Source organism: Palaemon carinicauda, chromosome 30 (assembly GCF_036898095.1).
Source record: "Palaemon carinicauda isolate YSFRI2023 chromosome 30, ASM3689809v2, whole genome shotgun sequence".
Taxonomy (NCBI): Eukaryota; Metazoa; Arthropoda; class Malacostraca; order Decapoda; family Palaemonidae; genus Palaemon; species Palaemon carinicauda.
The window spans coordinates 33,116,674-33,260,852 of NC_090754.1; the positions used below are offsets into that span (position 1 = coordinate 33,116,674).

Below are 144,179 nucleotides of genomic sequence, written 5' to 3' on the forward strand. Positions count from 1 at the left end.
GCAGACCTAAAGGAACTGGCGCGCCTTCCACCTTGGCTGCTTCCGGACAGGCCAGACCTTCTCCGGCAGCCTCACTTCCATAGGTTTCACGAAAACCCTCGGTCCCTCCTCCTTCACACGTGGAGGTTATCGAGCGTCTCCTGTGGAAGGAAGGATATTCATCGAAGACCGCAGCAAGGATGTCAGGTTACCTAAGACGGTCGTCGGTTGCGGTATACCAAGCGAAGTGGGCTACCTTTACAAAATGGTGCTCCTCGAAGAACATCAGGCCGTTAGAGGCCTCCATTCACGAGATAGCAGACTTCCTGGTGTATCTCAGGGACGAAGTGGGCATGTCCATCCCAGCCATCAAAGGAGTCCGAGCGGCGTTGGGCCAAGTCTCCCTCCTAAAGGGCATCGACCTAGGTACTTCCAGACATATCTCGATGCTCATCAAGAGCTTCGAACAGTCGTGTTCTCCCCAGTCCACTAGAGTGCCCCAGTGGGATGTGGCTAGGGTGCTGAAGATGCTTTCAGAGCCTCCTCTTGAGCCCCTCAAGGACATCCTAGACAAGGAGCTCACCGTCAAGACGATCTTCCTGTTAGTCCTTGCGTCGGCGAAAAGAGTAAGTGAGATTCAGTCTTACAAGGTCTCACACTCGAAGGGCTGGTGAGAAGCTACCTTCGGGTTCTTACCCACCTTCGTAGCTAAGTCTAAGAACCCAGCTGTTTGGGACCCTAGGTTTGAAGGGTTTTCAGTGCCAGTTATCCCGCGGTCGGACAACCCGAGGGACTTACTACTGTGCCCAGTCAGGGCAGTACGGAAGTACCTAGAGAGGACTGCCAGACTTCACCCTGAGACCAAGAGTCTGTTCGTCTCCTCAGGACAGGTGAAGAACCCGGTCTCCAAGAATACGGTCTCCTTCTGGCTACGACAGGTAACCATGAGAGCCTACGGCAGTTCGGGGGTCTCCCTTCCGGGAAAGCCTAGACCCCTTGACATTAGAGGCCTGAGTACTAAGCTGGCCTTCGAGAAGAACATGGCAGTGGCCTAGATCCTGAGAGCAGGTACATGGTCAAGACAGTCCACCTTTACGGCTCACTACCTAAAGGAATGTTCGAGAAAATCCTTGGATGGGTTCTCGCTCGGTCCAGTCATTTCTGCGCTCCAAAAGATTTAAGGTGTAACCTCGGGGAAGCCGTGGGCGGTAAGTCCAAGAGACAAAGGTTCCTTCCTTACCTTTTTCCCTCCTATCACCTTCGCCTACATGACCCTTGAATCCTTCACCTGCCATGGGATACACTGTCAGTGAAAGAATACGTCTCCAAGGATTTTTACAGAGGTGAGTTACTCAAGACACTAAGATAGTTTTTTGCGTAGTTTTCCCCTATTTCTCGTTTTGTTTTTAGGTCAGCAGAACCTAGCCTCCTATCTAGGTTCCCCTTTTTCTCTTCGTCAACGGTCTCTAGGTCCGGAAGGCCACTCCCACCTCCTAAAGTATAAGTCTCCTAAGAAAGTAGTTCGAGGTAAGTACTCCGTGTTGGAACAAATCACAAATTTTAAGTAATTTGTATTTTTCCTAACAGTACTTACCTCGAACTAATTTCGGGTTATGGCCTGCCCATCCTGCCCCAGTGCCCTACAGGACTTCGTAGAAACCTTCCTATCAAAACTTACTGGAGGTCGAGACCTGAGCGAGCACGCTCTCTGACCCCGGGTCGCCTCATGGCGCGTATCACTCTGCCAGAGGTTCCCCCGCATAGAAAACGGGAGTAGGGTAAACTACACAAAATTCTGGTCGGTTGGAAGGAGATCCCAGATACTCCTAAGAAAGTAGTTCAAGGTAATTACTGTTAGGAAAAATACAAATTACTTAAAATTTGTGATTATATATATATATATATATATATATATATATATGTATATGTATATGTATATATGTGTGTGTGTGTGTACATGTGAATATATACATATACATACACTGTACTAGGTAAACCTGGATCAATGTCCATGCCAGAATCGGACTTCCACCCACCTAAGAGTGAGTCATCCACATAAATAACGTAAGGTTTGTTAGTATGGAACAAATTTGAAGATAATTTTTATTTTTCCCCAAGTAATACAAACCTGGAGTTATTCATATAATTTGGTCTGCCATTACCTGTCCCCCTAGAAGTCCTGCCTCCATTAAAAAAGTGACTTAGTTCATAGCTGGGAGTAGATATAGGTGGCTGGGTAACCCCCAGCTACCCCCTGCCTACCCACTCATTGGTTAGGTAGGGTTGCCGCCTCGCACTTTTAACTCTAGTAGCTACTTTCCAGCTTCTCCAAAAGATAATCCACATAAATAACTCCAGGTTTGTATTAGTTAGGAAAAATACAAATTATCTCCAAATATTTCATATTTGTTTGTGAGCGCAAGATGCTCCAAAAGAAAGTATCCAAAAATATAGTTTCATTTGGTAAAGACAAACAATCATGATAGCTTATAAATCCTCAGGGGAAGTATTGCCAAAGGCCCCCTAGAGCACATGATATCCATGGTCTTGCTACAACCCAGCGTTCTGCAAGAACCACTCGATAGCACAAGTTCTCAAAGGTGGCATATGGAAAAGGCAAAACCATTACCCTAGAGATTGTACTAATAGGTCCCTGGACACTTTCTCTTACAACTTATTGTTACAGCTCAAATAATCTAATTTTATGCTCTTATGGACTACTTAACTGTTTTACCAAAGGCATCAATTATTCTCTGCATTAGAAGGCTATGTAATGTGGATCAAGGCAGATGGTGATCACAGATGGACCTGAAGCTTTTACTTGGAATTGACCCTAATGCAAGTGAGAATGCCATGTTCTTTCAGTTATCATTGACTATACACAGTATTTGAGATTCATTGTGTATTTATTAATGGTTATATTGTATATCGTAACCTCAGGCACAAGACTAAAACCTTTGGATTGAACTTTTTAGCCCTGCCTCTTACAACCCTGCAATGCAGTTCCAAATCAATCCACTTCTGACCTATAGCTCTTACTTAAAAAGGGATTTTGACGAAGGAAAAATCTATGTCTGGGCGAGGAAACTGTATCGCCCAGTGAAATGCTCCTTAAAGCACCATTTCAAAGTTATAAATACTGCTAAATATACCAGAGAAAAAAGTTGTATGGAATGCCAGGAATATACCCAGCTCGCTCACCCCTAAAGGGCGTCAGTATTAAAACTGGGGCGAGTGATACCACTACCAGAGGTCCCTTTCCAATTAGACTTCTCCCTCCTCAAAATCTCCTGTTACTACGAGGTGTCGTTCACTACAGCTACTGCCCCCCCCCCCCCCCACTACCAGAGAGTAGGGAGAGTTCCCATCTACATAAGAGAGAGTCCCAGTTAAATGACTCAGAAGTTTGTATGTGCATAGAAATAAACAACAAATTTTTAAAACTATTTGTATTTTCCTTAGCTTTACAAACTTTAGTCATTTAATCAAAGATCCAGCCTCAACCTCCCTACAAGTCTTCGACAGGAAGAGAGTGAAGTGCATCCTGCGAACGCCATGCACTGGACTTGCCTAGCAACTGCATGATAATGCAATCAAACCCTTTACCTTTTGATTTTCTGATCGTAAAAAACGAGACTAAGAGTACTGTAACCCATTTAAATTACTCAAGTTTTATAGCTAGGAAAAATACAAATTGTTTTAAAAAAAATTTTAGTTTTACTTTGAATATCTTTGTATTTATTTGGTTACAGGTGGATTGAAAAATGGCGTTCAGTGAACCAGATAAGGAACAAAGCCTCTGTACCTTGATGGCTCGCTTGAAGGTGGGGAATCCCAATCTTGGTAGGAAAGAGATGCATTCTGCTGTAGTTGCTGAAGGACCAGAATGGAAAGAAATAACAGTTGAAGAGATAAGCAATCTGTGGAGAAGAATGAAAAGAAAGAATGCCAGGAATAAGGAAAATATTGTTGCATCATCAAAACAGAATTTGGATTACAGTGTTGAAAGTCCATCATTGCAAGAATTGGGTGCCTGTGAAAAGCAAGGAAGCCCCCCAAAATTAGACAAAGCTAATTCAATAAAGGCCAAGAAAAGTCCACATGGAAGACGAGAAGAGCCACAAGAATACAAAGAGATAAATGCGAGTGAAATCACAGCAGCTTTCAATAGGGAGAAAGTTCTAAAAGCAGATAGCAATAAAAGTCCTGCATTAGAAAAGCATTTGAAGTATCTAGCAGAATATCCAGGTGTTAATTATGTAGTGTTCACTCCTTCACATGAAAATAAAGACTATGCTATTAAGCTTGCAGATGCCATGGGCGAGGTGTTTTTCAATGTAATGTGGAACCGTGTAGTCAGGGCTCCTTTTGGAAGCAAATCTATCAAGAGAGAATTGTGGATGATTTATGATCAACTGCATGCAAACTTGTTGCCTAGGTATAGGAAGATGTTGCGCAATCAGTTGCAAGAGGAGTTTGGTGTTGATCCACTGGAAGGAAAGTAACTTTTATTGATTACTAGTTTTGAGAGCGATATTTTTATAGTTTTTGTATCCCACCAAATTTGAAGCCCTACAGATTATATTTTCTCCATACTGAATCACTTCATCCATACTATGTTTTGCTGTTAAAGAAACTGTAAAAGTACAATAGCCTAAAGAAGTAGAAAGTGAAATGGGATTTATTGCAAAATTGTTTGATATTTTAGTTTCTGAATAAATTTTTGTAAACGAACAAATATTTCATTGTGGCGACAATTATTATGTAAGGGTTTTATTTGATTTTCCTAGAGAGTTAATGAGGGAAATTATTATTATTACTAGCTTAACTACAACCCTAGTTAGTTGGAAGAACAAGAAGTTATAAACCTAAAACTCCAACTGGGAAAATGGTTCTGATTTATTACTGTATATCCTTTTATTCTGGTATAGTATCAACATCGTTGGTATTTCTTCATTACTTATATTTTAATTGGCATTTCTTCACTAAAAAATTTTTAAGTAATGACAGTATTGCTTAATATTTTAATTTTGAGGATTTTAGAGGCAGATTAAGTAAATATGAAGTAATTCCTAGATTTAATAGTGTTTAGTATAAAGAGAAACTCTGTACGGAATCGGCATAATAATAATTTTGCAGTTTAGGGCATACTAATACAGTAAGAATATGAAGCGGACAACAAAATATCTTTCATGTTACCAGGAATATTTGTTTAACATTACTTTGTTTGAAGTGATCACTGGTGGCTGGATGGACAAAGACTTATTGATCCGGCACTATATACAAACCTTATGCTCTTTGCGTAGGAGTATTAATTCGGCAATAGCTGAAACTAGCCCTTAAAAATTTTTGCAAGTTGTAACTACCCTCTAGTTAGTGGAGGGGTATAGCGGAGGTAGGCCAGAACCTCGCTCACACCAGCACTAGTAAACAACTCTCACTTTTTATTTTGGTTTGTTGGAATACAGACATGTTCTTACTCTTCCGTTAAAACCAAATAAAAGTTTCCTTAATTTACTAGCCTGAAAAGCTTAAAATTTCCTTTTATTTCTTTTCTCTTTCAAGTGTGACTGCCAGTAGGGATTGTAATCATGCGGGTTTGTCCCAGAAATGAAGGGCGCCGTTGCGGCACCTTCATATCGGCAGAGGAGACAGATCTTCACGGTCCTTGCCCTGGGTGTAGAGGTCACTCTTGCATGCAGGAGTCTTCATGCCAGGAGTGGTTGAGGTTTAACAGGCTATGGAAGGAGAGGGATTCTTCTGCTTTGAAAGGGAAGAAACCTCGCCAGCGGTCTTAGCCGGCTCAACCTTAAAACGCTGCCTCTGCTTGATCGCCTTTCCCCTGGGAGATGATCAAGTATGAGCGGGGTTCATGTGACTACAGGACAAACTTACGTGTCTGGGCCTCCTTGCTTATGCTAACAAAGCAGCGTAGGCCACTGAGGGCAGTTCATCTGCTGTGACCTTCCTTGGGGCTCACAGGTTCCCCATGCAAGGAAAGTTTACACGAGGTCTTACATCTAGGGGCGCAACGGGATTGTAGAGGATGATCCCTCTCCTCTACTGTTGGAGCTAGCAAGTTTGGCTCTGATGCAGAACTCCTCTCTCTGGCAACCTTGTCAGTGCATTTCAATGCGAGTGATGCGGCCAACATGGTAAGGGTTGCAAAGTGCTCGGTGCAATCCATTTCATGTTTGGACCACTGGTTAGGAACAGTAGGCTACCTCATGAAGAACAAGGATCTATCTACTCCTCAAAGGAAGGAAGCACTGTTGGCCTTCTTCTTTTTGGGAGTTAGGGCCCTGATGTTCTCGGCACATACCATCATGAACCAGTGGATCAACTGGGTATTGAAACGAAACGATGCAGTTTCAAAATTCCTGAGGCTGGTACCTAAGAGAAAAGCAATGAGGCTGCGCAACTCCTCTATGGACGGCAGACAGTCAGGACTCCCTTCTACATGGATGATGACCTCACGCTCTTACTCAGCGGTACTTCCACCACAGAGATCTTCTCCGACTAAGGCTCAGAGGTCGAAGAGGAGCTCTCAGAAAAAGCAGATCCATAGCCCCAAACAGCCCTTCCAACCTAAGAGCTCGAGGATTAAGGGAGGCAGGCGAAAAAGATGAGGATAATCCCGCTAGGGAGGGCAATGCATTCCCATGACCGGTCCACCAGTAGGGGGATGCCTGAAAACCAGATGTCAGAGGTGGATGCTCCATGGGGCCGAACCTTGGCCTGTCTCCGTACTAAGAGAGGGATGTATCATGCAATTCACACACTCGCCCTCCTCTCATCCTCCCTCCGATGATGTCAGATTCTAACACGAAGGAACAGGACCTTGAGGCTGAAGTTCAGATCCTGTAGAAGGACACTCTCCAAGAGGTCTCGGAAGGATCTCTCGGCTTCTACAGTCTCTTTATTTCTTGTAGAGAAGGCATCTGGAGGATGGAGACAGTCAGACAGGCTGTCAGAACACATATCATTAGACCTCAAGGATGCATACTTCCAGATCTCCGTTCATTCATCCTCAAGGAAGTACTGTACATGAGTTTCACGTTAGAAAGGAATATATACCAGTTCAAGGTGCTGTGTTTAGGCCTGTCCACAACACCTCGGGTGTACACCTAGGCCCACAAGAACAGCAGCCATCCGCTTCATTATCTAGACGATTGGTGGGTTCTGGCTGATTTGAGGGAGACCTTTCTCCTCCATCAAGACAGGTTTCTTGTATTTTGCCAAGATCTGGATGTCATGGGGAATTAAGAAAAGTCCCAACTGCAACTGTCTCAAGATAGGGTATATAGGGGGATGAAAATCATGACCAAACTTGGTAAGATTTTTCTGTCCAAGGAACTAGTAAAGAAACTGAGAGAGATGGCTCAGACCTTCCTCTCGAGAGATGCATTGCCAGTAAATCAGTGGCAAAGGCTGCTGTTAGTCCCCAATGGCTGTCTGCGCATTCGATCTCTAGAGTGGCAGCTGAAGACCTTTTGGTCTCAGCGTTTGGACCCTCCAAGTATTCTGGTGTCAGTGGGGCAGGAACAAAAGACCTGGGATGGTGGGCGTCAGACACCAACCTGCTCAGGGTAGAAGGCCACCTCTCTCCTTCCTCGCATTTGTTGTTCTTCACAGATGCATCAAAAGAAGGGTGGGGAGATTAGTTGCTCTTCACAGATGCATTGAAAGAAGGATGTGGGGCTCATCTGCTGCACCTCACGGCTTCTGTGCAACGGTCAGAATCTGAGCAGCAGTGCCACATAAACCTCCCGGAGATGATATATCACTCATTGAAGTGATAAATCATCAGAAAGAGTACATAATATCTTCAGAATTTATTATTTTATGGTGCTGAGGTGACATTTTGTGACATGGAATAACACAAGTGTCAGCCTCCTCATGAGACCAAAATAATGCAGCAATTTCATTTGAACCATGTTTTGCTATACAGTACTTGCAAGGGTCTGAGGTACTCTTTCTGTAAAGAACGACTAAGAAAAAATTGACAAATACAGCTTTATTGACTTCTTTATTTCAGCAAACGTGAAAATTTTAACTCTAACCTCGGCATCCATAAAACTCTTGGTTCCACCTACTATCAGTCTAGAATTTATGAAGGTGGTTTGTTTTCATATGCCATTCCAAGACCCCAGTTAGTGATTTCTCTACCTCAGCACATGCCACTTGACCATTGACAAAGTTAGTAAGTTTTTGCAGTATTGTTCTAAAATCAAATGAATTTTGATTATGCAATAACTTTCTGCACATCTGCTTCATCTCTTTACTATCCATCTTTGTTGGAGTTCCTCATGAGTTTGCCTTGTTGAAGGTCTACTTTGGTTTACTGATTTCAGGGCATTGAGAATTCTGCTGTTTCATGGCAGGTCATTAACCATTTTGTCAAAGTTTTTCTTGAAGTCAATTGCCAATAGTCATTTTACTGAAACACACAAGGTCAGACTTTCCATGATGTTCAATGAAGACTTATTTCCTCACTGAAGTGATGGACCAATTTTTTCTTTAGTTTCCAAGAGGAATAGCTACTGTCATGCTGGGCGCTAGGCTGAACCTTCGAATTCTCGTAGCTGGGAATGCGCCTGTCAGCTCCTATGATCCTCGTCATGGTGAGTTTGACTAGTGTGACAGAGTTTTCAGACTCTTGCACCTCTCGTCCTGTAGGCGACCCCTCCTGCAGGATTTAGTGATACAGAACCTCAGAGTCCTCGTTATTTGGATTCCCATGGGTCGCGCGACCTGGAGTTATGCTCCACAGTAGCTCCTCCCCCTGGGTTTCCTCCTCATGCTCTAGTTCAGTCTCACGCTGTGCCACATGACATGTCAGCATCTCATGCTAGAGAGGGTTCTCATGATTTTCCTTCCTCGCAGAACCCATCTCAACTCGCCCGTGGTTGCTTCGTCTTCGGACGAAATACCATCAGCGTTTCTGGCGGCAGAAGGTCTCCCTTCCCGGGGCAAACCTTTCGCCAGGAGAGACGTTCACCAATCTCACCAGTCTAAGGGGCCCCCACCGCCCCAGAAACAACAGTCGCCCATGCAACAACGCCCAGACTCTCTGCCCAAGGGGAGGCCTATGCCGACCTTGCCTGCAGGTAAGCCTCCTACAGGCAATAGGGCTAAGAACCCTTCTGAGGTTCCTAAGCCTAGGGATCTGTGTCATCCTAAAGACCTCCCTCCCAGCTCATCGGGAGCCCGCTACCCCGCATGGCTGCGAGCATTGTTTGACGTAATGCGACAAGCTGTGACGGGGGTCACTCCCTGTTTCCAGTCTGTAGGAGGCACTCCTAGAATTCCTCTGTTGCCGCCTCTTCTCCAGCCAATCTTAGTAGGAGTTCTAAGGATTCCGTTCCACCTGTTCCCCCTTGCAGGGAGAAAAACTTCTCGCCTCACAAGAAAACTACAAGGTAGCCCCTTTGCAGTTCCAGGTCTCAAAGGCCAAACCGAAGGGGAAGCGGATCCATCCTTCAAACCTCCCCCCCCCCCCCCACACACACACACACACGAAGACATGGCAATTTGCTACAGGGACTCTTTCCGTCCCTCCCCGGTCAAGATAAAGCTTATGGAGGCACATCTTTTCTGCAGACTAGCAGAGCCTGTAAAGCCCTTGCCTGCCCCAGGACAAGGAGCCCAAGGATTTGTTTACAAATACTAAATCCTTGGCCAGGCTTCCCCCCTACTCTGCCTGATAGGCAGTTGGAAGTGAGCACGTCTACAGCAGTTACCCTGTCTCCGGCTTACACTGATAACTTGGACCCACTCTGGGGTCCTATGAGTGAGAGCTCGGAAGTAATGGGCAAAGCTATCTCAAGGACGATGATTTGCCAGATGCTGCTAGCCCTAAACTAACGGAGGATGAAGAGGAGTCGAAACATGCCCTCGGGCAGGTTCTATCCTGCATCACTGGGCTGCCAGATCCACCGGTAGCCCCTCCCTGATGGGAAGGAAATGGTCTTGGACCAGTTTTGTGGTACTCTGAAATCCCTGAAGACCAGTGCAACTCCGCCATGGTCAAAGGGACTGAGGAGTGCCAAACGGAAAGCAGTGTCCCAGGCAACTGGAGCTTCCTCCTCTCATCATTCCAACTCGTCCTCCAAGCTCCCCCTCCTCCAAATGTTTTTCAGAGGAAGAATTACGAAATCCTTAGAAAGTCTCTTCCTGCTTTGCCTCATGACCATTCCATAGAGGCACTCTCAAAGGCTACGCCCTTCGAGAAGCTCACGGGACTTCCAGTCTCGTTCTTGTCTCCCGAGATACTCAACCAAGAGAAAGTCGCTAAGTACGCCATGCACACGACTTCGTGCCTCGACTTAAGGTTGGGTTCTTTAGGACAACTGATTTGGTCTAAGGACTGATCTTATAGAGTCCTCCAGGAAGTCTATGGAGACTTTCCTGTTGGGCAATCGAGTTTCTCTACCATCAGGTAGTGAACCTCTGGGCCAACACCATCTTTAAGAGGAGGGATGCCGTCATAGGAAGATTCCATAGACAGCTCCCTCAGGCTGAGGTGGTAAGACTCAGAAATGTACCTTTTGAAGTTAGCTCTCCCAACACTGCCAACCGAGTTGCAAGCATCCCCAACTAACAGGGACGTTGTTCATGTCTGGAGGCTCTGCCTCCCCTTCCTTTTTGGCCTTTCCCTTGAAAGTGTTGTCAAGGTTGGGAAGGCCTCTTGCCAGTGTTCTGCAGAGAAGAGTCCGGGAAGGGGTCATGTGCTTGCTGTGGTGCACCTTGAGCCTTAGGCACAGGAGGTGCCAAAGGGAAGGGAAGACATGAAACGGCCCTGAAGAGCAGCGAGTCCTGACTTGCCTTCCTCTATTTCTGTGCTACAGCCTTGACTTCGTCCACAAGGAACAATGAAGGAGAGGAGACACAAGTTATGCAGGAGGAGGACCTCCCTTTTCAGCACCTGCTTCATGAAACTAGAGAAAATAGAGTCTTATCATTTTAGGATCCAGTTAGCCCATTGGCTGGCAGCATGCGTGCTAGAAACTCATCAGTTCTGGCTTCAGACAATGATGTCTTAGAACTTCTTCCTCTCCAGTTTAGACAGGTCTTCATTGTCTGCCAAGTATGGTTCACCCAGGAGGAGGCCTGAAGGGTTTCCATTGCAAGCCTCTCCATCACTAGGGCATTGCCCGAAGTGAAAGGGGACTGGCTGCGAAGCCAACTTGTCCAGGAACGCGCACTGGGCCAGGGCCGACACTGCCGAATCTACTAGCAGTAGAGTAGTAATATGTATCACAATATCAATAGAGTTCTTATGTTGTCTTACGAACGGAGGAGGAAGTATTCTCGAGGAGCTGCTAGCCCTGAGGGGGTTCTTCTTAGCAGAAATCTGCGAGATCATCTTTATTAGGGAGATCACTTGGGTTTAGGAGCAGTACAAAGTAGGTTTAGAGATGTGTTCCGGCTCTTTGGAGTAGAGAAAGTGGTTTTGGCAATTATGCTGTTAACTTTTCAAATACAAGCCGAGACTTGCAGGAAGACGAAATCAGACTCCCAGTTCGGTGGTTGGAGGCTTAGGGCTGGGAGGTTTTGGTTGGTCACTGTCTGAGCAATCTGAATCATCAATCAGGATCTCAACTTTGTGGCTCATACCCAGCTGTTTCAGGGGTGGGTCATAGTCATCACGAGGTACATAGGGCAATGAGGCCAGGGAAGGCTTCCGAAGGCTGAGATGCCAAGGCACCTGCTATGACCTGTTAAATTTTCCGCTGCAGAAGAGGATCGTCGACATGTTTTGAGGCCCAATTCTTCGGCAGGGAAGCCATGTCCTTCCTACCCCGAGAAGGATTCAAGGAAGGGCCTGGGTAACCTATAGTTTCCCGTGGCTGAAAAAGCTCCAGGGGCCCGAGAGGCTTGAGAGAGTCCTCAGGAGGAAGAGGAAAGTCTCAGAGGAGGGATAGGAGAGGGTGAATCCCCCGTTTCAACTTAACAACTTATCAAGATATCTCCGAATGATCTATTGGTACGAGGATGAGTGGTGTCTCCTGGAAGAGGCGTGACCTGCTGCCTCTGAGGGACCTTCGAGAAAACCAGGCCGAGCTCTTTCCACAAGAGGTCCACATCCGGTCGGCGAGGTTTTATATTCCCAGTCTCTGTGTCTGTGGTGCTGAGAAACGTGAAAGGTCAGTACTCGAGAGAGCTAGTTGAGTTGGGGCCTTAGGCAGGGGGGGTGGCGGGGGCACGGAAGGATGATTCCTCGAAGACACATCCAAAGTTAACAGAATAGTAGCCAGTTTGTCGGGTAGGACAGACAGAGAAGTAGCCTTGGTCTGTGCAGATTGGGATACCAGAGCTGCATTAACGATGTTGTTTATCCAATCCGCATCAGGATCCCAAGGAGTGGATGGTTGGGAGATTGGGGAGCTTGCCCTTGAGGGTAATAGGTGCGAGCAGCTAACTCTTTCACAAAAGGAGTTCAAACCGCGTGCACAAGCTGTGATGTCGTTTAGCTCAGACCTCACCCTTGAGGGCATAAGGTGCGAGAAGCCATGCCACACTCACGAAAGGTGTTCAAACCGTGTGCCCGAGCTGTGACGTTGTGTAGCTCGTTGCTCGTGGTTGAGTCACGAGGGGGATTGCAAGAGTAGACCTCGAGCAAGTCTTCAAAAGGCCGAGGATGTGGAAGACGCTTGGCCTGGGGAAAGAACGAAGGAAGATGGTAATTAGCCTCCCCGGACTCCTTTTGGGAATACTCTGGAAGGGCAGGCTCCTCCCAAGCACTACCTGCTGATGCTAGGCAAGGGCATTATGGTGTATACGCCATCTTTATTTAATAGGGTGCCCATTGACGCACAAGAGCTGGGTGAGGCACTCCCTTACTTGCTGCAAAGCTTGAGCGAGCTGGTGAGTACTCCCAAGCACACTTATGAGAAAATTGACATTTGCTAGAAAGTTGAAGAGTTTGCTCAACCATGTGGAGCCACTCGCAAACACGAGGGTGTCTGCTGAAGTTTACCACAGGGCTGGCAGGCACCGGGGTGGGGGCTGAAGCTGAGCGATGTTAGCAAGTGCGTGAACAAATGAAATTGTTACCCCGAGGAGGAATATTCTACAGGACCTTAGATGGAAGAGGAAGCAGCAGTGAAGGGTACGCAGCTGGATGGAAACAGATCCCTTCACTCAGCACAGGAAGAGGAAGAGCCTACGCCGACCTCTGCACAAGGAGGTAGAGGTTCCTGCGGTAAGCTACCCCTCAACGCCTCCAAGTCTGCCTTTTCAAGGAGAACCCTGAAGTCCCAACAAAGGCCAGAGGTGAGAAGAGTAACAAGGACTTCCTTTGAGAGTTGGTCACAATTGTTTCTCCATTGCCCAAAAGTTGTTCAGGAGTTGAGGAACATCCCTCTGGTCCAACCAAATTCTGGAAAAATCCGACAGAGGCAGGAGTAGTGGTTTCTACGGAAGAAAGAAAAAGTCTGGGTCCTCTGCACAAGGGGAAAGCTGGTGATGATCTGCCTCCAGCGGCGAATGTAAGGTGCCACAGGGGCAGTCCTCAATGCTAGGGCAAGTCAGTATGCTGCTATCTCAGGAAAACAGTGCAAACAACATGAAAAGAAAAAACAATGTTAATTAAAGCTGGGTGAACCCAAGATAGAGGAGCGACGCACATCCAATTTCTCTAACAACCGAGTCAAAATTGATATAGATAGTCAGTGATTTTGGTGAATAAGAGCCAAAACTGCTAACCACTGCCCCTCGCTATCCAGGGGTTGTCTGCCACCTCGCTAAAGTTTTTTTTTTTTTTTTTTTAATGGATGTGAATACCCAGCTATGCTGAGTTATTCCTATTAAAAGATGAGGGTTTGTATTCATGTCGTAACAATTACACGGAAGCAAATTTCAAAAAAAAAAAAATCTGGCAAGAGAGTACAGGGAAACTTCAAACTCAACCCTGAATTTGACACTTTGAACAGTGTAGAATCCATATAATTACTTCTGAACATCTTATGTACAAGAAAGAGAATGCAATCATATCTTCTCCATTTTTAATAACTTATTCATCTAATTAAATTAATACTCCTTCAGAGTATTAACTAGCATAAATGAAAAAAGTATGATCCTGAACACAAGGAACATTCCATTGTTTTTGTATTTAAAATAATAAATTACAAAGTATCCATCATCACATTTTATCTTTAATTATTATAAGTTACCTTATGTTTAGTAAATATAATTAAGCTTATATTTCCAAATTTATTTATGGTCGGGAAACAGGGTTATCTAAAAGAAAGCATGTCGACTCTGTAAAGCTTCCAACCAATCATTCCAAGTTCATCAAGGTCATTACAATATAGTATCTCATTATAATTTAAGTAAACGATAATTAGTACAGCACAAAACCCTAAGTACTACTTCAAAATTTGAGTATGGAAATAGGAAATTTATTCATTTAAAAATTCACAAGAACTAAACATAGTCATTATAAATAACCAGTTTTAAAATACAGAATTTAATCATGAAAACTAATTTTCTGCTAAAATGACAAAATGTCCCTACAGGTTTTTGTACAGTACAATAAATAACTTGCATGTAATGTTTTCCACAGTTGTCCTTCTTAAGAAATGCCCCCTCCCCCCCCAAAAAAAAAAAAAAACACTAACAGACCTTGAATGAAATACAGCTTATAAGTAACATTAAAGTTCACAATGTTGATAAATAATTTTAACATTATTTTAATCTGTGCTTGGAATAATCCTGCTTATGGTTCTATCTTTGCTGTACCATTTGTTGGTGGAGGTGGAGGGGCTGCATATGGACAACCCAAAAATTGATCAGCAATGCGTCCAGCTTCCCTCAGCCCGCTCAAGAAGGCGCCATGAACAGTGGCTGGATAATTTCTTATTGTATGTTCTCCACCAAAGAATAATCTGTCAAATGAAAAATTTACAAACAAAATGTCGCAAATTTTCAAAAATAATTATTTATATTTTTCCTAGCTATAAAAACCTGACTCCTTTAATAATTAAAATCGATTTAAGTGCACCTAGATCTCTCAACTCTGCAATTGAAAACCGGGGTAGCGGCAGTAGGGGATTCAGAATAAGAAGATTCAATTGTTGTGGATGATGATTGAGCGAGTTGTATTTATTTATTCATGTATTCTACCAAGGCAATTCCGTAAAATACCTTTAAGGGGGGAGTAAGACATAAAAAAAAAAGTAAACAAAAGGGCTTTTCTTCTTTTAGCTCCTTTAAACCTGATTGGGGATTCAGCCAAGTTTGGTTGGTACTGCTAGAGTGCCACAGCCCACCCTCCCCCATCATCCACCACAATTCAAGCTTCATATTCAGAATTGCCTACTGCTGCTACCTCAAGGGTTAACATGGTAACCAGTGGAAAAACCAGGGCTTATCAGAACTGCATCTCAGTTGCTTGCCATCATTCATTCCTATTTCTGGCACGTTCTTTAGCCTCTCACATCTATCTTCCTATCACCTGGAGCTTTCTTTACTCAGTCCATCCACCCAGACCTTGGCCCTCCTCTTGTACTTCTCCCATCAACTCTTACATTCATTACCTTCTTCAATGTAAGTTAGCTTTGAAATTTGTGATATGTTCCTACACAAACAAACAGTCCTTTTAATGAGACTCTTTTTCAAGTGGGTGGACATCCCTATTACTGTACCAAACTGGCTGGCTAAAATCTCAAGATGGCTATGCTAAAACTGATAAGGTGCTAAGTAGCATAACATCTTAGACACCTTGCAAACCAGGGACGAAAATAGCCTCAGGTTCACGACCCAGGCAACCAAAGTCGTTACACAAGAAAATATTTCTTACACTAGTGAGTCTGTTATAAGGCCTATCAAAACCAATACATATACATCCTCCGACTCATAATGAGGATTGTGGAATGAACATTTCTATTTAACAGAAATAAAAACTGCTAGCTATCAGTGGTGTTTGCCTGTATCAATGTAAATCCAGCTTTATGAGGTTCCAACCTCTATACCCAAAAAGAAGGGGAGAATAGAGAAAATGAGCCTTAACACACTCACTCTCACCATACGTGCATTGTAAGCATCATCTTGGACATGATACTTTTGGTACCTCACGGAACATGACCAGTGGTCCAACTAGAAGGCTGCAGCTTCCATGTTACAGACCTACTAAGTGGAAATGAGGAAAAGAGAGATCATTAGGATCTTTCTTACAAAAAGACCTAGAGGAGTCATCCAGTTTCTTAACCTTCTTCTTAGAATCTTTGTTCTCCCTTCTTTTGGATACCTTCAAAAAGGATGAACAAGGGTCTTGTTACTTCTGAGCAGGAAACACCTTCAGGACACTGGATCCAAATGTAGATGCTTGGATAAAAAAAGCTTCAATGATGGATTGGTCCTCTCACAGGGCCATCCATAGACAAACTCTATTGGTGACAATCTGTAATTTTCAACATAGAGGATGCATCTTGTCGATCTTGATTAACTGTGCCTCTACATGTAAGGATCTAACAAAAAAGCTAAGTCAGTTACACCAGAATACTTTCCTTATGTTCAGCAACGGCTATTGGACTGGACTGTCCGAGGCCACGAAATTGGTGCACTTGCATGTCTTTTTTATCTATCCCATGTAAGTGGGGGAGTAAAGGGGGTTGAGTGTGTGTTGAGAACACAAACCCGTATGCCTATCAGTGAGCGAACTTGTGTCTGAATATATACGAGTGCACCAGTATGTGACTGCTCTAGGTTATATGGATTGCCAAAAGATTTTGAGTCCAAGTCCCCTACTCGCTCAGACATATTGCTCATGAGTGCAGATACTTAAAATTACATAACAATATACAGTGATGCCTCAGCATACGAAAGTAATCCGTTCAGGATACGGTTTCGTATGCTGATTTTTTCGTATCCTGAGTCGCGTTTTACATGTAAATAGCCTAATCCGTTCCAAGCCTTATGAAAAGACACCTTTTCTTTCATAAACACGCTAAACTGTAGTAATAAACATGCAATGCAGCCATTTCTATCATTCAATAATTAACCCAACCGTTAAAAACAGCCTAATCCATTCCAGAAACCACCATGAGATTATTAAATAATGTACAGTAGTTATAGCCTAGTTATCCCCTCCAAGCCCTAAGAAAACGGTCCGTTTTCTTTACTACTGTATAAAAGTTACGGTACTGTATGTAAAGCATTTGGATCAGTGGTGTATTGTTACCTGTACACCTAAATTAAGGGTTGATACCCTGAAAAAAAAGGTACAGTTAATAAACAAAAAAGTTGAAAATTTTTAAAATTACTCTCAGCGATGAGTTGGGATCTCGTAAGCTTTTCGTATCCTGAAATTTTTTTCGTATACTGGGGCATAAAAATTTTCGTATCCTGAATTTTTCGTAAGCAGAAACTTTCGTATCCAGAGGTATCACTGTACATAGAATAGGCTTTGATAAAAAAAAAAATATAACAGGCTCAAACAATTCAATTATATACATTAATCCCACATCAGTATCAAATTACTCTTCCCCATAATATAACTGAGTATATTGTGATGTATTTGGTCTTATATAACTCAATGCTTTAATGTCTTTTCAGTCATGGTGACTTCACACATATGATATACCTAAAATTTCTATTCTAAAGACTACTAAGAGAACACGAATTTTAAAAGTAATACTGTATGTATTTTTGCTAGGTATACAAACCAGAATCCTATAACCCTTTTACCCCCAAAGGACGTACTGGTACGTTTCACAAAAGCCATCCCTTTACCCCCATGGACGTACCAGTACGTCCTTGCAAAAAAATGCTATGAAATTTTTTTTTCATATTTTTGATGATTTTTTTAAAAAATTCTGGCATTTTCCAAGAGAATGAGACCAACCTGACCTCTCTATGACAAAAATTAAGGCTGTTAGAGCAATTTAAAAAAATATATATACTGTACTGCAAAATGTGCTGGGAAAAAAACAACCCCTTGGGGGTTAAGGGTTGTAAATTTCCAAATAGCCTGGGGGTAAAAGGGTTAAAATACATAGGCCTTCAGCAGAGCTGGAATAGATGGGAAATTTTATTCAAAGGACTTGAGTTTGTATAGATAAGAAAAACCTTTCATCCTTTTAAATATTGATATGTCTTCGGCAGCTCTGGAATTGCCATTAAATTGTTAACAAATTTGAGGTGGGGATGAAGCCCCACCCCCCCTGCAGTCACAGAATAGCCACTCTTGTCTTTGGCCGCAACCAGTGCGGACGTACTGTTGCGTTGCCCGACTTGTTTTTATTGCATTTTTTCTTTTTTTCCTCATGTTGATTATAAGCTAACGCACATCCTAAGGTAAGCAAGTGGTGAAGTGGATCCTCATGTGTTGTGTACATTTCTGAGGAAATGACACGAAGTAGCAGCCCCCAATACCTCCTTCAGGAAGAAAATGAACTTGAAGCATAAATTGTCTTGCATTGTGGTAGTTTCTTTGGCTTAGGAGGGAGTTACCTGATTAGGCCTGAGTGTCGCCTGCACCTGCATACTTGATAATTAGAACTAATCATCTGCCGGGTACACCTGGCACTGACAGTTTTCCGTGTAGTGGTTTCTGTTTTGGTGGAGGAAGTACTTGTAGCTTCCTTCTCCAAGGGAGTGCAGTCATAATTGGCTGCCCAGACCATAATTCCTTTGAGACAGCTAGTAAGAATGGTTTGCAATGGGAAACAGAGAAAGTTTATTCTCCCTCTCTTCTGCCTCCTTTTCTTCAAATACTTCCTTCCTGGAGAAGAAGAGAAAGAAAACAGTTGTGTGGGAAGACCTGTTACTAAAAGTACATTGGAATTTACAGTGTAGTGATCCCTCTCCTTCTTCAGGAGGGAGTGTCAGTTAAGGCTTAGGGGTATCGTTCATGACACCTCCTTTTGTCAATATGCACCTCACACATCAACTTGTATCTTCCAAGGTTAGCTAGCAATCTTCAGTGGGGTGACAGCAACTGCTGTTTTATCAATTGCAGGGAAATAGTCTTACCCAGACTGATCTCCAGCATCACATGGTAGGCCATTGGAGGTATCGTTCATGCAACTGCCTCGTGCCGGTGTGGAGCTCACACATCAACCTGTGCCTTTGGGGTCGGCTAGCAATCATAAGCTTGATGGGGCAGCCACCACTATTTCATCAGTTGCAGGTGAACAGTCCTACCCAGACCAATCTTCAGCACCTTATGGTAGGCTGATGTGGGTATCCTTCATACTACTGGTAGTCATCGACTTACGACTGTTCAAATTTACGATCACTTTTTAAATGTAATGTCACCAGTCTATTGGAAATAGTACACTTAAACTATTTTCTTAGAAATAATATATTTTTATATATGAAAATTAATAAATTTATCTTGGTAAGTTAGTATTTTCTTTTATTGATAATATACAGTATCCAATTTAAATGAAAAAAATTTTAAGAAAAGTTTTAATATCTGTCGAATCAATACTGTATCATATATCTGAAGAAGTCATATTTATAGAAAAACCGTGGAAAACCATTGGGCAAATCGAGTGATTTCCTTTCAACGGGCCATGGGGATTGAGCTGAGAGTGCTAGCACAGGTAATTTGAGCACCCGAATATTCACTGTATGAGTTGAGCAACTGCTTGTTCCAAGAAAACTCTCAGGTGAAAGGAATGTTTTCACCTTTAGTGCACACTGACCGAGCTAAGACAGCTTGCCAAGATCTCCAGGAGCTCTAAAGAGCTATAACACAATGATGTCAGAACACATTCGTGCTTCTGAGTCAGATAGACTACCAGGTTAGGACAATAGCTCACCCTTGTTACTGAGTCCGTTGAAAAACCTTGAGAGGTTGGCAAGCTCAGAAGCTTCTACCTGATTTCACACTGAGAGGCAGCTTGTTAAGCAAACCTTTCAAATGGCTAAAATAATTTGATCATCATCGGATTGGGAAGCAACTGGCTTCTAACAAGAGAGGATGAAAATGTTGAATAAACAACACTCGCTAAGACACGTGTTGCTCGCATATGTCCATCGAAAAACCTTGAAGGGTCGGACAATAAACACAGAGAGAAACAGACTTCCTCGTAGAGAAGTCTGACCCTGGTCAAAAACTTCATAGAAGTCTAAGTCTAAGGAAGTGAGAATGAGCTTTCACACTAGGCTAATCTAAGGAGTTAAACAGAACATGATAGCATTAATCAAGTTATCGACTCAAGGACAATATCCCTGAGACACTATAGTGTCATACCAGGAACAAAGACCAAGAGCATAGCTGGAATTTGCCCAGTTTCCTGCCAGCAGGGACAGAGATCTGTCTCCACTCATTGCTGAAATCAAAGTGGAGTTGTAGTGAATGAACGCGGAAGGGTGTGTGTATGCTTCCCTCCTATCGACTGGAAACAACCTATATGGTTATTATCACTTATTAAAAGTTTCAACAGCTGTGTTCCAGCTTCGCCAAAGTTACACTACTACATAAAAAACGAAGGTTTGTATTAGTGTCGGAACAACTCTTTGCTATGGTACTGTACTTACTCGGCGCCCGTTTTCAACTCTCTGATCTGGGCATGGCAGGTAATGGAGGTACTGTATAGTGGTCCCTCAGAGGGGAGTATATTTTTGTGAAGTTGGCACTTCTGAATTAATAGCCTTTAAGTTTTCAAGGGAAGGATTCAAAGAAATCATGAAGAATTAAAAATGATGTTATCCTATTTAATGATTTACTAGTGATTACTGTCTTCTTTCAATCAGTTCCATTATTCACAAGTGTTGGCTCACTTTTCTTTTCATTGTCTTACTCTTCCTAAAATGAGAATTCAAATTGAGCAACACATACCTTGGCGGAAGAGGTGGTGTATCGGTTGCATTCTGTGGTTGACCCTGAGCAGCATTCTGGGATGGCTGAGGTGGTGAAATAGGAGCAGCAAGGATATCATAGTCATTGCCTGATGCCCCAGTTGATACAAAAGAATAGGACCCTCTTGACCAGGGATCAGCTCTCCATCTTGTCACTACAGTTTCTTTTGGCTGTTGATGATTAGATTATATTGATCCATACTTACATATATGCCAATCTTTATTAGAATATACATAATAGATTGTCTGAACAAAAATAGTTTTTTATATGATAAACTGGATTTATATAATTTTATCAATATAGATTATTGCAAGTTCATAACACTTGAAGTACACAGCCACTATAATGAATAATATTGTAAAATATAATACACTGTATATTATATATTTTAAGACGTCTCCAACAATTTGAAAGTCAGTTTTTTATCGGTGTAAAATGACACTTTAGGATTAATGCTAAGTAATTTACTTTTACACTAAAAAACATCAATTGTCAACAAAATATTAATAGTTATTCAAAGATGAAATGTACTGTACAAAGTTTCAGCCACTGAATCAACATGTTTATTGAAGAGTTTTATACTGTTAATCTTATAAATATGCTAAAAAGTTGAAAACAAAATTGTAAGGGAACAAATATGTTATTGGGGTTATTATTAGCATAATACCCACCTCTAAAGCCAGAAATTAGTAGACCAGTTTAAAGATTTTGATATTAAAATGGAGGTATTTTTTTATAAAGAATACACAGTTTGAACACTGGGTGTGATTGGTTTTAACATCTTTCATTAGTCCATGAAATTTTCCAATTAATAATGATGAGGTTTAAACATGTGAAATAATCACTGACAGGAATAACTGTATTTAACCTAGTCATAGCACAAACTTTATTAGCATAATTTCTCTTCCTACAAAGAGAGTTAGTCCTCATCTTTCAATATTTACAAAGAATTCCTCTAATATGTGGAATGTTAATCAAAGTCCCATACAAAATATTCATCTGTAAAAGAAGGGACAGTCAGCAGCCACTACATGCAATAAGCTCTCCAAGCCCTAAATGGCCACCAGTCGCATTTGAGTACCTGAGGGGGGGAGCAACACAGTTGCGTTTCACTTTAAAGAATACTTGTGTGATTTGATCATGTATACCAACAAAGAAATACTCTAAAATAGCCTTTACATAATCACGAAGAAAGACTACAATTGCAGGTGTCTCAGTTAATGGTGAGGTGAGAAGTAAGGAGAGCTACATCTCTTAAGTTGGGGGGGTGTTGAGGGGGGAGGGTAATGCCTCACCTAAGGAATGTCACCACTGGCTAAAGAGAATGGCATGGTTGCATAAAACATACTAAAATACCCCTTACCCAATAAGGAATAGAGGCCAGAACCACAGTCTTCATTGGTTGGCTGAGTGAAAGGAGGGGCTGAAATCATGGGGAGGAGCTTTTATAGTAAAATATAATTTGGTGTGATATACAACCATGTGTTGTACTCTTTGATAAGATAAAAAAATGATTTTAACTACCATATGGTTTATATTTGTAAATGGCGTGTCCAGTACGGCAAATATTATTGTACCTAGCATGTTTTGATGTTAGGAGTACATCATCGTAGTGAAGAGATTTTTAAAAAATCCCTTTCACAAGCCCACTCCCTATAAGATCCAGCAGTAGCCTTCTAAATACCCCACAAAGAAGCCAGCTCCTGTTTCCCACCCAAAAACAGAGGTTTCATCAGGAGGAGTGGGGCCACCAATGTTACCTCTATCAAGGTCAGTCAAACTTGGTGTTTAATGCATAAGGAGGACAATGGAGATCCTTCAAGAGAAACAGAGGACCCAGTAAACCTTCATTTTTGGGAATATTGGATCTCTTCTCAGTGGGAACATAGTCTCAAAGGGGCTCCTCCACACCACAAGAACTCTACTCTTCTGTACACAAAATGATGAGGAAAGGAGTACAGTAATAGAAAGGTGCAGGTTTCTAAAAGCCTCTTCAGAGATGGGATCCACTCTATATCTCGGCTCTTGAGTGAGGAGACAGCAGGCTCTGTCTGGTGACGACTTTAAAATTATACTTGCAGAGATCCACATCTTCAGGAGGTAGTTTGTTTCAAAATACCCAGACCAAACAGTCTCTTTAAACATGAGAAATTTAGAAGTAATTGTATTTTTCCTAACAATACAAACCTTGAGCTCTTTATATATAATATACTTTCAGCAAAGCTGGAAACTAGCCTCAAGAATTTTAGTGAGGTATAAATATACATCGCTAGTTAGAGGGGGGGGTTTGGAGGTATTACTGGCTACCCCGCTCACACACATACACCTGTGCTATGCCGCCAATCACCCCTAGATGATTGCTCTCAAATGATCTCCCGGTTGTAACCAACTACTTTTGAAGGACAAGATTGAGATGTATCTTCAGTCACATACAGTATGTCAGCCGGGTAGCTGATGTATAAGTCTGGTTAATGGTTACGGACTAGTAACACAGACCAAAAAATTTTCCTATATATAAAGAAGGTTTCCCAAATCTCAGGGCAGAAATACCCTCTATCGGGTACCACACGGGAAAACAAAGATCGAGGTGCAGCCGAATGGTTCATTGTGCCCGATACTCGATTGGGTAATATCGATAAATATTCGCAAATGAGACCTCCTTCTCCCTGATGACAGGTATTCTTTATGCCTGGGATAAAGGAAGAGCTCCCTTGAGGGCAGACTACCTATGTCAAGGTAAGAGCCCTTGCTCCTCCTCACGAGTGTCTATTAGGCTGCGAGGGAAGTACATGCAACTGGCAAATCGAACAGCCTTTGTCATAGTATTAGCTTGCTTGCCCATCTGCGGGTGTGGCAAATCGTAACGTCTCTGCTCAGAATGAGTGCTCGTACACGAGCTTGAAGATCGTGAACACATGTTCATGTGGTGAGCACTTAAGGTAGCTCATGGAGTCGCTTACGGGAACACTGTTTGCGCGTCAAAGCAGATCACCATTGCTCAAAAGAAAATTATTGCTGACTAGTCCAAGCATTGTGAACATGTTCGTGGGCGTGCGTGCACCTATGAGGAGCACATGCAGCTAGCAAAGCAATCACAGTTCAGACCTTTGTCGGTAGTAGGCACTTGCCCGTCTGCCTCATGGGAGGGACAAGTATACCTGCAAGCAAGTGAATACTTGTTTGCTATCATTCGTAAATGTAAGCATAAGCTGATTTCGTCCCATCGGGAATAGAAGCTTCATGGAATAACCTCGAAGGGTTATGTCTTACATGACCGTTATGCCCTGAAGGCATGACAGAGTGAGGCAGAGATTATTATTATCATTATTTGCCAAGCTACAACCCTAGTTGGAAAAGCAGGATGCTATAAGCCCAGGGTCCCCAACAGGGAAAATAGCCCAGTGAGGAAAGGAAACAAGGAAAAATAAAATATTTTAAGAACTGTAACAACACTAAAATGAATATTTCCTATATAAACTATAAAAACCAGGGCAAGAGAAATTACATAGAATAATGTGCCTGAGTGTACCCTCAAGCAAGAAAACTAACCCAAGACAGTGGAAGACCATGGTAAAGAAGCTATGGCACTACCCAAGACTAGAGAACAATGGTTTGATTTTGGAGTGTCATTCTCCTAGAAGAGCTGCTTACCATAGCTAAAGAGTCTCTTCTACCCTTACCAAGAGGAAAGTAGCCACTGAACAATTACAGTGCAGTAGTTAACCCCTAGGGTGAAGAAGAATTGTTTGGTAATCTCGGTGTTGTCAAGTGTATGAGAATAGAGGAGAATCTGTAAAGAATAGGTCAGACTATTCGGTGTATGTGTAGGCAAAGGGAAAGAACCATGACCAGAGAGAAGGATCCACTGTAGTACTGTCTGACCAGTCAAAGGACCCCATAACTCTTTAACGGTAGTATCTCAATGGGCAGCTGGTGCCCTGGCCAACCTACTACCTACAAAGGATCAGAGGCTGGCAACATGTGAGAGTTCCTAAGAGTTCTCTATCTCGTACAGAGGAGTAATCAGAGAATTTGTCTCACAAGACTCGGTGTTCTCCATACCAAGGTGGGAAGTGGCGGCTGCTAGCGGTCGGAAAGCATTCATATCTATGGCAATAACACCGCAATATTATGCCTAACGAGACTCATTGTGCCCTAGGGGCACAGCGGTGGGATGCAGTGGCCGCAAGCAGTTAGCAGGCATTCCCGTCTGCGGCAAAAACCCGGGGGATTGTACTGACGCAAGTTCACATCTTGCAATTGTAAAGGTGAGAGCTCATGCACAACCAAAGTATCTTGTGCTAGAACCTCACTAAGAAGGTGTTAGCGAGTAACTGTAGTTGCGCAGACATTGTCTGCGAGAGGAGCTTGCCTGAGCACATCGATAACAGCGTTTGAGCAGCCGCTCGTCTGCAAGAGACACTGACTCGCGAGGGTTTGTTCCTTCATGCATGGGACAAACACTTATCATCACTCCCGGAGGAGGTCTGTCGAGTAGTCTAATATGCTCCTGAATTAGGAGGCATGAGTAAGACTGGAAAAAAGGTTTTTCTGTGTGTTAACACAGCAGGAAAACTAAACTTTCCCTTGTAAGGGAAGGAAAACCAGAGGAGGAGATCCTGAAGGGCCTGTACTCACATAACTCCAAGAGCCTTGTTGTGCCCTATGGCCACGATAATTAGAGTTGGTGGCCACAAGCAATCAGCCAGCATCATCATCTACGGCAATAACCCCAAAGGATTATAGCTGACAAGGCCTGTTGTGCCCCAGGGGCGTGATGTGATACGTAACCGCAAGCGGTTGGCAGGTATCATAATCTGTGGCAATAACCAGGAAGGGTTATACCTCACAAGGAAGTTTGTGCCCCAACAGGCACAATGTAGGTAATAACCGGGAAGAGTTATAGCCTACAAGTAGTTTCTCCCTTGTAAGAGATAGAAATCATGAGGGCCTGGCCTCACAAAGCTCCAAGAGTTTTGTTGTGTCCAAAGACACGATGTCGTTAATAACCCCTAAGAGTTAAAGCCTAAGAGACTCGTCGATGGGAGAGGCAGCAACTGCAAGTAGTCGAGATGCATCACCATCTGCGGCAAAGACCTAAAAGGGAAAATGCTCATGAGACTCATTTGTATTCTGAGGGTACGTCAGCGATGAGCAGGAACTGCAAGCAGTCACCTAACCCCTCGTCGCCAAGCTTCAAAGAGCAAGAGCGAGGCATGGAATCCAACTCCCGCCGGAGGAATATCCCGGGGGGGAAAACACTCAGGTGAAGGCAGTCTCTCCCGCGGGCGGGAAAGGCGACCGACACCCTGGTGGCGTTGCAGGCAATTCTCCCCGCAAGCGGGAAGATTGCTGGACAGTGGCTGATGGAGAGTAACTTTCGTTCAAGCAGCTTCTGGGTCACCTTCGTACTCCAGTATTAGGAGGAATGTGGGAGAAAACCCAGACTAGTAACTCCGAGGAGTACCGGTTGTAACTACTCCTGTTCGTATGCTGGAGCTGTAGGAAAGAAGGTAGCAATGCATACAGAGCTATAGCTAAGGGCATTAGGAAACTGTTGGTGTATTACCTCCTGATTCTCTGAAAGGATAACTGTAGTTAATCCTTAGGGAGGCAGATATGCTCTCCCACTGTGCACTGAACTGTAACACGCAAAAAACCATTCCTTAGCAGGGGAGACCCGAAAGCCCCTAGCAGGTAGGAGTTGCCACAAGCAGTAACAAGAGACTTCCCCGGTGGTGGACACCATTGCTTGGCTAAGGAAAGCGACAGTGTCTGCACCTAGGGGCTGTCCAGGGGTCAACAGAGCTCTAACGGTACTTACCTCAAGAGTAACTATCACTCTTACTTGACTGTCCACCGGAGGAGAACGAGCAAGCAGAGTCAGAGTGGAAGGGATTAGGCCAACGTAGAAGGAAGCAGGGGTTTCTTTGCCTTCGAGGAAGACCCAGAAGGAGAAGAATCCCTTTTAGACTTCCTCTTCTGCCACCAACCAAATTTCACCCACTGGGAGGATGGTCACTCCCGACACAAGTGACAAGGAGAGTCCTATGCACTACAGAGACTGCATGCAAGATGAAGGGAATGGGGAACAGCTTCAAAGGTGTCGCATTTGACATTCAAGGCCAGTCAAGCCCAGAAGACAGGAACCCTGAGACCCAAAGAAATCCTCAACAAGAAAAGTCAAAGCCAGTTTGTCAACAGGTTTGAGAGACGGAATGTTCACACTCCTCCGAGCCAAAAGCAAAAGTGGCGGTGTAGCACGTGTGTGTGAGAGAGGGGTAGCCGGCACTAACTCCCTCACTAAAGTCTTATGGCTAGTTTCCAGCTTTGCAGAAAGTATATTCCCTATAAAGAGCTCATGGTTTATATTGTAGTGTGTCAGAACAAAGGGGCTATCCATACCTTGATGACCTCCTTAATTAGAAAAAGCTGATCCTGTCTCCATCGCTAATACCCACAAGAGAAAAATTGCCTATCCATTAACATCCTTTGCTAATATTCAATTTTAGGACATCAAAAGTTTTCAAGGCTGTTCTGGCTATAGGGTGTTCATTGAATGCTACCTGAAACAAATCCACACAGTACAACATTCATGTGTGGTACTTAGTGCATCCATGACCCCTGCAGGAGTAGCTCAGACGGATAGCGGGGAGGGAAGGACCAAATCAACCATGTCCTTCAGAAGCAAAATAATGGAAGGTCAGGCAGCCAGTATTCATCAGTTATCCTTATGAAGTAAGAGTCAGACTTATTAGTTTTCCTTTTTACTCTAGGGTAAATGGGCATGAGCTTTAATTAATATTCCTCCCGTGGAGTCACAAAGGAGGGGGAGAAATAAAAGATGATTTTAGCATGATGACTACAAGGTAAGATTCATTTAAATAAATAAGAACACCATTAAGAAATAAATTTCTACCAAACATAAACCTCACCTTCTCGGAGGATTAATTCCCTCCCACTTTCAGAATATATACTATTAACAAAGTGCATGTCTGTAAACATAACACCATCAAGAAATAAACATATCAATCATGAACCTAATATTGTTAAGATTATTTTTGCATGAAAAAGATTCCTTATAAGAAGTGTGAAAAATTTACGTAGATTCTGTACTGGAGAATCAATAGAGTTTGAAAGACAAAAATGGGACCGTATGAATTACATGAGAAGACAAAAATGGAGCTGTATTTCAACACATTTCATTAATAAGATTTTAAAGTTAGGTTGCACTTATGTTAATAAACACTTTATGTATGAAAATAAGTGACCCAATAATCTTTAATCATGGTTAGAATAGTGCTATTTTTACTTTTAGATGCAGACATTTTGTTTTTAAAGTTTTATTAAAGTAACTGCCATTGTTCATTTCTAATTGTAATATAGTATCGCTTTTTTGAATATTCAAAGATGTTATGTTTTTGAAAAAGATATGACATGACATCCTTGCAGCTGCTCGTGTCACAGATTGAATACAGAGGTGGTGCGCATTCAAACAATGATATCCACAACAGATGTGATCAAGTCGGTCCCTTGGGATGATGTGCGCATCGTATATTTAATGTCATCCTAATTGCCAAACTTCCATTTTTATGTTTACAACTTGTTTATCATTAAAAAGGATGGGAAATTGGTACCCCATAAGAATGGATTTTTCAAATTATTTCCCCTGACATGGGAAATTTGTTTAGCTGTTTTTTTAGTAAGTTCAATAACAAAATATATCCTCCAAAATTTCAAATTTGTCATAAACTTCCATCCATCTGAGGTAAATGATTGGAAATTAAAAGTATAATAAAATATTACAGAAAACATAAATACTATACATATACATAAAATACAGTACAAATTACCTGAGGTACTGCTGAATTTCCGAATATACCCTTCAAAACCGCAATGCATCGGCCAACGATAACATCGTCACTGACATTTTCCATGATGGCAGCTGCTTCCCCAGCAACTAATGCAAGCAAAACTGGAGCTCTATATAGATTCCAGAAGAGGAAAAGTTCACCTGGAATGTTATAAGTTGAAAAGATATATCTATCGAGATCTAAGGCTCTTAAGTATAAATTTTTAATATTTCTAAACCTTATTTCCAAGTAAGGATCATGAATTTTCTATTTTAAATATATAACGCAAATCACTCAGGCCTTAAACTTACAATTAGTATCTGTCAAGTCTTCATCATATTTACATACATACCTCTACTTGCTGTTGTGGATCCTACATGACCAAATAGGTTGGCATTAGGATCCCAAAACACTCGGTCAAAGCATAAAACAACCTGAAAATTTATTTTTATAAACAAATATTCATAACTGAATAATGTATAGGAGAGGTATTTTATTTTTTCTAAACCTATCAGTGCAGTGAAGAAAATGAAACTATACATAGTGAATACTGTATATGGAATTTTATGAAAACCAATTTTCTCAACTTCCCATTACAGTACATGTATCTTGCAAGACCTCAAAGCATATTACTGTTTCAAATTTATGTGAACTATTCTACATCATATTTCATCTTAGACCTTCAGGATTAAAAATGGTGTTTTGAGGAAGGAAAATCCTAATTTTGGGGAGGTGCTGTTAGTTCCCAATGACTTCCCTGTAAAGGCTAGAACAAGGAATCCAATACATGACGACGACGAAAAAGATAAAAGAAAAAAAAAAAAAACCACACCACACACATTCTATTCCAAAAAGTGTGTCAGCCCCCTGTGGCCGCGGGGGTTTAAAAACAATTTGAATAGCGCCAACATATCCCTGCGTGTCGTAAGAGGCGACTAAAAGGGACGGGACGTGGGGGCTGGGAACCCCCTCTCCTGTATTATAATCCTGTGAGACATCAAAGAGGTGGAGCTGGGGGAGAGAGTGACTGCTCCCCGCACACTAGGTTTGGGGTGTTTGAATGTGCGTGGATGTAGCACGATAGAGAGTAAAAGATGTAAAATTGGAAGTATGTTTAGGAATAGAAGGATGGATATATTGACTTTGTGTGAGACAAAGATAAAAGGGAAAGGTGAAGAGATGTTTGGTGAAATGTTTGGTAGTGTCTGGGATTGAAAGAGGAAGAGCAAGAGGTGTGGCTTTATTGCTGAGTGAATGGATGACAGGTAAAGTAGTGGAATGGAAGGAGATATCATCTAGGTTAATGTGGGTAAGGGTTAGGTTGGGTAGGGAATGTTGGGCTTTTGTCAGTGCGAATGGGCCAGGTTGTAAGAAAAGTGAAGATGAGCGGAATGAGTTCAGGAATGAATTAACTAGGTGTGTAGAAGGACTAGGTAGAAGGAATTATGTAGTTGTCATGGGTGACTTAAATGCTAGAGTGGGCGCTGGAGAGGTAGGTGACATTGGGAAGTATGGCGTACCAGGTGAAAATGAGTGTGTTGAGAGACTGGTAGATATGTGTGTTGAGCAAGAGATGGTGATAAGTTCTAGCTTTTTCAAAAAGAAAGATAAAAACAAATATACATGGGTAAGAGTGGCAAATGGAAGAGTGGTAGAAAGGGCATTAATGGATTATGTGTTGATAACTAAAAGAATGTTTGGAAGATTGAAAGACATGTACGTGTTTAGGGGTATGGCTAACGATATGTCTCATCATTTCTTGGTGGAAGGAAAATTAGTTGTAGCAAAAGAATGGGGAAATAGAGTAAGTGGATGTAAAAGGGACCTAGTGAGGGTTGAAGAGCTAAGAAAACCGGGAGTAAAAAGTAAATATCAAGAAAGGTTGAAAATGACATACGACAAAGTGAAAGTAAGAGAAACTGGTAATTTAGAGGAGGAGTGGAAGTTAGTAAAAGAAAATTTTGTTGGTATTGCAAGTGATGTGTGTGGCAAGAAGTTTGTTGGAGGCAGCATGAGGAAGGGCAGTGAATGGTGGAATGAAGGAGTGAAGGTAAAAGTGGAAGAGAAAAAGAGGGCTTTTGAAGAATGGCTGCAGAGGTAATAGAGTAGAGAAGTATGAAAGATATAGAGAGAAAAATGTGGAAGTAAAGCACAAGGTAAGTGAGGCAAAGAGGGCAGTTGACCTGAGGTGGGGTCAGGGATTGGGTTATTCATATGAAGAGAATAAGAAGAAGTTTTGGAAAGAAGTGAAGAGAGTAAGGAAGGCTGGTTCAAGAATTGAATAGACAGTGAAAGATGGAAATGGAAGGTTGTTAAAAGGAGAGGAGGCAAGGAAAAGGTGGGCGGAATATTTTGAAAGTTGACTGAATGTTGAGGATAATAGGGAGGCAGATATAATTGCTGTTGCAGGTGTTGAGGTGCCAGTGATGGGAGATGGAAATGAGAGAGATTACAAGAGAGGAAGTGAGGAGAGCACTAGATGAAACGAGAGTAGGAAAAGCATCTGGTATGGATGGTGTGAGAGCTGAGATGTTGAAGGAAGGGGGTGTGACTGTACTTGAATGGTTGGCGAGATTGTTTAATATGTGTTTTGTGTTGTCAATGGTACCAGTAGATTGGGTTTGTGCATGTATTGTACCACTATATACGGGTAAGGGAGATGTGCAGGAGTGTTGTAATTCAAGGGGTATTAGTTTGTTGAGAGTAGTTGGAAAAGTGTATGGTAGAGTACTGATTAATATAGTCAGGTTCCAAATCTCATAAAAGTGATTTTTTAATTGGGGGTGGTAGTTTTCCTGCCAAAATTATGAAAATTCATATCTAGGGGTATTTTGATATGATAAATCCATTGCAGCATGGTGCCAAAGCGAGAAATGACCGGAAATGGATCAAAATGGCATCTGTTTCAAGATGGCTGCCATTTCGTGTAATATCTGTATAGATAAACATATTTTGTCAGTTTGACTGAACAAAGTGATCTACACTTAATATGTATACCTCAGTGAGTTCATTTTTAATGATTTAATTGAATGAACACATTCTTGTTGCCTTAAATCCAAGATGGCCGCCAAAACAGAGGGTTTAGACTATCTCTGTAATTTACGGAATTGTCTCCATTGATTGCAATTTTTCACAAATGATATGGAAACATCAGTACTGATTTTGAACAATGTTACACAGATTGCAGCATCACAATTAGTAGTTTTTAATAACATATAGTTATATGTAATGAATATATTTTATTGTAACTGGTACTACTTCACATGGGATACGATATTATGTTGAACTAGGTATCAAAAAGTAGTCTAGCTGCGGGCGGCTAATGCAGGTGCAACTGATGATAAACTTAAACAAAAGTGCACACAGGCTCAAAAGTTAAAACTTAATTCACTTTTAACATAAAACATTTGCTAATTTTTTAAACTGTCCACAACTGCTAAAACAAACTAGACAAAATTATTTATGCATGGCTGGTCTTCTTTGGATCTCTTATGACAAAGGATTGTACATTGAAGTTTAGATTTGAAACAACTGCACTTGTTTGATTGGCAGCCAGTTTTACAATTACATGACACCATTTCAATGACAGCGTCTGGAATGGGATGATTTGTCATCATAACTGGTATCAATTTCTGTTTCTCACTATCTAAGTTGAACCCCACGGAGATCAGAGCATTTGTTTTCATTTCAAGTACAGGCTCAGTAGCATTTTGCCATACATGCGCTTGAAGGAAGGCACGAGAGATGTGCAGCCGAGCTGCATCACTAGTAGGGGGTATTTCTTCTGGGCGATTGGTAGTCAATATACTCTTAACTCGCATGGCGTCCAACGATGATGACTGGTTGTCTTTGTACAATCTGCACATGAAGACTTCAACGTGCTTGTAGTCAATTTCAGATGGGCTTTTAAGGTTAGTATTGTCCAGAAGATTGTGGAAATCCTTAAAAGTATTCCATGCAGTTGATTTGCCAATGCCATATATATAACTCGTGGTATCACATCCAGTTAAAGAGTGAAGAAGGGGGATAGATATAGGATCCATGCCTTGGCTTATGATTCCTTCTACCACAAATTTGATGTCTGTGATCTCTTGTTCTTTTCCAATCTGCTGCTGTAAATACACTTTCCTATTTCCAAAATGTTTGTAGTTGGCAAGAAGAATCACAAATACATCAGTATCCTGTGACACTACCACAATATGTTCCGCGGTTGAATTGACTATGCTTAATACCATACGGGTATCTGCTTCCTCATGGTCAGACTCCATGCTATCTAACTGTATGCCCAAAGAGGATGAACGGACATCCATGGGGTCTTCAAATGCCCCAGAGACAACAATAATCTTATCTTGAGGTGCATTTTTGATGAGAGTATCACCAAGGAGCTGCTGCAGAGCAATCTTGTTATCATTTATGCTCAAAAAGCTTTTGAAGTTGTCACCTTGAGGCAGGTTTACTTCTGGGGAAATTACTTTTGGCACCGCTTTGCGTTTTTGTTTTCTTTTTCCTTGTTTGTCTTTGGATTTAGAGGCCCTAGCACTTCGTGTGTCATCTTTGATGGAAGTTCCATCATAGCGGTCCATCACAATGTCTATCCTTGTGCTTGGAAACTTATATACCCCCTTGCAGTACTCTGTAGCAAATTCTCCGAATGTACTAATCGATTTAGTTGAAACCCTGTAGACATACGCCATCCCATCAACAACATGCTGTGAAGAAGTGGGGTCTATTTGGGGAACAATTTGGGAAGGCTGAACTTTTGCAGTTTCACAAATGTTGTTGACTAGATCTGACTTGTTTCCTTTCCTCATGGTCTTATCTGTATAAAATAGTGCAATGGGGACAGACATCATTTCATGCTTTGCGATATGTTGCAGATCTACTGGCCTTCCAGCTTCATATGCTACACAGAGACGCTGTAGCACACCTCTGTTTGCATTTACAACTTTATTTTGCTGAGAGCCTGTTTGGTCCACTTCAAATAAGTTAGAAAAAGTGGGACTTTTCATTTTCTTCATTGCAGCACTGAATAGTACACTTGGTTTAGACTGTCCAATAGCGCGAACAAGCCTTTCCTTCATAAACCTTTTCACCTCTTCCTGGCCTTTAGATTCACTTTCTAATAATGACTCTTCAATGTGGGGAGGAGCTACATCTTTATTGATGATTTGGCCTGACTTCTAAGGAATACTCTTCCAGAATTATCCAAACCACCCATGTCCATATCAGTAGCGTCTGCATTATCAGAAAAACGGTCGAGTTTAAGTTTGCTCATGAAATTAGGCCTACATTCACGGTGCCATACTAGCTTGGGATGATCAGTTTCCTGAAAGATATCATCTAGTATAGCCAACGCCGCTGTTATGCAGGCTGGCCTCTCTACCTTGTTTTTCCAGAGTTCACATTGTGATTTTATGTCTTGAATATTTGTAACATCAGAAACAGGCTTATTTTTCCTAAACTTTGTCTTTGGGTCCTTCTTATCATTTTGACAAACAAAGCACTTCTGCTCATAATCAAACCGTGCTGGGCGCTTGGCCGATGACGCCATATCCCTAGTTATTATACTTCTACGATGCAGTTATTTCACAACCTATTGCTGAAATGAGAACATATTATTACCCCAAACTATCTATACTAATATAATTTATATGAAAACATCATAAACATTGTCCTGTAAAATGAATAATCAGTTTGATTTTGTGAATATTTAAACAAAAAATGTAGAAATTCAAAAAATAAAGGGCAATGTTAACGTATACATTTTAGTGGCCATCTTGAATTTAAGACTACACAAATTCATAAAATCAATAAAATTACTTGAAATAGACTCGTTTAGTCCCAAACAGTAAAAACAGATAATTTTGTTCAATGAAATGGACAAAATATTGTTATCTTCGCAGAAATGGTACGAAATGGCTGCCATCTTTAAATGGACGCCATTTTGAGCCATTTCTGTTCATTTTTCGCTTTGGCACCATGTTGCAATGGATTTGTCATGTCAAAATCTCCCAAGATAGAAAATTTCATAATTTTGGCAGAAAAACTACCACCCCAATGGAATTTTTAGTTTTGGACCCTGACTAATAGGATTAAGGATAAAACAGAGAATATAATCTTAGAAGTACAGGGTGGTTTTAGAAGAGATAGGGGTTGCATGAATCAGATATTTACAGTTAGGCAGATATACGAGAAATATTCAGCAAAATGTAAGGAGGTGTATGTTGCGTTTATGGATCTGGAGAAAGCGTATGATAGAGTTGATAGGGAAGCAATGTGGAATGTGATGAGGTTATATAGAGTTGGTGGAAGGTTGTTGCAAGCAGTGAAAAGTTTCTACAAAGGTAGTAAAGTATGTGTTAGGATAGGAAATGAAGTGAGCGATTGGTTTCCGGTGAGAGTAGGGCCGAGACAGGGATGTGTGATGTCGCCGTGGTTGTTTAACTGGTATGTTGATGGAGTGGTGAGAGACGTGAATGCTCGAGTGCTTGGACGAGGATTGAAACTGGTAGACGAGAATGACCATGAATGGGAGGTAAATCAGTTGTTGTTTGCGGATGATACTGTACTGGTTGCAGACACAGAAGAGAAGCTTGGCCGATTAGTGACAGAATTTGAAAGGGTGTGTGAGAGAAGGAAGTTGAGAGTTAAAAGTGGGTAAGTGTAAGATTATGAGATGTACAAGAAGGGAAGGTGGTGCGAGGTTGAATGGAGAGTTACCTGAGGAGGTGGATCAGTTTAAGTACTTGGGGTCTGTTGTTGCAGCAAATGGTGCAGTGGAAGCAGATGTACATCAGAGAGTGAATGAAGGATGCAAAGTGTTGGGGGCAGTTAAGGGAGTAGTAAAAAATAGAGGGTTGGGCATGAATGTAAAGAGAGTTCTGTATGAGAAAGTGATTGTACCAACTGTGATGTATGGATCAGAGTTGTGGGGAATGAAAGTGACAGAGAGACAGAAATTAAATGTGTTTGAGATGAAGTGTCTAAGGAGTATGGCTGGTGTATCTCGAGTAGATAGGGTTAGGAACGAAGTAGTGAGGGTGAGAACGGGTGTAAGAAATGAGTTAGCAGCTAGAGTGGATATGAATGTGTTGAGGTGGTTTGGCCATGTTGAGAGAATGGAAAATGGCTGTCTGCTAAAGAAGGTGATGAATGCAAGAGTTGATGGGAGAAGTACAAGAGGAAGGCCAAGGTTCGGGTGGATGGATGGAGTGAAGGAAGCTCTGGGTGATAGGAGGATAGATGTGAGAGGCAAGAGAGCGTGCTAGAAATAGGAATGAATGGCGAGCGATTGTGACGCAGTTCCGGTAGGCCCTGCTGCTTCCTCCGGTGCCTTATATGACCGCGGAGGTAGCAGCAGTAGGGGCTCCAGTGTTATGAAGCTTCATCTGTGGTGGATAACGGGGGAGGGTGGGCTGTGGCACCCTAGCAGTACCAGCCGATGTTTGTTTCTCCTGCAGTAACCACCTTTTCAATCCAGGACAATGTCTAGGCCGGTTGGAGGGTCTTGGGAACTACACAGCACCTCCACAAAAATTGAAGTTTTCTTCATCAAAACCGTTTTTAGGGTACTAGGCTGCTGCGTGGTTCCCAAGAACTAATCCCAGAACATAAAACAAGGTAGACTCGTGCCCCACAATGGCAGTCACCTATAACCAAAAGAATGCTCTATTCATACTTAAATGTGAAAAGAGAAGATTAATAAGTCAACCCAGTCACCTCATGAGAGAAAATACCTGCAGACAGCAAGCTGGATACCATTCATGGTGCCTCTGCTATGGGACTCAGTTGAAGATTCCTTTCACTAATCCAATGTACACTACTAGTACCAGGATTGAGCAGAAAACCATACACTCATGTTGATCTACTTGAATGTGTTTCAGGTAGTGTCTTGTCAACACCCTGCTGTAATGCTCTGGATATCCTGAAATTGCATATTAGCAAGTAAGACAAATGAAGAAGCAATTTTTTTCTCACCAAGGGTTTTATTTCTGGAGAGTGGACTGGTCTTTTTGATGAAGGTCATGAAACACAAATAGGCCCTGTAGAAACTGACTTATTGAAACAGACTACTTTACTCATGATGCTGATATCTCCAAGTATGCTTGCTAGGTAGACCATGGACAGAGGTCACCATAACTAGGCTGTAAAGCCAAAATATAAAAAGGTCCCTCATCAGGAGATGTTTTTCATTCTTGGCCAAGAGAAGGTTCGGTATCAGTGTCAAGAGATATCTAGGAGTGAGTGTGAGGAACTCCCATTCTCTGAAGAGTGCTGCAAGTTCAGCAACTACCTTCCAAGGCTAAAACTATCAAAATTACAGCCTTCTGAAGTAGCTCTTTCACAGTAATATGGGAATTATCTAATTTGACAAAAAATAAAGCACTATATTCAATGACAAGTGCACTAAAAAGTTGGACCCACATTCGTGGCAAAACAAAATGCAGAGTAATTTTGTCAAAAGTATCCAAATCCAATCCACTTTATTAAAAAACTGCTTGAGGGATAATGTCAAGCCACATTAATAAGACAAAATGTTTTGTCTTAAACTTCTCATCTTCAAATAAATGGACCAGAAAGGAAGCCAAGTCCACGGTTATCCAGCATGGGGTCCTATTCCTAAGGAAGGCCATCCATACCTTCCACACTGACTGGTATTGCCTGGTGGAAGACCTCTCACAGCTCACTGAATAAGTGATGCTGTTAGCTAAGAAGCCTCTTCTACATATCTGGAAGAGAAAATCCAAATGTGAAGGTTCTGGGTCATAAAGGCGGAAACATGGATATCTATATCTGAATGTCAGATGCTGAATGAATGGAATCCATGGACTATATGGCCAAGATGAACCCCAAGCACAGGTGTCCCTCTAAGTCTGATAGGATTTAAAAAACTTTTGAAATATAATTTGGTGGATGATCATCTGTTCCAATCTGTTTAATCCAACTCTTGCAACTGCCTGAGAATCCCCATTTGGAGTTCCATAAGCAGAAAAGTCTGATTTTCCAATGTTACAAACAGTTCCCCTTTGGAGATCAAAAATAATTTTGAGGATCTAGTGGAAGGAGATCTGACTTAGGATCCACTCTGTATAGAGTGCTGTCTGATTACTAACTTTGATAGTTTTACAAACACCCTTAGAGCTGTATTGAGACCGAATAGCGTAATGCACTCTGAACCTGTACGAATTCTCCTAGCCATAAGCCTAAGGTAACACGGAAAACATTTAGCTAGATGGGAGCACAAGTAAACATCCTTGAGACCTACCGTACAGGCCCAAGACCTTAGTGTAGTAATTGCCAGACATGGACTAAGGTTGCCATTTTGGTCGTATCAGCGATGATGTGTTTATTGAGACGAGAGAAATCAATGATTAACGTTCTCTTGGGCAAATCCTTCTTTGAGACAGAAGATTTTCATAGGAAAAAGTCTGCCCTGTAATTAAAAAAAATCTACACTTCTTTATAGGTCTCTTCTCCAGAATTCTGACAAAGGAGCCTAATGCCAAGGTTTTGGACACCAATTTTATTTCATAGAAAGTTTAGATTTCCCAAACCAGTCCAAACCACTCGCGACAATAATATGTCCTCATTGAGAAAAGGTTAATCATTTTTTAAAGTGATGGCGACAACCCTCGACCTAAAGGCATTTTTTGTTAATCTTTTACCTCGCGAAAGGAAGTATCCAAAATTACTATAAGCTTCTGCTAAGAAGGTGGTTGTTGCTTCCCTTCTACCACCTTGAGAGAAATAAATACCAGGCTGAACAGGCCATGGGTTGAGCCTTTAGTAATGTCGGTCTCTTCGGACTCTGCCTCACTCTTCATCACGATTATAATCTTGCCCATGTAAAACCTCTTTCTTTTCTCTACTTCCTAGTAAGAGAAGTATAAGGTGCTAATGTGTTCGGCTTGGCTCTATCCACAATGGATTGAGGAAAAAGTGCTCACCAAGAGGAATCCTGTAAAGAACCTCCTCTACTTCCAGCTTTTCCTGATGATTAGATGTAAATACCTAGTGTCTTACCACTAACTTAATCTTGGCAAAGTTTTAGACAGCCTCATATGTAGGCTTACACAGTCACTGTGTATGTACATTTATTCCTAAATTTAGATTACTTTTTCTGTACTACATTAAAAATTAAAATCAATTTGTTTGTAAGCTTAAAATACTCTTATTACCCATATAGTCAACTTGCATTTACAAATAGAATACATAACTGGGAATGGTTATTTGTGGTTTAGCCTAGTGACAAGTAAATTTGACTCAAATTCTATTTAACTTCAAGTAGCCTCTCCTGGAACCAATTACTGATGTTAGGGTGAGGTATACCTGCATACATATACAAAAGAAAAGATGGCTAACAGCAATTGCCTGAGAATGCATGGTCTTCAGTGTTAATAATGATTCTTAGTAGGTAACGAGTCATCAGTTAACCGACGAATTTAGCATTGGAGATGCTGTGAAAGGCTTAATAAAGCCTGAATCCATGGGTTCCCCCACCCCCTTAACCATACTAAATCTGTGCTATGCACATTGATACAATGGCCATAAGGAAGGGAAGACGATATTTCCTTGGTATATCTCATTGTATGGGATTCCCTGTACTAGCCTTTACATGAAAGTCTTTTAGAACCATATTGCAGCTTAACCCCAAAATGACAAACATTTAAGGTAAGAAATACCATTTATATGTCAACGTAAAACAGATACTCGAGCCCGATAATTGTTAAAAAATGTGACTAAATGAACAACGTAAAATAAGATAACAAAATAAAAAATCACCTTATTAAGATTTCCAAATCCAAGTCTGTTAATGGCATCAACTTTCCACTGAGGGAGAGGTGGGTTGAAGGTCACAGTATGAGGCGAACTCTGATTAGAACACATGGACTGCTTAAGAACGCCAAGTGGAAGTGTACATAACACAGCATCAGCTGGAAAATAAAACTTTGATTAACAGAGCTACAGAACACAGCTACTTCAACATACTTCTATTAAGGTTTATGAAAATCCATAACAGATTTGATTTATAAATTTGGAGTACATAACCATGCATTGGGCCTGTGAACCCATTCAGCACCCAGAAAAAACCCTGCAGTTACACTGAAATAAAAGTTAGTAGAGGTTAGACAACAAAATGGAAGGAAAAAAGGTGGGAACAGAGGCAAAGTAGAGGGAGCTAAAGGAAAGCAACAAAGACCCTTAAGTAATACCTATATTATTAATATTATCATTATTATTATAATTATTTGCTAAGCTACAGCCCTAGCTAGAAAAGCAGGATGCTATAAGCCCAGGGGCTCCAAAAGGGAAAATAGCCCAGTGAGGAAAGAAAACTAGGAAAAATAAAATATTTTAAGAACAGTAATAACACTAAAATAAAATTTCCTTTAACAAAACAAGAGGAAGAGAAATACGATAAAATAGTGCCTGAATGTACCCTCAAACAAGAGAACTCTAATCCAAGATAGTAGAAAACCATGGTACAGAGGCTAAGTACTACTCAGGACTAGAGAACAATGGTTTCATCTTGGAGTGTCCTTCTCCTAGAAGAGCTGCGGTAGTTAACCCCTTAAGAGAAGAATTATTTTGTAATTTCAGTGTTGTCAGGTGTATGAGAACAGAGGAGAATATGTAAAGACTAGGCCAGACTATTCGGTGTGTGTGTTATTATTATTACTTGCTAAGCTACAACACTAGTTGGAAAAATGGAGTGTCCTTCTCCTAGAAGAGCTGCGGTAGTTAACCCCTTAAGAGAAGAATTATTTTGTAATTTCAGTGTTGTCAGGTGTATGAGAACAGAGGAGAATATGTAAAGACTAGGCCAGACTATTCGGTGTGTGTGTTATTATTATTACTTGCTAAGCTACAACACTAGTTGGAAAAACAAGATGCTATAAGCCCTGGGGCTCCAACAGGGAAAATAGCCCAGTGAGGAAAGGAAACAGTAACAGCATTAAAATGAATATTTCCTATATAAACTATAAAAACTTTAACAAAACAAGAGGAAGGGAAATGAGATAGAATAGTGTGCCCGAGTGTACCCTCAAACAAGAGAACTCTAACCCAAGACAGTGGAAGACCATGGTACAGAGGCTATGGCACTACCCAAGACTAGAGAACAATGGTTTGGTTTTGGAGTCCCCTTCTCCTAGAAGAGCTGCTTACCATAGCTAAAGAGTCTCTTCTACCCTTACCAAGAGGAATGTGGCCACTGAAAAATTACAGTGCAGTAGTTAACCCCTTGGGTGAAGAAGAATTGCCTAGTAATCTCGGTGTTGTCAGGTGTATGAGGACAGAAGAGAATCTGTAAAGAATATGCCAGACTATTCGGTGTATGTGGAGGCAAAAGGAAAATGAACCAGAGAGAAGGATCCAATGTAGTACTGTCTGGCCAGTCAAAGGACCCCATAACTCTCTAGCGGTAGTATCTCAATGTACAGTATGGTGCACTGACAGCATTGCTCCCCTACAGGACAACTGTAATGGTACATACATACATATACCAAGGCACTTCCCCCAATTTTGGGGGGTAGCCGACATCAACAAATGAAACAAGAACAAAAAAGGGGACCTCTACTCTCTACGTTCCTCCCAGCCTGACAAGGGACTCAACCGAGTTCAGCTGGTACTACTAGGGTGCCACAGCCCACCCTCCCCCGTTATCCACCACAGATGAAGCTTCATAATGCTGAATCCCCTACTGCTCCTACCTCCGCAGTCATCTAAGGCATCGGAGGAAGCAGCAGGGCCTACCGGAACTGCGTCACAATCGCTCGCCATTCATTCCTATTTCTAGCACGCTCTCTTGCCTCTCTCACATCTATCCTCCTATCACCCAGAGCTTCCTTCACTCCATCCACCCACCCAAACCTTGGCCTTCCTCTTGTACTTCTCCCATCAACTCTTGCATTCATCACCTTCTTTAGCAGACTGTAATGGTAATCATACAATAAAATATAATTTGTTTCCCCAGAAACCTATCACTTAGAATTAGTCCTTGTTATGATTGGAAAATTGTCAAGGATACATGTTTTTCTAAAAACATAAGTTAGCCAGTAGTACTGCCCATGTATAAGCGGTCTGTCTTCAGTGACATAATTTTCCTATCTGTGCAGGTGTTAATTACCTCAAGAAATCCCCAAGACAAAATGTGGCCTTTCACAGAATGTGTGCATGTACTTGGCCTTTCATATTTAGTTGTAATCTATTTGCATTTCATTTCAGTGGTGTGATTATTGGTAAACTGTTACAATACTTTACATTTTGTTTTGTTTACCCAAATTCTTCAGAGAAGAATGGGCGAGAGAAATTAGTTTGTGTATTAATTGTTTGTAGAGAGTAAGACTAGGTATAATTGAAGATTTGTTGATTTTTTTTTTTTTTTTTTTTTTTTTTTTTTTTTTTTTTTTTTTTTTTTTTTTTTTTTTTTGTTAGATAGATAAGGACAGTGGACAGTAGCAAAAATCTTGAGCAATTTGTTTTTATTCTGACTGTAGGAGATGACAATAATTTGAATGCTTTTGTATTTATTTACTATCATATTCAAAGTATTATTATTTATTTATTCCCAAGTATTATGTCATCTTCGCTTAGTGGGTTGGGAATAATTGGACCGGTTGTTCATATTTCTTCATTTTGATTATAGTGTTATAGCTAGGAGTGTTCTTAAGTGCTTATTTTCTAATGTATTCAGTTGAAGATCACATTTCCTCTTTTGATATTCTTATCCGTTTTAATAGAAAAGTAGCTGATTACTGGAATTATTATGGAATTGAACAGACTGCTCTTGGATAAGATTAATTTGTATGATGACATCTGCTACACTGTATAAAGATTTACTGATTTGGATTGCTCTTGGAGGATGCTGATGGAAGGATTGGCTGAAATGAGTTCTTTGTGGCAACATGGCGGCCCATGTGGTAAAGCCAAACATTACTTAACGCTCATAGAACTCGCATGCTTTGAAGAACATAAAAAAGGGGCTTTGAGAACATAATCCATACAATTTTCAACTCTTAGTATTAATCGCATGTACAATAAGTGAAGTCATAGACGGTGAATTACTCGATAGAGATGAAGGACTGTACAGTACGTAACTCTTAGGAAAATAATAAACATGTCTCTTGTTAGATATTAACATTTTAAAGAACCTTTGTTTCCAAAATCTATCCACTCATCAAATGGTAAGAGAAATTTAGAGAGAGGTAGGTTTAATGGAATCAGATAGCTAAGTAAGAACAGATTGATAGAAACGGGTGAAAAGTAAGACAAAAGTGTTTCAACACTGTAAATTGTACTTACCTACAAGGGCCTATAACTCATGACGTGACAATCATAAGTGATTTAAGAAAATGATGAAGAGATTAACATAACATTAATAGTCTAAATATTATAAGACATTATACAAGACATTGATGATGAACAAAATTATATAAACCTAAAAAATACAAACTATTTCATCTAAACCAAAGTTACCACAAGGACATTAAAAAGTGGCAGATTAAAGATTAATGCTATCACAAAAGAAATTACCAAAAAGGTCCAAACATTCATTTTCTTGTAACCCCCTTACTCAGTACAGTAAAGCCAGCAGGGAATATGAGAAATGTCCCGATCGTAAACTCTTATCAAATGTATTCTAAAATCCTTCACACTAATTTAATGTTAAAGATCAAGAAAAAAGAAATTAACATGAAATTTCAAGAATCTCACCTTTGTGGGTTGCAGGGTTAGAATGATTACGGGCATTAGAAACGGTAACTTCTACCCCTGAATTGGTATAAGAAATCTTCCTAACAGCCGTATTCAATCTTATGTCCAGACCTTCGCTGAGTGCCACTGGGACACAAGAATATCCATTGCGAACTGTGAAGCAGAAAAAAAATATCTTAAGAAAATAAAACTATTAACGTAACAATTCATAACATTAAGGAAAAAAAATCAACAGTTAAGAAAAAACTAAACTAATAGTACAAAAATCTTTAGCCAATGAACTTGCATTTGTTTGAATTGTTTAAAATATCTCACAAATTAGTCTTAAACTCCAGTAACAGGAAGGAGACTTTATCAATAGCAAACATGTCGGGATTAAATATACCTGTCAGATGACTCCCAGAAAATTCAAAATCATCATCTTGATCCCAATGCTTCAGTGATAAATTGGATAGTGGAGTAGCATTGGCAAATTCAAGATTAGCAAAATGCCAATCAAGAATCTGTCTATCTCGAGATGACAGATACACATCACTAGGTGGTGAAGCTTCTAATTCTTGTAATTTATCTTCAATTTCACGCTGCTGCTCAACAAGTTGATCCCATTCCTGCAAAGTTTAAAAAATGAATGAAAGAGGTCTTCCAACATAAAGGAATTTATAAAACATTATCAAAAAATCAGTAATAAGACACACCAAGAACACATAAAGCACTTACTTTACAAGCATTTTGCAGTTCTCGTAACTTTACTCTATAAACAAACTCGTTCGTAATATTACGAGAATTCCTCTTTTCAGTTAGCTGCTCGTGTTCCTTGTGTAACTGGCCAATCTTATCATGGAGGCTATGTAACTGGAAATGTGGTAAAAGGTATTAACAGAAATTCTGCAATAAGAAAAATATGACAAATTTAGCATGATTTTTATTTTTCCTAACTATACGAAAGTGGAGCTCTTTACGTAGGAGTATTATTTTGGCGATAGCTGAAACTAACCGTTAAAACTTTTGCCACATGTAACAACCCTCCACTAGTTAGCAGAGGGGAGTAGAAGGGATAGACCAACCACCCTACTCACACCAGTAGTAGTAAACAACTGTCCGTTTGCAATTGCAGCAGAACTTCCAGGGGAAGGTGATGGCAGGACCAAATAAGTGCAAAGAGCTTCAAGTTTTATATAGTTAGGAAAAATACAAATTATCTCAAATTTGCCATTTGTTCTAGCACTATATACAAACCTTTTCCTCTTTACATAGGAAACTCACTCCCTAACTCCTTTCTGTCACCAAGCTCCGAAGAACAAGATCGGAGCATGTACAAATCCAACTCCCACTGGAGGAATCCCCCGAGGGGGGGAAACCACTCAAGTGCAGGCACTCTCTCCTGCAGGCAGGAAAGGTAACCAACCACTGGTTCCACTGTTGGCAATATTCCCTGCAAGCGGGAAGATCGCTAGCTTCTGGGTTCACCCTAAAGGGATCCCCACAACTGGAAACCCCCGAAGGGAACCAGTCTGCCATTGCTCTCATTCCTACACCGGAGCTGCAGGAACAAAGGTGAGGAAAAGCAGAGAATGCTACTGTAAACTGTAAAACCCACAGAAACATTCTTTAGCGGAGAGGCCTGAATGCCCCATGGAAGGTAGGAGTTCTTCCCTCACAGGTGGGCGTCATTGCTTTGCTAAGGGAGACTAAGGAGTTCACGTAAAAGTGAAGTCCTGGGTCACCACCTAAAAGAAAAACAAAAAAAAAAAAGGAATTTTTAAGTAGCCGGTTAAAGGGTTTTGACAGAAGAGGAAGACACCGACTTTCCTCTACCAAGCCGAAATATAAAGTGGCGGTTGTTTACTAGTTATGGTGTGAATGGGGTGGTTGGTCTAGCCACGCTACCCCATGCCGCTAGCTAGCGGAGGTTAGTTACACCTCGCAAAAGCTTTAACGATTGGTTTCAACTATCACCGAAATAACTCTAAGTAAAGAGCGGAAGGTTTGTATATACTGCAGAAACAAAGTTCTCTTAGATTAAATCACCTGGCATACTTAAAACACATTTCAAACATTCCAAAGGGAATTTTCTCAACCAGTTATGCTGGAGGTCTCAATTCTATTTGTATTTCCTTATTTCAATTATCAAAAAATAAAAATTGCTGGAGACAATGCATGTAACATTGAATAATATCAGTAAGTAGGAGAGAATTTTCATTACAAAATACAAGAAAGGATAATCAAAATATATCCTATTTGCACAGTATCCATAACAATCGTTTACTGTGCTTTTGTCATAACTATTGTTTGAAAATCTTATTACATACTGTATTTATTTAAATTCTTACCAAAAACTATGTAAGAAAATTGGTCAATCTTGGTCAAAGCTAAATTCTATGTCCAATCCAATAATTGGACATTATATTGAGCTAATGACAAAAACTGTCCACATAATGCATCACAGAAATTGTGTAATGAAAATGATTAATTTCTTGGTGTACAAAAAAAATATTCAATATTACATGGATGCAAGGTAACAAAGTAACATTAAAATGTAAAGAGCAATGCTGCTCTTACACATCAAAATCTTATAAGTTGATGACCAAACCATAAAATTGCACATATAAAACATCACCATCATCAAATGCTAATGTGCTCCCATGTCTTCAAAAGCTTACCTTATTTAATACCATTTTCAGCTTTTCCTGGAGTTTCACAACAGTTTTCCAATGAGTCACTTGCTTCTCTTTAACATTTTTCTCTTGAAGACTGTTGGAAAAAGTAAACTTGAACAGTACATTTATTTGTAAAATTATACGCCAAGTTAAATGCTTATTGCAAAAATGTTTGAAACAATATAAAATAAGGCTGACAAAATACTATAAATTTTACGGAATACGTATTTTTCATAACTATACAAACCCGAGTCATTTTCTGGTTTCGTTTTCTACGGCCAGGCAGACAAAAAGAAATTCGGTAGATTACGTCATGCTGCGTTGCTCGGAAACTGCTGAGCATGAAGTGTTACGCCTATCTCAAGCGTTTCCTCACAATACAATTCTGCTCAAAGACTTGGGGGGTGGCTGAGGTGGGACCTTTGGTAAATGATTCAGGTTTGTATATTTTATCATCATCCTCTCCTCCCACGCCTACTGACGCAAAGAGCCTCAGTTAAATTTCGCTAGTCGTATCATCTTGACATTTTAAATCAATATTTCTCCATTCATCATTTCTTACTTTATGCTTCATAGTCCTCAGCCATGTAGGTCTGGGTCTTCAAACTCTTCTAGTGCCTTGAGGAGCCCAGTTGAAAGTCTGGTGAACTAATCTCTCTTGGGGAGCGCAAAGAGCATGCGCAAACCATCTCCATCTGCCCCTCACCATGATCTCATCCACATATGGCACTCGAGTAATCTCTCTTATATTTTAATTTCTAATCCTGTCCTGCCATTGTACAGTTAGGAAAAATAAAATTTATATTACTGTATACAAAATTTGTAGTTTATTCCTACGTGGATACAAACTTCCGAGTCATTTACTGAGGGGTCTTCCTTAAGTGGGAGGAAGTCTCCTTGAAGTAGGTGGTCTGCCCTTTACCCCAAAGATACAATTACAATAGTAATAGCAAGAAATCAAAGTAAATTATTTGTGAACAGTGCACTACCCACCTCATACGAGGTAAGGCCTTCTGTTCTATTCCAAAGAACTCAACCAGGTTGAAGTGATATGAACATAAAGTGGCTTATAATATCAATAGAGTATATGCAATATATCATCAATATAAAAGCCAAACAAACACAAGACATTCTTACCTGCATTAGGGCGATTTCAAGTTCATTCAAAATTGCCATTCGCCTTTATACTCATACACACCCTTATAATGCAAAGAATTACTGATGCCTGGGATAGCAACAGTTACTTTTCCCAACTAACTTTAGTATGCATAAGCTTTGAAGAAGGCTTAGGATTTATGCACGACAAAAAATAAATAAAGTTAACATTTTTGTTTTACTTCAAAAGATATAAAACGAGTTTAAAAGATCATACATATACTACTGGAATCATACGATAAATTAATAACAAGAAAATATGAGAGAGAGAGAGAGAGAGAGAGAGAGAGAGAGAGAGAGAGAGAGAGATTTGAAGTTTTCTGGCATCCTAACATCGAATAAGAGAGAACTAATACTGAGTGGTTTGCAAATAATACTCAGAGGAGAGGCTGGGACAATTTGTGACAGAATTTGGAAGGGTGTGTAAGAGAAGGAAGTTGAGAGTTAATGTGGGTAACAGTAAGGTTATGAGATGTATAAGGAGGGGGGTAGAGTCACATTGAATACCATGTTGAATGGCGAGTTACTTAAGGAAGTAGATCAGTTTAAGTACTTGGGGTCTATTGTTGCTGCAAATGGTGGAGTGGACCCAGATGTACGTCAGCGAGTGAATGAAGGATATAAAGTGTTGGAGGCAGTGAAGGGTGTGATAAAAAATAGAGAGCTAGGAATGAATGTAGGGAATAGTATGTATCGGAGTTGTGGGGGAATAAAAGTGACGGAGAGACAAATTGAATGTGTTCGAGATGAAGTGTCTGAGGAGTATGGCTTGGTGTATCTTGATTAGATAGGGTTAGGATCTTAGGATCGCAGTAGTGAGGGTGAGAACGGGTGCAATAAATTATCTAGCCACTAGAGTGGATATGAATGTGTTGGGGTGGTTTGGCCTTGCAGAGAGAAAGGAAAATGGACATCTGCTGAAGAAGGTGTTGAATGCAAGAGTTGATGGGGGAAATACAAGAGGCCAAGGTTTGGGTAGATGGATGGGGTAAAGAAAGCTCTCGGTGATAGGAGAATAGATGTGAGAGAAGCAAAAGAACGTGCTAGCAATAGGAATGAATAACGAGCAATTGTGATACAGTTCTGATAGGCCCTGCTGCTTCCTCAGATGGTCTTGGTGACCGCTGAGGTAGCGGCAGTAGGAGATTCAGCATATGAAGCTTCATTTGTGGTGGATAACAGGAGAAGGTGGGCTGTGGCAATCTAGATGTACCAGGTTGGGAGGAACCCAGAGAAGAAAAAATTCCTTTATTCTTTTTTATTTCAGCTAACCCCAAAAATTGGGGGACATCCCATAGTAAATAGATTAAAGTGCATAAACGTATCTTGAAATCAGGGAATGATGTATTTATATAATCTTGCATAGTTTTACTACAAAATTAAAACTATTCATCAAAATATATAAAAAAGGTAAGGTGTAGAGGTCCGTCTGTTCAATGCTGACAACTATGATTAAAAGTTCTTGGTACACACAATCCAGTAATTAAAATTCCTCCTTTGACACAATCTATCAAGATGGCTAGATACCACATGGGAGGGGGATGTTGGGGAAGGAAAAAGATCTTTGCTTTTTTCACTTGGAGGTCGGGGAACAGCAGCATCGATGATATCAGTACAAGAACAAGGTAATGTTCATTGAATATTAATATCTTTTTTAAAACAGAGTGAAAATTATGCTTACTTAATAACCCATTCTAAACCTTCTCCGAGACTAATTGGTCGATTATCTATGTAGTTGAAATCTAACTGATGAGATAAGAAACTTGTTGCTTCCAGAAGACGATTAAACTCTCTTTCAACCATTTCGTCTTTGTCCTTGAGAACCTAAAAATAAACAAATTATTGAAAATGGGTTAAATAGCACAGTACATATTTCAAGTTACAGGATCCCTAAATCTGAGGTAAAGCAATAATGGTCTCAAACACCTATAATCGACTACGCAAAACTGTAGTTTTGTTTAAACTAGAATCAATGCAATTCTAGAACTAGTATTTTTTCGTGTACCTTATGATGATGCCTTACAGGCACTGTAATGGAATAAACCTTACATTTTGAAATGCCCATTGATCTGCAAGTATCAAATTTTCATATCATCCGACTAATGACGGTACCACAAGGACGACCTTCAAGGCCAGGGCAGGTTCTCATACATAGTTGAGAGGCATTCATGATCACAAGAACAGAAAACGAAAAGCAAAAAACACGGGTGGACAGCGGTCGAGCAGACGTCTGTTCAGCGTAGTAACCAAGAGTGACTTGGAGATTGAGCTGCAGGCTCCTACGTGCCAATCCAGCATAAGTGAGAACATGGAGTGGGCAACCATACAATGTTGCCAACCCACAGGATTTTCTTAACTTTGGTCATAGCAAAACAGCAACAATGTATAATCATATAAATATGACAAATTCGAAGATAATTTGTATTTTTCCTAACCATACAAACCTTAGCTATTTACAAAGGGTTATTACTTTTAGCGTAGCTGAAATGGCGAGCCATTAGAATTTAACGAGGGTGTATTACCCCCGCGCTAGTTAGCGGGGGGGTAGGGGAGTGGTAGCTAGCTACCCCTCCTCCCCCTCACACACAGGTGAATACTCACTTTCACTTAGAGGTAGGACTTGTCTTGGGGGACAGGGCTGGCGGGCAAATATGTGTAAATAGCTAAGGTTTGTATGGTTAGGAAAAATACAAATTATCTTCGAATTTGTCATTTGTTCCGTAACCGAAATACAAACCACGCTATTTACAAAGGGTGACTTATCCCTTAGGAAGGGTGGAAAGTCCCCAGCCATACTGGCTTTGGCTTTACCCGGGGACTCAGAATCCGAGTGAGTCGCACTCGAGAAAAGGAGTCCCTGCACCTCACAAGTTCCTTGCACCGCAAGGAACCATGTGGCCTACGTAAGCTTGTGTGTGAAGGAAGAAGTGTGACCCGTCCTAGGCAGTTGACCTGGAGTTCCAGAAGGAACTCTGGGTTAGGACGTTCCCAATACCACCTCGTCAGGGTATGGGGGACGCGACAGTATTGACTCAATACTCGGAACACAAGGAAGCATGGTTTACCTGCAGAGGTTCGAGGTCAGCTATGCAGAGACCAGGATGCTGCTTCCCCGTAGAGGGGATGATGAAGAAAGAAGTAAGGGCCAGACATACTTCTTTCGTTCATGCAGACTAAAACCTGATAACAATGCCCTCAACCTTCTGCTACCTGTCCAAAAAGGAGCCTGAGGTTAGACCAGCTGTTGTGTAGCCACCACAGAGCGATAGAAAACGTATCGAGACTCCTGTGGGTCACGCCCTGCAGGAAGCGGGCTGCGAAGGTCATCAGACGCTTCCAGACTCCAGCTTGTAGCACCTGCGTCACAGAGTAGTATTACTCGAAGGCGAGGGACGTTGCGATGTATCCAACATCGTGCTGTAGGGCGACGTGACGGGGGAGGGTCTGAAGACAGGTCGAGATGAATGTCCTTGAGTCCGGGCTGAAGAGGTATACTGGTGACTCTCCCCCCATGTCCTCCTTGTGTTCCCAAATCGGCTGCAACTGAGGCCAAACTGCAGCTGTTCCCAGCGCTAACCTCTCGATTCCTGTACTGGCAAGAAAGAGAAGGTCTTGGGACATCAGACACAGAATGGAGACTCAAAATCTTGAATGAATCGGACCGAAGGGTCGGGACCCTCAGATTCTGAGTCTAGCCAACAACTCAGGAGCGAGCCTGAATGTTGCCTTCCCCTCTTCCTTAGAAAGGGGGGGAGTAGTAAGAGACCAAGAAGATTGCTTACACACTGGCCGTGGCCAGAGTGAGCAGAAGACCCAAGGCGGAATACAATCCGAGGCCTGTCGTAAAAGGGTCTTGAGAAGATCTCTTAAAGGACTAAAAGTCCGAGCCATGCTCCAAGTTGGAGGTCTTCCTCCGACTAGGGCAGGGACGATCGTAGCTTCGCATGAGCGAGGATAGATCCAGCGGGCAGGAAAAAGTTATTCCTTTAAGCCTGAAGGTCAGGGAAAGGCTGAGCGACAGGCTTCATTGCCAAGAGCGGAAAGGAGTTTCCTCCCGCCGAAAGGCAATAAGACCGTTATTGCTGGAGAAGAGGCCTCACGGGAAGAGGTATATCTCCCACGGCACCAACCACCTTAGACTCTTCACTTTGCCTGGGAGACCCCTGTGGATGACTATCGCAGATGACGCGACCTCCGTACCGCGACTGTAGCGGGTTGTCTCTTCTAGAGGAGGAAGCGTAGTGTCTCCAGGCATGAAGCCGAAGCGACGCCCCGGTTCGGGAGAGATGTCGCAGTGTGGTTGCTTGAGTAGTCTGCGCCATGGGAGAAGCTCTCCCGGGAGTTCCGTCAGGGGAAGCAGAGGGTCCAGAAACCGTTCTGCGCATAGTCCCAGTGGAGCTCTCCCATTGAAAGGTTGACAGACAACCTGGTTTTGTTGAGACCCATTGTCCGCAGACAAAAAGGAGGGAAGACGCAGGCGTCGAAGTTGTCCCACCATCACCGGAATGCATCTTGCCAGAGTCTCGGGGTCTGAGACTGGGGGGAAAACTAGCGGAAGCTTGAGGTTCCAAGCTGTCGCGATCAGGTCCCCCAGACCAGCACTTGCTGGTTACCCAAGGTCAAAGACCCCTAGGTACACTCTCTCTATGAGGCTCTGCTCGGATAGTCTGAGAGAAACATTCCCCTGCCTGGAATGAGAGAGCCGATGGTGGAATTGAGAGAATCTCAATCATCCCGGTATCTCTACTGCAAGATGTGAAGGTGTGAAAATGCGTCCCCTGCTGGTTAGCATGAAGTCGACACGCAACGGGGCGACTTGGCAGGAGCGGTAGGATCTGAAGAGGGGCCAGACTAAGGCCCTTAAGCCTGCCTGAATGATGGAGAGGTATCCTTCAGGTCTTGACCATAGGCCTGGACCGGAACATGCCCCCCCCCCCCCCCTTTCCTTTGACGAGTCCGAGAACCGCATCAAGAATGTGGGGAAAGGACGAGAATATCCACTACCATCAAGAGGCTCCATAGGTCAACACCCATTGCAGGTTTTAATAGTTCCGCTGGTCCCATAGGGCCAGGGAGTCCGGTTAAACATTGCCTGAAGCCACCGGAACTTGGATCGCCCCACATGGAGCTTATCCTGAGGCGACCGTTCGGACTATAAACGGGTCAATGAGGAAAGAAGAACTAGGAAACGTTCCAAGGTAGGGCTGAAAACTCTGCTTGACTGAGAACAGGTACTGCGACTCTCCTCAGTCTTGCCACAGTCAACCGAAAGGAAGGCTCGGAGGATGTGGTAACAGAATCTGGCGTCCCCAGGTGGTCACCCATCCAAGTACCGACGTTGCTTAACCTCGCTGGACGGACGAGAAGCGGGGTTTCCAACGTGGTAAGGCGGTTGACTCAATATCATGGCCAGATACTCCAGATGTTGAGGCAGAGGAAGAGAAGGCTCCAAGCAAAATACCATGAGCCCACACTCATGGTCAGCATTCGGAAGCTTTTCCCGGCGCTGAAGAAGGTCGAAACCCGAGCCTACCGGAGTTGACCAGCCCTCCAAACAGCAGAGGAGGCGGAAGTCTGCACCTGAGCGGCCAAGAGGAAGGCAGGGAGAGTTCTCTGGGGAAACAAACCTGCTATGCCACGGCAGGATAGCCACACTGCATCATAAGCAGGAATACTTGCAGTTTAGGCTGAATTCGACGAGCACCCTGGAAGATGGATGGAATGGAAACTGAAAGTACCCGTCCTTCCGATCCAGGGTTAAAGGAGTCCTGTCGCCTCGTTACCAGTCTGATCGATTCTGCTGGTCTACGCTGGCCGAAGTTTGTTCGACAAACTTGATCAGGGCTGAGAGGTCGACTATGGACATCCCCTCTCAGATCCTTCCTTACAAGAAAGGATCGACTGAGGGGGCCGGGGGTGAAGCCGTCGATGATCCTAAGGAAGACCTTCGCCTAAGGTATGGATCATTCTGCCCAACCGGGCAACTCTGCTGATGCTATGGCATAGAGGTTCAGAGACACTGAATTCGCTGACAGAGACGGCAGGCGCGATATCCTTGGCTACTCCCAGAGATTGTGCGGGAATGGGCATCGGGAAGCTGTCATTCGGATGAGTAACCTTAAGCATCCTCCCAGCGAAAAAACCTGCAAGCCTAGAGTTCGTGAACTCCTTTTAGGACTATGCCCCCCCGGGGGAGTCTCCCGTGCCATCTGTTCCTGACAGGAGGAAACTGCAATTGGACACCTTGTCCCAGTTGTCGTAGCCGATAACTTAGGCCGACGTGGTTGAAAGAAAAGGGAGCTGGAGCCCTGCAGAGTCTGGAAGAAAGCGCCTTGGAGGAGTGAAACCGGAAGTCGATTTACTCCGCACAGCAGATGTCTAAGTCTCTGTCCTTGGGCAAAGACAAAACTCTTCTCAAGGATGGAAGGGTGTCTGAGGTCGTTGACCTCCACAGATGAGACACCCGAAGGAAGCCTTCAGTCAGCGCGTCCAGATGGTACAACATCGAGCTTGTCCGCAAGTAGATACTTAACGACGAAAGGCCAAGGTGCCTGAGCTCGAGAGGAGGAAAGTACCCTTGATCTTCCTGTAGCTTCCTTGAACCAAACCTCGGGCCGTAACCGAGGAGGGAAAGAACCTGGTAAGCTCCCAGAGGAAGAGGTAAGCAGTCATCCCTTGTCCGATGGAGAAATCTTGAACGGAAAGCCCCCCCGCCAAAAATCCTTCCAGGGCGGGAGAAGGAGAGAGTACTCGTGCAGGAGAGGGGACCCTCGAGACCGACCTCTTGGGAACCAACTTCGCCCTGGGGGAAGTCACCACGAAGTCCACTCCTCTCTTTCTCTTCAGCGTAGGAGAGACAGCCGCTGGTTTGTTACCCTGGCCGGTGAGTGCTGGTTTCATAACCCTCATTAACGCCCGTGCCAGCGGATCAAACCATGTCTGCTGCTCCAAGGACACAGAGTCCGAAATCCTCACTAAGGTGAAAGGGATCGGGCGATCCTTTGGAGAGGACGCGACGGTTCCTGCCTGAAAAGAAGGTGGGAAGAATGCTGTACTGACCTGTCTTCGTCCTGCACTACCAACCTGTGCTTGGATGGAGGTGATCCCGAGTGCCGCCTAGGAGCACGCGTCCCTGCTGCTACCACCGGCTGTGGAATTCGCCGCGAACTATGGTCGCGCGAGGGCGAACGGTCGCGCAAAGGCGAATGGTCGCGCGGGCGCACAGGCGAGTGGTCGCGCGGGCGCACAGGCGAGTGGTCGCCCGGGCGCGCAGGCGAGCGGTCGCGCGGGCGCGCAGGCGAGCGATCGCGCAGGCGAGCGATCGCGCGGGCGCGCAGGCGAGCGATCGCGCGGGCGCGCAGGCGAGCGATCGCGCGGGCGCGCCGAGGGATCGTGCTGCCGCGTAGGTGAAGAAGATCGCTGGCGGTAAGCGATGGCGAGCAGCATGTGTAGGTGAATGATCGCGTGATAGGGTGCGATGGTGATCAGCATCCGCAAGAGGGCGAGCGTTCAGGGTTGTGCGATGAGGAGCAGCATGCGTAAGCGGGCAATCGTTCAGGGTTGTGCGATGGCGAGCAGCATGCGCAGGTGAATGATCGCGTGAAAGGGTGCGATGGTGATCAGCATCCGCAAGAGGGCGATCGTTCAGGGTTGTGCGATGAGGAGCAGCATGCGTAAGCGGGCAATCGTTCAGGGTTGTGCGATGGCGAGCAGCATGCGCAGGTGAATGATCGCGTGAAAGGGTGCGATGGTGATCAGCATCTGCAGGAGGGCGATCGTTCAGGGTGGTGCGATGAGGAGCAGCATGCGTCAGCGGGCAATCGTTCAGGGTTGTGCGATGGCGAGCAGCATCCGCAGTTGAGGGTCGCGCGATGGCGATCAGCATCCGCAGTTGAGGGTCGCGCGATGGCGATCAGCATCCGCAGTTGAGGGTCGCGCGATGGCGATCAGCATCCGCAGTTGAGGGTCGCGCGATGGCGATCAGCATCCGCAGTTGAGGGTCGCGCGATGGCGATCAGCATCCGCAGTTGAGGGTCGCGCGATGGCGATCAGCATCCGCAGTTGAGGGTCGCGCGATGGCGATCAGCATCCGCAGTTGAGGGTCGCGCGATGGCGATCAGCATCCGCAGTTGAGGGTCGCGCGATGGCGATCAGCATCCGCAGTTGAGGGTCGCGCGATGGCGATCAGCATCTGCAGTTGAGGGTCGCGCGATGGCGATCAGCATCCGCAGTTGAGCTAGTAGCTGGCGAACCATGTTCCTTCAGAAGTGTTGGAGAACGTTGGCGTGCCAGCTGTAACACACGTGGGCGATCCGGAGATCGCTGGCGAGCTGATGATCGCTGACGAGCTGACGATCGCTGGCGAGCTGATGATAGCTGACGAGCTGATGATCGCTGACGAGCTGATGATCGCTGACGAGCAGAAGGCTACGCGTGGAAGCCTGCGCAAAGAAGAAGAGTCCTTGACCCCGACCTGAACCGAAGTTCTAGATCGCGAGGGCGAACGTGGGCGCACAGGGCACGTAACAGGAACCGCAGGGAAGATCATCTTGAAAGCGCTGACGAACAGGAGAGCGCTGACGAACAGAAGGGCGCGCAGGGAAACCCTGACACGCAAGGGAAGAACCCCCGTGGGGGCAACCCTTTGCCCCGAAGGGATCGTTGTCCGCCGGGAGACTGATGTCCGTCGGAAGACCGCTGTCCGTCGGGAAGACCGTTGTCCGTCGGGAAGACCGTTGCCCGTCGGAAGACGAGATTAGACTGCTGTCCATCTGCACCAAGACGGAAGATCGAGAAAAAGAAGTTGTAGGCTGCAAACGGAGATTCAAAAAGGCGCCTCAAGCACCCTTATAGGGAGATGAGAGGCCCTTACGACGAGGCGGACGGTGGGCCTTACGGCGAGGGAGGCCAACAGCAACAGCAACAGAAGAAACCTCCGAAGAGGAGTCTCTATGAGTGTACTCTCTCGCGAACGAAAGAGAAACACTTCGTGGAAGAGACTGGTCAGCCAGTGACCTAAAAGGGGCAATCCTCCGAAGAGGAGCTCCTGCAGTTGCCCAGCCCCTTGAGCGAAACTGCAGGTGCGACCGCTCAGCACCAAGAGCATAGTCGCACGAAAAAAAGGCAAGAGAAGAACCCCCCAAAAGAGGAAAAGCTCAAGCCTGGACAGGAAAAAATTTCCCTCGGAAGGAAAGTTATCCGCCCAAGGAGGCAAGCCTCCTGACTGTTCTAAAATGAACTGGAGAGCTGTCCGTCGACACGGGAGTACTACCAGTAGAAGGAGACACGCCCCTAACGACAATACAAGGGGGGAGGCAGCAACAGCCGAATCTCCAGGACTCAACCAGACAGCTCACACCGTTGCTATATTACAGAAACGAACTAGATCGGTAACTGTAAAAAAATAAAACAAATAATATTAGTACACATTCATTCCCCCGGGAAGGCTCCGAAGAGGAATCCCGAGGAAAAGGAACAAGAATTACACAACAGGCACGTGCCCTCACAACCACTTACACTCGCGGAAGGAGAGCTGTAACCAAAACAGAATTATAACAATTATAATTATGTAACTATGTAATTATGTAATTTAAAAATGAATGAACACTAAGGAAAAAAACGAAAACCCCGAAAGGAATCGTTCTACAAGCTGAAAAATTAACAACTACAATTAGATTCATAAACTAATTGAGACAAAATGTACGGAGTAGCAACCCCACCCACACGGGAAGGAAGCTACAAGGGCGTAGTAAAACATAGTAAAAGGGTGAACGACCTCAAGAGAGAGAGAGAGAGAAAGACCGAAGTCAAACTCGATCGCAACCCATAAAATTAGGCCGTGGTGGCCTAACTGCCGAGGCCTCCACGTAGATATCGTACACTACACACACACACATCTGAAAAGGAAACTTACTTATTTCTATACTCAAATATATATACAAACATGAAAACATGTTTACATATATATTGAGTAAAAGAAAAGTAAGCGATTAAGTAAAGACAAAACAGACAATGGCTGCCAAGCGAGGACCAAGACAGAGACGTCTGTCACAGTCCGAGCCAAAAGTGAAAGTGAGTATTCACCTGTGTGTGAGGGGGAGGAGGGGTAGCTAGCTACCACTCCCCTACCCCCCCCCGCTAACTAGCGCGGGGGTAATACACCCTCGTTAAATTCTAATGGCTCGCCATTTCAGCTACGCTAAAAGTAATAACCCTTTGTAAATAGCGTGGTTTGTATTTCGGTTACGGAACAAAACGAGCTTTTGTATTCGCATAGGAACAAACTATCATTAAAACTATCAAAAGATTACAGAAAGGTTAAGATAAAGGTTGCTGAGAATGCAACCATAACTCTATGTTTACATTTCCTCAGCTGGACTCGCATGAATAAAAGATGATTTAATTGTTGACATGGAATTTCTCCTTGAATAGACTATTTATCATGAAGCTACGCCCATATCATGAAAGGTAAATATGGTTTGGTTACCTTAAATATCAGTTATCGTAACAAGGACTAGGCTGGCCTAACAATAAATGTCACGTGGAATTCAAGGTAAGATTTTCATATTATCATTATTGGTTATATGGAATTGGTGGAAAGTTGTTGCAAGCAGTGAAGATTTTATACATAGGCAGTAAAGCGTGTGTTAGGATAGGAAATGAAGAGAATGAGTGGTTTTCAGTGAGAGTGGGACTGAGATAGGGATGTGTGATGTCACCATGGTTTTTCAATTTATTTGTTGATAAGAGTTGCAAGAGAGGTGAATGCTCGAGTGCTTGGTCGAGGATTGAAACTGATAGATGCGAGGGATCATGAGTGGGAGGAGAATCAGTTAGTTTGCGGATGATACGGTATTGATTGCAGACTCGGAGGAGAACCTGGGTCGATTAGTGACAGAGTATGGGAGGGTGTGAAAAAAAGGAAGTTGAGAGTTGTTATTATTATTATTATTATTATTACTAGCCAAGCTACAACCCTAGTTAGAAAAGCAAGATGCTGTAAGCCCAAGGGCTCCAACAGGGAAAAATAGCCCAGTGAGGAAAGGAAATAAATAAATGATGAGAATAAATTAACAATATATCATTCTAAAAACAGTAACAGCGTCAAAATAGATATGTCCTATATAAACTATCAATAACGTCAAAAACAGACATGTCATATATAAACTATAAAAAGACTCATGTCAGCCTGGTCAACATAAAAACATTTGCTCCAACTTTGAACTTTTGAAGTTCTACTGATTCAACTACCCGATAAGGAAGATCATTCCACAACTTGGTAACAGCTGGAAAAAACTTCTAGAATACTGTGTAGTATTGAGCCTCATGAAGGAGGCCTGGATATTAGAATTGACGGCCTACCTAGTATTACGAACAGGATAGAATTGTCCAGGGAGATCTGAATGTAAAGAATGGTCAGAGTTATGAAAAATCTTATGCAACATGCATAATGAACTAATTGAACGACGGTGCCAAAGATTAATATCTAGATCAGGAATAAGAAATTTAATAGACCGTAAGTTTCTGTCCAACAAATTAAGATGAGAATCAGCAGCTGAACACCAGACAGGAGAAAAATACTCAAAACAGGGTAGAATGAAAGAATTTAAACACTTATTCAGAATAGATTGATCACCGAAAATCTTGTGAGACTTTCTCAATAAGCCAATTTTTTGTGCAATTGAAGAAGACACAGACCTAATGTGTTTCTCAAAAGTAAATTTGCTGTCAAGAATCACACCTAAAATTTTAAAAGTCATACAAATTTAAAGAAACATTATCAATACTGAGATCCGGATGTTGAGGAGCCACTGTCCTTGACCTACTTACAATCATACTTTGAGTTTTGTTAGGATTCAACTTCATACCCCATAATTTGCACCATGCACTAATTTTAGCTAAATCTCTATTAAGGGATTCACTAACTCCAGATCTACATTCAGGGGATGGAATTGATGCAAAGAGAGTAGCAGCATCTGCATATGCAATAAGCTTATTTTCTAGGCCAAACCACATGTCATGTGTATATAGTATGAAAAGTAATGGGCCAAGAACACTACCATATGGAACACCGGATATCACATTCCTATACTCACTATGGTGCCCATCAACAACTCCTCTTTGAGATCTATTACTTAAAAAATCAATAATAATGCTAAGAAACGACCCACCCACTCCCAACTGTTTCAGTTTGAAAACAAGGGCCTCATGATTAACACCGTCAAAGGCAGCACTAAAATCAAGGTAAATCATACGAACTTCCCGACCACAATCAAGGGATTTCTGTACAGCATTGGAGATTGTAAGAAGGGCATCACATGCTCCAAGGCCTTTACGAAAACCAAATTGCAGACAAGGGAATAGATGATTACCTTCAGCAAACCTATTAAGACATTTTGCCAGAAGACGTTCAAAAACTTTAGATAATATGGGAGTTATGGAAATTTGGCAGTAATCAGTGGGACTTGAGCTACCACAAACACATTTACATAGAAGAGTAACATTGCCAATTCTCCAACAAGTGCTAAGTGGGAAGAGTAAGTTTATGAGATGTAGGAAATGGGAGGGTGGTGCTAGATTGAATGTCATGTTGAATGGAGAGTTACTTGAGGAAGTAGATCAGTTTAAGTACTTGGGGTCTGTTGCTGCTGCAAAAGTTGGAGGGGAAGCAGATGTACATCAGGAAGTGAATGAAAGATGCAAAGTTTTAGGGGCAGTGAAGAGAGTGGTAAAAAATAGAGGGTTAGGAATGAATGTAAAGAATATTGTATGAGGAAACTAATGTACCAACTGTGATGTATGGTTCAGAGTTGTGGGGAATGAAAGTGACGGAAAGACAGAAACTGAGTATGTTCGAGATAAAGTGTCTGAAAATTATGGGGGTTAGAAACGACACTGAGGGTGAAAACGGGTAGGGAACTAAGCATATGAAGCTTCACTTGTGGTGGATAACAGGAGAGGGTGGGCTGTGGCAGCCGAGCAGTATCAGCCAAACTCAACTGAATCCCTTGTCAAACTGGGAGGAGCTATGAGAAAAAAAGTTCCCTTATTGTTCTCTTGCTCTTTTATGTTGAAGTTCCCTTATTGTTCTCTTGCTCTTTTATGTTGCTACCCTAGGGGAAGTGCCTTGGTAGATAGATAAATCGATTATTATTATTATTATTATTACTAGCTAAGCTACAACCCTAGTTGGAAAAGCAGGCTGCTATAAGCCAAAGGGCTCCACCTGGGAAAAATAGGCCAGTGAGGAAAGGAACAAATACAGTAAAAATAAAATATTTTAGTGTCAGTAACAGCATTGAAGTACAAATTTGAAAGTAATTTGCATTTTTCCTAACGATACAAACCTTGAGCTATTTATAGAGAATTTACTTTTGGCAAGGCTGGAAACTAGCCCTAAAACTTCTAGTGAGATATAAATACCCAAAAAAAAAAAGAGAGAGAGAGAGAGAGAGAGAGAGAGAGAGAGAGAGAGAGAGAGAGAGAGAGAGAGAGAGAGAGAGAGAGAGAGAGAGAGAGAGAGAGAGAGAGAGAGAGAGAGAGAGAGAGAGAGAGAGAGAGAGAGAGAGAGAGAGAGAGAGAGAGAGAATATAAATGATTTGAAGTTTTCTGGCATCCTGACATCAAATAAGAGTTATAAATTACATGTAAATTATGATGGATTATAACACATCAGTGCTTATGTAATACTATATTAATTATATATAGATGTTTTGAATAAGTTAAGAAATAGTATACACAATCCTCTTCGTTATTGATTCATTCAGACGACTCTTATTCTACGATGCTACGCAACTCCTTATGTGATGTCTCTTGCATAGTATGTTACTATATACTCTACACTTTCTTGAACAGAAATACAGGTTATTTTATAAACTGAAACCTTATATATCTAGATAATAATTGTTTCTTTTAAATAAACAAACAAAAACAGTGCATTTGATTACTTTTCAACAGCTGATATATCTCTCTCTCTCTTCCGAAATGAGAATAGGCTACTCGTGTGAGCGAAAACACCGAATATTTACAGAATGTACAGTTAAGCTATACTGTAGTAATATTAGAGTAATATACACTACAGTATCAGTGAGTATTAGGTTACAGTAGAGTTTTACTAGATAGAAACAACTTTTGCTATACAAATCAGTGGGGAGATGACGACGACTCGGTAAACTTTACCTTAGCACAATACTGGACTGTAACCTTACTGTGTCCAGTACATAGTGTACATATGTGCAAATGTACTGTACACTGTACATATGATTATTACTGTTGTAGAAACCAAATTAAAACAATATTAGGAGATGCTGGATAACCCCCAACTGCGAAGTTCCAGTAAGTTCATGGATGGGTGGTACCTCTGAACATGCTGCTGACAGAGAAGTATATACCATTAGGATAGTTCTCTCAAGATCTCGACTAGTAGGGCTAACAGATCAGTATAATACTTGATATGTGGCCATCTCAGAGTCACTGGAGTCATCCTGAGTCCCGACAAAATCGACACTCGGTCGATTAACAGGCAGATCAGGCTGGACAGAGGAAAGATATACAAGTCCAGGTGATACCGTGGTGCTGAAAAGCATTTTCAAACATGGCCCATGGGTCTGGAAGGTGGGAGCAAACCACGGGGTGCTTCCTGTCTAGTTGTATGGCAAACAGGTCAATCCCTAAAGAAACCCATAGAGCAAGAAGCCTCTCTGCTACTCAAGGACATAGCAATCACTCCATCCCTATATCTTGCCTCTTGCACGAAATGTACCTGGCTGACAACTCTACGGCATGGAATGCTACCCCGATTTGCATCTCCTATGTTAACTACAGTAGTCGTGTTGCTCATCAACACTCCTTAGTGCCTCCTTAAACACTCTTTGAATGCTTGCAGAGCTAGAAAGGCTGCTTTTACTTCCAGGACTTTGATGTACCAATGAATTTCTTCTTTTGACCACACCTCTGAGACGGCCTGGTTGTTCTTCATATTTACTTTTATTTCCTTTTGCAATACCTAGATATTTTCTGCGTTGAAAATACAAGCTTTATAAAAGAGCCACTGATTTTTGCCATGTTTACAAACTAAGTGGTTTTATTTTCAGGTAATATGCTAAACTTTTTCAGGTAACTGAAATGCACTCCCTCCTCCAAGACCTCTTTTACGCAAATTTAAAACATAAAAAATTCGGTCATCTATATTTTTCAATCCTAATCATCATCTAAGAAAATAAATATAACGCTGAAAAACTCTTATTGAATTCACATGCAGTAGTGGATACATTAGGCATGCTGAAGATAATTCAAGCCTGCTAAGGAAAACCTACAACAGTTTTTGGTTTTCATTTTGTTATACAGTAGTAGGTGAGCTTGCCCTTATATGGGGTACTGTACATGATAGTTTAGGGCAACTACTGGGTTACACATATCTTAACTAAGAAAGCAAACTTAAGACTTAGGTGTAATATTCATTGGATGAGAAGGAGAATAACAAGCTATTGGTTACACTGAGGGCAATATGAGCATTAATGCTTGACAGAGTCATTCATTGCATTCATGTGAATCTTTCCCGTAGCACCGAAATGGCCAGATTTTGCTAAATTATTTTATTCAATTAAAGTCATCTTAATCTTTGTTTTGGTAAAAAGTTATTTACAATTTTCTTTTCAACCTACTATATCTTGAAACGTTTAGGCATTGTCTTTGAAGTCTGTAATTAATGTTACCACTGCATAAAAAAGCTCCTAAAGGCCTCAATTTTTGCATCCTTTTGTAATTTTTTTAATTACCATAGTAAGTATAGGGTTAGTGCACATCTTTTATAGATAATAAATCAGTCATTAAGTTTTGCCCTTTATCAACATGTTTACAGTATCCCCTTTTATATATTTTCTTTTTTTATTTACATTAAAAAAAATCATAAAGAAATTGGGTATTATGTACACAGTTCTTTAATTAATTAAAAAAAAAAATGAAGTGTATACAGTGTACATATATTATAGATAACTGAACATATGTACTGTATGAGAGAAAATTTCCCATAGGCATAACTACTGTACAACACTTAATATTTCTATTGAGGTATTTCCAAACATATTTATACCTCAAACGATAACAGCTTAGCATCTGCTTGTGAACCAATCAAAAGACATTCAAACACAAAATTCTGAACTGAAACTTACCGTGTTTCCATTGGATTCGTAGAGAGGACATTTTTGTTTTATTCGAACTAGCTCCATGTTAATTTGCTTTGAAAGTACATTGATGGGATTGCCTCCTAACCCGGTAACTACCATTGCTCCAAGATCGGCAATGTATGGCCCTTTACGAAATGTGGCAATTCTTCCACCAACTCGGTCCTGATGAAGAATAATTTATCAAAATTGAGAAAAGATATACTTTATAAAACTACAGTTTCTGTATATCCTACATATAACTTTATATAAACTAAATACTTTTACATAAACTTTATATGAGTTTGAAAGCCCTTTTGTTATTAGATATCTTAACCCTTTTACCCCCAGGCTCTTTGGAAATTTCCATCCCTTAACCCCCAAGGGGTAATTTTTTCCCCAGCACATTTTGCAGTATATTTTTTTTTAAATCGCTGTAAAAGCCTTAATTTTTGTCATAGAGAGGTCAGGTTGGTCTCATTCTCTTGCAAAATGCCTGAATTTTATTTTAAAAATTATCAAAAATATGAAAAAAAAAATTTATAGCATTTTTTTGCAAGGACGTACTGGTACGTCTATGGGGGTAAAGGGATGAGTTTTGTGAAACGTACCAGTACGTCCTTTGGGGGTAAAAGGGTTAACATATACTTCAGCCTTTCAAATATAATGAAATTTCACTAAAAGAAAAGTTTGCAGTTAATCAGTCAATTGTTGAACTGTAGGATCAAAAATTAAAGTAACAACATTCTCAACTGTCACGATGAAAACTACATTAACTTTAGAAACAAAAAAAAGGATATTAACGATAAACAAGAGCTTGTTCCCGTCATGATTATAAAACCAAAATTTCAAGTCTCTTTTGAATTGCTACAATACTTAAAGACCATAAAGATGATTATGCACAACAGATACAACCAAACACCCAGCACCCAAATTTTCCCAAATAAAGAGACACCTACAAATTATAGTAAACATATCTCCTGGCAACCCTTTTTCTCCAAAGAGCTTCCAATACCTACCCGAGATTCCAGAACAATGACTTCAAAACCAAAGGAATTAAGCTGTTGTGCTGCAGCAAGTCCAGCGATTCCCGCGCCAATTACAATAACACTTCCATATTTCTTCTGAGGCAATGGCTGTGATATAAAGTTACATAATCAATATTCAAAATACTCTTTAGTACGCAACAAACATGGTTTAACAATCTTTTGAATTATATTCTGGATAACAGCTTTCTATAAAATATCACTCTAGAACTGAATATGACAGTGAGTTATGCTGGGCTTCCTTATAAACAATACCACATTACTACCACGTCAGTAATCAATAATGTCCTAGGCCCAACGTATATTAGCTTGTCCATCTTTGTAAAAGGTTTTAAAAACATAAAAGGTTTCTACCACATAAATTATAAGTAAAATATAGGTGAAAATTTTAGAATCGGATTGTTCTTATCTACATAATTTAATAGTAAATCATTTTTGTTTAAATAAAACATTATTTCAGGTATATAAATATAACATTTTAAAATTTATATTTTTCCTAGCTATACAAACATGAGTCTTTTAAGTATGGGTGTGTTTTCAGCGCAAATAGGAACGGCTGTTGAAATTATTAACAACGGGTGGTGAGCACTAGAGAGAAGCCCTGCTGCCCCACCTATCAGAAGCTCTTCACTTATGACCTTTCGGCTCTGGACTGAGATGGGTGGTTGAGGTGGAAAGTCTAGCTTTAAAAGTACTCTTGTTCGTATAGCTATTAAAAATAAAAATTACTTTTAAAATTTATCATTTGCTCCTAAGAGTATACAAAGCTTTCATCCTTTAAATAAGACGACTTGCTGATTGGTGGGTCACAAGCTCCCTAGAACTGAACTGGTTGCTTCTTTTTCTTCCCTGGAAATGTCAATCTACCTGGTCCCATGCAGGAGCAAAGGAGATGACTTCAGCAATCTCCTATCTGTCTATCAAAGGGATGAATAGGCTGAAATGCCAAGCCTGTCCACGAAGATTGGTACGTGGTCTAACATGGGATCCCTTCCCAAAGGGGGCTAGCTGTCCAGATTAATATACCTAGCATAAGATGATCAACAGTTCGGATATATATTCCACCCTCTTCCCTCTCATCCAGGGAGAATGGGGGAGATAGTTCTCTAAATTCTAAGGAACGGAGCTCAAAACTTTAATTTACCATCGTCAGATCTTGCGAGTAATGCTTTGACCCCTTTGTCCCCAGAAGAGGGGAAGAAACAAAGAAGAAGAGCCTGCCATTCTTCCTTGATTACAGACTTACATCTATATGTTACCATAGACTACATGCTTACTGTCCCCCATACGAGCTGAGTTTGCTACACAGCTATTTGAACAGCCACCACAAGAATATGCACAAAGGCATTAAGAGACTTGAGGGTACACTCCTGTATATTAAAGACTGTCAAGGTGGTCTGGTGTGTTAACACCCCAACCTTTAACATCTGTCTAACTGCAAGATTCCTCTTGAAAGCAAGCGGGCCAAACACGAGACTTCACTAGATCAAGCTCCCATCCCAGCTTTCAAATATCAAGGGCCACAACTACTAAACAAAATCGACCTTTACAATGAAAAATGTCAAAAACAAAATAAATGGACTCTCTAAGACACCAGGTCTAGATGATATTCATCCCCGAGAGATCATAGAACTAGAAGAGGTAACCCCACACTTTTATAAAAAATGTTCCAGAAGAGAGCCAACAAAGGAAAAGCACCACAAGGATGGGAACAAGGTAATGTACCTCCAATTTACAAGGGACCAAAAGAACAACCTGGCAAATACAAATCTGTGTTTAACTTCAGAGCCTTGCAACATTTTTTCATCAATTATAGGAGATTCAATAGTAGAACACAGAGAAAAACAATCTTCTGATAGACAGCCAATCTGGTTTCAGCCAAGAGAGATCCTGTGTGACAAATCTGTTGCAATTTTCTGACAACATGTTTAGCATTAATGATAAAAGTAGGGCAATATATATCATATATCTAGGCTTTCAAAAGACTTTTGACAAAGTCCCTCATTAAAAATTAAGGGTTAAAATTAGACCACTAGACATCATTGATGACCCAGTTGATTGGATCGAAGGTTGGCTGACAAACCAAAAACAGAGAGTTGTAATCAATGGAGAAGCCTCAGAGTGGGCAGCTGTTACAAGCAGAGTACCTCAAGGATCCATCCTTGGCCCATTACTATTTCTGATTTACATTGACAACATACAATACTTTTAGGATTAACTAGAAGAATACCCAAATGCCAATGATAATGAACTAGGCATGAATGCTGCAAACTCAGAAGACGTAGAAGCTTTAAGAGAGGATCTAATTAAATTACGAGAATGGTCCATAAAATGGCAAATGCCTTTCAACTACCGGAAATGCAAAGTTATGCACACACATTATAGTAACCCACAAACAAATTACTCACTGCTGGGTACTGAAAAAGTGTGGACCCGTAGGAAGATAGCATTATTATTAGGAAAGATTTGAATTTCACCAGAGCATAAAAGCTGAAAAGAAAGCACAAAAGCTAATAGGTTACATAAAGAGACAATTCAATTACACAACCAAGACACTACACTACAGCTGTACTGATAAGACCCCATCTAGAATACGGAGTCCAATTCTGGGCTCCAGGTATTCAGAAGGATATAGATAGACTGGAAACAGTACAAACTAGGGCCACCAAACTGAGACAATTTGGATACAGACGGAAGATGGAACACTTACTTATTTGATCTACAAACTTGATGACTAAGGGGACAGTTAATAGAGGCATTCAAAATTCTTAAAAGAATAACAATGTAGATTACAACAATCTATTCACACTATTCAGCACAAATCAGTCCAAATGTAACAGATAAAAACTGGAACTGTAACAGATAAAAACTGGAACTTGATAAGATAAAACACTCAATGTGGTAATTTCTTTAAATACAAAATAGCAAGCACATGGATCAGACTTTCAGCGGCTGAAGTAAACAGTAACACGGTAAGCAAGTTAAAGAATAAGTTAGACAAGATCATAAAAACTCTAAGACATTTAAACTAAGTCGCTCTACCCAAGAGCAAATGGAGTCTCTTCCGATGAACTAAAATGTCTTTGAGACCTCCAAAATCCTTGTAAAACGCACATACGCACTATAGTGGCTTTCGGACTGCGCCCATACGTAGCTCTCCAACTTCCTAGTGTCCGAAGGCCGACCACAATCCAAGTTTTCCCAAGATACAACACTTAATGTGGTAATTTCTTTAAATACAAAATAGCAAGTACATGGATCAAACTTCCAGCGGATGTAGTAAACTGTAACACGGTAAACGAGTTCAAGAATAAGTTATGTAATTTAATTAGATCCTCTCTTAAAGCTTCTACGTCTTCTGAATAGTCTGCAATAAGTTATTATTGTTATTATTATTATTGTTGTTGTTGTTATTATTATTACTTGCTAAACTACAACCCTAGTAGGAAAAGCAGGATGCTATAAGTCCCGTGGCCGTAACAAGGAAAATAGCCCAGCGAGGAAAGGAAACAAGGAAAAATAAAATATAAGAACAGTAACATTAAAATAAATCTTTCATAAATAAATTATAAAACTATAAGTCCAGCAAGGCCTTCAACCCTTAGGTTAGTGACTTTTCAGTCTCTCACACTAACAGCTAACTGGGTGTTCTGGAAGCGAAACACTGTTCTGGCGTAAGTGTCTTGGTAGGCACCAGACAGGGGGACGCGACCCATCGCAGCTTTCCCTTGGGGGGAGAATCTCTGTTTCCTCGGAAGGAACGAGAAACCATAGTGGAGAAGGTCTTGAAATAGAAGGAGGCTAACGTCCCCAGACCTACGACTCCTAGGAGACCACCCTAGAAGAGATCTGTCTCGGATAGTGCCGCGACACCCCAAGCATCTACCAGCACTACGAGGAGAGAAGCCCTCGTCCTCCTGGTCCGCAACGCCTCAGCCCCTCCACAGGGGAGCTCCAGCGCCTTCTAGCTCCTTCAGGTCGGGTTACCCCGCCTCTAGGGGAGGCAGGTCAGGCCGCCCCTCTAGAAGAAGGGAAGAGTGGGAGGCTCCCTATCCCCACCCAACCTTCGGGTTGGAGGATGACTCAGGCGTCATTGGCAAGCATGGAGGGCTCAAGGAGCGGAACCTTGGACAGTGTCCTTACTAAAGAAGGGCTACGGACTTCCATTCCTAACGGAACCACCCACGCCTTTTCCGGCCAACCGGATAGATGGCTAGATCCTAAAGACCCGTTAAAGAGGACCGGCCTTCAAGAGGAGGTGTTGTCCATGCTAGAGAAGGGTACCATGGAAGAAGTTCTTCTCCCAGGACCAGGTGTCTACAGTCGCCTATTCCTGGCAGAAAAAGCGACCGGGGGGGGAGGCCGGTTATAGATCTGTCAGCTCTCAACAGGTTCGTCAAGATGACGGACTTCTAAATGGACACGCAGAATTCAGTCCTGCTGTCCTTGAGGGAGAAAGATTGTAGAATACCATCGACCCCAAGGACGCATACTTCCAGATTCCGGTCCACACCTCGGGTCGGAGGTTCCTCCGGGTGAAATAGGGTTCCCAGTTCCTGCAATTCAGGACCCCTTTTTCTTTGGTCTGTCAACAACTCCCAAAGTGTTCGTGAGAGTCCCCACGGCTGTCGCAGGGGGGCCCACGAACGAGGCATTCGCCTTAGCAGATACCTGGACGGCTGGTAGCTTCTTCCCGCCTCAAAGGTCCTCTTGGAGGAACAGGGAGAAGTCTCCTCCAGTTTGGCAAGGATCTGGGGAACTGAATCAACCCGAAGTAGCAAAATTTATCCCCTTCCACCGGAATGAACTACTGGGGAATAACATTAGACCTTTTTTCGGGGAGAATTTTTCCCTTCGGAGAATAAGATATGACACCTCAGGCTCATTAGTCAGCCGTTCCTACTGTTCACAGACGCCTCCAACCAGAGATGGGGAGCCCTTCCCCTCGACGAAGCGGCACGAGAGACCTGGTTGGAAGGGGACAGACAACTCCACACAATGTCCTGGAGTTGGAAGTAGTCCAGAAGGCATGCCTACACTTCGCAAGTCTGCTAAAGGGGAACTCCGTGGCGTGGATGAGCGACAACACCACGGTAATGGCATACATAAACAAGCAGGGTACTTGTAATCGAAGGAGTTGGGCGATCTCACCATAGAGAATCTAGACTGAGTGATAGGGAATCAAGGGGTGATGTTAGCAAGGTTCTTTCCCGGAAAGTAAATCGCCCTGGCCGACGGCCTCAGCAGAATGGGCCACATAGTAGGGACAAAATGGTCCCTTCCCCCAGGAATAGCCAAGCTCATCATTCAACGATGGGGCTCCCCGGGGGTTGACCGCCTTGCAACAACCTCAACGCCCAACTCCCAGTCTATTGCCCCCCTGTACCAGACCCCGAAAGATTCCTTAGAAGACTCTTTTCAGAACAAGTGGGACAATCTGGATGTGTACGTTTTCCCCCTTTTCACGCTGATAAGACATGGGCTCAGCAGAATAAAGGGGGCTCGAAGCCTACAGATGACTTTGGTAGCGCCCTGGTGGCTAGACAGAGAGAGTAGTTCGCGGACCTAAAGACCTATCGAGTCAACCGCCGTGGCCTCTGTCCGTCAGGTCAGATCTACTGAGTCAACCGCACTTCCTCAGGTTCCACGACAACCCTCTCTCTCTTCGCCTTCACGCCTGGAGACTATCGAGCGACTCCTGAAGAAGGAGGGGTACTCCTCCTCCACAGCCAAGAGGATGTCCCTATACCTAAGAAAATCCTCTACCGTAGTCTACCAGGCGAAGTGGGCCGCCTTTACGAAATGGTGCGCGACAAAACAAATAAGACCTCTCAAAGCCTCGGTCCCTGACATAGCTGATTTTCTAGTGTACCTTAGGGATAAAATAGGAATGCCAATCCCGGCTATTAAAGGAGTACGAGCAGCCTTAGGCCAAGTCTTTCTCCTGAAAGGCATCGACCTGGGGACCTCAAGACACATAGGGATGCTGATTAGAAGTTTCGAACAATCCTGCCCTCCCCAAGCCAGGAGAGTGCCTAGATGGGACCTGGCCAAGGTCCTGAAAATGTTGTGTCGTCCGACCTTTGAACCACTCAGAGATATCGGGGACAAAGGTCTCACCCTCAAGACAGTCTTCTTGCTAGCCTTAGCTTCGGCTAAGAGGGTAGGTGAGATCCACGGTCTCTCCTACGACGTGGCACACTCCAAAGGGTGGAAGGAGGTATCTTTCAAGTTCGTACCCTCCTTTGTAGCAAAGACTCAGAACCCAGCAGTCTGGGACCCGAGGTTTGAAGGTTTCTCTTCTCCAGCCATCCCCAAGACAGGCAATACGGACGTCCTGAAGTTATGCCCGGTCAGGACGATCAGGAAATACCTGGAAAGGACGGCCCGTCTCCGTCCGGGTGCCAAGAACCTCTTCGTCTCTTCAGGCGTTAATAAGAAGCAAGTGTCCAAGAACACTATTTCCTTCTGGCTGAGACAAGTCATCACTAGGGCTTATGAAGAAGACAAGGTGGCAGTACCAGGCACTCCCCATCCCCATGACATCAGAGGCCTGAGCACTTCCTTGGCCTTTGAGAGAAATATGGCAGTGGGCCAGATCCTGCAGGCCGGCACTTGGTCACACCAGTCGACCTTCACGGCCCACTAACTCAAAGACTACTCAAGAAAGTCTTTGGATGGATTCTCCATTGGGACAGTCATCGCCGCCCTCCAAGCTGTGTAGTGGCAGGCTGGAAGACGTCTCCAACAAGTGAATAGTCTCATCCCTACTTCGTCAGGAGAAGACTCAGTAGAGAAAATGTCAAGAGGTAACCCTAAAATTATAAGCGTAAGTTTTCCCTGCTACCCCCTATCCGCTCTCTGTACCCCCGCATTACGTAGCCCTCCAGGCACCATGTGCCTAACCAAGTGGCAGAATGGCTCTCCCGCCTCCTAAAGTGTAAGTCTCCGAAGAGGTAATTCGAGGTAAAGTATTCGTGTCGGAACAAATGAAAAATTTTAAGTAATTTTTATTTTTCCTAACATACTTACCGAGAATTACCTCTGAGTAATGGTCCTCCCTTCCGTCCCCGAGTGCCATTCTTCTATTGCCGAGTCGGGCTAAACGGAGGACTTAATGAGATCCTGACCCGGGAAAAGCAGTGACCTGCCCTAATCCGGGCCGCAGGAATTATCCTGGCGGCGGGGGTAGGAACTATCGGGAGCGAGATAGGGGGGGGTAGCACGGAAAATCTTGGTCGAGATTGAGAGAGGTCCAAGGACCCTCCGAAGAGGTAATTCTCGGTAAGTATGTTAGGAAAAATAAAAATTACTTAAAATTTTTCATATTTAGAGAATTTTTATGATCTTGTCTAACTTATTCTTGAACTCGTTTACCGTGTTACAGTTTACTACATCCGCTGGAAGTTTGATCCATGTACTTGCTATTTTGTATTTAAAGAAATTACCACATTAAGTGTTGTATCTTGGGAAAACTTGGATTGTGGTCGGCCTTCGGACACTAGGAAGTTGGAGAGCTACGTATGGGCGCAGTCCGAAAGCCACTATAGTGCGTATGTGCGTTTTACAAGGATTTTGGAGGTCTCAAAGACATTTTAGTTCATCGGAAGAGACTCCATTTGCTCTTGGGTAGAGCGACTTAGTTTAAATGTCTTAGAGTTTTTATGATCTTGTCTAACTTATTCTTTAACTTGCTTACCGTGTTACTGTTTACTTCAGCCGCTGAAAGTCTGATCCATGTGCTTGCTATTTTGTATTTAAAGAAATTACCACATTGAGTGTTTTATCTTATCAAGTTCCAGTTTTTATCTGTTACAGTTCCAGTTTTTATCTGTTACATTTGGACTGATTTGTGCTGAATAGTGTGAATAGATTGTTGTAATCTACATTGTTATTCTTTTAAGAATTTTGAATGCCTCTATTAACTGTCCCCTTAGTCATCAAGTTTGTAGATCAAATAAGTAAGTGTTCCATCTTCCGTCTGTATCCAAATTGTCTCAGTTTGGTGGCCCTAGTTTGTACTGTTTCCAGTCTATGCCAACCATAATCCAAGTTTTCACTACACTAAAACAATATGGTGGAATACCCAGAAATCTGGGCGAAAGGTAAACAGTCAAGAAGAACTAGGCATTCGGCACCACCCCTTGATTTTATACAGGGCAAGGGGATCCAGCTAGAACCTTAGATAATTAAACATCAAAGAGGACATAAAAAGCAACACTAAAAGTACTATTAAAGGCTGGAATGTAAAACACCCTCAGGGAGGAAGTGTTTTGAAAAAAAGTTATTAAGACAAATTTTATTGCTAAAATGCAAAATTACGTAGATTGACAAAAACACTTGAGTGAGAAAACTACAATTTCATTACCAAAATTTACTTTGTAAGGAAAAAACTAGTATTTCTCTACACTTCGGTCCTACACTAACTAGACTAAAAGAATTATTTGAGAAAAATAAAACATTCACATCCTGGATACTGGTTATTCAACAAGTCACACATTAAAAAACTATATAAAATACCCAAGACCTTCAAATTACCATCCTATTGGGTTCCAGATGCAACCCCTATACCGTAAGCGTTAACATCACGACAAAGCCTCTTCGGTAAAGGTAGACATAAAAAATATTCAAGCTAAGGAGAACCCTGCAACATTATAGACCATGATCTGCATACCCAGACAGCAGGTTTGGACATTGACATTACTTACAGTTTGCCTTCGGCTGAAACTTGTTTGCCTATCACCATAAGGTCCCTTGTTTCTGGGGACGTATATTTGACCCTAATACTGGAACAATTGTGTCACTGATGAAAAGAGGCAATAACACTATGACGGGGAAAGGTCGGTCAGGGATAAGACTGATCACACACACTAGTAGCTACACAAGAGCTGATGTTTCCATAAAATACAGAACTTAGGTCAGGTTTAACAAGGTAACTAAGTTTCTGATGTAGGTTTTGCACACACAAATTAACACATTGTCTGATCACAAACTTTCAATCTTTACACTACCTGTCAAACACCAATGTAACCTTCACCTGGCAACCCCTGACAAGTCACTTCCCATATTATTTAAAATGTCTACTGGAAGACTTCCTTGCTCCATCAGAAATACCTTTTCCAATGGGGTAATTTCTTCCTGTAGCTCTAAATCTCCAAAAGGTTGCCCTTAATATTATAGGTTGACAGACATTAGTCAAACAGGTAAATGTGATGAATATATCTTCCTAATAAACTTAATGAATAATAGTAATAAGAGAATTAACCAATGCACCTAACTTAAAAGTTGCCCAGGTAACATACTACAGCATTTACATTGACATTATAAAACAATACCTGATAAGAAGCAGAAAATGTGATGGGAACACAACTATCAGTGTTAAGATTGATAATGCGATAAACATCACATTTTAAAAAGATTACCCACAACTGCAGTCTAGAAGACGACTGAGTCATCTGGTTGCATAAGCAAATAAAACTAAGTGCCTCAACAGTGGGTTCTGTCGTTGGCAGGATTCTTACTATTTCTAAATCTAGGAACCTGATCTCTAAAACAAATTTCTAAAACCCTACGGGGTGTAGGGATTGCTGCCAGCTACCTGCTAGGAAGAAGAAAGAAATTTTGAGAATGAAGGACTGGAGTTTAACAAATTACAAACAAAAACAATAACAAAATAATGCAAATTACAATAAAAAAAAAAATTTAAATAATTTGTATTTTCCTAAACTTTTTTTTTTCACAGCACACACGTGCACACACACACTTCTTTCTCTCTCTCCTTAGCTCTAACTCTCCAGGTCTCGCTCTCCCTCTTTCTATCTATAGCTGTGTGTGTGTGTGAAACTACATGGGAATGACCACCATGCGGCTCCCTAAACGCCTGTCCTGTCACATATAGCAAAGTTCCATTAAAGTACATTTTAACAAGCTCATAATAGGTAAATTTTGCTACAATATGTGAAAAATAAAATACGGAAATCATTGGCAGTGCCCATGACAACAGGAGATTTGGAATTCTGGAGGCCCTGCTAATCCAGCAGGTGAAACCTATCCTTAACCCCACGCAGGAAATATTTTTTTTACCTACCTGCCAAAAGAGTGCCACTCCCCGACTGCGATATGACATATCAATCATGATGACACCAACGACAATAGCATCAAAGAGCAGAGCAGCAGCTTGCCTGGAATGAAGCCTCTCTCAGTGAGCGCCACAGCTATTCAACGAATAGATTCTTCTAACTGGGAACCTCAAACACATGATTCACTGACGACCCAATCACCTGCCCCACAGAGTGCTTCCCCGTATAGCTACCCCCTTCATCCTCAGGGCATTCTCATCCAATGAAAATTCCACGCCGGGGAATAAGACTAACCCAGATTCAAATAAATACAGCCACAAAGACCTCAACTAACTATCAATTACGCTTCAAGCCTGATGATGAGTAGACATACCTTGCTGCTTGAAACACATTGCATTATAACTTCACTAACTGAATATGACAAGAAAAAGATCACATAAACCTGGTGTGCCCCTTGATTTGGTGCATAAACGAATGTCAATATGTAAACTTTTTAAAATAATAGACTCAACTCCTTTACTGACAAATATACATATCCTCTCTAAAAATAAGAACAGTGGAATTACTGGCAAATTCTCGTACTGTTGAAAAGAACAAAATCAGAATAGAAAAGGTGCTTTATAAAATCAACCACACTGAGACAGCCGCAGTCACAGAAGTTAGCCTATTCACTTTAAAATCTGCACACACACACTCATTATAAGAGCTATATTTTCTATCATAGCATACAGGTGAACTGATAAAAACACCTAGCTTTGTAGTTAGCACTTTGAATATACAGTAGTGTACCTCAGTAAAATTAAACAAGGCTTCACTCGTTTACAGCCGGGAGGAATGAAAATCAAGATGGCAGCAGTTGGGGGATAGCACTCTTTATACAAAAAATCTTTTCTCCACAAGGGTTTTTAGATGCCTCTTCATAACAAATTAATTTTTCTCAAGACCAAGCTTTACTTTATAAGAATGAATAGCATATGAATTTTAGGAAGTTTTATTGAATTGAAAATATCATGAAACACAAACTTAAGCTAGTCAAACAATGAAGCCACAAATCAATATAATGGTAAAAGATAACAGTATAAAATACAGTACATAAGAGCAAATTTCCTGTCTTAAGACTGACAAAGAACACAATAATACACACAAAAATATAAAATAATAGTCTGAACTACCAGAATTTTAACGAAGGTAGGCTCAAGTTAAAAGAACGATATTTGTAAAACTTACCTTTAGTCTTTTAAAAATACCAAAGTTAATATAACCATGACGTTCCAAATAAGCATGAATGCGAGCACAGAGGACACCTTCAGAATTAAAGGGGCTTTCCAAATTGGCCATAACACCCTCATAAGTTAGTTCCTGTAAGGCAGATTCCAACCACATTTGGAGCTGCAAAAGAAATTTAAAAGAAAAAATTACATTATAAAATGTTAAAGGGAACTTCACATCTATCACTTACAATTAACCTAAATTCCAATAGGTTGTTCAAGTTCACTTTTTTCATAGTTAAAACTACCAAATTGTACCTGTAGATTACACAATAAAAGAAAGGTAAGCCTTCAGTAATAAATAACGGAATTTCAACTATAAAATTATTTTTAAACTAATCTGACGTTTGTTACTTCTCTATCGAAGCTGGTTAAATGTCAACGCTTAACCTTAAACTAAAAACTTTCCATTTTCTTTCCCAGTAATTACCTTACCACTCAATTGTTGTACCTGTATCGGAAACATATGGTAGTGTATGGCAACAGTGCCGCATGGGTAGATAATAATCCTTTGCCTTACATTCTGAAGTTGAAACTAATTCAACATTCTCTTGACATCAATAGTCTGAGGGGCAGCAGGGGAGAGGAATATATATATAAATGCCAGGTGAATATAGAACTAATAAATTTTATCACTAAAATTCTATTTATTTCCATGAACCTATCCCGACACTCATGTTGTTAAATCCCACATCGAGACGGTAGAAAAGTGAAGGAAAAAATCTGGAAATGTTAAATCCCATTCTACTTTGGTACAGTATTTCAAATTAGTATTTTGAAACTACTTAAAAGGTAATTTACCATAAACTAATAAAGAGTATTAACTCATACTTCTAGATTGCAAATTATAAAAATCAAAAACCCTTAGGAGATAAAACCTAAAAATTATATCAAGGAATCTAAAAACTTAATGATTCCTCTCGGAAAAATAAACAACTGACTTCCAAAACCATACAGTATCTTACTCATCACCTTGAAATTCTCCATAGAGAAAATCAATACGGTATAACTTGAATGAAAATTTTCCCAAATGTTAATAAAAGAAATCTTTTACTGACTACATCAACTCCAGCTACCACATAACCCAATGTCTAGAAAGTCTTACAAGCAACAACGTACTGTACACAACTTAGGTGTTGTTAAAATTCATTCCAAATAAAGATTTCTACAACTATTAAGAAGTAATTGCACTTTTAGTATCATGAACTCTCAGGTCCTTCATTTGACTGAGATCCAATTCATATATTAAACATCTGAATACCAACATTGGATCCTTCTCTCTGGTTACGGTTCATTTTCCCTTTGTCTACACATACACCGAATAGTCTGGCCTATTCTTTACATATTCTCCTTTGTCCTCATTCACCCAGACAACACTGAGAGTACCAAAGAATTCTTCTTCTCTCAAGGGGTTGGCCAATTCCCTCTTGGTAAAAGTAGAAGAGACTCTTTAGCTATGGTAAGCAGCTCTTCTAGGAGAAGGATACTCTAAAATCAAACCGTTATTCTCTAGTCTTGGATAGTGCCATAGCCTCTGTACCATGGTATTCCCCTGTCTTGGGTTAGAGTTCCCTTGCTTGACGGTAAACTCGGCCACTTTATTCTATCTTCTTTCATTCTTCTTTTTTTGTTTAAAGTTTTTAAAGTTAATATAGGAAATATTTATTTTGGTGTGGTTGCTGTTCTTAAAATATTATATTTTTCCTTGTTTCTTCTCCTCACTGGGCCATTTTCCATTGGAGCCCCTGGGCTTATAGCATCCTGCTTTTCCAACTAGGGTTGTAGCTTAGCAAGTAATAATAATAATAATAATAATAATAATAATAATAATAATAATAATAATAATAATAATATCTCAAATTTTAAGTAATTTGTATTTTTCCTAACAGTACTTACCTCGAACTACTTTCTTAGGAGTATCTGGGATCTCCTCCCAACCGACCAGAGTTTTGTGTAGTTTACCCTAGTCCCGTTTTCTATGAAGGGTAACCTCAGGTGGAGTGGAACACGCCCTGAGGCTATCCCCAGGTCAGAGAGCATGCTTGCTCAGGTCTCGATCTCCAGTAAGTTCTTGATAGCTTAGGTATCTATGAAGTCCAGCAAGGCACTCGGGGTAGGATGGGCGGGCCATTACCCGAAAGTAGTTCGAGGTAAGTACTGTTAGGAAAAATACAAATTACTTAAAATTTGTGATTTGTTCCAACACAGAGTACTTACCTCGAACTACTTTCTTAGGAGACTTATAGCTTAGGAGGTGGGAGTGTCCTTCAGGACCTACAGACCGTGACGAGAATAGAAGAGGAACCTAGGTAGGAGACTAGGTTCTGCTGACCTCAAAGAAAACACGAGAAAATAGGGAAAACTACGCAAAAAAAAAACCATCTTAGTGTCTAAGTAACTCACTTCTGCAAGAATCCTAGGAGACATGTCCTTCCAATGATAGTGTATCCCATGGCAGTTTCAGGGGGCTACCCGAGTCATTTCCGGTAAGGGAATAGGGGAAGGAAGAACAAGGGAGCTCAGGAAGGAACCTGTGTCTCTTGGACTCGCTACCCGCAGTTACCACTGGGGCTACACCATTAAACCGTTTGGAGCGCGGAAATGACGGGACCGAGCGAGAACCCGCCCAGGGACTTTCTCGAGTAGTCCTTCAAGCAGTGAGCTGTAAAGGTCGACTGGTTAGACCAAGTACCTGCCCTCAGGATTTGGCCCACTGCCATGTTCTTCTCAAATGCCAAAGAAGTATTTAGACTCCTAATGCTGTGGGGTCTGGGCTTTCCTGGAAAGGGGACCCCTGCACTGCTGTAGGGCCTGACGATCACTTGCCTTATCCAGAAGAAGAAAGTGTTCTTGGAGACTGGCTCCTTCACAGTCCCAAGGAAAATGAACAGACTCTTGATCTCGGGATGAAGTCTAGCTGTCCTTTCTAATACTGCCATACTGCAAGTCCCTCGGGTTGTCCGAGCGAGGGATAGCTGGCACTGAGAACAATTTCACTTTGGGGTCCCAAACAACTGGATTCTGAGTCTTGGCTACGAAGGAGGGTAAGAATCTGAAAGTAGTTTCTCGCCAGCCCTTCGAGTGTGAGATCTCGTACGACAGGCCAAGAATCTCACCTACTCTTTGCTGGTGCCAGAGCTAAACGAAAGACTGCCTTGAGGGTGAGCTCCTTGTCTAAAATGTCTTTTAGAGGCTCGAAGGGAGGTTCCAAAAGCATCTTCAAGTATCCTAGCCACATCCCCCTGGGGCACTCTAACGGCTTGGGGGGAAAAACGACTGCTCGAAGCTCTTGAAGAGCGTCGAGATCTACCTGGAGGCAGCCAGGTCTATGCCCTTCAGGAGGAAGACTTGGGATGGACATGCCCACTTCGTCCCTGAGATAGACCAGGAAGTCTGCTATCTCGTGAATGGAGGCCCCTAACGGCCTGATGTTCTTCGAGGAGCACCCCTTAGAAAAGGTAGCCCACTACGCCTGGTACACCTCGACTGACGAACGCCTCAGGTACCCTGACATCCTTGATGCCGTCCTCGATGGTAAACCTTCCTTTTTCAGGAGACGCTCGATAACCTCCACGGATGGAGGAGAGACCAAGGGTTTTCGTGGAACCTCTGGAAGTGAGGCTGCCGGAGAAGGTTTGGTCTGTCTGGAAGTGGCCCAGGTGTAAGGCATGCCAGTTCCTTTAGATACGCGAACCACTCTCTCTGGCCACCAGGGCGCTACCAAAGTCACCCAAAGGTTGGCCGTCCGTCTCATTGGAAGGCGTCCTCGAACGCTGCTGCTGGATCTGGCACAGGAAAACAAAACACGGGGAGCTGTGCATTTAGTCTCGTGGCGAAGAGGTCTATCACCGGCGAGCCCCACTTCAGGGTGTAGGGACCACTCGGGTCCTACCACTCGACCCTTCCTGTTGAGGCCGACGTTCCTCTTCCCCGGAGAGAACCTGGCTGAAAAATTAATTTGTTCCACATCAGCCCATTCTAGGAACTCCCTCGTGAGACTGCACCGTTCCTTCGACTTCAGTCCTCCTTGCTCTTTCACGTAGGCCACCAACGTGGCGTTGTCGCACCCCGGATCCACGGAGCTTCCCTGGGGTAGATGGACGATCTCTAGGCACGCTCTTTGTACGGTCCCCATCTCCAGCACGTACATGTGCAGGTTCGTCTCCTCGACTTCCCATTTACCTTTTGCCGTCTTGTCGAGAAGATGGGCACCCCAGCTCTCCTTGGATACGTCCGTGAACAGGAGCATCTCCGGAGGGTCACCAGCAAAGGGCATTCCTTTGAGGGTGTTCGTTCCGATTGCTACCACCCCAGGACTTCCTTCGTCTCCGGGGACACCAGGACTATCTAGTGCGGGGAGTCCTATCAGTCTTTGCCAGACCTTGGCTCTCCTGGGCTGGCCCGACAGGAAGGGCCAGAGTATCTGTTTCAGGGTGTCCAGTTTCTCCGCGGAGGGGAAGGCCCTCGCCATCTGGGGGTCTAGAACCAACCCTAGGTAGGTCATCCTGGTGGAGGAAATCAGCCGGGACTTCTCCAGGTTGATGATGATACTCAAGACGTTGTAGAACTGCAGGAGCTTCTCGCCTTGCTCCCTCAGTACTTCCTCTGAGACTGAAAGCAACAACCAGTCATCTAGGTACCGAATCTGGCGGACGTCCTGTTCGTGTGCCCAGCCTGAAACTTTTGCGAAGACCTTCGTGAAGCCCTGAGGACTGTCGACAGTCCTAAGCATAGGGTTTTGAACTGCCATGTTTTGGTACTCCATTTTACCCTTAGGAACCTCCTGTTGGAGAGATGAACAGGGACCTGGAAGTAGACATCTTTGAGGCCTATGGACCTCATGAAGTCCTCCTCCTTCAAGGTCGCTAGGACCGACTTCGGAGTGTCCATCTTGAAGTCGGTGTTGCACACGAATTGTTGAGGGCTGAAGGGTCTATGACCGGTCTCCAGAACCCTGTCTCTTTCTCCACCAGGAAGAGCCTGTTGTAGAACCCTGGACTTGGTTTCTCAACTGGTTTTACTGCCCCTTTCGCCAGCATTGCTGAGCCTTCTTCCTGCAATACTGCTACTCTCAAGGGGTCGTTGGGTGCCAACCACTCCGCCTGTTGATCTGGGATCCGAGGTGGGGGTCCGCTAGGAAGGGCAGCTTGTACCCCGCCTTTAGTACTGCTACGGTCCACGGATCCGCTCCGTGGTCCCGCCATGCTTGCCAAGATCGTTTGAGGCATCCCCCCACCTGAGGCGCCAGCAGGAGTAGGGGCCTCCCTTCCTCCTTCGAGAGCCGCGGCCTGAACGCCCTCTCCTGGAGCCCGATTAGGAGGGTCTGAAGGTTAACTGAGAAGTCGAAGCTCCCCTACGGGGGGCAAGGCAAGGGAAAGATTACGTGTGCCAACTTCTACATCCGACAGGCGGACGGAGCCGAAGAGGCACTGGGCAAAGGTGCGGGGGTCTCTCTCCAGCGGCCACTGAGGCAGGCACTGGAGAGGCAATAGTCCCGTTTGACCCGCTAGGGGGAAAACCCCTTTGCCTTCGTCACGGATGGAGCCGTCAGGAACGGGGGTATCCGTCATGGGTCTACCCCCTCCCGGGGAAACCCGTGGGGTTTAAGTACCCTGCCATGTCAGCGGCCTCTTCCGATGCTTGGAAGGGGCTGGCCGGGACGATGGCACGGCTGGCTCCATCACGGATGGAGCCGTCATGGGTGTGTCAGCGGCCACCTCCAATGCTTGGATGGGGCTGGCCGGGACGATGTAGCGGCTATCTCCATCACGGATGAAGCCACTGGGACGGAGGTAGCCGTCATGGGTCTACCCCCTCCCGGGGAGATCCATGGGGTTTAAGTACCCTGCCATGTCAGCGGCCGCCTCCGATGCTTGGATGGGGCTGGCCGGGACGATGGCACGGCTGGCTCCATCACGGATGCAGCCGCCGGGACGGAGGTAGCCGTCATGGGTGTGTCAGCGGCCACTTCCATTGCTTGGATGGGGTTGGCCGGGACAGTGGAGCGGCTATCTCCATCACGGATGAAGCCACTGGGACGGAGGTAGCCGTCATGGGTCTACCCCCTCCCGGGGAAATCCGTGGGGTTTAAGTACCCTGCCATGTCAGCGGCCGCCTCCGATGCTTGGATGGGGCTGGCCAGGACGATGGCACGGCTGGCTCCATCCCGGATGGAGCCGCCGGGACGGAGGTAGCCGTCATGGGTGTGTCAGCGGCCACCTCCAATGCTTGGATGGGGCTGGCCGGGACGATGGAGCGGCTATCTCCATCACGGATGAAGCCACTAGGACGGAGGTAGCCGTCATGGGTCTACCCCCTCCTGGGGAATCCGTGGAGTATGAGTACCCTGGTATACCGGCGGTTGACCACGAAGCCTGAATAGAGCTGTCGTGGTACCGGGTATGGATGCCATGCTGCCGGGTCGAGCCAGCGGCTACCTCCGCTGGAAGGATGGAGCTCCTGCGGAGATCCATGGAGCCAGGGGCTTCCCCGTGCTGGCTGGTTGGTTCCTTCGTTCAGGGCGGGCCATCGAAGAACCGGAGGCCGGGACAAGGCTGCCAGTCCGAAGGGGCGACTCTCTTCGCTGGGCGGGAGATGTCGGAACCTACGCGGGCTTATGCCTGTCGACAGAGACCTGGCTGTCAAAGTCTTGGAGGCTGGGACACGGCTGCCAGACCGAAGGGGCGACTCTCCGCTGGGCAGAAGGAGTCGGAACCCTCGCGGACTTATGCCGGTCTGCCAGAGCCTGCTGTAGGGTTGCCGGGGTTCACGTCGAAGGACGGGCATCGCCGTCGGAACGGGGGCCTCTGTCCTGGGTCCAACTCCTCTTCCGGAGGTTCTCGTATGCGGGCCTGCCCGTCGAGGAAAACAGAGGGCTGCGCTCGTGACGAGCTAGGTGGCCTTTGGAGGTCAGGACTCGGCTGCCAGACCGAAGGGGTGACTCTCTCCGCTGGGCAGATGGAGCCAGAACCTTCGCGGACTTACGCCTGTCGACTGGAACCTGCCATGATGAGTCCCTCCGTTGGGTGCCGCTGCTGCCAGAGGAGTATCTATCCGGGGAGCTCGTCCTCGGAGTCAACTTGAAGGGCCCGAACCCACCGCTAGCTCCAGCAGCCTGTCGAGGTGAACCACCACCCACACACTGCTCTTGGGGGATCTTGAGCGCCGACTCTCGTGGTGCGACCCCAAGGGGAAGCGAGAACGCGACAACTTTTTGCGGGACTTCTCCCTTCGTCTCCTGAGCTTCCTCAGCGCCTCGTCTTGGGAGGCTCCTTCTCGGCGACGTCCTCGGCTGCAGAAGTGACTGAAAAACACGCCAAAGAGGCTGGAGAAGAATTAGGGACATTTTTCCCCCACATGGGGTCATCAGAGGAGACGTGGCCTGCTTGAACAAGGACTCCGTCTCCCAACACACTCCCGCCCCTCCCTCAAGCCCCTCACTCGTCTGGAACGACGCCACAACCCCACTATCCTGAAGAACAGACTCTTGGGGAAGGGCCAAGGGCCTCTTCCCCGCAACGGACTTACCTCATCCCCTACTCTGGGTAGGGGAGGGTGGTAGGGAAGCTCTGTCAGACGAGACGCCCGGCGAAGCAAGGGAGGAAGGGACGCTAGGCTTCTTAGGCGACCTCTTCGTCGCCTACTTCTTCTTGGTGTTATACCGCACCCACTCAGACTCCTGGGGAAGAGCAATGGGCCACTTCCCCATAACTGACTTAGCTTGTCCCCTACTCTGGGTAGGGGAAGGTGGCTGTATAAAAGAAGCTCCATTCGACGAGGCATCGGGAGAAGTAAGCGGCGAGGAGAGGCTCATCTTCCAATGTGACCTCTTGGACGCCTTCTTCTTCTTGGTGCCGAAGCGCACCCACTGCACCACGTTCCAGGACTCGCACTCAGGACACGTGGCTGTAGGAGAACATAAGCTGCCCCTACACGACGAACACAGAGGATAAGGGTAGGAAGGGGTATAGAATGAACACAATGGGTCCACGTGGGGACCGCGTAAGACACAAAAGGGGGGTCGGGGACACAAAGGGTCGCACTGGGTAAGGAGAGAGCATCGAGATGTTATCACGACGCGACCAGAGAACTTACTGGAGATCGAGACCTGAGCAAGCATGCTCTCTGACCTGGGGATAGCCTCAGGGCGTGTTCCACTCCACCTGAGGTTACCCCTCATAGAAAACGGGACTAGGGTAAACTACACAAAACTCTGGTCGGTTGGGAGGAGATCCCAGATACTCCTAAGAAAGTAGTTCGAGGTAAGTACTCTGTGTTGGAACAAAATAATAATAATAATAATAATAATAATAATAATAATAATAATAATAATCATAAAAAAGAAAATCCTCTCTACCTCATCATACCAACTTATTTTAGGAAAGAGAAGGTTCTTCAATAGTACGTTTACCTGATGTTAAAACAACATTGAAGAGTTTTAACCGTGAGACATTTAAAAGGATTTCATCCATTGGCCAAAACAGTAGTTATTAAAATATTGTAAAATTACATCTAGATTCCAATAAGCTGTTCTAATGAATGGATGCTTTTCAATAACAAACAACCCAAAATCATCTACAATAATATTTGATGTTGATAAAACCAATCCTAGATGTTAGAGCTATATATTAAGCATGAACGTATAACCCAGACAGTAATTGCTGAACTAGACAATGTCTTTTCTTAAAATAAAAACTTATTATCCAAATTAATTCTTGTTACTGAAACATTCATAGACTTACACCAATCAAAATGAACATTCCATTGAATTTTATAAACAGTATACTTTTGGGGCTAATGTGCTGTATGGCATCCAAGAACTTTCTAGTGAAAGGCTAGAACAAGGAATCCAATATGAAAACAAAAAACAATGAAATATTGTTCTCTCTGCACTAGGGTTATTGGATCAACAAGCACAGAACAAACTTGGTGAGCATAAGGAAGACCTATGGATTAAGGCTTTATTGAATCTGCCACAGCACCTCTTGTGCTGAAATACTTCAGACACAATGACACATCAAGACTTCAGTCAGGGATTCTCTTTAACCTTAAAGTTAAGTAGAGTAAATCTTCAAGTACAGTCAACCTTTAAATTACGTAGAGTAAGTAACTTCGGATTATGTTATTCACTATTCTTAGCGATAGAGTTAACGTAATAATATACTGAATCTTTTTGTTTCTAAACGTTGTTTCCTTTGAGGTTTTCTTACTTGCAGCAGGAAGTCACTTAGTGGCTTTTTCATGACAGCATATTTTTTTTTACTCCTTTCAGTTATCATCTCGGTTCATATTGTTTACCGAGTCTAAGTCACGGTTCGTAGTTTTGCACTTGCATAGCCGGGAATTGTTTAAATTTTTCTGGGTACAGTCCGATTACATTCCAACTTTTTTCATGTCACTATGATTATGGTAAGTGTTTAGGTTTACAATACTGTCATAACGCTCTTCACAAAAGAATCTGCTTACGAAAATTTCACGCTGCCAAACGAGATGCGAAGATTTTAATGACTCGCATTGCAAAAAATTTTTCATAAAAAAATTTGCCAACCAGGCCAAGAATAAAAGTCACCCATTAAAAATATGAAGAAAATGGATTGTTTACACAATAGAAAAAGTATCTCTCCATAGTAAGGGTAACTAATAAAACAGTTCATATGGTACTGTATATTTTGCATATGTACAGCATTGCACTATTTTCCATTTATTATTGCATTATGTTCTAATAACTACTTAACTTACAGGTATTGATAATTAGTTTAGGTATAATGAATGTTTCAAATGTATTTGGCTGTACAGTATTTCACTGTGGTTATACTGTAGCTTTATTACAAAATTTAATGTGGTGTTTTTGTAAGTATTGGAATGAAATAGGTGATTTACATGTAAAATGTGACTCATAACACGTAATTTTCACAAAACGAAAGCCACTCCAGAACAAATTAATTTCATGTTGTGAGGCATTATTGTATTGTATTACAATAATTCCTTACTACATGTACAGAAAGTTGTATCTAATTTATTTCTGTGTTTTGGATATATGATTACAGCACTGTGCATCTTTAAAATCACCATAAAAGGTTTTTAAAAAATCATAAATACCAGGTCTGTACCATTAGTAATAAGACTACAAAAATACAGCGTCCCTTTTGATCTCTCTCAGGGACGGTCCTAGATTGGTCACGAGAGATCGTCGTCAATAATGATGTTTCTCCCCACCAACCTACCAGATGACTGAGACACAGGAAGAACAGAAAAGGAATCTTTACTGGGTTTTTTAGTTTGCGAGACAAGGATGCACTTCTGCATCTTTGGATATGGGATGGGATAACTTACTGACCATCTTCCAGTTCTTACTCTCCTTGCGGCAGGATGCTGCCGCTAGGGGAGATAGGTGACTTGATGGACCCTTGCATTCTTTGGATACGTCCATGGTCTGAGCAGGTCATCCATCACCTTTCTCTTTTAGGCGATGGGGAGTGGTCAGAATCAAACTCTATCAGAACAAGATGGTAGTTATCCACCCGGGATATCTCTCTCAGAGGGAGAGACCCAATATGGGTCCTAACAAGAGTGTCTCCTCTTACAGGCGTGTCCTGAACCTTCTTCCTATTACGTATTCTGGTGTCCCAATAAATGGTAACCAAATGTTGATAGACATGCCTGGAGTAAAATTTTGAAGCTGGTCTGAAAGATCTAGGCTCTGGGGGTGGGGATGCATTAGGGGAGGGACACTTGACAGACTTAGAAGACTTCTGTCATGTTGGCATGATTCTGTGATGGGGACCTTCCTCAGACGACGAAAGTTCCAATGAAAAATTTCCAGATCACGTTCATGTACGGCGCGTTTAGCGTGTTCAGAAGTCGAATGTTGTGAGAGTTCCGGGGACAGGCAAGTAGCCCGTTTCTAATGGTCTTTCGAATACCTACCTGAAGGAGACCTCTTTAAAGGGTCATGATCACTTCGTTGCACTCGGTTGGATGAAGCGCCCAGAGTGTTCAGGTAAAACACATCTAGCCAGTTCAGAATCGCTTCGTCTAGCACGCTCAGAATGAGAATGCTTATGATGGTCATGAGATGCGCATTTAAGTGATGCTTGTTTAGATACACGTTTGGAAGAGGAGCATGCAGACAAAGCGTGTCTTTGAAAAGAAGAATCCCATCACATATTCACTTAGTGGAAAAGGCGTGTCGGGTTAAGGCACGTTGAGATGAGGCACAAAAGGACATGGCATATCCAGAAGTGGAACCCGCATGTGAAGCACATCTAGATATCGAGGCATGGTGAGGTAAGGAGTGTCCAGAAGTATAGCTCTCTGTAGAAGCGCGTTTGGTGGTTGAGGTATGTTCAGGAGAGGCGCTGGAAGCTGAGAGGCGCTGGAAGCTGAGATGCATCTGGAGTGTGAGGCACTTCTGGCAGATCCACTAGTAGTTGAGGCTCACATGATTGTGGTACGATTGGTTGAGGACTGCGGTGGCGAGGCTCGTTTGGAAGAGGTGCGTCTGGAAGAGAGACTTCTGGAAGAGGTTAAGTCGTCCTTGCATGATCCCGCCGAAGGTGGTGAAGAGTGGGTTTGCCTACAAGAGGCTAGCCTACGATCCCCCTCCATAGAGGAGGGATCTAGCAGAGGTTGTGCAATAGCCAGCAAGCACCCACTGAAGAGACTGAGCACTCTGAAGCAGACCTCCTGGGAGAGTGATGGTCAGGCACTTGCTTAGATGTCCTCTAGGTGGGTGAAGAAAATTTTTTCCCTCGGGAAAGACGCCTGAGAAGCAAATCTCCCTCTGAAGACTCCAAAGACAGCAGGGGGATGACTGGAGACTTCCCTGGAGACACCATTGAGCCAATATCCTGGGAAGAAGGACCCTCCTGCTGCTGTCTTGATGACAGAGCTTGCTGCAACTTCTCCGAAAGGGAACCCTGGATACCGAAGGGGGCCACAGAAAAAGCAAACGTAATCACACAGACAGAGGCTCCACCATTTCACTTGGGGAAACAGGAGGGCCCCCTCGCCCCTGGGGTTGCCGTAAGGTCAATAGGTCACAACTGTTGCTCGATTGGCCATCGGTGGAAGCCAAAGGAGAAGAGTCAGAAGGAAGCATATCAGGGTTGGAAGAAAGAAGCCAGACCTTCTTAGACTTCAAGGAAGACCTTGAAGACGATGAATACATTTTCGACTTCCTCCTCGTGCCACACTTCTCCCACTGGGAGAATGACCACCCCCGACTCCCATCACAAGGTGAAGCCTGACTACAGGAATGTCCCCTACAGGAAGGGCACGACTGATGAGGATCCATCTCTAAAGCACTCATAAAACTGCTGTAGGTCTTAGGCAACATTCTAGGATACTTCAGTATTTCTGCAGGCATCCTTAAAGTCCAAAATATTCACACCTAAAGTCGTGAACATACTGCAAAAAGAGAAAGAATGCATCAGAAAACTGCCAAATATCCTAGTAAAAGAGGAATCCCATCCTCACTGACAGCAGGTATCTAAGTGGTTTGTGAGCGAGCCAGCGGCCCCGCTACCAGTAGATAACTACAAACCGACAGCAAAGAAAGTCGAGGTTTCTTCACCTTCGAGGAAAACTTTGAAGGAAAAGAATACTTTAGACCTCTCCGCCACCTACCAATCTCCCCCTTCTGGGAGGATGTTTACTCCCAACAATCAATACCAGGAGTCTCTTACAAGCAGAAAGACTGTATGCAGGACGACTCAAGAACGAAGAAAGTCATTAAGGCCAGTTTGATAATGTGGGAGAGACGACGGAACGTCCTCACTCCGAGCCAAAAGCAAGTGATGATAGAACGTGTGTGTGAGAATGGTAGCAGGTACTAAACCTTAAACCCTGCTAACTAGCGGTGGGGTAATTATACTTCACTAAAAGTCATGGCTAGTATTTCAACTTTGCCGAAAGTATATTTCCTAATAGAGCGAAAAGGTTTGTATTAGTGACGGAACAATTATCATTTTATATTTATTTCTGATGTTAAAGATTATAATTTCATCCATAAATCCCATGACAAACCTTTATAATGAGTATCTATGTGTATTTATGAACTTGTGGAATGAATAAAGTGAATTTACTTTATTTCTTATAGAAAAAATTGTTTTAGAATACAAGCATGCTGCAAGAACAAATTAAACTTATAAAGAGGTATTACTGTACTGGATATTTAAATTCAGAATAACCACCTTGATTAGCAACCTTGAAAACATATCACCAAAAACCTACTATTCTATTTCTGATGTGAAGAAAAAGGGTGTGAGTTGCTGGTGGACTTTTCACTATGTCCGAGAAGAGAGAGCCTTCTAAGGTGGTTAACTTGTCAGATGGCATTCGACTCTGAAAAGATGCTCCTTCCAAGCCAACTGAAATGAGCCATAAAATATATAACCATTAAACTACTGTATTGTATTTTTACTTATGATGATGTTACTCTACAAATCTTTCCAAAGAAACAATCCCGTTTTGAATCTCAACCTAATTATTAATTTCCATGGCAATAGGATTTTTTTTAAATTTATACAATAAAAAAGGGATAAGACATGAATATTTACGGCTAATTGCATACTGGCACAGCATGACTGCAAGTAATCTTAGGTACCTATGAGAGTGAACCACTTCACATTGCAGCCAATAAATTACAAATATCAAACAGCTTATACCATAATCACTTAAAAAATAGTTGAAATACACCACTGAGCCATAAAATCTCACTCTCAGAACATTATGGGGAAAAAAAAAATATTCTGATCCCAAATGGAATACATTTAATAATTAAACATACTGTACTTACTTGACCTTAACCTCTTCTTTGCCAGAACAAATTCATTTTGTCTGCTTTCCAATGTTTTTTTATTCCCTATATATTATCTCAATAACCTTTTCTATACGAATATGTCATAGAAAAAACTTTATTCCAAAAGAAAAGCCCTTACTTATAATTCAATCTTGTCTACGATATCCCATGCACAGCCCTCTGTGCAAAAATGAACTAAGGTAATCAGAAACATATGCATACACTCTTGAACCTTGGGTTCTCAGCAGTTGATAGCCTTGGTTTTTGTGTAATTTACCGAAGTAGCTGCAAGAAATCAGAAGAGTTGGTTGGCTGGCACTATGACCAGTTAACTATCTATTGTGTTGTCTACTATCGAAAACTAAAGATATTGTTTCCACTAAAATTAAGCCATCCTGAAATGTATTGAATAAAATCCAAAAAATTTAAAACAAAATATATAAACATAAGATATCATATATTATACAGTATATGAATCTCTATACTCCATGTACACTGAACTAAAAAACAAGATTCCAATCTAAATTTCATTTAAAGCTGTGATGTCTCAATTTTTTGAATTATGTAATGCCAATTGCTTTTATCAAAATTAAATAAAAGAAATCTAAAAAATATTTCGATAGTCACTTGATGTTCATATTGATTTTTCTCCAGAAGCTCAACCTATACCCATAAAATTCTAAAATATCACAAATTTTAAGTACAGTAATTTGTATTTTTCCTAACAGTACTTACCTCGAACTACTTTCTTAGGAGTATCTGGGATTTCCTCCCATCCGACCAGAATTTTGTGTAGTTTACCCTATTCCCGTTCTCTATGCGGGGTAATCTCTGGCGGAGTGATACGCGCCAAGAGATGACCCGGGGTCAGAGAGCATGCTTTCTCAGGTCTCGCTCCTCAGTAAGTTTTGGTGGAAAGAGGTTGTCCTCACACTATTAAGTCCTGTAAGTCACTCGGGGAAGGATGGGTGGGCCATAACCTGAAAGTAGTTCGAGGTAAGTACTGTTAGGAAAAATACAAATTACTTAAAATTTGTGATTTGTTCCAACATGGAGTACTTACCTCGAACTACTTTCTTAGGAGACTTATACCTTAGGAGGTGGGAGTGCACTGCAGGGCTCAGAGACTGGGAGGATGGAAGCAAAAAGGGGAAACCTAAATGGGGGCTAGGTTCCGCTGACCCATTGAAGGAGAACACTCGAAATAGGGAAAACTACCCAAAAAACTAACTTAGTGTCTAAGTAGCTTACCTCTGTAAAAGACGCCTTGGAGGCGTATTTCTTCAGTGACGGTGAATTTCATGGTAGTTAAAGGCCTTCAGAGTCCCTTTTAGGGAAGGTAATAGGTAACCGGGGGGGGGGGGGGGGGGGGGGGGGGAGTAAGGGAAAGGAACCTGTGTCCCTTGGACTTACTGCCCGTGGGTTCCCTGGGGCTATTCCTTTAAATCTTCTGAAGCGCTGAAATGACGGGACCGAGGGAGAACCCCTCCAAGGACCTCCTCGAGCATTCCTTCAAGTAGTGAGCTGTGAAGGTCGACTGGTTGGTCCAAGTACCAGCCCTCAGGATTTGGTCGACTGCCATGTTCTTCTCAAAGGCCAGAGAGGTACTCAGTCCTCTGATGTCGTGGGGCCTGGGTTTTCCTGGAATAGGGATTCCTACACTACTGTAGGCTCTCCTGATCACTTGCCGTAACCAGAAGGAGATCGTGTTCTTGGATACCGGCTTCTTCACCAAACCTGAAGAAACGAACAGATTCTTGACTTCGGGGCTCAACCTGGCCGTCCTCTCCAAGTACTTCCGTACTGCTCTGACAGGGCACAGCTGCAAGTCCTTGGGGTTGTCTGAACGTGGGATTGCCGGCACCGAGAATCCTTCAAACTTGGGGTCCCAGACTGCTGGGTTCTGGGTCTTGGCCACGAAGGATGGAACGAACTTGAAGGTAGCTTCGCGCCAGCCCTTCGAGTGTGACACCTTGTATGAAAGTCCATGAAGTTCCCCTACCCGTTTTTCCGACGCTAGTGCCAACAGGAAAACTGTCTTGAGGGTGAGCTCTGTCTAGTATGTCCTTTAGGGGTTCGAAGGGAGGCTTTGACAGCATCTTCAGGACCCTAGCCACGTCCCACTGGGGCACTCTAACCTCTTGCGGAGGGCATGATTGCTCAAAGCTCTTGATGAGCATCGAGATGTGTCTGGAGGAACCTAGGTCGATGCCTTTCAGGAGAAAGACTTGACCTAGGGCTGCTCTAACTCCTTTAATGGCTAGGATGTACATGCTTGCCTCGTCCCTGAGATAGACTAAGAAGTCAGCTATCTCCGGGCCCGAGGCTCTCAACGGCTTGATATTCTTAGCGGCGCACCACCTCGTGAAGGTAGCCCATTTTGCCTGGTACACAGCGGCCGAAGAACGTATCAGGTAACAAGACATCCTCGTTGCCGTCTTCGCCGAATACCCTTCCTTCCTCAGGAGACGCTCGATAACCTCCACACGTGAAGGCAGAGGGACCGAGGGTTCTCGTGGAACCTTTGAAAGTGTGGTTGCCGGAGCAGGTCTGACCTGTCCGGAATGGGCCAAGGTCGAAGGCGCGCCAGTTCCTTTAGGTCTGCGAACCACCCTCTATCCGGCCACCAGGGCGCTACCAAAGTCACCCACAGGTTGCTCGCTCTCCTCACCCTGTTGAGAACCTATCTGGGCATTCCGAAGGGTGGGAAGGCGTACACGTCGAGATTGTCCCAGGGATGCTGGAAGGCATCCTCGAACGCTGCTCCCGGGTCTGGCACAGAAGAACAAAACACGGGGAGCTGTGCGTTTAGTCTCGTGGCGAAGAGGTTTATTACCGGCGAACCCCACTTCTGGATCAGAGTAATGGCCACTTCTGGGTGGAGGGACCACTCGGACCCCACTACCTGACCCACTCTGCTGAGGCCATCGGCTAGGACGTTCCTTTTCCCTGGAATGAACCTGGCCGAGATCTTGATCTGCTCCCTTTCGGCCCATTCCAGAAATTCCAACGTGAGACCGCACAACTCCTTTGATTTTAGACCTCCTTGCTTCTTTATGTATGCTACTACAGTGGCGTTGTCGCACATCAACGCCACGGTGTTCCCCCGGAGCTCCTGGACGAACTCCAGACACACCCTCTGCACGGCCATCATTTCCAGTACATTGATGTGCAGGTTTTTCTCCTCGGGTCCCCACCTTCCTCTCGCTGTACTGTCGAGGAGGTGAGCACCCCAACCCTCCTTGGAGGCGTCCGTGAAGAGGAGCATCTCCGGAGGGTCGGCCGCGAAGGGCATCCCCTTGAGGGTGTTCGAAGTGTCGATCCACCACTCGAGGACCTCCTTCGTTTCTGTGGTCACTGGAACTACTTTGTGAGGGGAGTCTCTCTGGTTCCAGGCTTCTTTCAGGATCCACTGAACTCCTCTGAGCTTGAGTCTCCCCTGAGGGACTAGCTTCTCCAATGACACGAGCTGACCTATCAGTCTCTGCCAGTCCTTGGCCCTCCTGGGCTGACCCGACAGAAAGGGCCGTAGGATCTGGTTCAGGTTGTCTAGTCTCTCCGCGGAAGGGAATGCTTTCGCCAACCGGGAGTCCAGGACCATCCCGAGGTAGGTCATCCTGGTGGACGGTATCAATTGGGATTTTCCAGGTTGATGGTGATACCCAGGACGTTGCAGAACTGCAGGAGTTTTGCGCCTTGCCCCCACAGTATTTCCCTTGAGTCTGAAAGCAACAACCAGTCATCCAGGTACCGAATCAGGCGGATGCCCTGTTCGTGTGCCCAGGCTGAGACTGTCGCGAAGATCCTCGTGAAGACCTGGGGGGCTGTGGATAGACCGAAGCAGAGGGTCTTGAACTGCAACGTTTGGGTACCCCATTTCACTCTTAGATACTTCCTGCTGGAGGGGTGGACAGGGATTTGGAAGTATACGTCCTTGAGGTCTATCATCATCATGAAGTCTCCTTCCCTCAAGGCCGCTAGGACCGACTTCGGAGTGTCCATCTTGAAGTCAGTTTTGCGCACGAACTTGTTGAGGGCTGAGAGGTCTATGACTGGTCTCCATCCCCCTGTCGCTTTCTCCACCAGGAAGAGTCTGCTGTAGAACCCTGGCCCTGGGTTCTTGACTGGCTCCATTGCCCCTTTCGCTAGCATAGCAGAGACTTCTTCTTGCAGGGCTGTCCTTCTCAGGGAGTCTTTCGGTGCCAACCATTCCGCCTGTAGATTTGGTATCAGAGGTGGGGGTTCCGCCCAGAAGGGCAACCTGTATCCTTCCTTCAGGACCGTCACGGTCCACGCATCCGACCCGTGGTCCCGCCATGCTTGCCAAGAATTTTTGAGGCATCCTCCCCACCTGAGGCTTCGGCAGGAGTAGGGGGCCTCCCTCCCTATCTCCTTCGGGAGGCACGGCCCGAAAGCCCTCTTCTGGAGGCCGAGTAGGAGGGCCTAAATGTTAACTGCGTGGTTGCAGATCCCCTACGGGAGGGCTGAGAAGACTGCTGCCAGGACTCCTGGGCTGGTTAGGTGAGGCGCGAAGAGGAAGAGGGACGTCCGAAGGAGGTCTCCTATGGTTGGGTCTTCTTGCTGGAGGAGGTCTCGGTTCCCCCACATCCTTTAACTTCCTCACCCTCTCCATCACTTCTTCTACTTCCTTGAGGGGGAAGACAGTCTCGCCCCACAGTGGAAGACTCCTCAGGGACCTGGCCTCTCTGTGTCGGGGAGCCGCCTTAACAGTTTGTTGAGTACAGTGTCCCTTTTTCTCAGGATCCAGTTAGCGGTTTGCGTAATTGACTGATAGGACAGGAACTTCAGGGCATTACCTCCCGAGCTAATCAGCTCTTTCAGCAGGGCCTGATTTTCTGGAACCGCTAGGTCGTACGAGGACTGGAAAACTACCAGCATGGCGGCCCACCAATCTAGCCAGAATGACACATGCACCAGGTCCCTGGACTGCTCCTCCATCATGGCGGTCTCCGCTGGGGAGAAAAAAACCGGGGCTGTGGTCGCCCTCTCTTCTACTGCGCCTTGCCCCAAGATGGCGACTGCTGGTTCTACTGCGCAGGGTCCAGCGCGGTGGCCTTCCAGGAGGTAGAACCGCGACTGAGTCTTTAGGCCCTGGAGAAGCCTAGAGGCGCTCTGGCTCCTGGGGGGCCTCCGCATGGTTAGCCACTACCTTGCTGACATGTGCAAACCCCAGCTTCACATCTCTAGCCACTGGGAGCGCTAGTGAGGGCTTCTGTTGAATGGGGGCATCCACCATCCTGTTGAGGCTCGAGCGCCAGAAGTCGTCAGACGAGGGCTCCAGCCTATGGTGTCGTCGGATAAGGCCTATGACTCTCCGGCAAGCGGAAACCTACGATGGAGAGCCTTCTTCCCCGTCCTCTCTCTTGTTCGCGGGGGGGTCCTAGTTCTCGTGACAGCGGACCTCCGACGGGGGGAGCCCTACCAGGAGGTGATATCCTCTTGGAGTGGTCCAATTCTCTCGCTACAGGCCGTAAGACGGGCATCGCCGCTGGGACGGAGGTCTCCGTTCTTCTGAAGGACTAGGGGTCCGCGGGCTTGCCCGTCGAGGAAACGAACCTCTCCCGTTCTGGACGTCTCCTTGGAGATCTTGAATGAGGGACGCAGCTGCCAGACCGAAGGGGCGACTCTCCCCGCTGGGCGGGTGGAGTCGGAACCTTCGCGGACCTATGCCCGTCCCTCGACATCTGATGCAACGAGCTCCTCTGCCGGTCAAATCTGCTCCCGTCGATGAATCCTACTGGTGATTGGGGTCTAGGGAGCCATCCCGAGGTGCCCGCGACGACTGCCGCCCCCAGGAGTTGGCTACGTGGGATGGAAACCCGCACCCATTCTTCCTCCGGCGAAAGACTTCTCCTGAACTTCCTCCTGGGGGACCTTGAACGTCTATACACGTGGCGGGGTCTTGAAGACGATCGCGAACGTGATCGTCTCCTGCGAGATCTATCCCGTCGCCTACTATAGTCTCTCAGGGCTCCTTCATCTGACGAGTAAGAGTAGGCCTCAAACGAGGAAGCCGAGGATCTGTAGGGTCTCGTTGAAGGGTCCGAAAGCCGTCGTGTCGTTGTCGGTTCTGTATGGGGCCCGGCCGACGACGCAGGCTCCATAAAAACCGCTGGGAACGACGCTGATGGTGTTGGAGGGGAGCGGGGGAGCTCCTCATTGGGGAACCAGGCCTCAAACTCCTCTTCCATTTTGTGGGGTGATCTGAAGGGCGTCTTGGGAGGCGCCCACACGAGGGTGTCTAATGGCGGAGAGTCATCCTTCTCGGCGTCACCCTCGGCTGCTGACGCACCTGAAAAGCCCGCCCAAGAGGAGGGAGAAGAAGCTGCTGCCGTCTTTCCCCACATAGGATCTTCCGAAGATACGGGGCCCTCTTTGTCCAGGGCCCCGACCCCCGAAAACACACCCATCCCTCCCTCAGGCCCCCCACTTGCCTGGACAGAAGACACAATACCACTGTCTGGTAATTTAGACTCCTGGGGAAGGGCCACCAGCTGCTTCCCTGCAACAGACTTACCTCGACCCTTATTCTGGGTAGGGGGAGAAGGTAGAGAAGCTCTATCCGACGGGACGCCGGGCGAAGCGAGAGGCGGAGACGTTGGACTTCCTCGGGGACCGTCGAGAGGCTTTCTTCTTTTTCGTGCCGTAACGCACCCACTGCACTTCATTCCAGGACTCCCACTCCGGACACGTGGCTGTAGGGGAACACACACTGCCCCTACACGACAAACACAAGGAGTGCGGGTCAACTTCGGGATTTGAGAGAAAATCACCACACGATTTGCCGGCCATAGGCCCAGGGCAACGACGGGGCTGCTCCATAACGAACAAATAATATACTGCGAGACACAGGAACACAGAGGGAAAGGAAGGGAAGCACACAAGGGACCACGTGGGAACCGCGTGGGACACAAACGGATCGGGGACACAAAGGGTCGCACTTTAACGCTGACGCGACCAAAAACTTACTGAGGAGCGAGACCTGAGAAAGCATGCTCTCTGACCACGGGTCATCTCTGGGCGGGTATTACTTCGCCAGAGATTACCCAGCATAGAGAATGGGAATAGGGTAAACTACAAAAAATTCTGGTCGGATGGGAGGAGATCCCAGATACTCCTAAGAAAGTAGTTCGAGGTAAGTACTCCGTGTTGGAACAATTTAAAATTCTGCCATTTTCATCTCTTCAATAAATATTTGCACTTACTACAGTAATGAGCATTCTAGTGGTAAGTCATAACTGGCGTGCCAGTCACTGTTTCCTCATGTCCAAGACAAGAATGTACAGTATGTACTACAGTCGTTCTCCCAAGAAAATACATTACATTTCAGGTATGTAATATTACTACCACACTTGCAATCACTATAATGCTATAGAACACCTTTTATCACTACATCAGCGTGATCATGATCACAGCAATTGTGAGCCTGTTCTTGGCAAAGACGTTGGGGGAGGAGCTCTCATAGTGATTGTACACGTAAAGATCGTGCTTGTGGAGAACGTGTGCGTGGTGTTTATGACCGTGGTTATCGCTTCTTACAAGGAGAAAGAGCAGGGGGGGATGATTCTCTTCCTGTAAAACAAAAGATTCTGGGGAATCAGAAGAGTATGGAAGCATCATCAAATCGTCCACACACCTTCATCGGGTGGTCAGCCACAGTAGCGAAGCCTCTTGGGAGCATCCCAGGGCAGGAAAGGGACAGAAGTCCTGACTAATGATGCTCTGGATCAAGATCTTATGATACGAGAGCTGGACCTGACACCAAGCTTCTTCCCCAAGGCCGAACTTGATGCAGCATTACTCTCCCCACAAAATCCCACAGGAATTGTTAGTTAGAAGTCTCGGGAGACTCGGAACAGTCAGTCGTCCTGTGGCTCAGTGACGTCTCTGGAACTCGGCAACAGGCAAAGGGGACAGTCATAGCAGCAGTTGCATAGAAAGAGAGAGAGAGAGAGAGAGAGAGAGAGAGAGAGAGAGAGAGAGAGAGAGAGAGAGAGAATTACCCTTCTTCTCTACCAACAGTGGGTATGCTTCAGTCTAAAATGTTTCTTTCCCCAATTGGAACACTCAGTACTCACTCACTCTCAGGCCCACAACAGCACAAAAGTGAAATGTATGAAAACACCTTTACCAAATACCAGGCAATTACAATGATGCTTACTGATGTTTCTTCCCCCTAAGGGACAACTCTCAACACACAAACTAGGAGGTTCCAGGGACTTGTACAGCTTCTCCTATAGGGAGAGATCTGGTGGTAGTTACGTGAACGTAAGGGTCGATTCACACTGTATGGTTTGTTTTCGTAACGATACGTTTTGTTTAAGTTCCAGCAAAATGTCACTGCAATAACTACTACTACTACTATTATCATCATTATTATCATAAAGATGGCAAAAGAGTTACAGCATTAATTTTTCTTCCTCCTTTATTACTAGTATCTGTGCTACTAGTCAAAACTTAGAGAAAAATAGAAAGAATAGGAAAAATAATTATATTCTGCTCATCTATCATTAAAATAGCAGCACAAGAAGCTGATGATAAAGTTTATAACTAGAGCTTACTTTATATTATGCAGTGCAATAGAAGTGCTGCAAGTTGAAATGAGAATAATAAAAAAAAGTAATTTTCTGTTTCTGATTTTACTGTTAATAACCATCACGCAAACCATGTACTGAGTACATTACATAATACAACTGGAAGTCAACATCATGTAGTAGTGAGCATCCGCATCATAAGTTGAAAGGTTTGCTGGTGAGGGATCTAATGTTCAAGAGGCTGAATGTGTTTCTGGGGTGAATGTTAAGTCAACCATTTGCTTCATTTCTAAAGTAGAAATTACAGGAAGCACCTGTGTTTTACATTTTTTATAAGATGAAAATGTCTTCACTGTTGCAACCATACTCTGAAAAAACAAGTCAATCGTGTCTGCTAAATTTTCTCCTTTGTCACTGTTATCTTCCACTAAATATTTCATCAGAAAAGATAAGCTGTTTCTAATGGGTTTTTGCCCTTACAAGATCTATAGGTGGGTTTTCTTTTAACACCACCTTCTGATGAATTTCCTTGTTTTAGGATAGGATTATTTTCACTTTGTTCTTATCCTGTTAAGTTATCTGTTTCACCTACAGTACTTCGATGTTCTCTGTCTTTTCGTTAGCATCAAAATTGCCAACAGTTTCTCTTTCACCTAAAAACAGTCTAGTAAAAGAGATTTCATCTGCATATTTCTATTTTGGTACTCTGGCAGCCTCTTGACCACTTTTTGTAGTACATCTTTTCAAATATCTCCGGTACTGGTTTCGTGGTGATTTCCATCACAGTTTGCACTTATGACCTGAAACTGACGAGAGACCATGCAGCAATTCTTGCTTTATAACGTTATGCAACTAAAAACATGAATGTTATTTCGGAGTGCAAGGTATGTTTCTATGGTGAAATGTGGTGGAATAGATCATGGTTAATCTTCGTTGTTTTAACAAATGTAATATTTGTTATTCTTTCAAGATTTACTTATCAAAATTGTTTCTTTGTAGATAAGAGTATGCATGATTATGTAATAAAATCAAAACAAGCAGCTAAAGGCTTTTTCATTTTAAGTTCAGAGAACAAAAATACTTATCATCCTGATCAAGGTAAACTGTTCAACCGCATGAACACACCCATAAAACAAACATGAGATAAACAACCATGCCCTCTCTCCCTCCCTCTCTCATGGAAGGCTATTGCTGCAGTTTTGAAACCTATGGAATTTTCCAAATTGCACTGGGGCCATAGATGGCAAACATGTAAAACTTCAGGCACCACCAAACACTAGGTCACTTTTATAAATATAAGCAAAATTTTGTGGTTGTTTTTCTTGCACATGTTGATGCAAATTATAAATTTGTTGTGGTTGATATTGGGTCATATGGTAGAAATATGATATTTTGATTATGAAATAAATTTTTGAATATACTTACCCGGTGAATATATAATAGCTGCAACTCTGCGGCTCGACAGAAAACACACTCAAAAAACTCGCGAGCGATCGCTATGAAGGTTGCGGGTGTGCCCACCAGCGCCAACTGTCGGCCAGATACCACTCTTGCATGTAAACAAACCCTTCAATTCTTCTCGTCCCGCTGCGTCTCTATTGGGGAGGAAGGGAGGGTCATTTAATTTATATATTCACCGGGTAAGTATATTCAAAAATTTATTTTATAATTAAAATATCATTTTTAAATATTTAACTTAGCCGGTGAATATATAATAGCTGATTCACACCCAAGGCGGTGGGTAGAGACCAGAGTTAATTAAGTTTACAGCGTATAAGCTAAGAGTTTTTTCATTTTGACAGTTATCAATATAACAAAACCAAAATATATAGGTACCTGGTAAGGAAGTTGACTTAGACGATTACTCTGCCTTGTAAGTCTGTCTTCCTCACGGAGCCCAGCGATCCTCTTAGGATGCTGACAGACTCCCAGGAGCTGAAGTATCAAGGGCTGCAACCCATACAACAGGACCTCATCAAACCCCTAATCTGGGCGCTCTCAAGAAATGACTTTGACCACCCGCCAAATCAACCAGGATGCGAAAGGCTTCTTAGCCTTCCGAACAACCCATAAAACAATATTAAAAACATTTCAAGAGACAGATTAAAAGGATATTGGAATTAGGGAAGTGTAGTGGTTGAACCCTCACCCACTACTGCACTCGCTGCTACGAATGGACCCAGTGTGTAGCAGTCCTCGTAAAGAGTCTGGACATCTTTCAAGTAAAATGACGCGAACACTGACTTGCTTCTCCAAAAGGTCGCGTCCATGATACTTTGCAGAGATCTATTTTGCTTGAAGGCCACGGAAGTTGCTATAGCTCTAATCTCGTGCGTCTTAACCATAAGCAAAGATCGGTCTTCCTCACTCAAGTGGGAATGGGCTTCTCGTATTAAAAATCTGATAAAATATGACAAAGCATTCTTTGACATAGGTAAGGATGGCTTCTTAACCGAACACCAAAACGCTTTAGATTTACCTCGTAAAGGCTTAGTACGAGCTAAATAGAACTTAAGAGCTCTAACAGGGCATAATACTCTCTCTAGTTCGTTGCCTACGATCTCTGATAAGCTAGGAATATCAAAAGATTTAGGCCAAGGACGAGAAGGCAGTTCATTCTTGGCCAGGAAACCAAGTTGAAGAGAACAAGTGGCTTTTTCTGTCGAAAAACCGATGTTCTTGCTGAAGGCATGAAGCTCACTGACTCTTTTAGCCAAGGCCAAGCACACCAGGAAAAGAGTCTTAGGAGTGAGATCCTTCAGGGAGGCTGAATGTAAAGGCTCAAACCTGTCTGACATGAGGAACCTTAGGACCACGTCTAAGTTCCATCCAGGAGTAGCCAAACGACGTTCCTTAGAGGTCTCAAAAGACTTAAGGAGATCTTGTAGATCTTTATTGTTGGAAAGATCTAAGCCTCTATGCCGGAAGACCGAAGCCAACATGCTCCTGTAGCCCTTGATCGTGGGAGCTGAAAGGGAGCGAACTCTTCTCAGGTATAAGAGAAAATCAGCGATTTGGGCTACAGAGGTACTGGACGAGGATACAGATACTGACTTGCACCAGTCTCGGAAGATTTCCCACTTCGATTGGTAAACTCTAATGGTAGAAGCTCTCCTCGCTCTTGCAATCGCACTGGCTGCCTCCTTCGAAAAGCCTCTAGCTCTAGAGAGTCTTTCGATAGTCTGAAGGCAGTCAGACGAAGAGCGTGGAGGCCTTGGTGTACCTTCTTTACGTGGGGCTGACGTAACAGGTCTACTCTTAGAGGAAGACTTCTTGGAAAGTCTACCAGCCATCGAAGTACCTCAGTGAACCATTCTCTCGCGGGCCAGAGGGGAGCAACTAACGTCAACCTTGTCCCTTCGTGAGAGGCGAACTTCTGCAGTACCTTGTTGACAATCTTGAATGGTGGGAATGCATATAGATCTAGGTGAGACCAATCTAGGAGAAAGGCGTCTATATGTAATGCAGCTGGGTCTGGGACTGGAGAGCAATAGATTGGAAGCCTCTTGGTCATCGAGGTTGCAAAGAGGTCTATGGTGGGTTGACCCCAAGTCGCCCAAAGCCTCTTGCACACGTCCTGGTGGAGGGTCCATTCTGTAGGAATTACCTGACCCCTCCGACTGAGGCAATCTGCTAGAACGTTCAAGTCGCCCTGGATAAACCTCGTTACTAGGGAGATGCCTCGATCTCTTGACCAAATGAGCAGGTCCCTTGCGATCTCGTACAGTGTCAGGGAGTGGGTGCCTCCTTGCTTGGAAATGTAAGCCAAGGCTGTGGTGTTGTCCGAGTTGATCTCCACCACTTTGTCTCGAAGGAGACTCTCGAAGCTCATCAAGGCCAGGTGGACTGCCAAAAGCTCCTTGCCGTTGATGTGCATGCTCCTCTGACTTGAGGTCCACAGACCTGAGCATTCCCGACCGTCCAGTGTCTGAGAATAGAACGTGGTTTGGGGTCTGGACTGCTAGAGGAAGTCCCTCTCTTAGACTGATATTGTCTTTCCACCAATTCAGGCAAGCCTTTACTGTTTCGGAAATCGGGATTGAGACCGCCTCTAGCGTCTTGTCCTTTTTCCAGTGAAAAGCTAGATGGAATTGTAGAGGTCGGAGGTGTAGCCTTCCTAGCGAGACAAACTGCTCCAGGGATGATAGAGTTCCTACTAGACTCATCCAATTCCTGACTGAGCAACGTTCTCTCTTCAACATCCTTTGGATTACGAGCAGGGCTTGATCTATTCGGGGGGCAGACGGAAAAGCCCGAAAAACTGGACTGCGAATCTCCATCCCTAAATACAGTATAGTTTGGGATGGGATCAGCTGTGACTTTTCCATGTTGACCAAAAGTCCCAATTCCTTGGTCAGATCCAATGTCCAATTGAGATCCTTCAGACAGCGATGACTGGACGAGGCTCTGAGAAGCCAGTCGTCCAAGTAAAGGGAGGCTCGGATACCCGATAAATGGAGGAATTTTGCCACATTCCTCATAAGCCTCATAAACACGAGAGGAGCAGGACTTAGGCCAAAGCACAGGGCCCGAAACTGGTACACCACATTGTCGAACACAAACCTCAGAAAAGGTTGGGAATCTGAGTGAATGGGGATGTGGAAGTATGCGTCTCTTAGGTCGAGAGAGACCATCCAGTCTCCCTTTCTGACCGCTGCTAAGACTGATTTCGTGGTCTCCATGGTGAACTTTGTCTTCGTGACAAAGACGTTCAGAGCACTGACGTCTAGCACCGGTCTCCAACCTCCTGTCTTCTTCGGTACTAGGAAGAGACGGTTGTAAAACCCCGGTGATTGAAGGTCCGAGACTTTGACCACCGCTCCCTTTTCTAGCAAAAGAGACACTTCTAGTTTCAGGGCTTGTCTCTTTGCTTCCTCTCGGTACTTGGGAGAGAGATCGATGGGGGAAGTCGCTAGAGGTGGTTTGTGTACAAATGGAATTTTGTACCCCTCTCTGAGCAACCTCACAGACTGTTGATCTGCGCCTCTCTTCTCCCAGGCTCGCCAGAAGTTCTTGAGTCTGGCACCTACTGCTGTCTGAAGCTGCGGGCAGTCAGACTCTGCCACGTGAGGACTTGGCTCCTTTCCTCTTGCCTCTCTTTCCTTCGGCACGAGTACTTCCCCTGCTGGGGGCTCTGCCACGAAAGGGCGGAATAAACCTGGACGCAGGAGTGTCTATCCTAGGTCTAGCAGAAAAGGCAGTCGAAGGAGTCCCTTTGCGAGCAGAGGACGCTACAAAGTCATGGGTGTCCTTCTGCACTAGAGACAAAGCTATGTCCTTAACCAAAAGTTCAGGAAACAAAAACTTTGATAAAGGGGCAAAGAGTAGCTCAGATCGTTGACAGGGAGTCACTCCTGCCGACAGAAAAGAGCAAAGAGACTCTCGCTTCTTAAGGACTCCTGAAGTAAACGAGGAGGAGAGCTCATTGGATCCATCGCGGATGGCTTTATCCATGCAGGACATAATGAGTAAGGAGACATCTCTATCGGCCGATGAGATTTTCCTACTCAAGGCTCCCAAACACCAGTCAAGGAAGTTGAAAACTTCAAAGGCTCTAAAAATGCCTTTAAGTAGATGGTCAAGGTCTGAGGATGACCAACTAATCTTCGAGCGTCTCATGGCTAGGCGGCGGGGAGAGTCTACAAGGCTTGAGAAGTCGCCCTGGGCAGAGGCAGGGACTCCCAAGCCGAGAACTTCTCCCGTGGCATACCAGACGCTCGATCTAGACGAGAGTTTAGATGGGGGGAAGGCAAAGGCCGTCTTCCCTAAACTCCTCTTGGTTTCCAACCAATCGCCTAACAGCCGTAAAGCTCTCTTGGACGAGCGAGAGAGTACAAGTTTTGTAAAGGCTGGCATGTCAGCAGGAACGCCTAAAACAAACTCAGACGGCGGCGAACGAGGAGCCACAGAGACAAAGTGGTCGGGAAACAACTCTTTAAAAATGAGCATGACTTTCTTAAAGTCCATAGATGGCGGAACTGCTCTAGGTTCATCAATATCTGAAGGATGATCCTCAGGCTGAGGGTCAGCAACGTCCTCATCCGAAAGTTCCTCATCTGACAACTGATGAGAAACAAGCAAAGGGGTTGGCAATGCTTGACACGCAGCGTCCACCCGCACTGGTGCATAAGTGGCGGACCAGGACGCAGCGTCCTGTAACTGCTTGACAGTCTGAGAACTGTCAACAACAACAGGTGCGTGAGGACGCACAGCGTCCACCCGAGACTGCTTAGACCGCCTAGTCTGCGCAGTCAAAACAACTCTAGGTTGCGGAAGTTGACGCTCAGCGTCAAAACAAGTCAACTCCGATGGTTGGCGAACGTCCTGAACGTCACCAGGCGCATCAGCGAGTTGCCTAACGTCCAAATGCGGCTGAAAATCCACACGAGATCGCATCGAGTGTGGTACTACCCCAACCGCTTGACGTGAGTTGGCTACACCAGCGTCAACAGGACGCACAACAGAACGCTTGGGTGGCTGAAGGCCAGGATCTCGATGAGATAAACGGCTAGGCTCAACGGAAACCTTGTCGGCATTGTAGTCTTCCATAAGGGACGCAAGCTTAGACTGCATGTCCTGCAGTATAACCCATTTTGGGTCCACGGGAATGGGTGCGGTAACTGACGAGGTTAGCGTCTGAGACGGCACAACTTTGCCTTGCTTAGGCAGCGAGCAGTCATCCGATGACTGCAACGGGTCCGAACTGTCCCAATGACTACATCCAGGACGTTGGACCTGTCCTGAAGGGACCGACTTCCGTTTAAGAGGCCTAGAAACCTTGCTCCACGGTTTCTTGCGTGAAAAGCCTTCGGAAGACGAGGTAAAAATGGGCTCTCTCGTCTTATGGTAGGGGCGATCTTGGTGAGATACGCCTGATACCATAGAGGGAACGTCTGTTCGCTGATCAAGGCCTCTCGAACCCATAAGTCGTACGACATTACTTCTCCCCTGGGCTTGGGAGCTTGCAAGAGGTCCCGGACTAGGTGAACGACAGGCACGAACAGACGAACCCTCGGTCGCAACACTGTTCACAACACTTTGCGCACTAATCACTTTCCCACTTTCCGCCGTGGCACTATGGCACTTAAGTTCCTTCACGTCAGCCATGAGTTGATTACGGTCACTTGCTAACGCTTCAACTCTCTCCCCCAAGGCATGAATAGCACGTAACATGTCTTGCATAGACGGTTCCTGAGTGCTAGAAGGGGGGTTAGGAACAACCACTACAGGGGAAGGATTAGGTTCAGGGGCATGTGGAGAGGAAAAATCTACAGACCTAGATGAACTTCTCATTACCCTATCTCTCTCTAGTCTACGTGCATATTTATCGTATTCGAGCCAATCGAATTCCGAAAGGCCCACGCATTCCTCACACCGATCTCCCAATTGACAGGTTTTACCCCGACAATTGGAACAAACAGTATGTGGGTCGAGAGAAGCCTTAGGAAGACGCCTATTACAGTCCCTAGCATTACACTTTCGAAATCTAGGTACTTGAGAAGGGTCAGCCATTTTGAATTAGTCAAAGAAAATTCCAAAAACATCTGCACTCAAGTCATCAACAAATAATCCGATTCAATAAAGAGTTCAAGAGTTTATGTTGAGGAAAAAACTCTTAGCTTATACGCTGTAAACTTAATTAACTCTGGTCTCTACCCACCGCCTTGGGTGTGAATCAGCTATTATATATTCACCGGCTAAGTTAAATATTTAAAAATGATATTTTAATTATAAAATAAATTTTTGAATATACTTACCCGGTGAATATATAAATTAAATGACCCTCCCTTCCTCCCCAATAGAGACGCAGCGGGACGAGAAGAATTGAAGGGTTTGTTTACATGCAAGAGTGGTATCTGGCCGACAGATGGCACTGGTGGGCACACCCGCAACCTTCATAGCGATCGCTCGGTAGTTTTTTGAGTGTGTTTTCTGTCAAGCCGCAGAGTTGCAGCTATTATATATTCACCGGCTAAGTTAAATATTTAAAAAGTTAGGGTGAATATTTTCTCATTCAAAGTTCGGTAAGAAGTTAGAAAAAAACATTCTCAACTTACCCTCCCCAACATAGCTGCCAAGCTCATCTTGTACTACATCTTTCGTTATTGTTGGAGACGAAGCGTTTTCTCTGAAAACTAATCTGCTGATACCTTATCCCGGCTCATAGAGCAATGAAGATGATAAGAAAATGCATTTCAATTATCGGCTTTCAGATGCAAGGAGGGATGTCGAGAATACTTTTGGGGTACTGAGTCAGAGAATTAGAATATATACAAGTACAATGAATTTGTTACCTGATAAAGCTGATAATGTTATATTTGCAATTTGCCTTTTGCACAACTACTTGCATGACAATACTGTTGATGTTATAAACATAACTGTCTCCAACAATGAAGGCTCCTTACAAGACAGCTAGACAGGGAGGAAATGCCCCTCATGGTGCATTCCTTGTATGAAAAAATTTAAAGATTTCTTTAATAGTTCTCCTGGTTCTCCTCCTTGGAAGAAATCATAGTGTACAGATAAGGATGAATGTAAATGAAAATGATAATGAAAAATTATATCAAGATGAAGTCAAATGCAGTTGAATAACTTACCTGTTTTTTTAATTCGTCGCCAATAACTCTCCATATTTGTTCCTTCGTCTGATTGCCACTGTATCTTGTTACTCATATAGCTCCTCATACCCTATGACCAACTCTATCAATTTCTCATCACTCATTATTGCTCAATCACCCCAAAATGCAACGTGACTACAACTGATACCTATCTGTTCACACTAAGCAGTGAGGATACGTATACATTTCGTACGTGGGAGATTTCTTCAAAACGTGTCATAGCCGTACGAACGAAAGCCATACAAAAGACAAACAAAGACCGAACCGTATAGTGTGAACAGTTCCATTAGTTTCTACGTAATAATAATTTACGAACAAAAGCCATAGGAAGACAAACGTGAATGAACCGTACTGAGTAAATCAGCCTTAACTCCTATCAATCAGACTACAGAAAACATCTTCTACACATTCTTATCAAAAAAGAAGACTTAGCAAAAACGCAGTGGGGAGAGAGGAGAACTAAAAGTTTGTCTTCTCGTGAGTGGTGTGGCCTAAGACGACACTCTCACAGGGAGGAGAACACAACAGCCAGGAGTACCCTTCTTCCGACGGAGCACCACCAAAATCGAAGGCAAACTTACTAAGGATTAGGTAATCGTCGTTGATGTCGGCCACACACACTAGGGATAAAACCCCCAACAGGAACAGGAATGTTGGATAGCTTCAAATAATTAGGAAACTGTAACACAATTTCAGTTATCAGGAAACAGGAATTTTCTTGCTTCCAAAATCCCTCGAACATGACTGCCAGGACCCATTTTAAACTGAAAGAAAAAACAAAAGACTAAACCAGCCAGATATTAACGCTGAACAGTACGTCAGTACTTGACAGCGGCCAGAGATAAAGTGATGTTGCTCTACCTGTCTGGTGGGAAGAGCTTCCCTGCCACCTGGTGACCAAACATGTTCACCTTGTTAGTTTAATGGCCGATTCCAGTTTTGCTGGTCATAATCCTATTAAAGGTCTATAGTTTGTATTACGTGTAGGAACAATTCATGTTTCAGTACACGTTACTAACCAGTTGGATCATCTTGTTCTGCTTCTTGTTCTCCTTCTTCTTTCTCATTCTTTTCAGTTTTCACATCATCCTTTGCGTCAGATGATCCTGTAGTAGTTGTATTTGGAGTAGTGGCATTATTGGTGGATGTTTCTTCTTCTTCTTGCTCTGTCTGATAGAGAAACTAGTAATTGTTAGCTACATGTTAGTCTAATCAAACTTTTTATCAGCAGTCTAAAACTGCTAACTTCCAACATTTGAAGTTTTATTCATGCATTTACTAGATGCTTCATATCATATTTTTAGCACAAACTACAAATTTTAAAAACAATTTGCAATTTTCCTAGCTATACAAACCTGAGTTATTTAAATGGTTACTCCTAGTTCTGTTTTCTACAACTAGTCAAAAAAGAAAAAGATTCTGTTGCATCATAATTGGTTACCTAGCAACTCTATTGCAATACAGTGTTATGCATTGCGACACAATAGGCTTCACTCTATTCTAGACACAGGACCTTTGCTTGAATGACTCGGGGTTTGTATCCCTAGGAAAAATACAAATTGTTTTTATAATTTGTAGTTTTTTGCTAAATGGATACAAACTTCAGAGTCATTTAAATGGGAGTCTTCCTTGGGTGGGGGGAAGTCTCCGTTAAGATGTATTCACTCTCATTTTGACAGTTACAAATACATATAGGTATGAGGAATATGGGCAGTTCAACTGGCTTGTAAATAGGCAGAGTTGTGTCCAATCCTTCAGGTTCAGTCTATGACAGAGATAAAGCCATATGAAAATAAAGCATCAAACAAATATAGCAGAGATATTTTCTATCTTTCTTGACCTTGTTCATGTTGGATATCACAACACATGCAATTGAATTATACATATTTTGGCACTAGTTTCATCCAAATTGGATAAAAATTGACCAAGATAGAGCAAAAGGACATTTTCTACCTTTTTGTCACTTTGACCTTGACCTTTGATCCAATTACTCCCCAAATGTAATAAAATTATCCTTGTTATGCAAACAAATCAGATAACAATGGCCTAGTAATGACTAAACCTGTTTTTGCAAGTTCATTGACCCTATTGACTTTTGAATCCCAATAGCTAAGAAGGGTAATGACATCCCTATGTGATGTATATCACAAGCTATGCAATTGATTAAATTATGCACATTTTAACACTACTTTCATGCAAATTGGATAAAAATTGACCATGTTATAGCAAAAAGACGTTTTTAACCTTTTCGTAACCTTGACCATAATCATGGTGTATATCACAATATAGACAACTGAATTATGTACATTTTGTCACTATTTCATGCAAATCAGATAAAAATTGACCACAATATAACAAAACAATGTTTTTTAACTTTTCATTACCTTGACGTTGACTTTTGAACCATCCCAAAATCTTACCAAGTTGTCCTTAGATCATGGCCAATCATTCCACCAAAAATTTTATAAGATTAAGTCAAATAGTTTTGAGTTAAGCAAATAACAAAAAAACATATATAAATAAATAAAAACACACATATCAAAACGTAACCTTCTGGCGAAAATGATAAGCACAATTAGGGACAAAGGTAAGGAAAATGCACAAATCATTAAAAAGGCAATCTAGTCTGAATGATGTAATTCATGATCATGGAGGAAAAGAGGGAAGACCTCTTATTGTTATGCAGTAGCAACCAGAATAGAAGTGGAGCCTACCACGTAGAAGCGCATAACACTTCCGTGCAGTAGAGTTGCTAGGTAACCAATAATGATGCAACCAAACCATTTTTCTTTTTTTATCAGGTCGTAGAAAATGGAACTAGGTATAGCCATTTAAATGACTCAGAAGTTTGTATCTGTGTAGGAATAAATACCGAATAAAAAAAAAATATCTTTCTGAATATTGACTGCTTTATATTTATTCTACCATCATTGTTATGGCAAGTCACTTTTTTTCCCCCATTTCCTTAACTCTTACATCAAAAAATTATGGGGGACTCCAAAGGAAAATGGGTTTCTGAGTTTGGTAAAACTCGATCTACAACAAAAGGAAATGTCAGGAGAAAAAGAAAAGAAAAGTTATTGGCTCATTTATGTACTCGGTAAAAATCACGGAAAAATTATAAAGCATGAATACGAGACAAGGGCAACCATGGGGATACATCCTAATTTAAACAGTTCCCAGTCCTACCTGGATGGGTTCTGGCAACCTTCTAACCTACACTTGCCTAGAGCATCATATATATTCACAATGATTTACTGGGATGTATCCTAATCTAACCTAACCAGGATTACCTCTTACTAATGCGCAGGTTTAGGATAAGCTATCTATTACCTCCAGTTTGAGAGAAAACAATTACTAGTTGATATTTGATACTTTAATTTATAGCGAAACTAGATTTCGCTATATAAGAAATGAATGAGTGCTGGCAAATTTGGCACTTTTGTCTATATGATTAACGGGGGCTGAGGAATACAGTAATTAAAGTGAAGTCAATTTCTAGGTCAAGTCAATTGTTTATTTTTGGGAGACTGATTATGAGTTACTGCACATGCATACTTTGCATTACCGGGCTTTTCTAACCAATTACGAGCTTCCAAATATTTATACACAAGTTCCCGGATATTGTTTAACAATAGCCATTTTTTCCCAACCCTTACCTTCAGTTTCAACATGACTACTTTCATGTGAAGATGTCTCCAGGAAGGAAGTACAATCTATTTAAAAATTTAGTATTTCATCTATCTTGGTAATTGACTACAGTACCTGTAGAGTATGCTGAAAACACTCTCTTCAGTATACTGTATACTGTAGTTATTGTTACTCATGTGAAAGTTAAAAATACTGTATCCCTAAATAATGAATGACAGGGCTTGCGTGCAAAGCATATCACAGACCGTTTGCCAGGACAGAGGAGCAGTGAGGTAATGTTAACTTTACGAGCATAGCAAGCCACAACAGGGTAAAAACCATTAGAACGTCATGAAATGAATCATAGAAAATTATATTTTAATTTCCAGCCACTTAATGAACCGGAAATTACTCCACTTGGTTATCTTGTGTCTATTTTGCATTTCTGACCATTATAGTTGGTAGGTTAGCCAGGCCACCAGCCACCCATTGAGATACTACCATTAGAGAGGTATTGGGTCCTTTTACTGGCCAGACAGTACAACATTGGATCCCTCTAAATTTTCCTTTGCTAACACATACACTGAATAGTGTGGCTTATCATTTCTACAATCTCCTCTGACCTCATACACCTAACGACACTGAGATTACCAAACAATTCTTCTTAGCACAAGGGTTAAATACTGCACTGTAATTGTTCAGTGGCTACTTTCCTCTTGGTAAGGGTAGAAGAGACTTTAGCTATGGTAAGCAGCTCTACTAGGAGAAGGACACTCCAAAATCAAACCATTGTTCTCTAGTCTTGGGTAGTCCCATAGCCTCTGGACCATGATATTCCACTGTCTTGGAGTAGTTAGGCTATCTTGCTTGAGGGTACACTCACACATACTATTCCATCTTATTTCTCTTCTTACTGTTTCAACCTTTTTTAGTCTATATATGAAAAATTTATCTTAAATTTGTCACTGTTCTTAAAATATTTTAATTGTTCATTACTTCTCTCATAGTTTAATTATTTCCTTATTTCCTTTCCTCACTGGGCTACTTTCTCTGTTGGATCCCTTGTGCTTCTAGCATCCTGCTTTTCTACCTAGAATTGTACCTTTGCAAGCAATAATAATAATTATAAAAATATTATTACTGTAAATCACTTTTTTTAGCCATTTCCCACCCAAAACCTCAAGATTCCCACTGGAGTTCCCCATAATTGTCTTTATAAAAGGGGGCCCGAGGTTCAAAAACTCATTAACGAGTGGTTTGCCACAATCATGGTCAGAAACATAAAACATCAGACAGCGAATGAGAAAAATATATGGTTTATGTACTTGAGTAGAAATCAAAGTACAGTACTGTTTCACATATGTACCCAGAATGTAAAACCACATTTTAAAAGGTAAACAGACATAAGAACACCACCTAACCTAAGGTTCCCCCACCTAACTTAGCCTAGGAACTGCATCCTTACCTACTTACCTACCAGAGAGCAGTCCCTCCCATCACTCCTTATGCTACCATATTCGTACCTTACTCTGTCCCAACGAACTATATTCACCCCTATGATTTTACCACGAAACCAAGGTAAGACCACTGCTGTCTTAGGGGATTTGCAAACTACCAAGTAGGTAAGGCCAAACATCTTAGGTTATCTGAGAAACCTCAGGTTAGGCCATACACTTGAGTTTGTTTCCCCCTGATAAAAATGGTTGGAGCCTTTGTATATCAGTGGCCAGTTCCTCTCGCATGCATAAAAATGGACAGCTGATAACCTAAACTTTCCCCCTTAACCTAACCTACAACCGGTGTCCTTACCTAACGGGGGAGGGCCTAACGCCCCCTTGCAACCATCTTACACTGCCGTATTCTTAGTCAGCTAACACCACTCTGCTACCCCCATCACACTGCCTTATTAATAGTCGGCCATCATCATACATACAGGTGACTGCTATCATACATACACCCCAAATGGTTTTTCAATTGCTACCTTGTTTTAAAAGCAGTTATAACAAGAAACATACGGGTTTCAAACAATGGGGCGTATGAATGATAGTGGCCACCTGTATGTATGATGATGGCCGACTATTAATAAGACAGTGTAATGGGGGTAGCAGAGGGGCGTTAGCTCCCCTGTCAGGTAAGTAGTTAAGGGCACGGCTTGTAGGTTAGGCTAGGTGGGGAAGTTTAAGTTAGTTGGTGTCCCTTTTCAATGCACGCAGGAGGAACTGGTCGCTGATAGATATTATTGCATAAGTTGGCAATGTTTGATAGCTCAAAATACTATGCACAATGGGTTAAAGCTTTGAAAATGCAACATTTTGAATAACATAAACCCCAGGAGCAAATAAATACTAACATAATAGGTGATTTTAAGTAATATATTCCCTTTTTTAAACTTAGAAAATTTCTCAAGTTGTGTCACTAGTCATTCGGAGCTCCCGTTCGTGCAAATGTACATTCTCGTTGATGACGTAATCGCTGAAGTTCCACCAACGCGCTCAAATTGACCCAATGATTGTTATTTTTTCCAGTCAGCACATTTTTTAATCCCTCCCACACTTTCAAATTTCCTCCAATTAATTTCAATGATTTTCAGTGGCATGGTATTAGTGCCAATAGTAAAAATTACATGACTTTAAGCCAATTATATTGCATTTATTTTAAGACACGTAACCAACCTTAGACCCGGTATTTTTGGAATTTATAAATTAACGCCAATCATTGCCATGGCTCCTGTTGAAGTGACATGCAATAGCTCTCCCATTGATCAGTGGCATTTTATAAAGAATTTTCATTCCGATTCAGCAAACTTTATTGAATATTTTCATGGTCACGGTGTTTTGCCAAAGGGAGTGACTTGCCCTGATTGAGATTCTCCTTGCTCTTACCGCAGTGATCGTCATCAGTTTTATTGTGGATGATATCGAAAAATTGCCAAAAAAGAAAAAGGAAACAAACAATGTCATTATAGTGTAAGTTTATATAAAGGTTCATTTTTAGACATTACCCATTTACCAGCTTGGGAAATTGGTTTATTTGTCAATCATTGGTTAGACAAAAGTTTTAAACATGAAAACGTTCTTAAGTGCTTGAACTATTCCCGCCGTACAAGTGTAGCCTGGCGCAGTTTTTTTAGTGAGGTGACTCTTAACTGGCTTTACAATCAAGAGCCCAATGGTGGTCCTGGAATAATGGTAGAAATAGATGAGACTTTCTTTGGTAAAAGGAAGTATAATAGAGGGCAGAATCTTAACGATGTCTGGCTTTCTGGAGGAATAGATTGTGTCTCCAAAAAGAAGTTTATCATCCCTCTTCATAAAGAAGGACAAGACAGGAGTGCTAGAACCTTGATTCCTATAATCAAGAAATATATACGGTCAGGTTATGTTGCAATTAGTGATGGCTGGTCCCTATATACAACTCTTGGAAACGAAGGTTATGACCATAAGGTGATTAATCAAAGTGAAAACTTCGTTCACCCAGACGAGTGGTGTTCGTACTCAAACTGCAGAGCGATTGTGGAGGAACGTTAAAGGTGGTCTAAATGTCCTGGAATAAAAAGGGCATATTTCTAACAGTATTTCGGACGTTATCTTTTTCTTGATTTTCTCGGAGATGATGCTCACCATCATTTTTCCTTGAAGCTGCCTGACCTAAAAACCTATGGGAAATCAAATACGGTAACCTGCAGACAATTTCCCAGCCACAGATGACGAGTTGGAGTCCGATAGTGATTAAGGTAGAAATTTAAGTATTTATTTTTTTCTTAGTAATCTCTCGATAATTATACAAATAATAAATATCGAAGCCAAAATCAAATCTGAAAGTGTTCGAACAGTGTGCTACTAGTACTACGCTATCTAATAATTGTTCAATTTTTTTTCATGTGACCTACAACGAGGGGTACGGGGGAGGTTAGTAACCTGTTTTCTTACTAGGTTACATTGCCCTGTAATACAGTACAATAATACCAGTCTTAGGAAAAATCAAATCTTAAAGTGTTCGAACAGTGTGCTACTAGTACTATGCTACCTAAGATTGTTCTTTTTTTTATGTGACCTGCAATGGGGGGGGGGGGTTTTAATGACCTGTTTTCATACTAGATTAATAAAGTTATTTATTTATTATCAAAAAATTCTGGCGAAGTCGTAGGAGAACCATACGTTCGAACAGTGTCTTTCTGTGTCGGTATGGGTATGTCGGGGGTGAACGTAGTTCGTTGGGACAGGTTAAGATAAGAGTAGGGCAGTCTAAGGAGTGTCCCGGGGAGATTAGGCCCCTGTGAGTAAATATGTAAGGATATAGCTCCTAGGTTAGGTTCGGTGGAAAATCTAAGGTTAGGTAAGGTAAGGTAAAGTAAGGTTAGGTTAGGTTTGGTAGGTTAGGTTAGGTGGGGAACCTTAGGTTAGGTAGAGAAACTTAGCTTAGGTTAGGTTGGTTAGGTAGGTTAGGTCCAGTGGGGAACCTTCGGTTAGGTGATGTTCTTATGTCTGTTTGTAAACTGTGGGTTTTCACCTTGTCCCAACAAACTACAAAGGCTCCGGTATATCGTAAGGTGTAAACATCGTCACTGGTCGTCAATGCGTTTACACTTCCATAAATACTTGTGTTCTCAGTAAAATTAGATACCCAAATGGTTTTCTGGCATAATTTCACCTCTTTTAAAAGAATTTGACAATTTTTCTCGGATATCCATAGATAGTAGAGTTGAGGCAGTCATTACCCAACTCAGCAACTATGGATTTGCACCGATAATCATCATCAGATTCATTCAAAACACATGAAAATATGCCAGGAATACCACTCTGTTGTCCACTGGGAATTATTGGCTACTTATACAAATTTACCAGCTGATATACAAAGGACCCAAACAATTATCGCAATCTCAATCCACTAACTGTAACAGGCCCAGTGACACTAGGTCCTATTCACTTGCCAGTCCCTAAATACCTGATAACCAACATTATCATGCAAAACCCACCCAATCTTGTTCAATATATATCGCAGGCAAGTCTTTCACAACCTTTACCCCAAATTATCCCTAAGGAAAAACGACGCCAATAGGATCAGCAGCCGACAATTTCTTGGACAACTGCAGTACTATAACCTATGCTTGTTTTATCTTATATTACCTTTCCCCGTTTTTTCTTTCCTTTGCGAATCTCGTCATCATCTGTAGTATCAGCTGGTCTTCTCAAACTGGTCACCTCTTTATGTTCCATGTCACTGACACAATAACACTGATGTAAATTAATTGGTTTTGTAATTCCTGGTTTCAGACCTACCAGCGTCCAAACACCATCTTCTTCATTATAAGCGTGTTGAGAGCCCAAGGCAAAGTTTGCGTTTTGACATAGCCTTCATGATTATTATTATTATTATTATTATTATTATTATTACTTTCTAGGTTGCAACCCTAGTTGGAAAAGCAGGATGCTATAAGCCCAGGGGCTCCAACAGGGAAAATAGCCCAGTGAGGAAAGGAAACAAGAAAAACTAAAATATTTTAAGAACAGCAACAACACCAAAATAAATATTTCCTGTATAAACTATAAAAACTTTAACAAAACGAGAGGAAGAGAAATAATATAGTATAGTGTGCCCGAGTCTGCCCTCAAGCTAGAGAACTCTAACCCAAGACAGTGGAAGACCATGGTACAGAGGCTATGACACTACCCATGACTAGAAAACAATTGTTTGATTATGGAGTGACCTTCTCCTAGAAGAGTTGCTTACCACAGCTAAAGAGTCTCTTCTACCCTTACCAAGAGGAAAGTAACAACTGAACATGTAGAGTGCAGTAGTTAACCCGTTGGATGAAGAAGAATTGTTTGGTAATCTCAAGTGTTGTCAGGTGTAAGAGGACAGAGGAGAATCTGTAAGGAATAGGCCAGACTATTCTGTGTATGTATAGGCAAAGAAAAATGAACCGTAACCAGAGAGAAGGCTCCAATGTAGTACTGTCTGGCCAGTCAAAGGACCCTATAACTCTCTAGCGGTAGTATCTCAACAGGTGGCTGGTGCCCTGGCCAACCTACTACCTACCTAGAATAGCTTTAAAAGTCAATTATTCTTGTGGTTGAATTTTACAATTGGACTAAGACCTAAAATTTTGTGTGGCCTTATCTTTATTTTCCGAGTAGAATACAAAACGACTGTTGAATCATATGTCAGCTACTGGAGACCATCCTAAATAGAAAGAAAACAGCAGACCCTAACTGGTTTTAAAGTTAAATAAACAATAATGTGACCATTAAATAAGCGATTAAATAACTTATAATTATATAAAACTTCCTATTGTATTCGCCAAACTAAAAACTAGGAATTAATAAAGTTTTGCTCTTTTCATTTGACAAAAATTTTATCACATAAACTGAGTAAAAATATATATCTTAATACTATATTATCTAAAATAGTATGTAGAATATAATAAAAACAAACTGACTTTAACTGACATATCTAATATTTAGCTGAAACGTTTCCTATTCCTCATGCACACCCATGCATTTAAGTAGATTATTCTTTGCTTTGCTACATAGTTGGCAAGTTAAACCATCAGTGAAGTGCAATCACATAAAAAAGCCTGAAATGCCAGCACAATTTTCAATCCCTCTTTCTATAAGTATGAAGAATACTTATGCATGTAAACAACTCTATATATGGGCTGCCAATGCAAGAGCCAGTGTCATACCCATGTGTGGGACAAAATTGTTTCATCGCTCACATGTATGGGATGTTAGCAATATATTTCTCATAATGAAAGCGATATATTTCCCATAATGAATTAAAAGCGAAAAACTGATTTGGCAAATAGCCTACCCAAAATGATACTTTTTTTTTTTTCTTCTGAAAGAATTTCCCTAACTCCATTTTTTTTTCTGTGTCAAATTAGTGTAACGTCCCTAGTGAAAACTATATAGGATCTTTATCGCAACAGGTAATAACAATGATATTTCTTGTTAACGTATTTTGTAATCAAAGTTTGCTTACCAAGTGGACATGAGGACTTTTCAGAGTATTCAACCAAATTTGAAATAATCATCAAGCACTTCCTTACTTATGGGTGGGTGAGGATATAGCAAGTAGATCGGGGACAATGTAGTGTTCATATGGAGAATCACGTTTATCACACTTTATATTAAAGCCCCTATCTTATGAGGAAACTTTGGCTTCTCCAGTGACTACAAGATATCATCTATATAAGGATAGAAGCAAACATCTCAAAATAATCATTCACATTATGAAACTAATGTGCGATGGGAATTTATTTACATAGCTATTAATGTTGTCTGTAAAATTCACTCTAATTTCTAATGGCCACTTTCCTCTTAGTAAGGGTAGAAGGGGCTCTTTAGCTATAGTAAGCAGCTCTTCTAGGAGAAAGATACTCCAAAATTAAACCATTGTTCCCTAGTCTTGGGTAGTGCCATAGCTTCTGTACCACGGTCTTCCACTGTCTTGGGTTAGAGTTCTCTTGCTTGAGGGTACACTCGGGCACACTATTCTATCTTGTTTCTCTTCCTCTTGTTTTTTTTTTAAGTTTTTATATTATATATTTATTCTAATGTTGTTACTGTTCATAAAATATATTTTTCCTTGTTTCCTTTCCTCACTGCTGGAGCCTCTGGGCTTATAGCATTCTGCTTTTCCAACTATAGTTGTAGCTTAACAATTAATAATAATAATAATAATAATAATAATAATAATAATAATAATAATAATAATAATAATAATAATAATAATGGAGCAAGTCAAAAAGACATGTGGCTATATAGTTGCTCCTGTGTCAAAGGGAAAGACTTTAAGTTAAAAATAAGATAACTAACATTTTGGAAGTTCCAGATGGAAACTTGTGAAATTAGTAGTAGTAAACACACACACAGTCACATACAAACATACATACATTACATATACACACACACACACACACACACACATATATATATATATATATATATATATATATATATATATATATATATATATATATATATATATATATATATATATATATATATATTTATATCATCTCCCCTTACGCCTATAAGCCTATTGACGCAAAGGGCCTCAGAGGATTCATTGGCTAGAAACATCAAAGGATAGCCAGTTTCTTGCGATGTGAAGTGCCTATTTAACTAAGGCAAGTGTCCCCTGCCGGTCCATACTAATTCTAGTAAGACCAACCGCCAGGTATCTGGAGTAAAAGCCGAAGAGACAGTTTGTTCTTCGCCTTAACTCAACCCGTCACCCTGCTGCCAGTAACTTCATCGAGATTTACGGGGGCATTTACTCCATGCCAGAAGCTCTCATTACTCCACCAAGTTGCTCATCCGCTGATAAGAGTATAACCGTTGGTGAACATGGATTGCTAAGATATAATGGCCATGGCAGTAAAAAAATAAATAAATAAATAAAATAAATAGAATAAATAAAATAAATAAATAAATTAAACAAATAAATAAACTAATAAAATAAATAAATATAGATAAAATTAATAAAATAAATAATATATATATATATATATATATATATATATATATATATATATATATATATATATATATATATATATATATATATATATACACACACACACACACACACACACACACACACACACACATATATATATATATATATATATATATATATATATATATATATATATATATATATATATATATACATATACATATACATATATTTAGGTGCCATGTTCTCAACGTAGGCTGTCAATTGCCTCCACCTGGTCCTGTCTCTAACTGTCTGTATAAATTGTCCAGCTGTTACATTCTCAGTCACATCAACAGAGCAAAAATGTAAAAAAGAACAAGGAGATGAAGACTTGCATCCTCACATCATCAGAATTAGAGGTTATCACAGCTTCTACAAGAAAAAATTATCTTTTGTTCTATTTGCCTTTTCAACAATCTGGAAGGCTTCTTTAAATTAAAAAAAATTATGATTTTTATGTTGAAAGGAATGAACACTTAAATAATTTTTCCCTATTTTGACTGAGAGTTAAGTTAGTTTGACTTTAACTCTCTGAAGGTCATAACTTCAACGTATTGGCTCTAAGTATGGACAACATACACAATTTTCGAAGCATCCCTTTGTTGACTAAAAAGATAAGTCTCCTCAACTTTCTTGGCTACAGTCATAGAGGATAAACTTAGCTAATATCAGATGTCGACAATTTGCTTAAAATCTTTGTCATATATGTGACATATTGACAATCATTTGCAGAATAATCACAGGGTACGAATTTGTCACAACTATTAGACATCTCTGATCCAATCCAGAATTGCGATTGATTTTCCCCCAAATAACACCCTCTTAAATGCTTCGTTAAAAATGTAACTTAATTTCTAAGAGATTTTCTTGGGTTTATCTTTATAGAATAAATGTAAGTTTGTATTTGTTTTCCTTTTTCATTTCATCTATTAATCAGCTTAGGATAATTTTATATACCAGTATGTATTTTACATATCTCAAACCAACACAGGTCATTAACATAATTCTACAATTAAAAAAAAATTGTATGGTGTGGCCCCATAGCCTCTTTATTGTGCTTCCATACACCAGACATGGCAAAACCTTTTTGGAAAACCCAAAAACCATACTTTTCATTATATTTAGCAACTCAGCTACATATCATAGATGGCCCAATTTATGAAGTTTACTTTGGCCCCGAAATATTTTCAATTCAGTTAAAACTATATTTCTTTTATTCATTCATTAACATGAGTGTCCCCACATCACCATAGTATTTTATTACACCAGAGGAATTCTGCTTATTGCAGGAAAATCTTATTCATGCAATACTTGTCCACCAAAATGCTGATATGGAGGGAAATTTTTTGCTCACAGACCAATATAATTCATCTGTCTTTAGAGTTATAATTTAGTGAAAGATTGAAAAATGCAAATCAGACAATGGTTAGGTTAAGTAAAGTCTTGAAATCAAATTGCCTGAATTTACATATAAAAATCAAACTATACATCAGTTAAGTGAGGTCAGTGTTACTCTATGGTATGACAATGAAACAATCTCCAATAGATTTAGTAGATTGGAGAACAAAGCCTTCAGAAGGATATTGTGAATTAAATGGCATGACAGGATTAGAAATGAAACTGTAGGAGAGATTACTCGAGTGCCATATGTGGATGGGATCATGGTGTAGGGTAGATAGAGATGATTTGGGCATGCACTTTGCACACCCCAAGAGATTAGTTCACTAAACATTTAACTGGGCTCTGCAAGGTACTAAAAGAGTTGGAAGACCCAGGTCTACATGGCTGAAGACCATGAAGTGTGATGTCAGAGATGATGAATGGATATTTATTGAATTAAAAGCTTAAGATAGAGATGACTGGCAAAATATAATTGAGACCCTTTGCATCAATAAGCATAGGAGGATGATGATGATAATGAATTAAAGGACAAGGGTTTGTATGATGTGTAGGAACAAATAAAATTAATTCAAATACTATGCATTTTTTCTCTTTCTTTCCAACTGGAAAACAAGTTTGGGTTCTTTGTAAGCCTCAATTAACCAAAACACGACTTAAGCAAACTGCAGTATACTGTATAGTAGTCAAATCAGAGCTAAATATAATTTTTAGATTTACAGTGAAAAGACTACCGAATTTAATTCTTCAAATTTTATTGGTAAAAGCTTTCTGCATCTAATCTAGCATTGGGGACAAATATATTCTCAAAACCTTAAAACAAATCTTCCAAGTTGAACATATGTAAAAAAAATAAATTGGATAACATTTTCCACAGTACAGTAGATGTACTGTATTCAGTGAAGTATGATCTGCGATACAGATGTTTATTTCTAGGAGACATTCGTTACATTAAGGAATGTCATTCTAGATATAACTAAATTTCTAAACGATATTTGTCAATGATCTAAATTCATCTTATTACTTATAAGAAAGATATACAGTAACTATGATTAGATCAAAATGATAGTAAAAAATTTACATTGGATTTATAGTAGCTGAGCAGTCCCCCACTTGTATTAGGTAAAAGGAAATCAATACATTTTCCCTACCTTTCTACAACCTAGAAAACAACTGTCAGATCACAAGGCTATCTTCTGCATGGCAATATACAGTATACTTGAGATATTACTCCATATCTTTCTGATATTTTGATTTCTGGAGATGATTGTAATAATCTTAAATGTACCAAATTTATTTTATCATAAATTTGCTTTCTACTGTATTTTCATATGTAATCTAGCTTTTTACCCAACAGTTGCTCTTGCTGGTAGTTCTGCTGAGTTTCTTAGCATCCTATATCCTTCCTCTTCTTTTGACTTTATAAGTCCCACTGAATAGCAGGGTAAGCTGCTCGAGGCAACTTCCTCCATCTACTTTCATTTCTTGCATCTTCTTCCCTGTGCAAGCCAACCAATATCCAATATCCCTCCTCACAACATCTATCCATCCTGATACGCTGACAAACCACCCCACACTCCTCACTACCATCACTGTCATATTCTTGGCTCTCTTGATTGTTACTATTACCTACCTTCTTATTAAATGGTCATAGTAACTCAAGATGAGCTTCCATAGCTTTATCTTTTACATAACATATACCACACATTCTTCTAAAAGCTTTTCTATCTCTCCTTTCCAGCAATCCATCTCACCATCTTCATCTCGGTTTTCAAAGAGTTCAGACTCTTTCTCCTTGAGGGCCCAAGTTTCTACCACATACATGAAATAGCATACGCTGGATAAATGTATATTTTAATTTTTTTCACTTTATCAATGACTTACTTTACCATTTCTCCTTAACCTAGTTTTGCTAATGTAATAACCGTACCCATCTGTTCAACCTTTTCCTAAGAAGTCTTAGCACAGAGTGCCATGTTTTGTCAAGGTAATTAAGACCTAGTTTTTATTTTTCATCATACTCTTTTGCAGTTTCAAAAGATAAAACCTAACCTCTCAGTTCTATTAGCATTCTTGGTTTCCAAATTGCTTCTAATTTGTCTTAGAGAGATCACACTAATCTAATGGCCTAATAGGGATGGGGGAAAGAAAGTGCTTCATTCAATCAATGTGAATAATTTTCTTCATTTGCATGACTTTACTCTTATATTGGTCTAAACAATTTCCATTTGGGGTATTGCTCTAAGGTTTAGGTTATTTCTATTTCTTTGGCTACCATTCTTAAAAGGACCGAGTCAAGGGTAATTCAATTCATCAGAGCATCCTCTCTTAAATATTTTTAATGACTATTACTCAAAATTATTGCATCCCAAAATATCTTTTCTCTAGAGCAGGTACTGTACTACAATGCTTCATTAATTATTTCTGTAAGAGAATAAATTAATCCTTATTCTCAGGTGGCCACATAGAAGGAACCAAACCACCAGTTCCCACAAAGTATTCTGGGGAAATCATTAACTCCCTATTATACTGCTTGTGGGGGTTCTTTGTTTATTGTTTATAAATCCTATTTCTTCATTATTTAGTACTTTTTTAAAAGGCTTATAACTTTCTTTTGAGGTTAGGTACATCCCTTTCTAATTTAAATTATCATTCCACTTACATATGCACTCCAATATCACAATGGGGATAAACTGAAATTTCTATTCACTCTTTATCTTCATTTATGATGACACTCAAGAATGTTGAGTTTTTCTAATTACACTCAATCTTTAAAAACATTTAGTACCTTCTTTGCAAATTTTTATTTAATTTTAACTAAGACTAAATCTGAATGTTTGTTCTTAAAAAGGATCTAAGTTACAAGAACAAGGCATACTGAATATATTATAGAGTTACTTAGGGATCATTTATAATTATTAACATTTTTACAAAATGTACATTGTGTGTGTATCAGATTGATGAAATAAGGTAGGGAAGTAATCTAGTTTTGAATACCAAGAAAAATCATGGGAAGGGTTCATAAATCCTTATCACTTTTTTTACCAAAACTGCGCAAAGAGTTGTCCAGTATTAATAATTACTATTTATCATGTTACTCTAATAATGCATTTAGTATTGTGATAGGGAAAAATCAATTCCCTAATGTAAAACTAATCTCTTAAATATATTATGCATCTATTTAAAAACCTTTCCTTGTTTGGAATAAAAAAAAATGAATAAATTCAGTAATGGTATTTCCATATGCTCACTACATATGTGGTCTCAAATACATCTAATGTTGTTAAGCTTTGCAGTAAATATCTAAAAAATAAACTATTAATCAGCACCAGAAATATTGCTGCAACTTCAATATTTCAAAATCCTTGACAATATTTGGTATAATGGGCTCTATCAGATCATTAAAAAGCCCTTTAAAGATCCAAACAACCAAATAATTGCCTAGCCAAGGAAAAAAAATCAGCTTTCAAAATCACGAATGTGATGACATGGTGCAAAATATTTTGTGCTTATACAGTTTACAGTACAATTCTAACTATGCAACATTTAACTTTATTCAACAAGTAGAGGACAAAAAAACAATACCATCTTAATTTAGGCTCTAGTTAGAACTTGCTGATAGATTTACCCTTCCTAAACTAAAGTGTACTGATTTTTCTTGAATACTCAAAGTTATGCTTCAGTGACAAAAACAGATAAGACAAGGGTAACACTTTAGTAGTACTACATGTATCAGACCAAGTATGAATTCTATTTAAATCATATAAGCTAATGTTATTGATGTAATTTGAAGTTCAAGAACAGTTTTTAAAAGAATGGACACTCATTGGCTTTACCCTGTGCAACAAACCCACTTACTGTATTTCAACAATGTTTATCAATGAAAATACAGTAAAGCTTCTCAATATATAAAAAATACCAAAAATAACTACTGTATAAATATGGAGATTACAAATTACCAACAAGAACAATTGCCTTGGATATCCAGTAATATTTTCCTTTCTTTTACAGCATATCAAGAATAACTGAAAATATTACATCCCATTACTCTTATTTTCAATAAGCTAAGCAAGATTTGAATTCTGTGTAAATGACAAAGCTGATAATTTCTAATGCTATAAATATTACAAGAGGAAATTACATCCCACGAGAGTTCCATTGGGATATATAAAATACCCTGTACTGTAATTCAAAATACTATTAAAGACTACAAAACACTGAAGAATCTCTAAACTTTAAGCCAAAGACTAACCACTGCCTCTTATCAATACACAATAACTAGATCACTCTAATAAATTCAAAGCCTTTTCTTCAACATTTCATTACAATCAATAACTTCTACTATTTTATATGTAAATTTCATAAGGTATAGAAGACCAAAAACAGTGTGAAAATCACAATCATTATCAAATAGCTCATGAGAAATAATTTGGAATCATAAGAGGCAAAAGAAAAAACAGCTTTGCAATTTACTAAAAGAAAGTATGGATCAGCAAAATATTCCACTCCTGAATTAAAAAAAATCAGTTATCATAGATAGTTAATAACTATAAGTAAACCCTATATTGAAAATATTTTCAAGCTCTTATTTTATTGGCCCCAGTGATTAATTCTTGCCTTAATAATATGAGCAGCTTTCCAAACTTTGATGCAATTGTGATAAATAATCTACTGCAATTTCCTATACAACAGTTATGCTCACCTTGCATAGCTCAATTCCAAGAAACGTTTTGTAGAACACTATGATAAAGCATAAAAAAACTACTTGAACTTTTAATAAAAGCATTTTGTAAAACTTTTGTTTTTACACTATTGTAAATCAAACTTATCAAAACTTACCCATTTAGTGATATCACAGAATTAGTTGAAGTGTCTAATAAAAACTCAAACTGAACTGCACCTGTAGAATTTCAAATTCTTTCAGGATATTGAAAAGGGAAAGCATATATTAGTTATAGAATTAACTGCTTAATTAACAGCACACTATATCCCCATTTACTATGAAATACTACAAAAAAATCTGGATTTCTGTGGGGGACAAAATACAATTAAATACTTTAATTTGACAATGTAAAACATCATTGGAATACATAGTCATTTGCTTCATACAAATTGCTGTAATAGTGTTATTTTATGGTTAACATGGTGTGTAAAACATCAGGAATTTGATACATTAATGATCCCGATAAGAAGAGGCAACCATCTGCTACTACTTGTAATATGTTAAGAATTTCAAACACTTTCCCTCAATTTTTTTTCTAAAAAGTTGCCATTTCAATAAAAAAAATATTTGGCCGAGAAAAACCAGGCTTAAGTATCTTGGAAGTTTACATCATAAAACACAGCAAAGACTTCCCGTTCAAAATAATGTCATTAGATCCTAAGGCTGAATTTACTTTTCATAAAATATTGATGCATTCAGCTTAATTTCCTTCATTAACATTATCTTTAATGAAGAAAAAAAAATAAATTTAATCATTTGCCATTACACAGAACACTCACGAGTTCCTTGGAATTACTGAATATAATCAATCTGAAGTACATATGAATTAATTTAAACTTACCTTAAAACCTTCCTAACCCTTAAAATGTATTTAATATTTGAGATATGCAGCACATCTCTATCTTTTATGAATTATTAGGTGAAACTGTAACTGATGATATTCTCAGACCAATGCATATTTCACACTTCCTTTTATAAACCCCCATAATAACAAACTCTTAAAACTGTGCAAAAGAAAAATTACCTGTTACTGATGTGGTGTATCTCAAACAACAAAATTTTTGAAAAATTAATACTATTTCAACTGCATCAATAAAAACTGTGCAATAATAGTTTGTTAAAAGTTATTAATTAATGGAAATCCCTTCCTATTTTAAAATGATACTATTTACAATATAATTTAACAGATCTTGTTTATATATAGATTTAGATGACAGAACAAGTATCTGGCTAAACCTTAAAAGGATACAGTATGAAAATAAAAAAATAACTAAGATAGTTTTTACATTGATTTATTTTCCCTTCTGATGTCCCATTTTTTGCAGAAAAAAAACTTACAACATATTGTAAGTTTCTCTGACTTTAATAACCCATACAGAGGGACCTAATTTATTTCAATTCCCAACAATAATTGTTTTAAGATTGAGCAATGACATTCAAACAAAAACTGGAAATACACTTCTTAAATGAACACAAAAAGGAGGTCTGATAACAATAACATAACTCAGGACAACATACTGTACATGTATGGACAAAAAAATAAACAAATTTCCTAATCAAGAAGTAATAATGTTGTTTTCCAAGACCTGTAAATCTTCTTGTCACATGCCTCTCATGTTGTTGTAACATTAAATGACAGCATATAATAATCTGCATGACTAGCAAGCACCACAAACACTCGGCTAAATAGTAAATAGATATTCATCTACTTTCTAATATTTCGTCAAAATTGATGGCTATTACAGGCAACTAACTGCAAAAATAAACTTTAAAACAACACGTTTTGTCAACATAACACTAAGCAGAATGACACAACCAGAGTAACATTCTTCGGCATAAGTTTTCACTATACAGTACCATACTGAAAACTGCTAAGTCAAATGCACATAATAAACCCCAGCAATATCTTGTGAAGATCAATAAGCACACTTAAGCAGAAATAATTAAGCCACAAGGATGTAATCAAGAACCAGGATGCTGTGAAATGCTAATAAGATCTAAATTCCTTTACTTGGGAAATCAAGGCAAAATTCGGGTTCAAGGGAGTTGTCGACTGTTTATAAGAACTCACAACTACACCACAAAGGCTCTCAACAAGCTCCCTAATCTAACATGTCACTGCAGTTATTCATAAGAAAATAAATATGAAAAGCCAAGAGGATCAAAAGACATGCAGATCCTTTCAAGTATCACATACCATCAAAAATGGAGGCAAGTAACATGAAATCTCATTACCAACAAAATGCATGGTCTTTAAAATTCTTTGAAAGTTCATATTTGAATACTAAAATTTATGATGCTTTTATAAATTCAATGATGAATTACACTTGTAATCTGGAATTTCAATATATTGTATCCATAAAAAATCACTAAGGACAAGAAAGTACAGATAAAGAAGCACACCATAGAACAATACATGATTTCATAAGGTAAATTAATAGATTTCATTGTGCCACCATGATGTGTAAGATAACAGTACAATAAATAATGCATCTAACTGAAATGATTTAAAAGGGTATTGCTAAAGAAATGCAACTGGAATATATTTACTTTCCATAAACAGTATCATCACTTCTAAAGCAATCTGATTCCTCCAAAACCCAATCAATAAGATACTGACTAGAAGCCACAGAGTTAGCGTTTTAAAACTGCTACAACATTCTTAATTCAAACAAAGAAAAACATGAATAGCTTCCCATTTCAAAATGTGCACTTGTCAACAATAAAAAAATCAAAACTTAATACGTACCACTCTACTGCAGTATCAAAATATGGCAGAAAACACACTGCATCACAGATGTTTGCTGTTCTTCTATAACCTATTAAATACATAATGAATATCTAAATCACAATGAATTACTTACTCTAAATGAGAATACACATGGATGGTTGCAGAAATGAATGAATAATGAACTAGAAGAATATAACCACTAAATTTAATTAAAAAACATAACTTAAAAATATGTCATGTGTTCTACACCTCTGGTCATACCATGAGCTTACTTATGCATTAACAAATACACACTAGATGATTATATTTCATGAATGATATTGCACTCACTCTAAGATGCAAGTTTATTTCCAATAAAAAACAGGCACATTTGTTACTATGAAAAAGACTAAGCTCCATGTAAAAATGACATGTAATTGTGATTAAGACTACTTCATACAGTCTGTATTTATCACAAAATTTCACCGGTGTTTCGAGTTCATAAGAGAGATTCTGAAAAATTCAAAAACACAAGAGAGTTTAAAACTCATCATCATCTGAATGATGATTAGGATCCTGATTTCTAGCCAACATGTAATTATCCATATCAATGGAACGACAGTTGTTTATGGCATAACGCAATCTTTCTGCCATGACTTCTTGGCTTGAGTAAGGAGGAAGGCGCAACTGGAAGAAGCATGTTTGCGCAGTGGGAAGAGTATCAATAGGCCGATCAACCCTCATAACCTAGAACACAAAAATGAAGCGTAATAAAGAATTTAGAGAAGTACAGTAATATTCCTCAGGGCTCATGTAAAACTGAAATACTATACTATATACCTGGAATATAATACACATCAAAATTAAAACTTCTAGAGTTTACTTTTTTAAACATTATCTTTTACCATCATGGACCTCTTTATTAAAAACAAATCACAAGATAGCAACTAAGAATACCTTTAATGAATATACAAATTCCTAACCTTAAATAATCTTTATAACCTCATCTAAATACAATTATGGCCCATCAATATATGAAATAAAACGATTTCATAAGAAAATTACCAATCTCTTGGATCATAAGTATCTCTACCAATAGAAACCATTAAGAACTAACTTTTTTACTAACTGGCACTGGTTATGTGCCAGAACTCATAAAAGATACTACGATAGATTTTGATAGAAGCAAACTCGTCAAACATTGGTGGTAAAAGGCTACGGTCATTAAATTTGGTAACTAACTCTACAGTTAACTTCTACTGGGTATCCCTAGTGTATAGAAATACATATAGATATAATTAATAAAAACTAGCAGTTAGATACATTGTTAATACTAATGAGGCTTGGTTGTAAAAGAAATATTTTCTACAACTTTATCTAACAAAAAATTATAGACTTTTTGTTTTTAAATATTTAACTTAGCCGGTGAATATATATAGCTGCAACTCTGTTGCTCGACAGACAAAAAAAACAGTAAAACTCGCCAGCGATCGCTATACAGGTTGCGGGTGTGCCCACCAGCGCCAACTGTCGGCCAGATACCATACTCGATGTAAACAAAGACTCAATTTCTTCTCTGTCGACGTGTCGACAAGACGTACTTTACTCGCTGTTGAAACCTGGAGTTTTTCCCATCATATTTGGTGAAGTACTTTATTTTGGTTATGAGCTTTCGCAGTACAGGGTTTTTCTTCAAATAAATCCTTGAACTCTTTTTTGTATCGGATTCATTGTTGATGACTTGGATCGTTTTTTTGGAATTTTCCCTTGACCAATTCAAAATGGCTGACCTTTCACAAGTTCCCAAGTTTGGAAGGTGCAATGCTGGGGACTGTCATAGGCGTCTTCCAAAGGCTTCTCTCGACCCTCACACTGTTTGTTCCAATTGTCGGGGTAAAACCTGTCAATTGGAAGATCGGTGTGAGGAATGCGTGGGCCTTTTGGAATTCGATTTTATCGAATTTGAGAAGTATACACGCAGACTAGAGAGAGATAGGGTAAGGAGAAGTTCTTCTAGATCGGTAGATTTTTCCTCTCCTCATGCCCCTCAACATAATCCTTCCCCTGTAGTGGTTGTTCCTAACCCCCCTCCTAGCACTCAGGAACCATTGATGGCTGACATGATGCGTGCTATCCATGCCTTGGGGGAGAGAGTTGAGTCCCTTGCAAGTGACCGCAATCAACTCATGGCGGATGTTAAGGAACTAAAGTGCCAAAGTGCCGCGGGAAGTGATAAAGTGCCAAGTGTTTCTCAAAGTGTTCTGAACAGTGTTGCGCTTGAGGGTTCGTCTGTTCGTGCCTGTCGTCCTCCTAGTCCGGGACCTCTTGCAAGCTCCCAAGCCCAGGGGAGAAGCAATGTCGTACGACGCATGGGTTCGAGAGGCTTTGATCAGCGAACAGACGTTCCCTCTATGGTATCAGGCGTATCTCCCCAAGATCGCCCCTACCAACGTAAGACGAGAGAGCCCGTTTTTACCTCGTCGTCCGAAGGTGTTTCTCGTAAGAAACTTTGGACCAAGGTCTCACGACCTTTGAAGCGTAAGTCGGTCCCTTCAGGACAAGTCCAACGTCCCGGTTGTAGCCACTGGGTCAGTTCGGACTCGTTGCCGTCATCTGATGACTGCTCACCGCCTAAGAGAGGCAAAGCGGTACCGCCTCAGTCGCTCACCCCGTCTGTTGCCGCACCTGCTGCCGTAGACCCTAAATGGGTATTGCTACAGGACATGCAGTCCAAGCTTGCGTCCTAGATGGAGGACTTCAATGCGGAGAAGGTTGCTGCTGAACCTTCTGGCCAACAACCATCCAAGCGGTCTGTTGTGCGTCCTGTTGACGCTGAGGTTACTTTCTCGCGTCTACCAGTCGAGGTTGTACCCCCACCGATGCGACCCAGTGTGGTTTGCCAGCCGCACGTTGACGTTAGGCGACGCACGGAGGTGGTTGTTGACGTTCAGGACGTTCAACAACCATCAGAGGTGACTTGTTTTGACGCGGTGCGTCAACCTCCGCAACCCGGTATGGTGTTGACTGCACAACCCAGACGGTCTAAACAGTCTCGGGTGGACGCTGTGCGTCCTCGCGCACCCATGGTTGTTGACAGTTCACAGACTGTGCAGCAGTTCCATGACGTTGCGTCCGGATCCGTCACGCATGCACCAGTGCGACCGGACTCAGCGAGCCAAACGTTGCCCACTCCGTTGCCGTTTCCTCATCAGTTTTCGGATGAGGAACTATCAGATGAGGACGTTGCTGAACCGCAAGAGGATCAACCTTCAGAGCTTGACGAACCTAAGGCAACTCAACCATCATTGGACTTTAGAAAAGTCATGGCTGTATTTAAGGAGTTGTTCCCTGACCACTTTGTTTCTGTGGCTCCGCGTTCGCCGCCGTCAGAGTTTGTGTTAGGCGTGCCTGCTACCACACCTGCCTTTACTAGACTCGTTCTCTCTCGTTCATCCAAGAGAGCTTTGCGGCTGTTGGGAGACTGGTTAGAGACTAAGAAGAGTTTAGGAAAGACAGCATTTGCCTTTCCCCCATCTAAACTCTCGTCTAGATCGAGCGTCTGGTATGCCACGGGAGAAGTTCTCGGCTTGGGAGTTCCTGCCTCTGCCCAGGGCGACTTCTCAAGTCTTGTAGACTCTCCCCGCCGCCTTGCCATGAGACGCTCGAAGATTTGTTGGTCACCATCGGACCTGGACCACCTTCTTAAAGGGATTTTTAGGGCTTTCGAAGTCTTTAACTTCCTAGACTGGTGCCTAGGAGCCCTGAGCAGGAAGATCTCTTCTGCAGATAAGGACGTTTCCTTGCTCATTATGTCCTGCATGGACAAGGCCGTCCGTGATGGGTCCAACGAGCTAGCCGCCTCATTCACGTCTGGAGTCCTGAAGAAGCGAGAGTCTCTATGTTCTTTCCTGTCTGCTGGAGTGACGCCATGCCAAAGATCCGAGCTACTCTTTGCTCCCCTTTCCAAGTGCCTGTTTCCTGAAGTCTTGGTAAAGGAAATTGCCCTATCTTTAGTTCAGAAGGACACCCACGATCTAGTTGCGTCCTCGGCTCGCAAAGCTCCCCCTTTGCCTACTTTGTCTGCTAGACCGAGGTTAGACACTCCAGCGTCTCGCTTTATTCCGCCCTTTCGTGGCAGAGCCTCCAGCAGAGGAGGTGCTCGTGCCGAAGGGAAGCGAGGGAAGAGGAAAGGATCTGAGTCCTCTAAGGGCAGAGTCTGACTGCCCGCAACTTCAGACAGCAGTAGGAGCCAGACTCAAGAACTTCTGGCAAGCCTGGGAGAAGAGAGGCGCAGATCAACAATCTGTGAAGTTACTCAGAGAGGGGTACAAGATCCCTTTTGTACGCAAACCCCCTCTAGTGACGTCCCCCATCGATCTCTCTCCCAGGTACAGAGAGGTAGAAAAGAGACAAGCCCTGAAACTGGAAGTGTCTCTTTTGCTATAGAAGGGAGCGGTGGTCAAAGTCTCGGACCTTCAATCACCGGGGTTTTACAACCGTCTCTTCCTAGTATCAAAGAAGACGGGAGGGTGGAGACCGGTGCTAGACGTCAGTGCTCTGAATGTCTTTGTCACAAAGACAAAGTTTTCCATGGAGACCACAAAGTCAGTCTTAGCAGCGGTCAGAAAGGAAGACTGGATGGTCTCGCTAGACCTAAGGGACGCCTACTTCCACATCCCCATTCACTCAGACTCCCAACCTTTTCTGAGATTCGTCTTCGAAGATGTGGTCTACCAGTTTCGGGCCCTGTGCTTTGGCCTAAGCACAGCTCCTCTCGTATTTACGAGGCTGATGAGGAATGTGGCCAAATTCCTCCACTTATCGGACATCCGAGCCTCCCTTTATTTGGACGACTGGCTTCTCAGAGCCTCTTCCAGTCGTCGCTGTCTGAAGGATCTCAAGTGGACTCAAGATCTGACCAAGGAATTGGGACTCCTAGTCAATTTGGAAAAGTCGCAGCTGGTCCCATCCCAAACTATTCTGTATTTAGGGATGGAGATTCACAGTCAAGCTTTTCGGGCTTTTCCGTCGGCCCCCAGAATAGATCAAGCCCTGTTTTCCATCCAGATGATGCTGAAGAAAGAACGCTGCTCAGTCAGGCTGTGGATGAGTCTGGTAGGGACGCTGTCATCCCTGGAGCAATTTGTATCACTAGGAAGACTACACCTCCGTCCTCTTCAATTCCATCTGGCTTTCCACTGGAAAAAGGACAAGACGCTAGAGGCGGTCTCGATCCCGATTTCCGGAAAGATGAAGTCTTGTCTGACTTGGTGGAAGGACAATATCAACCTAAGAGAGGGTCTTCCCCTGGCTGTTCAGTTACCCAACCACGTTCTCTTCTCGGACGCATCGGACTTGGGCTGGGGCGCGACGCTGGACGGTCGGGAATGCTCAGGTCTGTGGAACACGAGTCAGAGGAGCACGCATATCAACTGCAAGGAGCTGTTGGCAGTTCATCTGGCCTTGAAAAGCTTCGAGTATCTCCTTCGAGGCAAAGTGGTGGAAGTAAACTCGGACAAAACCACGGCCTTGGCGTACATCTCCAAACAAGGAGGTACCCACTCACTGACGTTGTACGAGATCGCAAGGGACCTGCTCATCTGGTCAAAATATCGAGACATCTCCCTAGTAACGAGGTTCATCCAGGGCGACTTGAACGTCATAGCAGATTGTCTCAGTCGGAAAGGGCAAGTAATTCCAACAGAATGGACCCTCCACAAGGATGTGTGCAAGAGACTTTGGGCCACTTGGGGTCAACCAACCATAGATCTCTTTGCAACCTCGCTGACCAAGAGGCTTCCAATCTATTGCTCTCCAGTCCCGGACCCAGCAGCAATTCATATAGATGCCTTCCTCCTAGATTGGTCACACCTGGATCTCTATGCATTCCCACCGTTCAAGATTGTCAACAAGGTACTGCAGAAGTTCGCCTCTCATGAAGGGACAAGGTTGACGTTAGTTGCTCCCCTCTGGCCCGCAAGAGAATGGTTCACCGAGGTACTTCGATGGTTAGTAGACGTTCCCAGAAGTCTGCCTCTAAGAGTAGACCTTCTACGTCAGCCGCACGTAAAGAAGGTACACCAAAGCCTCCACGCTCTTCGTCTGACTGCCTTCAGACTATCGAAAGACTCTCGAGAGCTAGAGGCTTTTCGAAGGAGGCAGCCAGTGCGATTGCTAGAGCAAGGAGAGCGTCTACCATTAGAGTCTACCAATCGAAGTGGGAAGTCTTCCGAGACTGGTGCAAGTCAGTTTCTGTATCCTCGACCAGTACCTCTGTAGCCCAAATAGCTGATTTTCTCTTATACCTGAGGAAAGGACGATCCCTTTCAGCTCCCACTATCAAGGGCTACAGAAGCATGTTGGCATCGGTCTTCCGGCATAGAGGCTTAGATCTTTCCAACAATAAAGATCTGCAAGACCTCCTTAAGTCTTTTGAGACCACTAAGGAGCGTCGTTTGGCTACACCTGGGTGGAATTTAGACGTGGTACTAAGATTCCTCATGTCAGACAGGTTTGAGCCTTTACAGTCAGCCTCCCTGAAAGATCTCACTCTTAAGACTCTTTTCCTGGTGTGCTTAGCCTCGGCTAAAAGAGTCAGTGAGATTCATGCCTTCAGCAAGAACATCGGATTTTCGTCGGAAAAAGCTACTTGTTCGCTGCAACTTGGTTTTCTAGCCAAAAATGAGCTACCTTCTCGGCCTTGGCCTAAATCTTTCGATATTCCCAGCTTATCGGAGATCGTAGGCAAGGAACTAGAAAGAGTCTTATGCCCTGTTAGAGCTCTTAAGTTCTATTTAAAGCGTACTAAACCTTTACGAGGCCAATCTGAAGCTTTATGGTGTTCAGTTAAGAAACCATCCTTACCTATGTCAAAGAACGCTTTGTCATACTTTATCAGATTGTTAATACGAGAAGCTCATTCACAACTGAGTGAGGAAGACCGAGCTTTGCTAAAGGTTAAGACGCACGAGGTTAGAGCTGTAGCAACTTCCGTGGCCTTTAAGCAAAATAGATCTCTGCAAAGTATAATGGACGCAACCTATTGGAGAAGCAAGTCAGTGTTCGCGTCATTTTACTTGAAAGATGTCCAGTCTCTTTACGAGAACTGCTACACACTGGGACCATTCGTAGCAGCGAGTGCAGTAGTGGGTGAGGGCTCAACCACTACAATTCCCTAATTCCATATCCTTTTAATCTGTCTCTTGAAATGTTTTTAATGTTGTTTTTTATGGGTTGTCCGGAAGGCTAAGAAGCCTTTCGCATCCTGGTTGATTTGGCGGGTGGTCAAAGTCATTTCTTGAGAGCGCCCAGATTAGGGGTTTGATGAGGTCCTGTTGTATGGGTTGCAGCCCTTGATACTTCAGCTCCTAGGGGTCTGTCAGCATCCTAAGAGGATCGCGAGGCTCCGTAAGGAAGACGTACTTACAAGGCAGAGTAATCGTCTAAGTCGACTTCCTTACCAGGTACCTATTTATTTTGTTTTCGTTATATTGATAACTTCCAAAATGAAATAAAAACTCTTAGCTTAAACGATGTAAACATATTTAACTGGTCTCTACCCACCACCCTGGGTGTGAATCAGCTTTATATATTCACCGGCTAAGTTAAATATTTAAAAATGATATTTTAATTATAAAATAAATTTTTGAATATACTTACCCGGTGAATATATAAATTAAACGACCCTCCCTTCCTCCCCAATAGAGACGCAGTGGGATGAGAAGAAATTGAGTCTTTGTTTACATCGAGTATGGTATCTGGCCGACAGTTGGCGCTGGTGGGCACACCCGCAACCTGTATAGCGATCGCTGGCGAGTTTTACTGTTTTTTTTGTCTGTCGAGCAACAGAGTTTCAGCTATATATATTCACCGGGTAAGTATATTCAAAAATTTATTTTATAATTAAAATATCATTTTTAATGTCATTGCATATATTTTTTATCCTAACTAGAAATTTATAAGAAATTTATATGTAAAGAGGGTATTCTGGAATCTTTTGCACTGATTTCTAACATCACTGCAGACAGCGCAAGTTCTATGTTCGACTATTTCCTCTGCCTAAGAATTAATGAGAGGAACTTTTTATACAAATGATGAATACCTAAATATTTGAAATAATTCATATTTTACAAAAATATATATAACTTCATCTACTGTTTCTGTGTTTTGGATACAGTACCCACTTCATTATCTTAGTTTACAGGGTATATTACTGATAAATCCTTCAGTCTCCTAAGAGTTAAAGATATAACGTTGAGATACTACTGCTATAGAGTTATGGGGTCCTTTGACTGGCCAGACAGTACTACATTGGATCCTTCTCTCTGGTTAAGGTTCTTTTCCTTTGCCTACCCATACACCGAATAGTCTGGCCTATTCTTTACAGATTCTCCTCTGTCTTCATACACCTGACAACACTGAGATTATCAAACAATTCCTCTTCTCCCAAGGGGTTAACTACTCCACTGTAATTGGTGCAGTGGCTACTTTCCTCTTCGTAAGGGTAGAAGAGACTCTTTAGCTAAGGTAAGCAGCTCTTATAGGAGAAGGACACTCAAAAATCAAACCATTGTTCTCTAGTCTTGGGTAGTGTCATAGCGTCTGTTCCATGGTCTTCCACTGTCTTGGGTTAGAGTTCTCTAGCTTAAGGGTGCATTCGGGCACACTATTTTATCTAATTTCTCTTCCTCTTGTTTTGTAAAGTTTTTATAGTTTATTTAGGAAATATTTATTTTAATGTTACTATTCTTAAAATATTTTATTATCCTAGTTTCCTTTCCTCACTGGGCTATTTTCTCTATTGGGGCCCCTGGGCTTATAGCATCCTGCTTTTCCAACAAGGGCTTTAGCTTAGAAAATAATAATAATAATAATAATAATAATAATAATGATAATAATAATATGTTCAGCAATACTAATAAAACATTTTCCATAATTGAAAATGTTACCTTTCATGATCATAATGTAAATATCAAAAGTATTGTATATTTAACTGTGAAAAAAATAATTTCTGACTCCAACAGTATAACTAAAGAAACATTTTGGTAACTACAAATTCGGAAAGCCTTTAGGCCCCGGAGAGTTTAAAATACTAATTACTGTTGGCAATAAGGCAATGGATATGTAAAATCATTAGCAAACTATATTTTTTCCTTACATGAAAAGTGACACAGTTGCATACATCTGAAAACTTTACTGAAGTACCTTTTTGAGAGTATGATTCTGTTATGAATATACATTCTACATACTACAGGCAAATGTCAGGCCCTATTGTCATCATACATACATATCCAAGGCCCTTCCCCCAATTTTGGGGGGTAGCCGACATCAACAAAGAAACAAAAACAAAAAGGGGACCTCTACTCTCTACGTTCCTCCCAGTAAGATAATCATATCCTTGTAAAACATGAAAATTCCATTAAAATAATAAACAATATATTGCGACTGTAAAAGATGCTTCCATTTTTGTAAAACCCTTGAGTTAAAGAAAAATAACGTATCAGGGCTGAAGAAATACAGTAACATATAAATATGTATTTTCAAGTAAATGAAACTTGATATTTCATTACTGTATCGCTTTCCTCTAGAGCTCACACCAATGACAGTTTAAGGGAAAAATTTTGAAACATACCTGGAACCTCTGTGAAAGATCGGCTAAGTTTGCAGGAAGTCTTGACCGCCCTGAGACAAATCTAACAAATAAGACTCGTTCACATGGGCTGAAAGATTCTAAAATAGCCCATAACCATACAATCAAAGGGTCGTGTTCATCAACCTCACGATACCTGGGAAAGAGACACGTGATAAAGTTTTTATATATACAAGAGGTAAGAAATTGTCAATACACAAAACGAAGAAAAGAAATGGTGAAGAAGGGAAAAGTAAAGGACCATGTTTTGGTGAAGAAGCAGGTCTTATAAGAAGAAAAACATGTCTGTTATCTTTCGGACACACTGGACAGTAAAGCAGATATTTAAAGGTATGCTAAAATGGATTAACAGCCTGTAAGCTGAGGAAAGAGATTACTGGATTATTGATAATCAAGCTATCCCATACTAACGAAACTTATAATTAATGTACAAGTCCTGCATCATCCAATATAGTATAAATCTGGGAACCAACAACTAAAAATGATAAGTTTCTATAAAGAGGTGATAATAGTATGCTAAGATACTAGAATACAATTGGAAGATCATATAACAAATGAGAAAGCTGTGAAGATAGTCAGTTCAGCAGTTAGGAAACTGAAATTCTCAGAAGATGGTGATAGTTTGGACATAATAAGAAAAGATATGAAATTAACAAGGCAGAAATCTATAGGAAACCCTAGGGGTTGTGAAAGGGAGCATAAATGGAAAATTAAACTTTATGGGAATTTAGTTGTAAAATGCATCTGACGAAAGATAATGAAGAGAACTTATTTCATGCTTCACTCATTAACAGGAAAGTAAAATCTCAGCAATGTACTTAAGTTTAACCAAAACAATAAAAAGTCATAAGGGTGAAAAAAATTTATTTTTTAACATATCATCACACTAAAGGAAGTACTTCCATGTGAAAGAAGTATCCCAACAGGTAAGATAAAAATCAAATGATTTTTCCAATAGGAAGCTAGTATTTGAGGTCATTATCCAGAACAAACTTCCTTGACATTACCTGACAACTTTCTTTAGTGTTGCTACAGATATGTGAGGAAGACCACAGACCAGTTGCTCGAGGTGGGCAGCAGTCATAAGTGAGAGCAGAGGAACTGGAATGATCCATGCCATTCCTTCTCGAACAGCAGCAACCTGTTAATTAAAAATAAAAAATTCCTAAAGTAATTTGCATTTTTTCTATCTATACAAACTTGAGTCCTTTAAATAAGGATATTATTTCGGCGCAAGCTAGAATGGCTGTAGTTAGCGACAGGTGGTGTACGTGGACAAGGACTCTTGTCCCACCATCTGTCGTAAGAGCCTCACTTTGACCTTTCAGCTCAGGACTAAGAGGGGTAGTTGAGGAAGGAAGCTGAACTTGAATGACTCAGGTTCATATATTATTATTACTAGCTAGGCTACAAACCTAGCTTGAAAAGCAAGATGTTATAAGCCCAAGGGCTCCAACAGGGACAATAGCTCAGTGATGAAAGGTAATAAGGAAAAAAAATAAACTATATGAGAAGTAATAAATAAAGTACAGTACATAAAATATCTCAAGGGGCAAGACTTAGCCCCATGAAAACAATGTTATTTTAAGGTTACTTCAAACTCCTACTTCTTTTTTCCTTTCTCAACAGATTTTTTTCATTGAAAAAAAACATTTAAAAAAATTTTATATTCTAAAATTTGTATCTAGGAAAGTTTCATATCCCTTTTCCTTTTTTATATGTATTGTTTTATCAATCTATAGAAATCCCTTAATAGCGGGCATTTTTCATACGGAAGTTTTTCCATTTTTTCAAATAGTGAACGAACAGATTGTAAGTAATAACATTCCCTATCTTTTCATGTTTGAATGATACAATACAATTAGGACATTCAAGTTTTGAGGAAATGGTCTTTTTTTTTTTTTGATTGGTTGAATATACTCTAGTATGCATAAGTATGGGCTTTTAGGGGTAGTTTTCTTCAACAATGGGGACATAAGGACATATTCATCCTATTTTAAGGTTATAATATATTCTAATCTTTGTATCTTATGGGAAAATTTCAAGCTTTAGTCATATTCAGTTATTGTCTCTAACAATTTGTGCATCTTTTAGCAAAACCATAAAAAAATTGTAAATCTATGAATGAGCATACAAAGAAATATGACAAACATCACCTACAAAAACATACAGAAACGCAGAAAATCGAGAGCCTCCTATGAGGAGTTAGAGACATTTGTTAATGGGAAACTGACAAATATCTTTCCCTGAAACACTTGAAGAAAAAGTAAATAAATGGGTAATCTGGTCAGAAAAGAACATTTTAGAGATAAAATAAATTGTTTTCATATGAAAACATCATTTGAAACATGAAATACAGATGTTCACCAACACAAAAATGCAATAATATGAGTTTCCAAAATTTCGAGCAGAAGTCGTGAGTCACGTTACTTAAAATCAGTCACAATGTTATAATACATGTTATATATACACTATAAACTATGAAAAGAAAATCATGTCAGCCTGTTCAACATAAAAACATTTGCTGCACGTTTGAACTTCTGAAGTTGCGCAGATTCAAGTACCTGATTAAGAAGGTCAATCCACAATCTGGTCACAGCTGGAATAAAACATGATATTTTAATTATAAAATAAATTTTTGAATATACTTACCCGGTGAATATATAATAGCTGCAACTCTGTTGCTCGACAGACACATACAGTAAAAACTCGCCAGCGATCGCTATACAGGTTGCGGGTGTGCCCACCAGCGCCAACTGTCGGCCAGATACCACTCGATGTAAACAAAGACTCAATTTCTTCTCATCCCACTGCGTCTCTATTGGGGAGGAAGGGAGGGTCGTTTAATTTATATATTCACCGGGTAAGTATATTCAAAAATTTATTTTATAATTAAAATATCATTTTTAAATATTTAACTTAGCCGGTGAATATATAATAGCTGATTCACACCCAAGGAGGTGGGTAGAGACCAGTTAAATATGTTTACATCGTATAAGCTAAGAGTTTTTTATTTCATTTTGACAGTTATCAAAATAACAAAACCAAAATAAATAGGTACCTGGTAAGGAAGTCGACTTAGACGATTACTCTGCCTTGTAAGTACGTCTTCCTTACGGAGCCCAGCGATCCTCTTAGGATGCTGACAGACCCCCAGGAGCTGAAGTATCAAGGGCTGCAACCCATACAACAGGACCTCATCAAACCCCTAATCTGGGCGCTCTCAAGAAATGACTTTGACCACCCGCCAAATCAACCAGGATGCGAAAGGCTTCTTAGCCTTCCGGACAACCCATAAAAACAACATTAAAACATTTCAATAGACAGATTAAAAGGATATGGAATTAGGGAATTGTAGTGGTTGAGCCCTCACCCACTACTGCACTCGCTGCTACGAATGGTCCCAGTGTGTAGCAGTTCTCGTAAAGAGACTGGACATCTTTCAAGTAAAATGACGCGAACACTGACTTGCTTCTCCAATAGGTTGCGTCCATGATACTTTGCAGAGATCTATTTTGCTTAAAGGCCACGGAAGTTGCTACAGCTCTAACCTCGTGCGTCTTAACCTTAAGCAAAGATCGGTCTTCCTCACTCAAGTGTGAATGAGCTTCTCGTATTAACAATCTGATAAAGTATGACAAAGCATTCTTTGACATAGGCAAGGATGGTTTCTTAACCGAACACCATAAAGCTTCAGATTGGCCTCGTAAAGGTTTAGTACGAGCTAAGTAGAACTTAAGAGCTCTAACAGGGCATAAGACTCTTTCTAGTTCATTGCCTACGATCTCTGATAAGCTGGGAATATCGAAAGATTTAGGCCAAGGACGAGAAGGTAGCTCATTTTTGGCTAGAAAACCAAGTTGCAGAGAACAAGTAGCTTTTTCTGACGAAAATCCGATGTTCTTGCTGAAGGCATGAAGCTCACTGACTCTTTTAGCCGAGGCTAAGCATACCAGGAAAAGAGTCTTAAGAGTGAGATCTTTCAGGGAGGCTGACTGTAAAGGCTCAAACCTATCTGACATGAGGAATCTTAGGACCACATCTAAATTCCACCCAGGAGTAGCCAAACGACGCTCCTTAGTGGTCTCGAAAGACTTAAGGAGGTCTTGCAGATCTTTATTGTTGGAAAGATCTAAGCCTCTATGCCGGAAGACCGATGCCAACATGCTTCTGTAGCCCTTGATAGTGGGAGCTGAAAGGGATCGTCCTTTCCTCAGGTATAAGAGAAAATCAGCTATTTGGGCTACAGAGGTACTGGTCGAGGATACAGAAACTGACTTGCACCAGTCTCGGAAGACTTCCCACTTCGATTGGTAGACTCTAATGGTAGACGCTCTCCTTGCTCTAGCAATCGCACTGGCTGCCTCCTTCGAAAAGCCTCTAGCTCTCGAGAGTCTTTCGATAGTCTGAAGGAAGTCAGACGAAGAGCGTGGAGGCTTTGGTGTACCTTCTTTACGTGTGGCTGACGTAGAAGGTCTACCCTTAGAGGAAGACTTCTGGGAACGTCTACTAACCATCGAAGTACCTCGGTGAACCATTCTCTCGCGGGCCAGAGGGGAGCAACTAACGTCAACCTTGTCCCTTCGTGAGAGGCGAACTTCTGCAGTACCTTGTTGACAATCTTGAATGGTGGGAATGCGTAAAGATCCAGATGTGACCAATCTAGGAGGAAGGCATCTATATGTATTGCTGCTGGGTCCGGGACTGGAGAGCAATAGATTGGAAGCCTCTTGGTCAGCGAGGTTGCAAAGAGATCTATGGTGGGTTGACCCCAAGTCGCCCAAAGTCTCTTGCACACTTCCTTGTGGAGGGTCCATTCGGTTGGAATTACTTGACCTTTCCGACTGAGACAATCTGCTAGGACGTTCAAGTCGCCCTGGATGAACCTCGTTACTAGGGAGATGCCTCGATCTTTTGACCAGATGAGCAGGTCCCTTGCGATCTCGTACAACGTCAGTGAGTGGGTACCTCCCTGTTTGGAAATGTACGCCAAGGCCGTGGTGTTGTCCGAGTTTACTTCCACCACTTTGCCTCGAAGGAGATACTCGAAGCTTATCAAGGCCAGATGAACCGCCAAAGGCTCCTTGCTGTTGATATGCATGCTCCTCTGACTCGAGTTCCATAGACCTGAGCATTCCCGACCGTCCAGCGTCGCGCCCCAGCCCAAGTCCGATGCGTCCGAGAAGAGAACGTGGTTGGGTATCTGAACTGCCAGGGGAAGACCCTCTCGTAGGCTGATATTGTCCTTCCACCAAGTCAGACAAGACTTTATCTTTTCGGAAATCAGGATCGAGACCGCCTCTAGCGTCTTGTCCTTTTTCCAGTGAAAAGCCAGATGGAATTGAAGAGGACGGAGGTGTAGCCTTCCTAGTGAGACAAATTGCTCCAGGGATGACAGCGTCCCTACCAGACTCATCCACAGCCTGACTGAGCAGCGTTCTAGCTTCAGCATCTTCTGGATGGAGAGCAGGGCTTGATCTATTCTGGGGGCCGACGGAAAAGCCCGAAAAGCTTGACTGTGAATCTCCATCCCTAAATACAGAATAGTTTGGGATGGGACCAGCTGCGACTTTTCCAAATTGACTAGGAGTCCCAATTCCTTGGTCAGATCTAGAGTCCAATTGAGATCCTTCAGACAGCGACGACTGGAAGAGGCTCTGAGAAGCCAGTCGTCCAAATAAAGGGAGGCTCGGATGTCCGATAAGTGGAGGAATTTCGCCACATTCCTCATCAGCCTCGTAAACACGAGAGGAGCTGTGCTTAGGCCAAAGCACAGGGCCCGAAACTGGTAAACCACATCTTCGAAGACGAATCTCAGAAAGGGTTGGGAGTCTGAGTGAATGGGGATGTGGAAGTAGGCGTCCCTTAGGTCTAGAGAGACCATCCAGTCTTCCTTTCTGACCGCTGCTAAGACTGACTTTGTGGTTTCCATGGAAAACTTCGTCTTTGTGACAAAGACATTCAGAGCACTGACGTCTAGCACCGGTCTCCAACCTCCTGTCTTCTTTGATACTAGGAAGAGACGGTTGTAAAACCCCGGTGATTGAAGGTCCGAGACTTTGACCACCGCTCCCTTCTCTAGCAAAAGAGACACTTCCAGTTTCAGGGCTTGTCTCTTTTCTTCCTCTCTGTACCTGGGAGAGAGATCGATGGGGGACGTCGCTAGAGGGGGTTTGCGTACAAAAGGGATCTTGTACCCCTCTCTGAGCAACCTCACAGATTGTTGATCTGCGCCTCTCTTCTCCCAGGCTTGCCAGAAGTTCTTGAGTCTGGCACCTACTGCTGTCTGAAGTTGCGGGCAGTCAGACTCTGCCCTTAGAGGACTTGGATCCTTTCCTCTTCCCTCTCTTCCCTTCGGCACGAGCACCTCCCCTGCTGGAGGCTCTGCCACGAAAGGGCGGTATAAACCGAGACGCTGGAGTGTCTATCCTAGGTCTAGCAGACAATGTAGGCAAAGGGGGAGCTTTGCGAGCCGAGGACGCAACTAGATCGTGGGTGTCCTTCTGCACTAAAGACAAGGCAATTTCCTTAATCAAGACTTCAGGAAACAGGCACTTGGACAAGGGCGCAAAGAGTAGCTCAGATCTTTGGCATGGCGTCACTCCAGCAGACAGGAAAGAACATAGAGACTCTCGTTTCTTCAGGACTCCGGACGTGAATGAAGCGGCAAGTTCGTTGGACCCATCACGGACGGCCTTGTCCATGAAGGACATAATGAGTAAGGAAACATCCTTATCAGCAGAAGATATTTTCCTACTCAGGGCCCCTAAACACCAGTCTAGGAAGTTAAAGACTTCGAACGCCCTAAATATACCTTTAAGAAGGTGGTCCAGGTCCGATGGTGACCAACAAATCTTCGA

At 42.1% G+C, this 144,179-nt stretch overlaps 3 protein-coding genes and 1 pseudogene across 3 annotated transcripts in view; 1 reads left to right on the forward strand and 3 right to left on the reverse strand.

Annotated features, from left to right (window-relative positions):
* The first annotated feature begins 3,720 nt into the window (after positions 1-3,720).
* On the forward strand, positions 3,721-4,742 carry LOC137622981 (uncharacterized). Its single transcript, XM_068353592.1, has one exon. It carries the CDS (start codon positions 3,744-3,746, stop codon positions 4,482-4,484), a length of 741 nt encoding a protein of 246 aa, XP_068209693.1. The 5' UTR covers positions 3,721-3,743; the 3' UTR covers positions 4,485-4,742.
* Positions 4,743-14,182: 9,440 nt separating this feature from the next.
* On the reverse strand, positions 14,183-115,636 carry LOC137622980 (lysine-specific histone demethylase 1A-like). Its single transcript, XM_068353591.1, has 16 exons — positions 115,458-115,636; positions 107,721-107,871; positions 88,961-89,097; positions 75,687-75,848; positions 64,354-64,470; positions 63,344-63,520; positions 48,856-48,998; positions 46,023-46,113; positions 44,080-44,214; positions 43,748-43,970; positions 43,363-43,515; positions 39,430-39,581; positions 29,000-29,081; positions 28,648-28,808; positions 20,774-20,964; positions 14,183-14,870 (listed from the first exon to the last, which is right to left on the reverse strand). Exons 1-16 carry the CDS (start codon positions 115,545-115,547, stop codon positions 14,702-14,704), a joined length of 2,334 nt encoding a protein of 777 aa, XP_068209692.1. The 5' UTR covers positions 115,548-115,636; the 3' UTR covers positions 14,183-14,701.
* LOC137623872 (uncharacterized) lies at positions 98,317-106,805 on the reverse strand (annotated as a pseudogene).
* A 10,549-nt stretch (positions 115,637-126,185) lies between the features above and the next one.
* LOC137622978 (probable E3 ubiquitin-protein ligase HERC1) overlaps positions 126,186-144,179 on the reverse strand; it is a 111,202-nt gene continuing 93,208 nt past the window's right edge. The window contains exons 23-25 of the mRNA XM_068353588.1: positions 138,327-138,460; positions 137,302-137,455; positions 126,186-128,417 (exon numbers count right to left, since the gene is read on the reverse strand). Coding sequence (XP_068209689.1) covers positions 128,211-128,417; positions 137,302-137,455; positions 138,327-138,460 — 495 coding nt within the window. The 3' untranslated portion in view covers positions 126,186-128,210. The remainder of the gene's footprint in view (positions 128,418-137,301; positions 137,456-138,326; positions 138,461-144,179) is intronic.

Bases quoted from the DNA above. Each gene is read 5' to 3' on its own strand.
- LOC137622980 (XM_068353591.1), bottom strand. From the start codon at position 115,547: ATGGAACATAAAGAGGTGACCAGTTTGAGAAGACCAGCTGATACTACA. The intron at 64,471-75,686 runs GTAAGTTTTACA...TTTATATCACAG, and splicing joins GTATTTTTAAAAGACTAAAG to CCATTGCCTCAGAAGAAATA. The intron at 43,516-43,747 runs GTATATTTAATC...TCTGCTTCACAG, and splicing joins TTCTGGGAGTCATCTGACAG to TTCGCAATGGATATTCTTGT.
- LOC137622981 (XM_068353592.1), top strand. From the start codon at position 3,744: ATGGCGTTCAGTGAACCAGATAAGGAACAAAGCCTCTGTACCTTGATG.